The 110,504-nt window shown below is 45.5% G+C and overlaps 3 protein-coding genes across 5 annotated transcripts; all 3 read right to left on the reverse strand.

Moving 5' to 3' along the window:
• Window positions 1–13,314: 13,314 nt before the first annotated feature.
• On the reverse strand, window positions 13,315–20,870 carry LOC118231499 (prosaposin). The gene is made up of 10 exons (XM_035425370.1): window positions 20,771–20,870; window positions 20,056–20,135; window positions 19,361–19,447; window positions 19,053–19,210; window positions 18,377–18,383; window positions 17,325–17,379; window positions 16,769–16,848; window positions 14,994–15,071; window positions 14,216–14,373; window positions 13,315–13,553 (listed from the first exon to the last, which is right to left on the reverse strand). The coding sequence occupies exons 1-10, from the start codon at window positions 20,868–20,870 to the stop codon at window positions 13,532–13,534; spliced, it is 825 nt and encodes a 274-aa protein (XP_035281261.1). The 3' UTR covers window positions 13,315–13,531.
• A 13,081-nt stretch (window positions 20,871–33,951) lies between these two features.
• Window positions 33,952–76,972, reverse strand: stac (SH3 and cysteine rich domain). Its single transcript, XM_035407422.1, has 11 exons — window positions 76,335–76,972; window positions 65,714–66,035; window positions 56,211–56,311; window positions 53,327–53,408; window positions 53,074–53,189; window positions 50,722–50,803; window positions 48,783–48,850; window positions 44,322–44,416; window positions 41,654–41,705; window positions 38,855–38,992; window positions 33,952–34,659 (listed from the first exon to the last, which is right to left on the reverse strand). Exons 1-11 carry the CDS (start codon window positions 76,446–76,448, stop codon window positions 34,561–34,563), a joined length of 1,269 nt encoding a protein of 422 aa, XP_035263313.1. The 5' UTR covers window positions 76,449–76,972; the 3' UTR covers window positions 33,952–34,560.
• A 23,628-nt stretch (window positions 76,973–100,600) lies between these two features.
• Window positions 100,601–109,577, reverse strand: mtfr1l (mitochondrial fission regulator 1-like). 3 transcript variants are annotated; one of them, XM_035387925.1, is made up of 8 exons: window positions 109,463–109,577; window positions 108,501–108,659; window positions 108,207–108,311; window positions 107,796–107,905; window positions 106,964–107,175; window positions 105,933–106,302; window positions 104,513–104,670; window positions 100,601–104,082 (listed from the first exon to the last, which is right to left on the reverse strand). In XM_035387925.1, exons 2-7 carry the CDS (start codon window positions 108,513–108,515, stop codon window positions 104,556–104,558), a joined length of 927 nt encoding a protein of 308 aa, XP_035243816.1. In that variant the 5' UTR covers window positions 108,516–108,659; window positions 109,463–109,577; the 3' UTR covers window positions 100,601–104,082; window positions 104,513–104,555. The 3 variants fall into 3 exon arrangements, with proteins under 3 accessions (XP_035243816.1, XP_035243825.1, XP_035243834.1); XM_035387934.1 differs by having other exon boundaries at window positions 104,509–104,670; XM_035387943.1 differs by having other exon boundaries at window positions 109,384–109,506.
• Window positions 109,578–110,504: the final 927 nt, after the last annotated feature.

Genomic DNA, 110,504 nt, shown 5'->3' on the forward strand with positions numbered 1-110,504 from the left:
CATGAAGACAGAAATAATGTACATTGAATTTCTAATTATTATTAGACTATTATTTTTTTCTTGTTAATCATCAAAACCAATGGAGAAAAAGCCATAATACGCAAGGAGCCCCCAGGACCGATTCTGAGAACCACTGTCTTAAATGCTCTTGTCGGTCTCTTAAATGCTAGTCTTACAAAGATGGTTAATTTCGTTAAATTCTGTGTGTATGATTTCATCGTGTGTTGTATGCTATTCAGCAAATAAACCTTAATTCGCTTCGTGAAAATTTTGCAGTGCTTATCCCAAAATCGGGATTACAGTAGCTTTGTCACATGCGTGAAGCATGGCCCAGGTAGACATTTACGGAATGTACACGATTGACAAGCCGTCAAACACGTTTGACAGATTGAATATTTGCAGTTTAGGGTTAGCTAGCTAGTCAAATGGCTTGGTAGCCGAAGTTGCAAACTGTTTTAGCATAGGCTACTGGACTACCAAATATAGCAAGCTGATTACGCTTTCTGCCAACTAATCATTTGGTTAAGCAGGCTAAAGGAAATAGTAAAAATGACTCGGCTACCGAAAAACTTCAGAGGAGGATGATTTTATGGTCGTCTAGTGCAGCTGTAAATAGCACGCGCCATAATGAAATCACTACGAAACGGGATGCCTGCATTTCCTGACTTCGCACAGGTGGACCATGGCCGGAGCCACAATGTCAAGGCCAAGAGGCGCCACCTCCCACCCCAGTGACCATAGACTGTAGGCCCTTACTGTAGCTTTAGTCATCTGCAGTCAACTGTACCTCATTGGTCCACAACAAATATTATAACAGTGCCCAAATGACACAATAAATCATGAAATCGACCCATGGACAGTCATAAGATGAATAAAATACACATATTGTGACTATTTGTTCTCATGAGAAAAAATTATTGACTTTGTATTTTGACCGCATTTGTACCGTAGACTTACATGGAAATCGGATATGAAAACATCTATCCTGGAGCCGCAGTGGCGCCTTTTACAGTCTCTGAGTGGCGCTAGTGAGCAACCAGGAACAACAAGACCAGGAAATGAGCTTCAAAAACGAAGTCTGGTTTTGGCCGCTTGAGGCAGCCTCTCTCATGTGTTCTCATGTGGACGGCAGCTGTCACAACAAATTTGATCCGGGCTGCTAGCCTTGATACATTCTGTTGCGATAAAGATTCTAAGACAACTCAGCAATTTCTCTGGATTAACGGGTTATTTTCTAGCCTGAAATGCGATGGTATTACTAAATGGCTACACATGTCATGTAGCGTGCAAGTAGTTGGCTATCTCCCTGGATATGAAGTAAATGTTTTTACCAATAAATAATAATAATAAATGCGATTTTATCCATGGAAATAGCTAATCGTGTTTGCGATTGCCGTCGTAGATGTCAGAAGGAAATGTCACTGACAACAAAAAAAAGGTTTGCTCTCTTTGCAGTGGTTTGGGCTGGAAACGAGCTGTAAGAGCGGGATTTGCACAACACTGCCTACATATTGGCTACTGAATCTTACAACAATGTACAGCCTTGGAATGCTGGGCACATTTCAACAACAACAAAATATCTATGTATCTGTGTTACTGACTGTTTGGCTAGCTAGCTAAGTTAGCTAAATGACCACGTTGTCGTGCACATCAATGCCACCAAGCTAACGTTATTAATAAACAAGTGAAGTCGTTATTTAGATGACGATTAATAAATCATGTAATGTTACAATGTATCGAACGTTACATTCATGCTACTAGTTTAAAGTTACCTACACACTGCTTAAGTTAGTATTAAAAGAATGTACTTACCGACGAGATGAAGTGATAACACAGTTTGTAACGAGGTTAGTTAGCCTACTAAAGAAATGGTGCCTGGCTAGGTACCGTTAGCAGGGGTCATCAACGTGTCCGTACACGGACAAGCGTGTCCGTGGCAAGACTTGTCTGTGTCTGTGGCAAAAAAATAAATTGATTGGGAAAAAAAGTTAATTTTTTCCCATGATAGTATACATTGCAATCTGTTTGAGAACAGCAAGGAGTACAATGAATTGAGCAAACTTGCAATACTCCTGCTCACATTAAGCCCAGACACCTGCAGCTGTGAGCGAGGTTTCAGTCATATGAACGATATTAAATCTCAAACACGAAATTCTGCATTGATGCCTGTTTTAGGATTGCCACCTGCCCATATACAACGGCTGACTTTACAGTCTCCAAGTTTTCGTCATAACAAGGTAGAGCACTGTTTTTTTAATGTTAGAACTACTATCATCATAAATTGTGTAGCATATTGAAATATGTACTATGGTACATTGTGAGGTATAGCATGCAATTGTGTGTTTCTGGTAATATTTCACCACTTCAAGTTTTGTATGTCCGTGGGAAAAATTTTGACCAAAAAGTCCGTCACAACCCGACACGGTGATGACCCCTGACCGTTAGCTTGTGATAGTTGGAAGCGTCAAGTGTTGAACGTCACTCTATGCACAATGAGAGTAAAGAACAGACCTGCTGTTATCCTATAGTGCGTTCACGTTTTAACCAACAGATGTCGCTGGTGAACTTTCCAACCAAGACGCACCACTGTAACTAGTTTAAAAAACATCTTAAAAATACATTTAAAAAAAAAAAAAAAAATTCCCCGATGCTTAGGCCCGGCGGGGGTCAATTTATGCCCGGCGGGCCGCCCGGCTTGCAATACACTGGCGGAAACCCTGTACTACCATGCAGGCCTTTCTACAGTTTGCTTGCTTTAGCTAACTACTTAACTTGCAGTGCTTTAGTCAGCAGACTGTAAATGGTAAATGGACTACATTTATATAGCGCTTTTATCCAAAGCGCTTTACAATTGATGCCTCTCATTCGCCAGAGCAGTTAGGGGTTAGGTGTCTTGCTCAAGGACACTTCAACACGCCCAGAGCGGGGTTTGAACAGGCAACCACCCGACTGCCAGACAATCAGTCTTACCTCCTGATCTATGTCGCCCTGTCCAATGCAGATCCTACGTGAATAAGCGTATAGTTACTCATGCTTAGCACTGTATCTAATATATAAATATTTCCCTTTTTGTCATTTGTTATTATCATAAATTATTGTGATAATTCAGTGTAAATATGATGTGTTGCAATTCTGTTCTGAATATTGTTGGAAATACACGTTATTTTTTAAATTGTCAGTAATCTGTGGGAAATTGACTGGTGTCTAATGGGTGTCTAAAGTATTGCAGGTAAAGTCCGTAACCCGGAAGTGAGAAGCTAAATGAACAGACACGCAGAGCTTTTTTTGTAATCATGCTTTATTGAGAGACAGTAGAATAGTTTCCGGAAGGAGCGCCTTTTATCTTTAGCAAGTGATGCCAGGGTCTGCTTCAGTCTATGATAACGAGAGGAACTGAATGAGAAAATGCTCTGTGTGGGAGAGAGAGAGAGAGAGAGAGAGAGAGCTCTGCACTGTCGGGGAGCTTGGGACATTTCTTCTTCCTGCCTGCTCACACTCGCCCTTGCAGTGGGCTCCACCTAGGAAGAGGGAATAAAAAGATCTTGATTCCAGGTACCGTATATCCTGTGAATATTCCTAGGCCCTGAAGCCAGAATTTTATTTGCCTGAACAATACCCTATGGGACCCCTTTACAGAGCTCTTGAGGGGTTCTTTAGTTTGGGGACTTCTTACCCCTAATATACATCAGGCACTTCCCTACACTTCAACTTATCCTCTTCAGAACCTGTGTACATGGCATGGGTGTGACAGACAGGTGTGCCTCACACAGCCAAAACGCTTCCAAACAGGATTGAATGAAAAAAGAAAAGAAAGGGGTGTAAAGTCAGTTCTCACCAGCAGAGATGAATTTTTTTACAGGCTTGACTGGGCGTATCGCGAGTCATGAGCTCGTCCACTAGTGGCATGAAGTATTTGCTGACCACTCCCCTGCAGATGCCTCTTACAAGGAAATTAATCGTGTTGCACACAGCGTGAAGCGCTCTCTCAATCACTGCCTGAAAAAAAAAAAAACCCACAAAACATTCACAGTTCAACTTAGCTCTTAACCACTGGAGACAGCTATCCATGGTGTAAAGCCTCCAAGCCTGTGTAAACACGTTAAAAGCTGTATGGAATTTTGTTTGCACACAAATATTAGCCAGCCTGCTAACTGGTTACAGCAGGAATAGCTGCAAAAATAGCTTCTCGCTAACTGATTGGTAACAAACAAGGATCAGCATATCTAATATAGCTAGCTAGAAGAGCTAACATTGATTCTGACTAAATATAAGATTTTGCTATGTCATTTGTTGTGTCTACATCTGTAGCGAATCCATTTTTCACAATTGTACTGAACCATGCCAGGCTAGAGTTCCTGCTTGAATCCCTGTATTCTGTCATTAAATAACTCCCAGACATGAAAAAACTCATATTTTGTATGGTAAAACCATAGCCTTTGGGCTGATGGGTATTTGGGCTCAAAATAAGCTCCTTTACCACACAATTGTAAATTTGGCTGCTTTGAATAAAATTCCCAAGAATCTTTAGGAGTGAGTAATTTCATATTTCACCAGCATCTAAAGTGTTAAAGTATTTACACTCCTTATGAGGCCCTGGTGAGAGCTGAAACACTGACTGCAAACTCACACTGAAATGAGGTCTGATTCAGAGACTCGGATTTGGCCCTGATTCTGGCTCTGTGACTCTGAATTGGCCCTGATTCTGGCTGTGTAACTCTGAATTGGCCCTGATTCTGGCTGTGTGACTCTGAATTGGCCCTGATTCTGGCTGTGTGACTCTGAATTGGTCCTGATTCTGACTGATCTCTGAAGCTTTCTGCAGGTATGGTAGACCTGGTCGGATGCTAATGCCGTTACCTTGGATGCGTTGACTTTCCTCATGATAAGCTTGCAGAGGTAACAGACGCCAGGGATTTTCTGCCCATTCTAAACAGAAGAAGAAGGAGTAGGAGGGATTTAACTTTCATAACGATCATGACATTTTTGCCACTCACAGTAAATGATGAGCTAATTGGTTCAAAACTGAACCCTGATCCTGCCAGTGCAGAATGTATCCATGACTCCCGTGGAGGCCTGAGACATGATTGGTCAGAGCATTGGCCAGAGAAAAAGGGTTTCAATTCCTGGGTAGCGTTGAGCTAGGTACTTAACCTGCATTGCTTCAGTACACATCCAGCTGTATAAATGGATACAATGTAAAAATGTAAAAAAAAAAAAAGTTGTGTAAGTCGCTCTGGACAATAGCGTCTGCAAAATGCCTGTAATAATGTAAACTGCATTATGTTTCTCTGGGTAAATTACTATCTCAGCAAAACATGCAAAAATGTCAAAATTAGGCCAAGTTACAACAAACAATATTGGCTAATTTAGCTCACAGAAATGAAACAAGCTGTATTCTAAAGAAATGTTATCCAGTGTTTTCTAAATTATTTAAAAAGAAAATGGGGCAGAAAATGGGAAACAATGATATATGGGAAAGAGTCATGTAAAATGATATAAGCATGTGGGAAAGGCCAAGCTAAAGCTCCACAACAGGAGGAGCTAATAAGATAGGATAAAAGGGAGTGTTCGACCCCAGAGGAGTTCAGTGTGTCTTGTCTGTGTTTTGTGTGTGTTTTGTTTGTCTTTGTGAGTGTCTTGTGGAATGCTTGTTTGTATTTGATATGCGCAGATCAGCCCGGGTTCTTGCATGTAATCTTTGAATCACCTGCAATAAGTCCAGTTACATCAGACTCTGTGAAGTGTATATTTTGAAGAAGCATTCAACCGTGTGAGGAGAACCCCCAGCGCTTCTGGCCCAGGCTGGGCCCTGTTTTCCCACAAACGGCATTGGAAATTGATCATCACTAATTCTACCCCGGGTCTGCTACAGCATTTTAACACGGCTCGGCAGTGTAAAGACGGCTTTCGTGGCACAAAACAGCACCACTGCTTAGTAGCCTTGTTAGCTTTGAAGGTAGCTAACAAAGCACTGTAGCTAGCTAGGTAGCTGCTAACTTGTGATACGGTGAAGCCACGTTACATTTGGTTCAATTCGGAAATTCAAATTCATCTTTGCACTAGGCCTACCATGCAGGCCTTTTTTACAGATCACTTGCTTTAGCTAACTACTTAGCTTGCAGTGCTTTAGTCAGCAGGCTGTCTAATACAGATCCTACATGAATAAGCGCATAGTTACTCATGCTTAGCATTGTATCTAATATATAAATATTTCCCTTGTTGTCATTTGTTATTATCATAAATAATTGTCATAATTCAGTGTAAATATGATGTGTTGCAATTCTGTTCTCAATATTGTTGAAAATACATGTTACTTTTTAAATTGTCAGTAATCTTGGGAAATTGACTGGTGTCTAATGGGCTTAAGTATTGCAGGTAAAGTCCGTAACCCGGGCGTGAGAAGCTAAATGAACAGACACGCAGAGCTTTTTTTGTAATCATGCTTTATTGAGCGACAGTAGAATAGTTTCTGGAAGTAGCGCCTTTTATCTTTAGCAAGTGATGCCAGGGTCTGCTTAAGCTTTTAATTATGAGAAGAACCGAATGAGAAAATGCTCTGTGTGGGAGACAGAGAGAGAGAGAGAGAGCTCTGCACTGTCCGGGAACTTGGGACATGTCCTCTTCCTGCCTGCTCACACTCGTCCTTGCAATGGGCTCCACCTATGAAGAGGGAATAAAAAGATCTTGATTCCAGGTACCGTATATCCTGTGAATATTCCTAGGCCCTGAAGCCAGAATTTTATTTGCCTGAACAATACCCTATGGGACCCCTTTACAGAGCTCTTGAGGGGTTCTTTAGTCTGGGGACTTCTTACCCCTAATATACATCAGGCAGTTTCACTTCCCTACACTTCCACTTTCCCGCTTCAGAACCTGTGTACATGGTGTGGGTGTGACAGAAAGGTGTGCCTCACACAGCCGAACGCTTCCAAACAGGATTGAATGAAAAAAGAAAAGAAAGGGGTGTAAAGTCAGTCCTCACCAGCAGAGATGAATTTTTTTACAGGCTTTACGGGGCCCATCGGGAGTCATGAGCTCGTCCACTAGTGGCATGAAGTGTTTGCTGACCACTACCTTGCAGATGCTTCTTATAAAGAAATTCATCGTGTCGCACACTTTGTGAAGCGCTTTCTCAATCACTGGCTGAAAAAAAAAAAAACCCACAAAACATTCACAGTTCAGCTTAGCTCTTAACCACTGGAGACAGCTATCCATGGTGTAAAGCCTCCAAGCCTGTGTAAACACGTTAAAAGCTGTATGGAATTTTGTTTGCACACAAATATTAGCCAGCCTGCTAACTGGTTACAGCAGGAATAGCTGCAAAAATAGCTACTCGCTAACTGATTGGTAACAAACAAGGATCAGCATATCTAATATAGCTAGCTAGAAGAGCTAACATTGATTCTGACTAAAATAAGATTTTGCTATGTCATTTGTTGTGTCTACATCTGTAGCTAATCCATTTTTCACAATTGTACTGAACCATGCCAGGCTAGAGTTCCTGCTTGAATCCCTGTATTCTGTCATTAAATGCCATATAACTCCCAGACATGAAAAAACTCATATTTTGTATAGGGAAACCATAGCCTTTGGGCTGATGGGTATTTGGGCTCAAAATAAGCTCCTTTACCACACAATTGTACATTTGGCTGCTTTGAATAAAATTCCCAAGAATCTTAAGGAGTGAGTAATTTCATATTTCACCAGCATCTAAAGTGTTAAAGTATTTACACTCCATATGAGGCCCTGGTGAGAGCTGAAACACTGACTGCAAACTCACACTGAAATGAGGTCTGATTCAGAGACTCGGATTTGGCCCTGATTCTGGCTCTGTGACTCTGAATTGGCCCTGATTCTGGCTCTGTGACTCTGAATTGGCCCTGATTCTGACTGATCTCTGAAGCTTTCTGCAGGTAGGGTAGACCTGGTCAGATGCTAATGCCGTTACCTGGGTTCCGTTGGGGATAGAGGCCTTGACATTCGTCATGATAAGCTTGCAGATATAACAGACGCCAGGGATTTTCTGCCCATTCTAAACAGAAAAAGAAGGAGTAGGAGGGACTTAGCTCTTTCATAACGATCATGACATTTTTGCTATTCACAGTAAATGATGAGCTAATTGGTTCAAAACTGAACCCCGATCCTGCCAGTGCAGAACGTATCCATGACTCCCGTGGAGGCCTGAGACATGATTGGTCGGAGCATTGGCCAGAGAGAAAGGGTTTCAATTCCTGGGTAGCGTTGAGCTAGGTACTTAACCTGCATTGCTTCAGTACACATCCAGCTGTATAAATGGATACAATGTAAAAATGTAAAAAAAAAAAAAGTTGTGTAAGTCGCTCTGGATAATAGCGTCTGCTAAATGCCTGTAATAATGTAAACTGCATTATGTATCTCTGGGCAAATTACTATCTCAGCAAAACATGCAAAAATGTCAAAATTAGGCCAAGTTACAACAAACAATATTGGCTAATTTAGCTCACACAAATGAAACAAGCTGTATGTTATCCAGTGTTTTCTAAATTATTTCAAGCATATTTCTGCAATAAAGCTCATACACTGCGATTATTATTTTAAAATTGTGCAGCAAAGTATATCCAACCAATGGCAGCCTCAGCTGGACCCAGAGGAACTACAGGAGCCTGAGCCGAGTCAAAACTACACCCCTGAAGAGCATCACAACCCCAGAGGGAAGAGCATCTATAACTACAGCAAATTCCTTTCCATCCCATTCTGGGCAGCAGTGCATTATAATGCGTAAGGAGCTGGGCTTGTAACCTACATGTAAAGGTCACAGGTTCGATTCCCCGGTAGGACACTGCCATCGTACCCTTGAGCAAGGTACTTACCCTGCAACTTTGCTTCAGTATATATCCAGCCGTCTAAATGGATGCAGCGTAAATGCTATGTAAAAAGGTGTGTAAGTTGCTAGGGATAAGAGCGTCTGCTAAAATCCTGTAATGTAATGTAATGGATTAACAGGGATATTTAAATAAAAATTCAGAATAAGTCAGCAAGCAACCCTGGGCATTAAGAAGCTGGCACACTGAGATGACTTTGGAAAGTCATTTCCCATAAAACAATCATTTGTTTTTGCATAAAATGTCCATATTATTCTATATATAATACTTGTGGGGGGGGTTTATAGATTAAAGATTAAACATTTGTTTGGTAAAAGAAATGGTAGAATGAGGTATACAATTCCAAATAGAGGCTGTGTTTTTTAAGGATTGTTTAATCGAGTCTGATTTAAAAGTATCATTGAGAGTAGTAAAATCAGTGGAAAACACCTTTTTCATACATGTTCACAATCTACAATGCTCATATGAATTTTCGCTGGAAATATAGCCCTGTGTGTGCGTTGGGTTGCTAACCACTTAGTTGTTAGCAATTTGCATTTTAAAATTACGGATATTTTTTTTAGATCATAAAAAATGGGCAAAAATAATTATTAACAAACTACCAAAATATTCTGAAGGCCATTCAATTCTCCCACCGGCAGTCTATTTTTTATTTTTATTTTTTGATCTGCAAGTCCCAAAAATGGTGAGAAATTTACCATCATCCAAATGCCCAAAAATAAATAAATAAACGCAAAATAACCCAAGTTTGGGGCTTTATTGTGTGGACATGTGAAATTCTGTCTGTTTACTTGCGGTAAGACACAGAAGTTAATGTTCTTAAGGGGCTGAGAGTCTGTGGTCATTGCAGTTACTTCTGTGGGAAACCCTGAAAAGCGCCAAGCTCTCGGTGCTGTATAAGTATGGACCATGCTCCGCCAAGGCGTAAGTTGACGGATGGCACACCTGCCATCCCGATTCACAGATCCAAATGCTCACCTTCACCTCAGTTTGGAGAGCCAGACCATCCTCCGTCTCTGAGAATCCCTCATCGTGGAAATGGCCGGATGGTATGCAAGCTGTCAATGAGCAGAACGAAGAGTGTTTACTGAAGAGTGAGCTCTTTCACAGTTTCAGTGTAAATGGGAAGGATGGCTTCCCTACGTGGTCCCTCTGCATTAATATCAAAACTGAGATATGTTTACTCTTGCCCTGCACTTAGGGGTAAATGCAGATATTTTTGCCCTGCAGGGGCTAAATTAACCTCATCCAATGTCAGGTTTTTTGCTAATCTATGATGACGTCTCTTGGGGTTTCACCAAACAAGAGGACCAGTGTGGAATCAATGCACTATCGCTGCAGTCCCCACAAACAATGGAAAACTTCATGGGTGCAGGGGGGCTATATAGACAGAAATGTACTATACATGACAATCTAATGTCAGTGTTCCATGTTTATTCTCATTATGATTGGTGGAGCTCACGGTCAGAGTTCTGACCTGTTAGCATTCAGTGTGAAACCCTGTTTAGCATGTAACCATGTTACAGAAGAGGAGGACGGCTCACCTGCGTGGACCAGCAGAAAGCAGAGGATGATGGGAGACTTCATCTTCATGCCGTTCTTACAGGTGATCTCGACAATGATGCTGTTATGAGATACTGTCGCTCTGGATAAGAGCGTCTGCCAAATGCCTGTAATGATACTGCCACTGGTGCTGATTTTTATAGTTTCTCAATGCTCTGACATCACTCAGTCAGATGTGTCCAATTTACCAGACACATCTGCTCCCCGCAATGGATTACCATTTTAGGTGATAGATCACACTCACAGTCGATAGACCACACAAAAAATGGTCAGTGCAAAACATTTCACACGGATAGAATACCCTTCATCCAAAGATTACAAGAAGTAATTTTTTTTGTAAGAAATATGATTGACTATTGATGCATGCATAAATTTATATTGTGAGCTCCATTATATTTGGGACACAGACATATTTTTCTTTATTTGGCTCTGTACTTCACAGTTTTTGTAACAAAACTATTCACTTGTGCTAAAAGTGCCCATTCTAAGCTTTTATTTAAGCGTATTTTATACATTTTAGTTTCCCCATGTAAAAATGACAGCACTTTTTACAAATAGTCCCCATCATAATGTTTGGGACAAATGGACGCGCATGTCTCTGTATGAATATGACTCCTCTACTCCTGCTCGGTGTGCATTGTTTTCTGTTTGCCTATGTACAAGTTACTGGTACGTTAGTTAACTTAAGCCGTCTTTACACAGAGCATTAACCCCAGGGGATAGGTGGAGCACAGCCGGGTCTGATTTCTGTGATTCTCTGATTTCTTGAATCTTTTACCGCTACTGTGAACACTGGAGCCCCCCAGGGCTGTGTGCTGAGCCCACTGTTGTACACACTGTTAACCCACCACTGTGTCACTATACACCAGAGCAATCACATCATCAAGTATGCTGATGACACCACAGTCGTGGGGCTCATCACCAACAACGACGAATCCGCCTACAGGGACGAGGTGAGACAGTTTGAGATCTGGTGCAGAGACAACAACCTCTCTCTGAATGTCGACAAGACAAAGGAGATGATTGTCAATTTCAGGAGGGCTGGAGCGACTCACTCCCCCCTACAGGTCGATGGTACAATTGGAGACAGTACACAGTTTTAAGTTCTTGGGGGTGCACATCACAGACAATCTCTCTTGGAGCCAGCACACCTCCTCCTTAGTGAAGAAGGCACAACAACACCTGTACTTCCTAAGAAGGCTAAAGAGAGCTGGGCTGTGCACATCTATTCTCTCCAGGTTTTACCGGTGTACCATAGAGTCCATAATGACTTGCTGCATTACTGTTTGGCATGGGAACTGTTCAGCTGCAGACAGGAAGGCCCTGCAGCGGTTTGTGAAATCGGCCCAGTACATCACCGGAACCAGTTTCCTCGCCATCAAGGACATTTACACAGAAAGGTGTAAAAGAAAAGCCCGCAGCATCATGAAGGACTCCTCGCACCCCTTTCAAGGACTGTTTGACCCGCTGCTTTCTGGAAGAAGGCTAAGGTGTATCAAGACCAGAACTACCAGGTTCAAAAACAGCTTTTTTCCACAGGCTGTTGGTCTCCTGAACTGTCCTACCTGAAGGTTTTTTTTAGACTTACATAAGCACTTCAGCACTTTAACAGTCAGACACTCTGCTGTTTTATTTACACTCCATCTTAAGTGAAGTTTTTAAGTTTGCTGATATTGTTGTTGTACATTCTGTTTTTATTGCTTGTTTAATTTTTTGTTTTTAGGTATTGCACTATGGCCCCGGGGGCACTTATATTTCATTCTGCTTTTTGCATAACCTGTAAGGAGAAGGAATGACAATAAACTAAACTTAACTTAATACCTGTCTTATGTAAGAAAGGGGAAATGAACACTTTTTTATATAAGAAAGGAAGAGGGCTTGGAAACAATGGTGTAAAATCTGGGCAGAAAATGGGAAACAATGGTATATGGGAATGAGTCAAGTAAAATGATATAAGCATGTGGGAAAGGCCAAGCTTAAGCTCCACAACAGGAGGAGCTTATAAGATAGGATAAAAGGGAGTGTTCGACCCCAAGGGAGTTCAGTGTGTCTTGTCTGTGTTTTGTGTGTGTTTTGTTTGTCTTTGTGATTGTCTTGTGGAGTGCTTGTTTGTATTTGATATGCGCAGATCAGCCCGGGTTCTTGCATGTAATCTTTGAATCACCTGCAATAAATCCAGTTACATCAGACTCTGTGAAGTGTATATTTTGAAGAAGCATTCAACCGTGTGAGGAGAACCCCCAGCGCTTCTGGCCCAGGCTGGGCCCTGTTTTTCCCACAAACGGCGTTGGAAATTGATCATCACTAATTCTACCCTGGGTCTGCTACAGCATTTTAACCCGGCTCGGCAGTGTAAAAACGGCTTTCGTGGCACAGAACAGTGCCACTGCTTAGTAGCCTTGTTAGCTATGAAAGTAGCTAACAAAGCACTGTAGCTAGCTAGGTAGCTGCTAACTTGTGAGACGGTGAAGCCACATTACATTTGGTTCAATTCGGAAATTCGAATTCATCTTTGCACTAGGCCTACCATGCAGGCCTTTTTACAGTTCACTTGCTTTAGCGAACTACTTAGCTTGCAGTGCTTTAGTCAGCAGACTGTCAAATTCAGATCCTACGTTAATAAGCGCATAGTTACTCATGCTTAGCATTGTATCTAATATATAAATATTTCCCTTGTTGTCAATTGTTATTATCATAAATAATTGTCATAATTCAGTGTAAATATGATGTGTTGCAATTCTGTTCTGAATATTGTTGAAAATACACGTTACTTTTTAAATTATCAGTAATCTGTGGGAAATTGACTGGTGTCTAATGGGCTTAAGTATTGCAGGTAAAGTCAGTAACCCGGGCGTGAGAAGCTAAATGAACAGACACGCAGAGCTTTTTTTGTAATCATGCTTTATTGAGCGACAGTAGAATGTGTTCTGCACGTAATGCCTTTTGTCTTTAGCAAATGATGCCAGGGTCTGCTTAAGCCTTTAATTATGAGAAGAACAGAATGAAAAAATGCTCTGTGTGGGAGAGAGAGAGAGAGAGAGAGAGAGAGAGAGAGAGCTCTGCGCTGTCCAGGAACTTGGACATTTCCTCTTCTTGTCTGCTCAGCCTCACTCCCACAGTACATTTCGTCTAGAAAGGGGGAATGGAAAGAATTAGATTCAAATGTCATATACCTGTGAATATTGTTGAGCCCCTACAGCCAGAATTTAATTTGCGTGTGTACTGGCTGACAAACCATAAAAAAATGTTGTTAACAGGATAAATATTGAGGTTAAAATGACTATGTACTAACTGAGGGTCCCCACCTCCACATAATAAAAAAACTTCTGATGCCTTTTTCTATCAGCTTCTTCAGTGTCAAAGAAAGTTGCTTATTTAACACACTACTGTGTCTAAAATATGACATAACCTAACGTGGATCTCTGTATAAATATAAATATGCAATCAATTAAAATGATCATAGTATAACCACGGACATGTCAACTAGACAAAGTTAATTTATAAAACTCTAAATTGTGCAACATAGAACATGAAATGCAAGCAAAATACTTTGAACGGGTAAAAAAAACAAAACATTTAAGTGAGCACCCAATGGTACCCCTTTACACTGTTCTTGCGCGGGTCTTTAATTTGGGGACCTCTTACCCCTAATATACATCAGGCAGTTTCACTTCCCTACACTCTTCCACTACAGTACCTGTGAACAGGTGCGGGCGAGGCTGGCGTACCTCAGGAGGCCCCGAATTGGGTTGAAAGAGAAAGAGAGAAAGGTGGGTACATTTGGCCTTTACCTGCAGAGTCTAATTTTGACACAGGCGGTTCTGGCGTCATCGCCAGCCGTGAGCTCGTCCGCTAGTCGCTGGCTCCATTTCCTGACCAGTCCCATGCAGATGCGTTTCACAAATCGCATCCGGCTGCACACAGTCTGGAGCTTGCTCACGATTTGTTCCTGAAAGAAAAAGGTGCGAAACATTCACAGTGTGACTTAGCGTGAGACAGCTGATCCGTGACGTAAAGCTTCCTCAAGCCTGTGTAAAACACACAAAAAGCTGTGTGGACTTCTGTTCACACGGAAACACTGACTGCAAACTCACACTGTAATGAGGTCTGACTCTGTGACTCTGAGTTGGCACAGATTCTGGCCCTGTGACTCTGAGTTGGCCCTGATTCTGGCACTGTGCCTCTGAATTGGACCTGATTCTGACTCTGTGACTCTGAGTTGGCCCTGATTCTGGCACTGTGACTCTGAATTGGCCCTGATTCTGACTCTGTTACTCTGAGTTGGCACAGATTCTGGCTCTGTGACTCTTAATTGGCCCTGATTCTGACTCTGTGACTCTGAGTTGGCCCTGATTCTGGCACTGTGACTCTGAATTGGACCTGATTCTGGCACTGTGACTCTGAATTGGCACTGTGACTCTGAGTTGGCCCTGATTCTGGCACTGTGACTCTGAATTGGACCTGATTCTGGCACTGTGACTCTGAATTGGCACTGTGACTCTGAATTGGCCCTGATTCTGACTGATCTCTGCAGGTATGATACACGAGTTCGGATGCTGATGTTGACACCTTAGAGTCTCCTTCAGAGATAATTGTCTTCACTTTCCTCATGATGAGCTTGCAGACGAAACAGACGCCAGGGATTTTCTGGAAGAGAGGAAGAAGGAGAAGGAGGGACTTAGCTCTTTCATAATGACTATGACACTGTAGTCACACACAGTATGTGAAAAGCTGATTGGTCTGGAATTGAACCCTGGACATGCCAATGTAGAATGTAACCATGAAGGGCTAAAACACGATTGGTCACAATGTAGAATGTAGCCGTGAATCGCATGGAGGGCTGACACATGATATGTAACATCTATATAAGGAATTGCCAGCTTACCAAGTTAAAATTAACTGTGGCAATTCCTTATGACAATGAATTATTTTCCACCACGTAAGTAGGGCCTAATTCAGTTCATGTAAACCTAACGTTGATACACACTCCTCTCTTGTGCGTCTAGCAGCGATTATAGCTTTAACTATCGAGATTCTAAGTAACTGGAGATAAAACATGTTTGTGCTCCACGTAGATCATAAACCCTTTAATATAAAAACGATTCACTGAAATCGGTTGAGAAACGTAAACGTTATAGTGCTTTTTATCCAAAAAAAACCGCAGCTCCCCCGTTTACTTCTATATTTGTTTACAGGCCAGTCTTGTCTGGACCAATGTGGCGGCGACGTTGACGTACGATCCGAAGGCCAATACGGCGTCTAAGTATATGTCTATGACTTCCTCTGTCAACAAAAAACGTTCTGCCCTGGACCCAGAGCAAGTGGATCGTCTGGTTTTCCTTGCCGATAACCTCCGTGATACGTTCAGCTTCATGGACACCTAACGTTACCGGTCAGCTAGCCTCGCGAGCCAGTCTCTTTTTTCACTTCGTTAAACGGATCTGGTCAGCTAACAATTTAGGCTAAATAATGTTCCCATGGCAGGCTATGTTTCCTTTTTGTTCTGAAGATTTTGATAAAATTTGTTGATGAAAGAAGTTAAACAAACTAAAAAGAGTAAGTAATTTATGTTGTTTTAGGCTACAAGTATTAGCCGTTTGAATAGTTTTTGTGTTAAGAAATAAACAGGGATTTCCTACAAACAATCATTCCCCTATTATTGTGATTAATAAATGCCGAGTTGTGGTAAATTACATCAACGAGAAAGTGCTTTATTCATTTGTGCATTAGGCTATAGAAACTGCAGGGGGCTCATTTATAAAATTAACTTGCGTGTGCATACGTCAAGTGAAGACCTGACGTAGAGCCACAACCGTTTCCACGGTCAAATAATGTTGAAATTTTATAAATCACTACTTTGACGTGATTTTCTACGTACGCGCCACACAGTTGATCTAAAATACGTTTTATAAACGAGGCCCCAGATGTAGTAACCTAGTATGAAAGTTCACCGGTGTCCTCTATTCTACTGCCCGCGTGTGGAAAATAACGCGCAGGCCAGTTTAGAGAGAGCGTCACGTGCATATTGCGCCCGACAATAAGCAACTTATATTTGTGAATTATATGCAAATGATATTCGAATATATATATATATATATATATATATATACTCTAACTAATTACAAAAGCTAATATTCGAACTCAATTTCATGGCACTTTTGACAGCCTTTATATATATATATATATATATATATATATATATATATATACACACATACATTTATATATATATATATATATATATATATATATGTATGTGGTCATTTAAATGTTGGATTCTGGATTTGTACTATTTTAGAAGGTGGCACACAGAGGCCCCCATATTTATAGATGCGAAAGCTCACCTCTGCCTCAGTTTGGAGAGCAAAATCATCCTCCGTCTCTGAGAATCCACCACCGTGGAAATAGCCAGACTGTGCGCAAGCTGTCAACCAACAGAATGAAGAGTGTTTACTGGAGAATGGCTTCCCTGAATCGACCACCTCTGCATTAATGTCCAAATGGAGATATTTTTTTACTCTGCCCTGTAGTTAGGGGTAAATGTAGATGTTTTTGCCCTATAGTTAGAGGTAAATGTAGATGTTTTTGCCCTGTAGGGGTATTTTGTTAATTTTTTTTGCTAATCTCTTTGGGTTTCACCAAACAAGGGGGCCAGTGTGGAATCAGTGCACTAGCCCTGCAGCCCCATAAGCAATGAAAATTTTCGCTGGTGCAGGGGGGCTAACTAAACAAAAATGTACAATATATGACAGGAATGTAAGGATAAATTCAGCAGCTAATTCCTTCCCAATAAGGTCCCAGTTTTAAAAAGACTATCTAATTTCGGTATTACATGTTTTAATCTCATTTTGATTGGAGGAGCACACAGTGAGCATGTTACAAAAGAGGAGGACGGCTCACCTGCGAAAGCCAGCAGAAAGCAGAGTTTGATGGGAGACATCATCTTCATGTCCTTCTAACCGGTGATCTCCACAGCGACGCCGTTGTGGCACGCTGCTGCTGGTAGGCCATTTTTATAGTTTCTAAACGCCCTGACATCATGCGGGCAGACGTGCCCATGTGACTGCAGAGACAGAACATTCACACCATTTCCCTCAAAACCGATTACCATTTTAGGTTAAATATCTGAGCCACCCAGTGTTTTGCACATAGATGGGCGGGGGGGTAGGATGGGGCAGGGGTGGACAGGCACTGCAGCACCCTTGCCATTTTTTCTCTGAATGCTGAAGTGCCCGTGTATTTATTTTTGTTTTTTTAAACCTTCATTTAACAAGAGTCGGTCCATGCCCTAAAGGGACTATGTTTCATGCCCTACGTTTCATTTTTTTGCCCAAGTGGCACACCAGACGGGCACTTCAGCAGCTCAAATGCCCTTTGGTTTGACATTAGTGCAAAAATGAAGCATGCTCTTTTCTGCCCTCAAGGCACCCTAGTGGTCATGTTTGTGTGTGCGTGGTTGTGTGTGTGTGTTACCATTTTTAACCTCATGTATGCCTCCCGCCCAGCCCATGTGGGGCCCCACGTTGGTTGCTGACGGTGGACTTGCCCTTTTAAAACTAAACTCTGGTGGTGGACGGTTGAAGTATTGCAGGTAAAGTAGGCCTACGTAACCCGGATGTGACAAGGAAAATGAACAGACACACATAGCTTTTTTTGTAATCATGTTTTATTGAGCAACATTACAAGGGTTTCTGCAAGTAATGCCTGTTGTCTTTAGCAAGTGATGCCAGGGTCTGCTTAAGCCTTTAATTATGAGAAGAACAGAATGAGAAAATGCTCTGTGTGGGAGAGAGAGAGAGAGAGAGAGAGAGAGAGAGAGAGAGAGAGAGAGAGAGAGAGAGAGAGAGAGAGAGAGAGAGAGAGAGAGAGAGAGAGCGAGCGAGCGAGCTCTGCGCTGTCTAGGAACTTGGACATTTCCTCTTCCTGTCTACTCAGCCTCACTCCCACAGTACTTTTGGTCTAGAAAGGGGGAATGGAAAGAATTAGATTCAAATGTCATATACCTGTGAATATTGTTGACCCCCTACAGCCAGAATTTAATTTGCATGTGTACTGGCTGGCAAACCATAAAAAAATGTTGTTGACAGGATAAATATTGAAGTTAAAATTACTATGTACTAACTGAGGGTCCCAACCTCCACATAATAAAAAGCATCTGATGCCTTTTTCTATCAGCTTCTCCAGTGTCAAAGAAAGTTGCTTATTTAACACACTACTGTGTCTACAATATGACAACCTAACGTGGATCTCTGATTCAATATAAATATGCAATCAATTAAAATGATCATAGTATAACCACGGACATGTAAACTAGACAAGTTAATTTATAAAACTCTAAATTGTGCTACATAGAACATGAAATGCAAGCAAAATATTTTGAACGGGTAAAAAAAAAAAAAAACATTTACGTGAGCACCCAATGGGACCCCTTTACACTGTTCTTGCGCGGGTCTTTAATTTGGGGACCTCTTACCCCTAATATACATCAGGCAGTTTCACTTCCCTACACTCTCCCACTACAGTACCTGTGAACAGGTGCGGGCGAGGCTGGCGTACCTCAGGAGGCCCAAAAACGCCCGAATTGGGTTGAAAGAGAAAGAGAGAAAGGTGGGTACATTTGGCCTTTACCTGCAGAGTTTAATTTTGACACAGGCGGTTCTGACGTCATCGCCAGCCGCGAGCTCCGTCGCAAGTTTGTCGATGTACTTGCTGACCAGTGTCTTGCAGCTGGTTTTAAATCTCGGCAGGATTTCGCACACACGGTGAAGCTTTTCTACGATTTCTTGCTGGAAAAAAAGATGCAAAGCATCCACAGTTCAGCTCAGCTTTCAAGGCCTCGACACCGATGTTCAGGATGTAAGGCCTTCAAGCCTATGTCAGCACATGCATAGCTGTATTTGACCGTGGTGCACCAGGTCGAATGCTAACGTTGTTACCTTGGAAGCGTCGTTAGAGATAGTGCGCTTGACTTTCTCTACGATACGCTTGCAGATGAAACAGGTGCCAGGGATTTTCTGTGTTCTCTAAAGAGAGGAAAAAGGAGCAGAAGGTGTTTATCTCTTTTATAACGAACATGAAATTTTTGCTACTCCCAGTAAACGACAAGCTGATTGGTCTGCAGTTGAACCCTGGACATGCCAGTGCTGAATGTAACCATGACTCCCGTGGAAGGCTGAGACATGATTGGCCGTAATGGAAAACGTAACCGTGACTCCTGTGGAGGACTGAGAAATGATTGGTCATAATGGATAATGTAACCATGACTCCCGTGGAGGGTTCAGACATGATTGGTCCGAGCACTGCAAATATCCGGCAGTTTAAATGAATCATAGGTTGAATGTGAACCGTGTTATGTTGCTCTGGATAAATTAGCATTTATTACATTACATTACAGGCATTTAGCAGACGCTCTTATCCAGAGCGACTTACACAACTTTTTACATAGCACTTTACATTGTATCCATTTATACAGCTGGATATATACTGAAGCAATGCAGGTTAAGGTTAAGTACCTTGCTCAAGGGTACAACGGCAGTGTCCTTACCCGGGAATCGAACCTGCGACCTTTCGGTTACAAGCACAGTTCCTTACCCACTGTGCCACACTCCGTCCTATAGATGCGAAAGCTCACCTCCATCTCAGTTTGGAGAGCCAGATCATCCTCAGTCTCTGAAAATCCCTCACCGTGGAAATGGCCAGACTGTGCGCAAGCTGTCAACCAGCAGAATGAAGAGTGTTTACTGAAGAGTGAGTTCTTACACAGTTTCAGTGTAAACGGGAAGAATACCTTGCCTGCATGGGCCCCTCTACGTTAATGTCAAAATGGAGATAATTTTACTCTGCTTTGCACTCTGGGGAATTCTTTATTTATTTACTTATTTATTTAGCAAATCGATGATTCCATCTCTGTCGGTCTCATCAAACAAGAGGGCCAGCCCTATAGTCTCCACATCCAAAGGAAAACTTCACTGGTGCAGTTAAAAAAAATTAACATTAGACATATGCAGTGACACAGACAACCAGCAGATGGGGCTGAATAGATGGAAATGTACTGTATATGACAGGAAAGTCAAGATAAATTCAGCAGCTAATTCCCCTCCTCCAATAAATACGGAATAGGATTAGGGTCACATGTGAAAAATTTTTTTTGAGTTCTGACTTTAAATTCAGAATTCTGAGATTAAAGTCAGAATTCTGAGATTAAAGTCAGAATTCTGACTTCATTCTCAGAATTCTGACTTCATTCTCAGAATTCTGACTTTAATCTCAGAATTCTGACTTTAAAGCCTTCTGTGTGAAACCCTGTTTAGCATGTAACCATGTTACAGAAGAGGAGGACGGCTCACCTGCGTAGGCCAGCAGAAAGCAGAGGATGATGGGAGACTTCATCTTCATGTCGTTCTCACAGGTGATCTTGACAGCGATGCCGTTGTGGGATACTGCCATAGGTACCACCTTTTATAGTTCCTAAGCGCTCTGACATCATACGGTTTGATGCACCCCCCCCCCCCCCCCCCCCCCTTTATCTCAGAGATGGAAAATTCACACCCACTACTCCTGATCAGATAACCTGTCACTCAGTTGATCTTACTTACAACCACAAATAGAGCACACAGAACAATGGCCAGTGGCCAAGAATCAGCCCTGGAAGAGCATCTTTCTCACTGACTGAGTACCCCAGATCTCAACGTGACAGTAAATAATGTTGGTTTTTGTAGGGGAAATTATTGAATATGGCACATGCACCATTTTATGCATGCTCCTGCATTTGTGAACTAGGTTTGGCATTAGCCTGGGTAGTTAGCATGACATTTACACACGAGCCTGCTGTCAAAAGCCCGTTTTTCTTTTTTACTGAACATTCAAGTGCTGTTTGAAGCTTGAATATTAGTGTAAATGTTCATATTTTAAGATTTTGTATTTTATATACATGTATTCAGTGAGTTTCATAATGTTTTATTGGAAAGGATACTTTCGACACTTTTGTTTCTCTATGTGGAAATTACAGCACCCCTCAACCCCCTCCCGCCCTTATTTCAGGGCACCAGGTATTTTTGGGACATATTGATAGCGTGTAAATGAAAGTAGTGATGTCCTTTTTTGCATTTTCTTTGCATGCTGTGCTTGACTGGTTGAGCACATACGATTATTGTGTGCTTTTGAATTCATTTGTTTCCTGTTGTCAGCAGTTACATTATCAGTGAAGACAAGTGAGCTTGTACCTGTTGCAGCCATACATGCCCAAACCATAATACCCCCAACACCATGTCTCACAGATGATCTGGTGACTGCAAAAGGCCATACCATATCATACATCATTTTCGTACTCATAAAACCATTCAGTGACCCCTCATTCCGTGCGGATGGGGCATTGTCATCCTGGAAGAGACCACTGCCATCAGGATAGAAATGTTTCATCATACAGTAAGGGTGATCACTCAGAATAACTTTGTATTGGTTTGCAGTGACCCTTCGCGCTAAGGGGACAAGTGGACCCAAACCATGCCAAGAAAATTACCCCCACGACATAACACAGTGATCGGTAAGGCTGTAAAAAGTTCCATGAATTTGAGTTCGAATTAGCTTTTGTAATTAGCGTTCGAATATATTCAAATATCATTTGCCTACAATTCACAAAAATAAGCTGCTTATTGTCGGGTGCAATATGCACGTGACGCTCCCTCTAGACTGGCCTGCGCGTTATTTTCCACAAGCGGTCAGTAGAATAGAGGACATCGGTTTCAGAGGACTTTCATACTAGGTTACTACATCTGGGGCCTAATTTATGGAACGTATTTTAGATCAACTGTGTGGCGCGTACGTAGAAAACACATCAAAGTAGTGATTTATAAAATTTCAACATGACTCGATTTGACCGTGGAAACGGTTGTGGCTGTACGTCAGGTCTTCACTTGACGTATGCACACGCAAGTTAATTTTATTAATGAGCCCCCTGCAGTTTCTATAGCCTAATGCACAAATGAATAAAGCACTTTCTCATGGATGTAATTTGCCACAACTCGGCATTTATTAATCACAATAATAGGGAAATGATTGTTTATAGGAAATCCCTGTTTATTTCTTAACACAAAAACTATTCAAACGGCTAATACATGTAGCCTAAAACAACATAAATTACTTACTCTGTTTAGTTTAACTTCTTTCATCATCCAATTTGATGAAAATCTTCAGAACATAAAGGTAACATAGCCTGCCATTGGAACATTATTTAGCCTAAATTGTTAGCCGACCAGTAACGTTAGCACAGGAAATGAACTTTGCGTGCATGAACATGATTCGTCGCATGAAATTAAAGTTACAATCTCGAAGATTTCGGTTTCGTTCTCTTTGGCGGTACCAATGGCGAAAAGCAGTAATTACAGGTGTGTTTTTGGACCTCACTTCCCAGAGATCCAACCGGATCCAACCAGTGTTGCCTGTGTGACGTCATATATAACACTATAACACTTACTATTTACTGAATAAAAAATGGTTGTTATAAAAGTAATGTTATGTACACACTCATTCATTGTCTAACATTAGGCTAACTTAAGCTGCCTTTACACTGCCGAGCTGGGTTAAAATTCTGTAGCAGACCTGGGGTAGAGATGATCAATTTCCACAGACGTTCTTTATCCACCTTTTGCCTGGTATGAACATCTTTACACTGCAGAGAAGAATTCGCAGGATTCACTGTGGCTCGTACAGTTATGTATCTCGTGCACACTAAACAGTCTTTCTCGTGAATGATTGTCGTGTAATATTTTTGAAACAACTGCCTTGCAAAATGTTACCGCTGGTGTTTCTGGTTTTGCTAGCAAACTGTTTGAGAATAAAGCGGAGCTGGGTGTTAAATTAGCAATCAGAACAAGAATAATAAAACAAAAACAAAGGAGATTTCATCAAAAAAGGACATGGCTGAAGGACCATATGAGGAAGCGTAATAAAATAATAACGCTAATCCATAGGCTACTGCTGTATTCTTTTATTTAGTTATCTCCGGTTTGACATTTTACACTGAAATCAGACCTGGCTCTGTTCCACCTATACCCCTGGTTAATGCTCTGTGTAAAGACGGCGTTATTCCGATCATTATAATATACTGATGAACTTGATGGCAATGTAAATAATGGTAACGTTAAGGCCAATTCAGATCAATGATTCGCAACGAGCCGAAATGGTTTTAGAATGTTGCAGAGAAAATTGCAGCAGTGTGAATTGGTTAGTTGCAGAGCGTCTGAAGCCGTTGCCTGGGCTCTCAAAAGACCCACCTTGTCAAGTGCAGTTAGAACGTTTACAATCAGACATCTTGGAATTTTGCAAGTTGCATCCAGTCTTGTTGCGAATCATTGATCTGAACTGACCTTTAGTTAGCTACATTGTAACGTTGCAACAAGGTAGCATTGCATTCGAGAGACGTTTTGCGAGGTCGGTACCAGTCGGTAGCATTAGCTAGCATTTTTTCTAATTGTTAGCTGACATTAAATTGTGTTAATTACATTAGCTAGCTAGCTAACGCAACGTTACCTGATATGAGAGATGGATACTGTGCGCAACGTTGTCTAAACTAATGTTGCCTTTCTTGACATGGTCCGGTAGCTAGCGTGCAAATAGCTAGGCTATGTAATTTAGTAACATTACATTGTCATCAAATGTAATACGAAATCTACATCAACAAATAATATGACCTCTCATGTTACACAAAAACGTTTTAGGGTTCCATAACCCCCCCGTTATTGCAACGCTAGCAGACACCGGAAAAAGCAGTACACCGCTCACACACAACTGAGTTGAAGAACAAGCCTGTTGCATTAGCTTCGCCTACCCTCTCTGGCGGACCAACCACTGATGGGTGATGGAAAACGCGTCACTAACTATGCGCCGCTTGTGATTTTTTCTCGGGAATGTCGCCACAGACACCCAGTTCTTTAATCATAAATTATTATATTATACTAATATAAATTAATATAATAATAGGCTCAATCACCATTGTGTTACCTAATTTGGCGATAGATAGTGACTTAACAGACATTTATTTTAATGAAAATCTTCGAGATTATTACTTTAAAGCCTGTATGTTTATGTTAATTACAAAACGCGGGATCCAAAACTAATATTTGAATGCTCAAATTTAGGTTCGAAGGTTTAAAAAAAAAAAAAAAAAAAAAAAGATTTCCGAATAGTTTCCGAACTTAATATTTTTTTTGACAGCCCTAGTGACCGGACCCCCACTGTAGGCGTCAAGCATTCAGGCCTCTATCATTCTCTTGGTATACACCACGCATACACTCGCCTACTTGTTTTGAATGTTGTAAAGGATGACTCATCTGCCTATCACTTTTTTCCACATCTCTATAGACCAGTGCCGATGGTTTTTGAGCCACGGAACTTTCAAATGTGCATTCGTCTTTGTAACGAGGGGTTTATGCACTGGGACCCTACTACAATATCCCTCTCGGTGTAGTTGCTGATGGATCCATTCTGATCATTCACTGCATTGACATTTTCAGTCTCCCGCCTTCTGTTTTTCCTTACGTATCACACTAATGCACTAAAGGACCACAGTCATTGAATGTGGGCTTTGGACCATAATTTTTGTCTCAGTTTACTGATGTCTTTCCCATAGATCTAAATGCAGATGGCACTTTAGTCACTGTTCCTATTGAAACACTAGCCAGTTGAGCAGTCTTTGTGACTGAAGCTCCTCTCGTCCGTGCCCCAGTAATGAACCCTCTTTCCAAGTCACTTATATCTTTTCCTCTTGCCATCTTGATCTAAAATCAAGGTCAACTGGGCCCGCTCAGAATTGTTACTCATGCCATAGAGCATGATAGGATGTTAACTGCTTAATTGTGTCACGCAGTACACCTGTATGGAAGTATCTGCACTTCTCATGTTTCTCCTCTATTCACGATTTTCCTTTAATTTGTCACTCTTCAGAAACGCTTTGCTGACCTTCTTCTTCTTTGGCTTCCCGGTGAACAGTTTTTGTGGCGAAAAGTTGGTGAAATCCCCGTCAAGGCGTTCAGGTAAAAATCCAAAACTGTGTGGTTGAAAGGTTTTAAAGCTGACTGGGGCGCTGGCAGGCTGTATCTGGGTAAAATCTGCGCTGTTCCGGGGTTAACCTGGTTCATTTACTGTGCGTCAAAGAGTTCTAGAACCTAGAGTTCCGCCCCCCTAGACGTCTAGATTCTGGTTGTTCCTCACTGGGTTGTGTCAATGTCATGTGTGTATACCGTGTACACCGTTTATTCCAACATTGAGCAAGTTATCCCTCATTCCCATAATTATTCCTGCTGCGCCCTGACTCGTTATGCTCGTTATGGCAGCTCGTTGAAGGATTTTTGACCACTGCATTTTGGATTAAGAACTATGAACTACCGTTCTTAACTTCCACTAATGAAAAGCAATAATTTTTTTTCTTCTCAAATACGGTTCGAAAAATTAACAAATCTTGAAAAGGAACTCGCCAAGCTGAGTTTGTGAAGAAGGTTGGATTTACTTGTCAAATAAAAGTTAAAGACACATGTAGATTGATTGCAGGCCATTTTTATTTTCTTGCTAAACAAAGGTCTTTTCGACCGAAAGGTTTTCTCCTGTAAAGTGAACTCCTATGGAGTTTTGCTGATGTGAACATATATTCAAAGGGTGGTTTTTTTTGTCACCTTGACATCTTCACACAGTCACTGGTTAGTTTGGTTGGCAGGTGGGGGCAATGTGTTCATTGGTTTCTCATCTTTAGTATTTAAATAGATGGACACGTGGCGTATTCGTGTGACTGTGGGGGCTGCTGTGGTTTCTTCTTCCTGCCAGGGGTATACCGGGGCTTTATTTGAGCAGGTGGTGATTAAGATGCTTCATATTCGATCTCTGGGTAACACTATACGATAAAGTTGCATTAATTGCCATTAACTGATGAAGCTGTTAAAATGAATTAATGATGTGTCCTGGCTAAAATCCCAGATCTGGCTCTCACAAAAAACTTGCCACCTAATCATCCCCTGATTTAATTGGCTAAAAATGTTCTCTCCCTCCAGTGGAGCTGCTCAGTGGTCAACAATAGAGGAATGTGAATGTGTATGAGTGTGAAGCAGGGCGTTCCTGCAAAAGAGTGTCTGTGCTCAGTGAACCTACCCTGGGTAAATAAAGGTTAAATAAAATGTGCAAATACATTAATTAAGCATTAGTAGTTGATAAATACATGAACGAATGAATTGGCATTAACTAATGTTGTTGTTAGCATGAATTAATGATGTACAAATACATTTTAAAAGAGCTGTACAGATGAACTTTTCAGTAGTTAGTAGTAAACAACTATATTGGTTAATGCTGTTGCACTAAGCTCTGCCTTGTACTGCTGGGGAAAACTGTCCAATAGCACTGAATCCTGTGTGCCTGACAGACCCACCCTATTAGGTGCAAGTGTGCACCTGACAGATCCACTGTGTGTGTGTGTGTGTGTGTGCGTGCGAGTGTGTGTGTTTGTGTGTGTGAGTCTGTGTGTGCACACATACGCACACAAACACACAAACACACATGCACACACACACACACACACACTGACTAATGGACAGCAGTAATGCCATTAACTGTAAGATGCAGTGGTAGCTGTGGCTGCGAGCTTGTGTCCAGAGGGCAGATCAACTGCCCTAATGCAAAAACAGGGTAGTAACAGAGACATGTTATCAGACGACTGCCTGTAATGGGCTCTCATTCTGAATCCCATTTCACTCTACATTTAGGCACACCAATCTAGTACATCATCCCCCACCCCCCCCCCCCCCAAAAAAAAAGTGTGTGTGTTAAAGTTGACCACAGTGCATCACTACTGCAGTGCCTCGCCATTCTGGAATGTTCAGAGGGAAGGTGATGAGGGGAGGTGAGAGAAAGTCAGTCTGAGTCATGTTTTAAAAACCCAGCTTTCGGAAGTTTCTCACGCGCACGCACACACGCACACTCTATCACACACACACACGCGCACACACTCACGGACACATGCACGCAAACACGCACACACACTCATAGACACACGCACATACTCACAGACACAGACACACACGCACACACTCACAGACACACACACATGCACACACACAGACACACGCACACACACACTCTATCACACACACACACACGCACACACTCACGGACACATGCACGCAAACACGCACACACACTCATAGACACATGCACATACACACAGACACACACGCACACACTCACAGAAACACACACACATGCACACACACAGACACATGCACACACACACTCTATCACACACACACACACGCACACCCACGGACACATGCACGCAAACACGCACACACACTCATAGACACACGCACATACTCACAGACACAGACACACATGCACACACTCACAGACACACACACATGCACACACACAGACACACGCACACACACACTCTATCACACACACACACGCACACACTCACGGACACATGCACGCAAACACGCACACACACTCATAGACACACACACATACTCACAGACACAGACACACACGCACACACTCACAGACACACACATATGCACACACACAGACACACGCACACACACACTCTATCACACACACACACGCACACACTCACGGACACATGCACGCAAACACGCACACACACTCATAGACACACACACATACTCACAGACACAGACACACACGCATACACACACACACAGACAAACACACGCACACATTCACAGACACACGCACACACTCACAGACACACACACATGCACACACACAGACACACGCACACACTCACAGACACATATACGCACATACGCACGCACACACACATATACGCATATACACACACACACACACAGACACACTCACACACTCACAGACACATATATGCACATACACACGCAGACACACACTCCCACACACACACACGGTTAAATGCAAATGTATTTGGACTGTAACATCATTTTTCTGTACTCCAGCACATTGAATTTGAAATGAAACCATTAATATGAGGTTAGAGTGCAGGCTGTCAGTTTTAATTTGAGGGCATTTGCATCCATATTGAATTACAGCCCATTTTTTTAAACAAAAGTATTCACAATTAAAAGCATTCTTTTAACTGCCAAACAGATCAAGAACACTCTCGAGGATGTACAAATTTATGACCATAAAGAGGAAACTATACCAGCATAACCTCAGAGGGATCACCACAAGCCACTGGTAAGTTTCCGTAACAGAATGGCTAGAGTTTGCTACAAACGTACATTTAAAAATCCATAGAGTTCTGGAACAAAGTCTTGTGGACCAGTATTAACCTGTACCAGAGTGATGGAAAGAGGAATGTGTGGAGAAAGAAAAGAACTGCTCACGATCCAGAACAACCTCCTTATCTGTGGGGGTAGTGTTATGGTATGGGCATGTATGCCTGCCACTGGAACTGGCTTACTTGCCTTCATTGATGATGTGAATTCCATACAGAAACATCTTACCAGTCCAGATACAAACAAATTGCAGCGGGACATTGCTAAAGCAACCAAGTTTTTCAGGGCCAAAAAGTGGAATGTTCTTTCTTGGCTGGCCAAATCAGTCACCCAACCTAAACCCAACTGAACGTCAGTTCCATTTGCTGAAGACAAGACTGCAGGCAAAACACCCAAGAGAGAATCAGGAACCAAAGATAGCTGCAGTAATGGTCTGGCAGAGCAACACCAGGGAACAAGGTCTGGTGATTGATTCCGTGATCCTTTTTTTCGGGGTCTCATGTTATGCATTTTAATAATGCTTATGCATGCAAGCCTTCACAGCTGATATCGTACTGTATATCTTTATATTCATAGGGAATTTTTATGCATTTTTGTACTCACATTCTTTAGCTGAATTGGACTTTGACTTTCACAGGCACAGTTTAGTTAGCTTTCTTCTGCGGTGTAGAAGAAAGCGGAACAAAAGAAAAGAAGAAAAAAAAAAAACAAGAACTAAAACCTTTTGGTGGTTGCTGAGCCCTGATAAGGCTTAATCTCGTCAGTAAGCTTCAGGGTTCCCAGCTGGAAGTCGGAACCACTGAAGCTGATATCATGTCTGCGGTTCAGCAGTATGGTTCTAGAGGTTTGCAGAGACGTCATTATCTGTATCTGTATCTGCTCAACCAGCAACATTATCTGCATCTGTATCTGTATTCGGTTAGAAGACTGGAAGTGGCTGTGGTTTACCGCTTAATTCAAGTTAAATCCACCCCCCTCCCCCCCTTCTTTAACTGGGGAGACATTGAACAAGAAGAAACTGAAAGAATGTATAAATGGAAAGATTCTGTTTTGCATTGGAAATAGAAACTATTTACAGTAAAGATACATAGAAAAATGTCCTTCGGTTGAAGGGAATAGTCTTAAATTCCAACGATGCTGCGTTCGCGTTCTTGATGTGTTAACAGTTCGCTAGGGAAGCGTGAATGACCACTTTACAACAGTATTTACGTAACAGTAATACATGAACTTTTTTGCCTGTTTTATTTTTTTCCCTTACTGAACTAAGTTTGGATAGACTGCAGACCATCTGTTGTCCTCATATTTTCCCTTGGTGGCAACTGTTACCCTACCATGAAAATCTGGACTGGATTTCGTGTTCATTTGATAGCCAAGACCTATGGCTGATACATGCAGCATGTTACATCTTAAACGGATGAATATTGACTGAAATACAAGGAAAAAACGTTCCGTAAAATAGTTTGACTGGATTTTTTTCAAATGGAGGAAATTAACACATACAGCTGAAACTACAGGTTCTAAGCTTCATTTTGATGTACAGGTTGCGGGGGTTTGAAAGAAATCCAGCTGCCACACCAGGCTTTTGTCTCGCTAGCTCGCGCACCTGACGCATCTTCCTCCGCGATGCGAGAGTTTCCCTGAGCACATATAAAATACTTCCACTCAAATACTGATGTTAACTCTGTGCTTTAAGAACAATTGCTTATCAAGGTCTTCAATCAAGGCCTCGATAAGCAGAATCAGTTGTCAGCACTGCATGCACATCAGTCCTTTTCTGATAACACTGGGCACCCCTGTCGTAATGCATTTAGTGTTGAGAATGCAGAGTTGAGCATCTGGGGGCTTTGTAGCGTGTTTTTCTTTTTGCTGTCGTGTTGCAGTGACACCCAGACCGCCAGAAGGCTTTGCAGAGTTAGCAGAGTTGTTTCTGTTCACATTGTGGTTTTTTGCATGTGCATTCACACACTGACACACTGACACACCAACGGTGAAAGGCTCCCATGCAAGGTACCACTCAGCTCGTTGGGAGCAATTAGGGGTCAGGGTGTCTTGCTCAGGGACAACTTCAACATGCCCAGGGCGGGGGATCGAACCGACAACCCTCCGACTACCAGACAACTGCTCTTACCTCCTGAGCTATGCCGCCCCAAAGTAAATGAGTATCAGAGAGGGGGGGGGGGGCAGAGAGGGAGAGAGAGAGAGGGAGAGAGAGAGAAAGATCTCAGGCCTACCACTGCCCCTTCCTACTCACAGATAATAATGACAGAACTGACTTCTGAGGGGGCAGAACCACAGGTCCAGCCTCCTCTGGAATTGACTTCTGAGGGGGCAGAACCACAGGTCCAGCCTCCTCTGGAATTGGCCATTGATCATGGAAGCCCCCGAACATCGCTCCTGTGAACAAGGCCCACACCTTTCTCAGACACTTAAGAGCAGCAGCAGGTTTTCCTCCTTGATTTCGTTTATTATTTTTCAAATTGTTGACAAATAGGAGTGCTGTGGGGTGCTGGAGATCTGTGATATCATCCATCAACTGTCCCCTTCTCCGTCTCTCGTTCTGTCCTTGTGATATTGCTTCTTTTTCTTGTAATTTCTTTCCCCCCCCATTCTTTCCTCACCTTCCTCCTATATTCCTTCTTTCCACACACGGACCCCAGCTGACAAAATATTGGCATCAGCCATCCATTACCTGGTTCATGGAGTGACACGATTTCATTTCAGAACACTCGCTCTCTCTCTCTATTTCCGTCCTCTCTCTCTCTTTCTCTCATGCACCATTAAGCAGCCAGGGATAAGCACCACCTGAGTTGGAATATGGCAGCAGAAGCCCCCTCTACTAACCGAAGGAGAGGAAGAGCATGGCTTTATTGTGGGTGTTTCTCTTTCGCCCACGCCACGTGCGGGAGTACAGGGCCAGCCCTCCTTCCTGCGAAACGGGAATACACACGAGCGATTTCCTGATTCCCAGCAAGTGGGCGTCCGCCGTGCCGCTGCACGGGAACGTGCTGTCGGAATTCCGGGAATTTCGCGGCGCCCCGCCGTTGCTGTCCTCTCTTTGAACTGCCGTTACTCGTCCCAAAATGGCTCACCTCCCGGACGAGCCCGGCGGCGCGGAACCGAACCCGGAATCCGTGCGAGTGCCGACTGTGGCCCGGTAGCTCCACCGCCGGTTGGCCAGCGACTCCAGACCGGATCGGCGCCAATTCTGGCCCGGCAGCGCCGACTTCGGGCCAGAGTCGGCGCAGATCCGGCCTGGAGCCACCGCCTATCCGGACCGGCGCAACTGAGCTCTACGGTGACCCGGGCTGCGGTGTGACAAGAACGTCTCCGCTCTGCTGACTCAGCGGCGGAAATCGTGCATGAACGCGCCATCAGAGATTTAACTGGACATCCCAAATTAGGTTGGGAATTGGACACACTCAGTCCCATGTTGGGAGCCAAAATATATATTTTTTAAAAGTCACCATGGGTATTACAAAGACGTTCCCCAATCATAAACGGACACCATTTATATAGCGCTTTACAATTGATGCCTCTCATTCTCACACACACACACACACACACACACACACATACACACACCAACGGTGAAAGGCTGCCATGCAAGGTACCAATCAACTCATTGGGAGAAATTAGGGGTTAGATGTCTTGCTCAGGGACACTTCGACACGCCCAGGGCGGGGGATCGAACCGGCAACCCTCCGATTGCCGATACCTCCTGAGCTATGTCACCCCAATCAGAAGGGGATGTTTCTTACATTTTTTTTAAAACTAATAAACCAACGGTCACTTCCTGCTGACAGAAACCGTGAGCGTGCGTGAGTGGGGTTCCGATTTGACGTGGTGATTCAAGCTAATTCAAATATTTGACCTGCCTTACGAGAAAACTACGTGTTCAATGACCACGTGTGAACACGCAACATGTGAAGACAATGATGCCATTTACAGGAAGCAAGCTGAAAAAGGTGACCTATGCTATTTCAAGTCACGCTTTTAGTTTCACGTGTGGACATTTTTAATTCACAACTGAAAATATTTAATTCGCATGTGAAATCGTGATTGTCGTGTGAACAGGCACGCATGATTTTTTTTTCATTAGCGCTTTAACACAGCACTGGATACAGATACTGGTTAAGAACCAATCAGGAAACTAGTCTCTGTCAAAAGACAAGACATTCAAAAAAAAAAAAAAAGCATTCTGCTAAACAGCACAGTCACCAGTTTCCTGTAACCTTGTGCTAATTACCACTTCTTGGTAATTTGTATTTGTCCTAATACTGTAGCTTATTTTTCTGCCTAGCTGGCTTTGCAGATGTTAGACCAGAATAGTGTTCATTGTTCTCGGCTAGAAATAGCTGTACAAAATAAGTAATTGTACCTTACTGAACCCGTGTTCAGCAGTTGTCTACGATCATGAAATGCACTTTTTTGTACGTCGCTTTGGATAAAAGCGTCTGCCAAATGAATGTAATGTAATGTAATGTAATGCTAATGAGTCTGTTTCTGTGGAAACTGAAACAACAGTGCCCCCAAATGGTTCTTACTAGAAAGAATGAAAACAGCAGCTTACACACAGAGCATTCAAAGTGCACATTTGCTTTTCTGGAAATAATTAAAAAAATAGCAAGCAGATTGATTAATACTGTTTCTGTTTAATTCCTTGCGGACGTACAGCAACCTTTGACCTCTTGAATCCAAGCTAATGCAGAAAGCTTATGAGGACAGACACATTTACAGGAGACAGGCAAGAAGAGGGAGGAACAGTTTGATTTAAACAATGCCATAAGCAATGCAAAACACACAGAGAATCAGTGCAGGAGAGTGAAAACATTAACCAAGATGTTAATGACAAAAAACATTGATTTGATCGAATCATAAATGAAAGCATCCAGTCAATTCCTAGAACTGCTTCATATCTTGAAATCCTATGATAGTGGATGAAGCTGTATTTTGTTGGATTGTCATCAACACCAATTCTTGTCTGGACTGATATTGGCATTTAGTCATTATTCCAGTGTGAATTTCCGATTTGTTTTTGGATGTTTTAATTCCTTTTTTGCTGTTTTTTTAATCAAATATGAATTCATGAACCAGGAGGAAGTGAATTGGATGTTTAAAACTAAAGGTGAATGCGTGTTGAATCTCCTCCTGCTTACCTGTGTTTGTTACCTGGAGACCAACCGCTCAACAGAAATGAGCTCCTTGTATGTCATAGTAGTTTGTAGGGGTGCACCTGTATTCGAGTCATTCTCCTTAAAGATCTTTCGCCGCCCCCCCCCCCCATCCCCTCAACTGACAGTTTTTTTTTCATATAAATTTTCTTATTTTGCACAGAAACAAGCAGTGGACAGCCATTCCACTTAAATAAATATAAAACAAAATATATAAATATATATGGAGTATATATCTATAAAACACTGTGTACTTCCCTTATTTACTAATTAAAGATGCAATGCGTCCTGACTGCTCCTCCAATCACAAGGAGGATAAGGAGGAAGTCTGTCCCAATTTCGACAAATCCCCTTCAGCAGCCAGTCCACCGGAGTCCAACCACATCTGCAGACCTGGGACAGAACCACTCACTGTCCCTGGCAGGGTTGCCCATCCAGTTCCAGCAACCCTTGCTCTCTTTTTCTTTCTCTTTCTTTCTCTCCCTCTCTCTCTCTCTCTCTCTGTCAGTCTAATTTTTTTATCTTACCCACTCTCTCTCCCTCCCTTTCTCCCTCTCTCCTTTTCTCTCTGTCTCATTTTCTCTTCTCTCTCTCGCTGTCCCTCTCTCTAATTCTGGACTGGATGCGGCAGTGGTTACTCTCTAGACTGTAGGTGAATGGTGAGCCCTGATTGGCTGAATGGCCAATGGCCTTATGGCCAGTGGTCACATGGTCTTAGATGTCCTCCAGGATGTCACAGGGCACGAAGCCTCTCTTCTTCCCGCTGGTCACTCTGATGAAGTCGCCGCGCTCATCCTCACTGCTCACGCAGATCTGTGCAGAGACACACATTACACACATTACACAGCATATTACACACACTACATTGAACATTACACACATTGAATAGCATATTACACACAGTACATAGAACATTACACACATTACGTAATGCATTACACACATTACATTGAACATTACATGCATTGCATAGCATATTACACACAGTACATAGAACATTACACACATTACATAGTGCATGACACACACAACATAGAACATTACATAGTACATAACATTAAGCACTGTACATTACACATGTTATGTAGTACATTACATAGTACATTGCACACAGTACATAGAACATCACATAGCATATTACACTCATTACATTGAACATTACACAGTACATTTCACACATTACATAGTACATTACACAGAGTACATAGTACATTACGCACACTACATTTCACACATTACCTAGTGCATTACACACAGTTCATAGTACATTACATAGTATAATGCACTCAGTACATTACACATATAATAATAGTGCAATGCACACAGCACATTACATTAAACACAACAACAAAGAAAAACAAGTCTGTGTGTGCATGTGTGTGTGCATGTATGTGCGTGTGTGTAAATGTACCTATGTATTTGTGTAGTCTGTATGGATGTGGTCCCTGTTCATCAGAATATGAGTTATTGAGATCATTAAGTGGTTATCAGAAAAGAAAACATCTCTGCATATGAGGCAGAGGAATTCTCTCTTTTCTCCTTTCCTCTCCTCTCCCTCTGTTCTCCTCTCCTCTCCCCCTCTCTCCCTTCCTCTCCTCTCTCCTTTTCTCTCTTCTCCTCCCCTCTCACTCTCCTCTCCTCTCCCCCCTTTCTCCCTTCCTCTCACTCTCCTCTTCCTCACTTCTCGAGGTGCTGCACTGCATCATGGGTAAGAAATTAGCGATTCTTGCGAGCAGCTGCTTGGCATGCCACACGGCGATGCCATGGCAACAGGCACTGATTGGGTAGCTCGTTTTTTTAACAAACGTTCCAGGAGGAGCACTTTGGACCCAGCTGGCTGCGCAACTCACAGCCACGGACTGGCCTCTAGAAAAGAACTCCAGAAAACATTACAGAAGCAGGTCTGAGATATCTGTATTCTAGAACAATGAGACTGTCATCTCTGAATTCCAGGACACAGGGGTGAATTTGCCATCTCCTTATTATAATGACGATAATGGAAGCAATAACCTGAATGCACTTTGCTCCCAATGAAGACTCATTTTCATTTCATTTTAACTTGACAATTGAACCAGGCAGGTCTACTGAGAACTCTCTTAGAGCTGACACGGGGAACCTACAATGCAAATGACTGTGCAGCCAATCAGAGGTGGTCAGAGAGTTTTCAGAGAGTAGAACAGTAGAAGGGTGTATGTTGAGAGAGTAAAAGACAATGTACAATCAAACATTTATCAAACAATAAGATCTAAGACAATACTAGAAAATGAAGCTTGCGTCATCATGCAATGTATAACCAGGAAAGAGTTTTATATCCGTAGGCCAAATTAAAAGACATAGTTTAAAAAAATAAAAATAAAAAATAAAAAAAAACTTATATTCTCTTCCACTTGCCCTTTGTCTCAAATATACACAAATAATCAGGAGAGTAATTCAGAGAGAACAGTTCAGCTGAGGTTAAAAACACCGAGTGGACCTTATTACGTCACACGACGGGGGGAACTCTGTTTCTGTCTGCTTCTGTCACGAAACAGCAGCTACGCTACACTTCACCCAGATGGTGCTACTACTGCTGCACTGCTCTCTTTCAAGTCACACCGCTCCGTTACCAAATAGAGAGCTGACAGACAGCCAGCATTAAAAAAAAAAAAAAAAAAAGACTTTTCGCATTTCTAAAATTATTCCCGTATTTCAAACCTCCCAGGTACTGCCAGGAGCGGGTTATCTTAAGCCGACGCACACACTGCAAGTCTCCAAAATCTGTCGCCATCCCGAAGAAGCCACTTTGTCATAAATAGACTCAAAGAAACACATTTGAGAATGACATTTATCCAGGGGCGATTCAAAATGAAAGGGAACAGGAGTGCTTTCAAAGCGCCAGACTTGGCCAACAACCATCCCACGAACAGGGAGCGCGAGCACAACATCAATACGCCACTAACTCTGAGTCAATTTAGGCCTAGAACCACACAAATCAGATTCAAATAGCCAACGTCCATATAAAACCACAAAGCCTGCTATGGAAATCCTGAAGTAATTACAAGCACACCTCATTCAACAACTAGAGCAGGGCTGCCCAACCCTGTTCCTGGAGATCTACCGTCCTGTAGGTTTACACTCCAACCCTCACAAAGCCACACCTCATTCAACAGCTAGAGCAGGGCTGCCCGACCCTGTTCCTGGAGATCTACCGTCCTGTAGGTTTACACTCCAACCCTCACAAAGCCACACCTCATTCAACAACTAGAGCAGGGCTGCCCAACCCTGTTCCTGGAGATCTACCGTCCTGTAGGTTTACACTCCAACCCTCACAAAGCCACACCTCATTCAACAGCTAGAGCAGGGCTGCCCGACCCTGTTCCTGGAGATCTACCGTCCTGTAGGTTTACACTCCAACCCTCACAAAGCGCACCTCACTAAACAGCCAGAGATCTTTGTTGAGCTGTTGATTAGTAGAGTCAGGTGTGCCAAATCATGGTTAAAATGAAAACCCAGAGGACGGCAGATCGAGCGTTACCAGGCAACATGCAATCTCCTAAATCTGGGCATACCCCCCCGTCCATTTTCACCATTTCTGAACACTTTCAGAAATGAAAGGAACAGTGGAGCTACATATTAATTCTTTTGAGAACATTTTTCACAAATGTACCCTGAGAGTACAATTATGTTCCATTTTGGGAACTAATAAGTACCTTTTACAAGCAAAAAAGGTACAAATGAATTATGTATTGCTAACTAGGTGTGCAATTTTATGTACCTATAGGGTGCCACTCCAGTGACAAGTGTTTGTACCTTTTTTAGGCACTTTTCATACCTTTCTTTTTCAGTGAGTGAATGGTTGCCGGTGATTGCAGTTTCTAGCTCTTCAATAAATTGTTCCACCAAAAGCTTAAAGTACACACGGCAGGCAAACCTGGCTCATTAATAAAAATCACAGGTCAGCGTCAGCCTATGCACAGCAGTTTTTTATTTTTTATTTTTATTTTTTGGAAAATGGTTTCAATCCTAATGGACCAATAAGCTTATGGTGCCACGCATTCATTCTTTCTTGTTTCTACACCAAATGACTAAATCCCTAGAGCTGAGGGGCAAAGTGGGGGGAGGGGTTCAGGCCTTTATTTTACAGATCAGTCATAAAGTGTAGTATAATGGGTCTTTTCTCCTGAAGGGCATAGGTTCGATTCCCAGGGAGGACACTGCCGTTGTACCCTTGAGCAAGGTCCATTGCTTCACTATATATACCCAGCTGTATAAATTGATGCAATGTATCCATTTATTTATTTGTCAGTTTGAGCATTATAGTTTTGTCGTTTAGGGTTTTGAACAAACTTTATTACGCGAGTTGCAAAATAGAACTAGATTAGAAAAAAATAGAACTACATTAGAACTTTCAATGTGTGTTAGGCCTAGGCGAGAAAAAAGTTTTTTTGTTGTAACATAATACAAGTGTCTTGGATGACAAAAACATGCTGCAGTGAAAATATATTTTTTAAAAATATAATTTATTTTGAATTGAACGTCCCTTGGTCCCTTGTAGTGCAGGTTTCAGCACAGTAGCATATATGGTTCTTTTGATTGAGACCAGAGAATTGTGTCCCCTACAGGGAGCAGAAAATGAATTGCTGGGTCTTAGGAGGATAACAAAATAAAAAGATGAGAAAAGGGGATATGAGGTTTTCACATGATGCTGATGTTATGGATTATTATTTGTTTATCCCGGTTACTCAGGACCATAAAATGAGGTTGATATTCAGATTTTATGCCTGAAACAGCAGGAGGTGCAGCCCAGCTAGCACCTTCTGTGTGACCGAGCGCCCCCTGCTGGTCCTGCTGTGTAACTCACCTGGCCCCCCTCTGTTTGACTGAGCGCCCCCTGCTGGTCCGGGCGTGTAGTTCACCTGGCCCCCCTCTGTTTGACTGAGCGCCCCCTGCTGGTCCAAATGTGTAGCTCACCTGGCCCCCCCCCTCTGTTTGACTGAGCGCCCCCTGCTGGTCCGGGTGCATAGCTCACCTGGCCCTCCTTCACGCTGATCTGGCCCTGCTCCTTGCAGCCAATGAAGGTGCGGTGGCAGCGGAGCACCCTGTCACCTGCGCGCACCTGCTGGGCGAAAGAGGCGGGGAAGAAGCCAATCCTGCCCTCGTTCACGCCCTGCAAAGATTGGGCAGAACAGAGCGCCAGTCATCCCTGAGTGTGATTCGATTGGTCAGTACATAACGACACTACAGTCACAAGACATAGTGTAGTAGTTTTGGGTAGAGAGGAGCACTGGTCACCTCAGAATGTGACGTGATTGGTCAGAAAAGAGTGCCAGTCACTCCCATGTGTAATGTTGCAGCCAATTAGGATAAATTCAGTTTCATTTACCTTGTTCACTTCTTCACACACCTGTCCACCTCTCTGTTTCACCTGTTATCCTCTATGTACCTCTGTACACTTCTGCTCACAAATTTTCACCTCTCTCTGCACCTGTTACCCTTTCTCTATACCTGTCCACGTGCACCTACACCTGTTAATTTCTACCTCCACCTGTACTCATTTGTCTGCACATGTACTAATTTACCTGTACCTATACTATTTTAACTCCACCTGTACTAGTTTAGGTCCACCTGTACTAATTTACCTCCACCTGTACTAGTTGACCTGCAACTGTACTACTGTACCGAGTTTGCCAGGGCAGCTCTGTCTCTGTCTGAATGCCCTTGCGCATTTTTCCCACCTGCAGCTGCTGTGTGTGTCCCAGGTCAAACGCTCAGGTCAATGTGACTCTATGTCCCAGCATGCAGCTGTGACCCTGAGCAGTATCGGCCATAACCCGGCAACACACTGTGGAAACACATCCATCACCTGACAGTCCTCCGAAGCTCCAATTTATCTGCCACATGCGCAGGCTCGCCCCTGCAATTACTGCACTAATATATAGAATTTATCTACTCACGTGTGTGTGTGTGTCTGTGTGTGTGTGTGAATACACATAGTTAGGCAGCTGGCCCATAGTAATTCACACAGCCTTTATATACACTGTTTCTGAAGCTCTCTGCAAAAAAAGGAGCCATTTCCTTCAGCATCACATGCAGCACGGCCTACCGCACCACACCCTACCGCACCATGCCCTAACACACCACGCCCTACCGCACCACACCCTACCGCACCACGCCCTAACACACCACACCCTACCGCACCACACCCTACCGCACCACGCCCTAACACACCACACCCTACCGCACCACGCCCTAACACACCACGCCCTACCGCACCACACCCTACCGCACCACGCCCTAACACACCACACCCTACCGCACCACACCCTACCGCACCACGCCCTAACACACCACACCCTACCGCACCACGCCCTAACACACCACACCCTACCGCACCACGCCCTAACACACCACACCCTACTGCACCACGCCCTAACACACCACACCCTACCGTACCACGCCCTAACACACCACACCCTACTGCACCACGCCCTAACACACCACACCCTACCGCACCACACCCTACTGCACCACGCCCTAACACACCACGCCCTACCGCACCACACCCTACCGCACCACGCCCTAACACACCACACCCTACTGCACCAGGCCCTAACACACTACGCCCTAACACACCACACCCTACCGCACCACGCCCTAACACACCACGCCCTACCGCACCACGCCCTAACACACCACACCCTACCGCACCACACCCTACCACACCACGCCCTAACACACCACACCCTACCGCACCACGCCCTAACACACCACACCCTACCGCACCACGCCCTAACACACCACACCCTACCGCACCACACCCTACTGCACCACGCCCTAACACACCACACCCTAACACACCACATCCTACCGCACCACACCCTACTGCACCACACCCTAACACACCACGTCCTACCGCACCACGCCCTACCGCACCACACCCTACTGCACCACGCCCTAACACACCACACCCTACCGCACCACGCCCTAACACACCACACCCTACCGCACCACACCCTACTGCACCACGCCCTAACACACCACATCCTACCGCACCACACCCTACTGCACCACACCCTAACACACCACGTCCTACCGCACCACGCCCTACCGCACCACACCCTACTGCACCACGCCCTAACACACCACACCCTACCGCACCACGCTCTAACACACCAAACCCTACTGCACCACGCCCTAACACACCACGCTCTTCCTGAGCGAGAGGCCTAAAAGAGAGCAAGGCCGAACGTCCCAAGAGCCTGACTCAGCCACGCGGGCCTGAAACACAACCCTGCCTGTCTACCTGTCCTTCTGACAGCACGAGAAGGTCAGCCACTCTGGGATAACCTTGTAATAACCTTGTAATAACCATATAATAACATGGTAATAACCATGTAATAATCTCTCGATAAAAGCAGGATAAATGCTTCATCTCCTGAGTTCTGGGGCTGTGCTGCCTGGTTGGATAACGCTGGGATAACATTAAGATAACCTAACCTTAAAAGTACTTGATGGATATCACTGGCATAACAGGACTGTGACCAGTGCTTTTTTCTCTGTAGAGCTGACGCTCTGTTGCATTGTGGGAATAACAGTGTGATAACACAGTGACAACAACAAGATAAATGCTTTATGAATCCCTGCATAATACACTGCTGCATAATTTTGATAACACTGAGATAACATCAGGACAATGTTGGAATAACATTGGGATAAAGTTTGAATAACATTTGGGATAAAGTGGATTAACAAATGAGATAACGCTGGGGTGAAGTTGGGACGACGCTGGGATAACATTGAGACACTGTTAGGATAACGTTGGCCTTACCTTCCACCAGTTTTCACCGGAGCCGTCCAGCAGCAGGATTCTGTCTCCGGGTCTGAAAATGAAGCACAGAGAACGGCGGACATTTTACAGCATCCCTTGAATTTTTACATTTCGTCTCAACCTCAATCCAACGAGCCTCCGATCTGCGTTGTCCTGGATATAATTCTGAAATCTGCTGCAATCTTGGTGCAATGCACGAAATATAGTCTCAAGACTATAATATTTAATTATTCATATATATATATTTAAACCCAGAATTATGAATGATCTTTTTCCTATTTTATCATACTATAGCAGTGCTTTTTTATTGATGTAATTCTTTTGGGTCATTGCAATGTTGAAAGTGATCCCACCAAACCCGAACTCCCTCAGGTGCTTGCATACTGATAATAAGGGTCCGTTTTTTAATTTATTTAAATGTATTATTTTTGTAATCCTTATTCTTTTTGAAAGTCTTTCTTCTCATATTTCATCTGCATTCCCTTCTTGCTTTCGCATTTGAATGCTATGGGAGAAAAGGGCTTTTTAATTAAATTAAGTTCATTAAAACACTTATTATATTATGCAGTAAGACAGATTCCTTGCTGTCAAAGACCAAGGTGGCAGTTGCATTCAGCTAAGTGCATTAATGCCTTTGCCTGTGTGGTCATTTATATTTTGCCCATTAATTGCATTTCAGCGTTTGCAGCCGGCACGCCATGGCCGCTCTGTGGCGAAAACAGGCGCGTCGCCATTGGCGCGTTACAGCCCAGCGCGTCAGCAGCGACGTGTCAGCCGCCGGTGCGTCACCGCCAACGCCGTCAGGGAGTTATATCTCAGGCCTACGGGGGGGAGAGATGTCCACCAATCACAACAGTCGCTCGGCCCTCCGTTCACACGGTAACGGCGGGCGGGCTCTCTCTCTCTCTCTCCGACAGGTGAGCGAAGCGGCGACTCGTTTCCCGTCCAGCGTCTCGTTGCGGAACGTTCCGGACGGGACAGGTGTGCACGTGCCCTCCTGACACACCTGGACGCGCCCCCTCCTCCGCCACGGGACGACAGGGCCACGCCCCGCGGCTCAGGAGATGGAACGCGTGCCGCTGACCTGCTCCAGCTGTGGACAGGTACACTACCTGCGGCTGTGGCCAATTTCGCCCAACCAGCGAAGGTTAAAAAAAAAAAGAGAAAAGGCTCCTGACATCCTGTGGGCGTGACAGGGAGTTTCCTGTGGCAGGTGACACTGACACAAGCTCAGGAGCATCACCCCCTGCCCCCCATCCCCCCAAACCCCTCCCCAATAAGCCCCCCATAATGCTGTAAGCTTTGGGCGACTGGCCTTGGACACATACACAGAAATGTGAGGTCACAAAGAGGGAGTTGGGGGGAGGGGGGGGGGGATTGCAATGGGTGTTGGGGGGGGGGGGGTGAGAGAGCGAGAAGAAGGAGAGAGAGAGAGGGAGGGGGGGAGAAAAGAGACAGAGAGAGAGAGCGGGAGGGAGAGACTGAGGGAAGAGAGAGGGAAGAAGGCAAAGAGGGAAGGAGACAGAAAAACGGCAAGAGAGAGAGAGTGGGACAAAGAAAGGGAAGAAGGGAGGGAGAGAGGAAAAAGGGAGAAAGAGAGAAGGAGCAAGAGAAAAACAGAGAGAGAAACTGAAGGAGAGACGGGGGAAGGAGACAGAGGGAGGGAGAGAAAGAGAAACAGTAAGAGAGAGAGAAAAAGGGAGGGAGGGAAGGGGGGAGACACAGAGGGAGAGAGAATGACAGAGAGACAGAGAGGGGGGGGGGGGGGGGGATGACAGGAGCATCTGAGGACAGCAGCAGGGGGCGACAGTGGCCAGGTCTCTGGGGGCAGAGAGGGGTAGATCTCCCCCAAGTGCCCGGGGGGGGGGGGGGGGGCGTGGGGTGGTTAGGAGGGGACTCCCTTTATAAATGCTCCTCCACCAAGGGGCATTCGAGGACAGAGCGACCACCGTTACCGCAGCGTTATCAAAATAATATTTCGATATTTATAGCCGTTTTCCTATTTTTTAACAAAACATCCAGTTACGTTATGAATGCCCCTAATCTGAAAAGCACAGAGGCACTAAAAGCAGTAATTAATGTGAAACCGGGCGTATTTCAGCATCCGTAAGTACCAGGAAACAGAAAGGACTGACGCTGATGCTTTTTTTTTTGTGTGTTTTTGAGAGCGAAGGTAGATCATTATTACTGAGCATGCTCAGAGGATGCACTGACCCGAATCCGCCTGGCCCGCTATACAGTGAATGAGCAATTATAGAAATAGAAAGAAAAACTGAAGAAAACCAACATACTGCTCCATGTCTCTAATAAGCAATTGCGGGAGCTCAGTTTGGCACAGAAAAGCAGACTTTCCCCCCCTTTTTTTGTAGACAGAGGTGTGCGCAAAGCCCTGTGCTAGCGGGAGCTTCGTTTGGGGAGCTGGTGCATCATTCCACCGAGCCAGCTGATGATTGTCACCTCTCGGCCACCGTGGGGTAGCAGGGGAGTGGGGTAGTGGAGTAGCAGGGCAGTGGGGTAGCAGGGGAGTGGGGTAGTGGGGTAGCAGGGCAGTGGGGTAGCAGGGGAGTGGGGTAGTGGGGTAGCAGGGCAGTGGGGTAGCAGGGGAGTGGGGTAGTGGGGTAGCAGGGCAGTGGGGTAGCAGGATTTCTGACGGCCGTCTCTCACTGACCTTATCTCCAGGTCCTGGCTGTCCTGAGGGATGAAGTGGTGCAGGGCCACGTAGGTGTTCAGCTGCAGCACGTCCTTCCGCAGGTGACACCTCACCTGGAGAAACCACACGAAACACTGTCAGCTCGAGAGAAACCACACAACACTGTCAGCTCAGGAGAAACCACGCGGAACACTGTCAGCTCGAGAGAAACCACACAACACTGTCAGCTCAGGAGAAACCACAAACAATACTGGCAGCTCAGGAGAAACCACACGGAACACTGTCAGCTCGAGAGAAACCACACAACACTGTCAGCTCGAGAGAAACAACACAACACTCTCAGCTCAGGAGAAACCACACACAATACTGTCCGCTCAGGAGAAACCACACGGAACACTGTCAGCTCGAGAGAAACCACACAACACTGTCAGCTCAGGAGAAACCACGCGGAACACTGTCAGCTCGAGAGAAACCACACAACACTGTCAGCTCAGGAGAAACCACAAACAATACTGGCAGCTCAGGAGAAACCACACGGAACACTGTCAGCTCGAGAGAAACCACACAACACTGTCAGCTCGAGAGAAACAACACAACACTCTCAGCTCAGGAGAAACCACACACAATACTGTCCGCTCAGGAGAAACCACACGGAACACTGTCAGCTCGAGAGAAACCACACAACACTGTCAGCTCAGGAGAAACCACGCGGAACACTGTCAGCTCGAGAGAAACCACACAACACTGTCAGCTCAGGAGAAACCACACAACACTGTCAGCTCAGGAGAAACCACAAACAATACTGGCAGCTCAGGAGAAACCACACGAAACACTGTCAGCTCGAGAGAAACCACGCGGAACACTGTCAGCTCAGGAGAAACCACACGGAACACTGTCAGCTCGAGAGAAACCACACAACACTGTCAGCTCAGGAGAAACCACACGGAGCACTGTCAGCTCAAGAAAAACCACACGGATCCACAGTGGAAGGGCTGGAGCGCTCTATTCTAAAGAAACCACCGGTGAAATACGATGGACCAGACTTCCCTCATCTTCACCCCATTACCCAAATTAAAAAAAAAAAAAAAATTTTGTTCCCAGAGTTGAGTAATACCGCGTCGGAGGTGTCGTTGGGGCCTTCCTGGAAATTACTGCCAGAGAAAGGCCTTCACAGGCAGGCGGCCGCCATGGCTGGGTTCAAGAGTTAAACAACGACAGCGGCTTGCGTCCGGTTTACAGCTTTCTGTTTACAGGACAAATACACACAGCGCGCGCTGGGCTGTGGGAAAGGGACGGCAGCAACGCGCTCGGACCTCCCACAACTGGGAGGAGAAAGAAAAATAAAGATAAACAGGATATACATTTGGTTTAAATAAATAGAAAATAAAATTCCCCCTGAATAAAATTCCCGCATGAAAATACTTTTTATGGGAACATTAAATATGAGAATGTCTTCCCGCATTGTTTTAATTCTTCAATGCCAAGCAACCATTCCTTTCAGAACAAGTGGGGCTTTATTTTTAGCGAAATGGATCTAAAAAGCATACCTCGGTTCAGCAGAAGTTATAGTGTGACACGGAACTTAATGACAGGGGGAAAAGCACTAGTGACAAAGCAGAAGAGAAAACAACCCCTAACCCTAACCCTAAACCTAACCCTAACCCCCCCACACACACACACACACAAACACGCACGCACGCACGCACACACAAACACGCACGCACACACAAACATGCATGCACACACACACATACACAGACGCAAGCACACAGACACACACACACAAGCATACACACACACATGCAAGCACAAACATGCGCAGATGCACACAAGCACAAAATCACAAAAGTGTTGCACTAAAGCAAGGCATGTAATAGCTGCTGCAATGTTAAAAAAATATAACTGGTACAAATTTGGCACAAAAACCTGGATATTTCCACGTCTGCAGCAGGACTGCAGGAATTATGGATAAATTACATCTTCGGGAGGTAACTATAAATTGATGAACAGTGAATGTGAAACATGAACTGAGTTTCAACAAGCTCAGGCAAGGCGTGGAGCGGGGGGGTGGGGCGGGGGGGGTGTGTGGGGAGGTGTTAATGCATTTTTATAACATCAATAAATCACAAAAGCCAGAGGACATGAATTGTCCTTTAGAAGGGAAGGGAAACACTGTGTGTCGTGTTTAAAAAAAAAAAAAAAAAGAGTCCTTTGTGCTCTGTCTTGTCTCGGTAGGACAGGGCCTATCTCCTGTGCGGGAGGGGGGCGGGGCTGTTTGGTTTATTACGGAGCAAAGACCCATCAGCCTGCCCAGCCCCACCCAGCTGGTCCAGGCCGGCCCAGATAAGCATGAGAGCAACACGTTCTGTATTTCACCCCGGGGTTGCCGTGGCGATGATGCAAGCTCAAGCGGGAAAAAAAAAATGCTCTGCATTCGACGGACAATGAAAGCGTCGCATCGCTTCCTGAGCTGGGAGAAACAGATAGCAAAGCGACACATTTCGGTCTGAGAGACAAGCGGCACTTCTTGGTCGCGCCTCGTTTCCACGGTATAGTCGTGATGAAAAGCAATCGCGCGCAAAACAGGGAGGTCAAACCCGTTTCATTCCAGTCACCTCTGAAAATTTCAATTCATTTAAGCTTAAAAAAAAAGAAGAATTTCAGTTAATTTCCAAACTTAACTGAAATGGCCTTAAATCTTCTAATCTCAGAAGAATCCAGGGTAGCAAAACTAGCTGAGCGAGTTAGCCGCGATAGCAGTCAACACAAAACGTTCCCACAATGTTGCTGCCGTGTCGTGGCGATGCTATAACACTGACTAAATATTCCAGGAACACTGTGAGCTGGGTAGGCTGCAATAGAGTGTTGTGAGTTCTGTAACAGCTGTGGCTGTCGGACCAGCTTCACACCCCTGTGACATCACAGTGGACCTGCGTGCTGTCTGCACATCTGGGTCACTGGTCGATGCGGTGATGTCACTGTTGCTGACAAGCTAGAGACCGGTCTTCGATTGAAAACCAGGTCAGCTCTCTGTAAACCAAAATCCTGCTCGGTACAGCAAGTCCTGCTCAGTACAGCAATTATTTATTTATTTTTAACCATTTTTACCTTTCCTGGCCTCAGATCACAGTTATCTTTTGCAGTGACAACCTGGGGAATGAAAGTGGGCGGAGGATGCAATGGATTGATTGTTTTAGCCAATCCAGATGCAGGGGATGATTAGGGGAGCTGGCTGTGGAGAGCAGACCACAGCAGGACAAATTTGAATGGTTTTTGTGTCTTCAAATTTTTATTTGCATTTTCCTTTTTAGTGCTAAAGAGAAAGCATTCACCTACCAAACAAAATCCGACAGTCAAAAAATAAATACTGCTGGCCAGAGCCAGTCTGTTCCCTCCACTGGACGGAGAGAGCCAGTGATGGGGGGGTGGGGTGGGGGGGGCTGTACAAGGAGCTGAGGCTATGTGAGGAGGGGGGGGGGGGGGGGGGGTTTCTCTGTGGAGAGCTGTGGGGAGAGGGGGCAGGGGGGGCTCCATGGGAAATTTGGTGTGGGTTCAGTCTGGCCAGCCAAAATCAGAACACTGGAGAGCCTGCCCCCCCCCGCACCCCCCATGTTCGGATTGGGGGGGCATTCGCTCCCAGGAAAAATATCTCACAGCACCCCCCCCCTGCCCGCCCCAACTGTTCAGCCTGTGCCACAACACGTCTCCACTCAAGAGCAAACAAACAAACTGCGAGGGCCGGGAAGGATTTGGTCAGCCGCAGGAATGTGTTATTTCAGAGCAGGAGGCTGGCAGCGCTCGTCTGTGATAAAGTTTAAGAAAACTGATACAGCCACGTAATTAGTTGGGTCTTGGGTCAAACCAAGCTGAACAGCAGCAGGAGTTTCTCTGTTTTTCATTATATTTTTCCTATTTCTAGTACGTACGAATTTCTCGCTAACGGCTGTTGCAATACACGCCATTGCTGTACCGTATGTCATAAAATGTTTAGGGTTTCATAAATTGACAAGAAGATGCCAAGGCTCTTCATGCAGGCAGCAACAGAGAGTTGTTATTTATGACCTCACAGAGGCTCATTTGTGACCTCATAAACCTTTTATTTGTGGCCCCACGAAGCACTGTGTAGAATCCTGGGGGAACTTTTTCTTTTTGACCATTCCCTCATCTTCTGTTGGCATCCAGTAATTCCACCCCCCTCTATAAACAAACCCTGACACTGCACAGTAGAGCCTGCTCTCCCTGGGGTGGCACTGATATTGCTCTGAACATTTATTTTCCCTCTCAAGGTGCACCCGCTCTTGAACGAATTCCTGAAATATGGCAGCATAATAAAGCGTGTTTTCTGAAACGCAGTGGGACACCGTCCAGAGATGAGCAGGGGTTAGCCCGAGAGGGGATTTAGTGGGAAAGGGGCATAGCCAAAAAAAAAAAAAAGAAAAAAAAAAAGGGATTGACTGAAAAAGAAGGTTAAGTGCTTACCGGGGAGTCTTCAGGCTTTTGGTCTCTCATAGGAAAATGTTCGGTTCCATTTTCCAGAGGCAGAAATACTAGAAACAAACAAATACGCCATTAAGCCTTTGAAGAGTAGCAAGTTTTTTTTGGAATGTGTTTTTTTTTTTCAAAAACCTTTAAGTCAGTGTTCTAGAACTCCGCTGTTTTCAGTTGCCACCAGTGATTGTTACATCAGCATTAGAATGTTCAGTTAAGAGCATTCTGATCACATATTGGTGATCCCATTTTGTAGGGTTAAATGGAGCCACCGTTTTTGTAAATCCAAATCTGGTCACAGTCAACAACCTTGGAGGGGTGAATCTTTTGTCTTTCCTCCAACCTTAATTTAAATTCTTGACACATAAACGGCTGTCACGTATTTTTAATTAGATGCATTAAATGTCTAACGAAGAACGATGATAGAAACAGACATTCACATTACAATTAATGAATATTCCAAATTCAATCTTGACCAAATTGACTTTTAATCAATAAGATGAGCTTTCAGACAACTAATGCTTCCATTGTGCATAATGTGCTGTGGCAAAATGAGAGAAGTTGCATTTTTGTGCTGATTAGCTGACAAACTGACAGCTGAAATCAGTGAAGCACTGCATGCTCGCAGGACAGAGATCTGGTCACTGAAAATAAACAAACCCTTTTATGGACAAAGCAAATGTTCATGAGCCAAACCTGAACTGTGGTAAAAATCCGTTTCTGAACAAAATGAATCTTATTAGCACAGTTTCATCGACCTTAATTGAGGAAGAGACAGAACATTAACCAGCATGCACTTGGGCGATCCAGGACCAGGGTTGGGAACCGCAACATCAAAGGGGCTGTATATTTTCAATAAAGAAAAATATTTATTACACACTGTATTTAAAAAAAGAAAATATTTTAATTGGACGCACTCCACAAAAAAAAAAAAAAAAAAAAATCATTCCTGTACTTTTCCTTTAATTCATTTTTCTTTAGTCTTCAAACGTATCTCTGAAACAACAAACATCAGCGCAGGGCAGCTACAGCAGGCTGGCGTTTGTTTTCCTGAAGGCCAAAGACGAAAAAAAGATAATGCGAGCGTTATAAACGCTTCCCGTGCTTCCTGTTAAGGCTCCGTTTTCGTTTTACTGGCTCGTGGCGGCGGGGAGCGCGGCGTTATCTGCCCCGACCCTGCGCTCGCTGTAAAGCGCCGTTTCATTGGCTCCCGTGATGAGGCTCCGATCTCCGGGGCCTGATACCGCCATCGCTCGAGCGGCCCCCTGCCGTCAGCGGCGACCGGCGGTAAGAGCTCCGGGGCGGACGCGGGGTTTTCGCTGTTCCCCCCCCACGATGTTCCCGCCTCCTTATCGCCAGGCCCCCCTCCAGACGAGACGGGCCTCTCAGGCTGAAGGACCCCCCCGAGGAACAATCTGGAGAGGATCTGATATTAATGCGTCGCTCTCTCTCTCTCTCTCTCTCAAAAAAAAAAAACCCTCTCACAAGAGCTCTTACCCTGCAACATGGGCTACAGAGGAAAATGAGAATCTGAGCTTAGAAATTATGTAAATAAACCAAAGGTTGAGTGCGGCGGTTTATATAACATGACTGATATTTTATTTTCTATATTTTATATATTCATTACTTGGCTCCACGCTGGAATCTTGCAGACGTGAAGGGCACTCAAGCGTTCGTCTGTGAGGCTGGAGTGACAACGTCAATATTTCAGATTTTCCATCTTGAGGGAAGAGAGGAAAAAAGCAGGAGCAAAAATTGCTGTTGTGAACCGTCGCTACGACAACCTTGCTTTGTAAAAAGGTCTCGATGCAAAATAAAGGTTGACTGACTGATTGATTGATGGCTTGGTTGATTGGTTTACAGACTGATTGATTGATTGATTGATTGATTGACTGATGACAGAGTGTTGTACAGAGCTGGAGTTACTCACCATTGTCGCTGTGCTTCCTGGTTAGCTCCGCCCTGCTGCCGTGGGCCACGCCCTCCTCCGGAACTTCTGCCAAATCGCTGGTCTGAAAGGAGAGGAACGGACCAATCAGATGCTCTGTTGTACGAGTGATGGTTGAATGGCGCAATTCAGTGAGCAATTATGTCCTAAAATCTGTGCAGGCATACACACTGGATGTGTGCAAGGTGGTTGTCAAGGTTTCAGACAACTGACCACACCCACCTAAATCCAATGTTCACAAACAAGATTTCATTTTTTGGGATTTTTTGTATCATCCTCAGCTTGGCACTGGTACCGCCTCAATCAGAGATGCACGGCACCAGACACATTCCTGGACAAGAGAGTGTGTTGTTTGCTAGTTTTTTGTCCCGACAAATTATTCTGGCTTAAATCTGTTTGCACCAGCGCTGGTTCTCTCCAATACTGGATCACTGTCATTCGCGCTTTCACCACGGACACGTGTCCAGGATGTAGATGAAGCTCATGACCCCATCAGGTGAAATAATCGGCTGGGATTTGTAGTCCTGACCGCCCTCCTGGGTAGTGGAAGGGCATATACCTCCACAGCAGTCTGTCATGAGAAATGCTTCTGTAGAGCTCTTCTCTCTCTCTCTCTCTCTCTCTCTCTCTCTCTCGAAGGGGAGATTTCTTAAAGCTTAAATATTTTAAATCAAGTCCTTAATGAACTCCTCCGCGCAAGGCCATCCATTTCTAAAGTGTCAACTTCATCCCACAGAAGAAATAAATAAATAAAGAAGGAAAGAAAGTAAGACGAAGGAAACAGGACTGAGCCAGAACGTTGTCCAGATGATGGACTTCAGAACGGTGATTATTGTACCGATAGTGTTAAGCCTCCCGACTCCCAGCAGCCGGCCTGACGATGGCCAAAGCTCAGTAGATGTTTGTTTCCCCTCGTTCATTTCCCTGGAAGAGGCAGAGTTTAAACAGTAGAAGATACGGGAGATAAAACAAACCTGGCTCTTCATTTTCCACCAGTGATTAAGAGCCACCAGAGAAGCCAGTTGCAGTTGCTTATTAATTAATGGGAGACCTCTGGACAGGAGTATGTCTCTAGACTCGCAGACCTCTTGCCCCCCCCCCATCCCCCCCCCCTTCTGTCAGACTGCCTTTATTGGTAATATTTACTCTGCCTGAGTGATATCGAGTGCCGGCCGTCTCTCCGTACGGAGGCAGCCAGCGGAGCGCCCGGCCCGTTCAGCTCCGGTTCACCTCGTCCTCCGGTGAAAGGCCGCCGTTCGGGATTTATTCATTAATACGTGAAAGAGGCATCTCTCTCTCTCTCTCTCTCTCACTCCCTCTCTCTCTCTCTCTCTCTCTCTCTCTGTGTGTGTGCGCTTCAGACAGGGCTTTACGCGTTTGTGTGCACCGCCTGCTTCGTTAGATAAAGCCTTCACCTGGTGTTGAGGCCAAAACGTCGCCCCCCACCTCTTCATCAGCCACAGTAGTTAAGACAGCTATTTTTTTTTTAAAGATGAGACCCCATAACAGCGCAAATCACTCAACCAGCAAGTAGGTCATTAATTATTTCACAAGATATTTATTTCAATTAATTTCTGATTTATTTATCGTGTGTTATCTTTACAGCATTAGGACTGCTGCCCATAAAATATATTTTTAATGAGAGAGAGAGAGAAAGTCTATTCTGGAATATATTCACAATTAATAGACAATATATTCAGCGGAACACAAACATGGCGACGCGTGGCTGTGAAAGCCAGGCGGAAGATTCCGGGGCGCTCTTGCTCTCGCCCACGCCCTCCTGACCAGGTCGGGACGCCGAGCTCCGGCAGGGCCACTGAATCGGCCTCACATCGCTCACGGGCCGCACGGCACCCTGGGATACTCGGCTCGGATTAATTAAAGCCGGCAGACCTGCAGCCAAATTGATGAATAAGCGCTTATGAGATCCATCACCGCACCCGGGGCCGGGGGCGGGGGGGGGGGGGGGGGGGCGGTGACTAATCGGCCCGTCTCGCACTCCTCCATTTGAATTTTTGGCACTCACACAACCCCCGCCCCTGCCCCTCGTAACATTGCTCGCTACAACCGTTAGAGATGGGGTATGCCTCTTCCCCCATAAGGGGGGCAATTAGGGCCCAAATAGGGCCCACAAATGTGTGTGTGAACGCTAGAGGTGAGTTAGGCCTCTACTCAGGTCGGTTAGGGTTATGTAATGTAATGTCATGTAATGGTATGTAATGTAAGTTATGTAATGTAATGTAATGTAGTGGTATGTAATGGTAAGTAATGTAATGATTTGTAATGGCTGTATGTTCTGGGCTCCCCAGTGTGTGCAGTTGCTGTCCCACTCACCGAATTTCGATGGGGCGAATCGGACCCGCTGCCCGTGCTGGTCCTCTTGGTTTTCTGTGCCAGGGATGTACCGAAGCGCAAGGCCTCATACACTGGGTCTACTTTGCTCCCACAAGCTGGGGGGCAGGGTTAGGGGGGTTTTGGGGGGGGGAGAGAAAAAGAGCTGTAAGTCACTAGCAAAACCCACAAATCGGCATGACTTTATTCTCACGAAACCCACCAATCACCATGACTTTGTTCATGCAAAACCTACCAATCGGCATGACTTCCTTAATGCAGCCAAACTGTTCCTGGATCAGCAAGGGAGAGCTGTAGTACCTCCGGAATCCCTTAGGCTGGAGAGAGAGAGGGGGGGGGGGGGAGAAGAACAGAGAGGGGGAGAGAGAGAGAGAGAGGGAGAAGGAGAGAGAGAGGGAGAAGAACAGAGAGGGAGAGAGAGAGAGACAGAGAGAGAGGGAGAAGGAGAGAGAGAGAGAGAGAGAGAGAGAGGGAGAAGGAGAGAGAGAGATGTGTCAGTAGTGTCAGTCAAATGCAGCAACATGGACCACACCCTGACAACCAAACGCGTTTAAACACCCTTCTGAGTGACCTTCTTTTGCCCTCTGGCTTAACATTCACTCACACTTACACACACGCTTAAATCACGACCACGTTGTCCTGACAAACACGCAGCCTGGCCCCCACACAGCATTCCCGTAGGGTTCAAATGAGGGAACTTCGCTTGATCTATGTCATTTATTTATTTCACCACCACATTTCACTATTTAACCTCAATTCCCCCCTCACCCCCCCACCCCCCGAAAGCCACCTGATAGACAGAATCAATATTTCTCATCTCACACCAGATTCTTTCCTCTCTGATCTCAGGAGCTTAGAGCTTTTTCTTTTTTTTTTTTTTTGGAAAAATTAAAATTTGCTCTCTTTGGGAAGCCGGCGTCTCTCCAGTACGAGGTTAGCTTTGCAGTCGGGTAAACGAAGCACAGCTGTCCTCAGTATCCATGGAGATTCACAGCGGCATCAGCAAGTTATCTGGGGTTTAGTGAACACTAAATCTCCCTGAGAAAAATTTCTGTGATTTTAGACTGCAGCGTTTCTGTGAGAAAAACATCTAATGTTTTTATCTACAGTGTTTTTGCAATAGAACACTAAGTTTTAGAGCAAAGCACTTCTGTTTTCAAAACATACATTATAGAACACAGTGTTTCTCTGGTTTAAAAAAAGACAGTTAGACCAGAATGTTTCTGTGGTTTAAAAAAAACAAAAAACCTAATTTTGGAGAACATCATTTCTGTGATTTAAAAAAAACATCTAATTTTGGAGCACACATTATTTCTGTGATAAAAAAACATCTAATTTTAGAGCACGTTGCTTCTGTGAGTAGGGAGTTAATTCTGTTGTTCTTTTTATGGTCTTTTGTTTTCCTGACGGAGGGCTGTCTGCTATCTGCATCTCTAAGGGTGCTTAATGAATCGCTAGAAAAACACGCAGCCTGGTCACGTTTCCTTCGCAAAAACACACCAGAAAAAAAACACCTTGTTGTCTACGCACCCCATTAATTCTGCTCATGTAGATCCCAGTATACATAGAGTAAGCATGCATTATGTAACAGATCCAACTTATATTCATCACAAAGCTGCTGTCAATCAATGAAGCCCCATAGATCACATGGAGGTTATTTCATCATTTTACTGTGCAGTGTCAGTTATTTAAATGTGTGCCATCACGAGAGCACGTTTTTCAAGGCAAATCAATATGACTATTCTTTCATTTTTCAGAGAAAAAATAATGTAATTCACCCAGCCATTCTGACCTTTGTACATTTGGCCGCAATCATTCAACTGGTTTTGGTGTTTTCATTGCAGTCCTCCGAGGCGAATAAGCATTTCTTAATAACACGCTTATACTTTTGGCCTAAAAATCAATGGATTCAGCCGTACGGCAACGACTGTTGCGTTTCCAGCAATTATTTCTAAAAAAAAAGCCACAGTGCATTAGCTAATATTTGCACAACGTTGAAGCGTTGAAATATCAACACATAATCACAGCATGAAGAGCTTGCACTTGTTTTTAAAGTAAGAGTGTATTAAAAACATCACATTTCATCAAGTAACACCAAGCGTAGAATGATTTTCTCTTCCATTGGAACCTGCCAAGGGACATAAATAGGGTACTTATTCTCTCTTTTTTTCCATGTTGAAGGGAAGCTCTAAAAATAGAAGGCCGCTTCTAATGGAAATATTCCGCTTTTACACTTGACCCTTCAACCTCATTTTCCATCCTGCTGGAAGATGATCGTATCGTGGATCAGGTCATAGTCCTGGATCTGGAGGAAAATTAATGGATTTCTCTCCTTCCTTTCTTTCTTTCATCCTGTTTGTGACACTCCTTTTTTTTCTTTATTGTGGAAAACGTGATTCCACAATGATGGCAGAGTACATTTGGAGAGCAACAGAGGTATGGCGAGGGTTCCCCAAAATCCTTGGGTTCAACGCAGGATACACAGGGTAGAGGTTCATTTTGGGGGTTTGGATGACCCCCCCCCCCCACCTCTCATTGTCATGCACACTCACGCTCACGTTCACCCTCTCCCGTGCACAGATGGGGGGAGAGAGAGAGAGAGAGAGAGAAAGATGGAGTGGTATGGTGAATTGTGCTACGAAAAACAGCCCAAAACACTCAAGGGCGGGGATGCTAACAAATAGGTCCCAACTCAAACTGTCTTTACTTACCAGTCAAGCACCAAGAGAAACATTTGTCATGTTAGCGTTTTTCGGCAAACACAGCAACGGCTGCTGATATCCTGGGCTGTGTGGCCCTTTATATACCGGGACTACCAACTTCCTCCAGAAATAGTTGTTATTTCTCATCCATACATCTACAATGATGATGATGGTGATAACGGTGATGATGATGATGAAGACTGATAATGGTGATGATAATGATAATAATGACTGTAAAGGTAATGGTGATGATAGTGGTGATGATGATGATTATGGTGATGACAGTGATATTAAAGATGATGATGATGATGATGGTGATGATAATGATAATAATGACTGTAAAGGTAATGGTGATGATAGTGGTGATGATAGTGATATTAAAGATGATGATGATGATGATGATGATGAAGCTCTCACCGGTTTCCCCATGCATCGCTGCTGGCCCACGCCGTTGGCACACTTGTGATGGATGCTCATTTTGCAGGCTTTGCATCGGAGGCCGTGTTTGGTGGTGGTGCCTGGCAACAACAACAAGAGCAGACAAAGTTACCAGCCGTCCCCTCTGTCTGTCTATTTCACACGACTGTCAGATCACCTTTAACAATGGTTCTGTCTGTCTATTTCACCACAACCGTCAGATCACCTTTAACAATGGTTCTGTCTGTCTATTTCACATGACTGTCAGATCACCTTTAACAATGGTTCTGTCTGTCTATTTCACCACAACCGTCAGATCAACTTTAACAATGTTTCTGTCTGTCTATTTCACACGACTGTCAGATCACCTTTAACAATGTTTCTGTCTGTCTATTTCACCACAACCGTCAGATCACCTTTAACAATGGTTCTGTCTGTCTATTTCACACGACTGTCAGATCACCTTTAACAATGGTTCTGTCTGTCTATTTCACCACAACCGTCAGATCACCTTTAACAATGGTTCTGTCTGTCTATTTCACATGACTGTCAGATCACCTTTAACAATGTTTCTGTCTGTCTATTTCACATGACTGTCAGATCACCTTTAACAATGTTTCTGTCTGGTAAATGAAAGCAATGGAGTTCCAGAACACTGTCTTATTACTCTGAAAGGGTTAAGACAGTAAACACACACACGCACACACACGCACACACACGCACACACACACACACACAGCAGCAGGAACAGTAATTGTGGGCACTGAACTAACAGGACACACCTTACCTCAGCCAACCCACAGTAATCACATCACACCCAAACTAACAGGACACACCTGAACTCAGCCAACCCACAGTAATCACATCACACCCAAACTAACAGGACACACCTGAACTCAGCCAACCCACAGTAATCACATCCAAACTAACAGGACACACCTGAACTCAGCCAACCCACAGTAATCACATCACATCCAAACTAATGGGACACACCTGAACTCAGCCAACCCACAGTAATCACATCACATCCAAACTAATGGGACACACCTTACCTCAACCAACCCACAGTAATCACATCACACCCAAACTAACAGGACACACCTGAACTCAGCCAACCCACAGTAATCACATCACTCCCAAACTAAGGGGACACACCTGAACTCAGCCAACCCACAGTAATCACATCACTCCCAAACTAAGGGGACACACCTGACCTCAGCCAACCCACAGTAATCACATCACTCCCAAACTAAGGGGACACACCTGACCTCAGCCAACCCACAGTAATCACATCACTCCCAAACTAAGGGGACACACCTGGCCTCAGCTAACTCATAGTAATTTCATCAGGACCAAACTAAAGGGACACGCCTGACCCTCTGCTTCCCTCACAGTGAGTTCTGCTTTTATTCCATTAACAGTCTCCCATTCAGCATGACCTTCTCTACGACCCATTCATACGCCTTCCAAAAAAACGAAAAACAAAACTCTTTTCTCTCCTGGCTATAGGCCAGTCCACAGTAAGTGTACTAACTGCCCTGTAAATCAGTGAAGTTTGGGTTAACTGAACATCAATGAGGCTTAACTGCATTTGGAGGTTATAACACTGAGACTGAAGGGCCAAACAGAAAGCAAATAGCAGGAGGGGGCCATAATAAATGCTAATTACAGCATCCCTGTCAGAGGCCCGCTCACAGAGTGCCGAACGCTAACGAGGTGTGCAGACGGCTGGCGGAGATTTCGAGGAGCCTTACCGCCATAGGTCTGTGTGAGTCGCCACGCTAATCCTGTCTGCCCGAGAGACGCTGACCTATCACAGACCTGCCTCAGGGCTCGGTCTAACCAATCACAGACCAGTCTCACAGGCTCGGTCTAACCAATCACAGATCTGTCTCACGGGCTTGGTCTAACCAATCACAGACCTGGCCTCACGGGCTTGGTCTAACCAATCACAGACCTGGCCTCACGGGGTTGGTCTAACCAATCATAGACCTGCCTCTAGGGCTCAGTCTAACCAATCACAGACCTGCCTCACAGGCTCGGTCTAACCAATCGCAGGCCTGCCTCACGGGCTCAGTCTAACCAATCACAGACCTGCCTCACAGGCTCGGTCTAACCAATCACAGGCCTGCCTCACAGGCGTGTTCAGGAATCTCCTGGGGAGAGGAAGGGGAGTGGGCGGAGGGAGCTGATCGTTTGGTCGGAACTGAGAACCTGCGGCCCGTGTCCTCGTGTGACGCCATTGTGTAAAAAATAAAAACTGCACCTCTTTCTTAATTATGAACCCCATCTGTTTTCAGCCCTGACATATTACCCAGATAACCCAGTTATAAGATAAAATACGACCGCAGAATATAAAGGAATTATGTTGGAAGAGCCCTTACAGCAGACGCCTTAATGTCTGAGGCTGTCCCAGAGACCTGGACAGATCCTGTGTCACTGCCCTACTCTGTGGCCCCGCCCCCAGGGTCCAGGAGGGCGTGGCTCTAATGCTGAGGTCACCATGGTGCTTTGCTTTTGTCCAACACAAAAATGCTTTGCATCCAGCACTCAATTGATTGATCGATTGATGCGTGCCAGGGCTAGACTTTCAAATGTCTGTCGTGTGTGTGCGTGTGAGAGTGTGTGTGTTTTGTGTGTGTGTGCGTGCGTCTGTGTTCACTTTTCAATTGATTACATAGTCCTCCATGATCCATGTTTCCAAAAACAAAATTTCCCACAAACAATACTGTACAAATACACAGCCATCCTGTCTTACACTGAGCACTGTGATTTTGGGGACTTTGGACTAGATTCACACACACCCACACAGGCACACACACACACACACACACACACACACACACACACATACACACTCAAAATTTCCGTCTCACATAAAATATGATTCAGACCGAACTCAAGGATCATTCCTGAGCTCAGAATGTTCCCATAATTTTTCCTTTTTTATCATCATTCGGACATTTTCTCAGGTCCTGATTAAACAGGCACTGTCAGGTTTGGCATTTCCCAGAGACGGGACGGGACGAGGCGGGACGGGACGGGACAGCACATGGTTTCCAGCCGTACCACAGTCTGGAAACCATGTGCTGTACGTGAAAAACATCTCCTGATTATCGGTGAAAAATGAACCTTTAACCAATGTCAAGCTATGGAACCCTTCTGCTAATGGACCTCTTTTCTATGAATTTGAAATCATTAAAAAAGCCCATTTCTCTCACCTTAAAATCTTTTCTTTTCTTTCCAGGCAGCAGTACACTGACTGAAATGAACAACACTGGAGTGGTGCAGCTCTGGAGCTTCACGCCTCTGCAGAATCTGCAGGGAGAGCTCTTTCGGGGAGCAGGAAAGCTCATTTGGGGAAGAGCAGTTAAATGAAGTCTGTTAATGAAGTCTGCTCCAGCTGTGAGCCACTGGGCCATCTCACTGAGAGCACAGCTCTGCAGACTCAGTCGTTTGAGTGTGCGAACCCACCCCCCCCCCCCCCACACGCGCGCACACACACACACACACACACTCACACACACTCACGCACGCACACACTCGCACACACACGTACACACACTCACACACACGCACGCACACAGATACAAACACACTCACACGCACGCACGCACACACACACACTCGCACACACACGTACACACACGCACGCACTCACACACTCGCACACACACGTACACACACTCACACACACTCACACGCACGCATACACACACACACACACTTGCACGCACGCACGTGCACACACACACAATCGCACGCACACACACACACATTCACACACGCATGTACACACACTCATACACATGTACACAGATGCGCACATACACACACACACACACACACACACATGCACACAGATACACACACACTCACACTCACACTCACACACGCCCTGAGCACATCACTCTTCTTTTCTGGGGCTTTCAGTGAGAGCCAGACACAGATTAATCGCCCTGTGCTGAACTTTAAATTATTAGCGACCCAAACGGCCTCCTTATTCACTGGCACGGAAAAGACAGCTGGCGCTCTGTTTTATCGGCCGGGGGAGAGCGCGATCGATGCCCCGGCCCCCGGAGCAGAGCCCATCAGAGCCCCCGAATGCAGCCCACGCCGATTTTAACCCGGGACAGACCCCCGCAAGTCTGCGAACGAGGCCATGTCCCCGGGGAACGGCCGTCCGCTAATTCCATTTTAAAAGCCCCCTCCTGCCAAGCTGGGCCCTCTTCTCTCACCACAGCCGCTAATGACTGTTCGTTTATTTTTAAAAAAGGGACATCGTTTAGGAGCCACCCAACTGCCCCCCTGGGTGACTCTCACCTTAGGTGACTCCTTCAAGAGCTGAAATGGAACTCAATCAATCAAATTTTATTTATATATATATTTCACAGCAATTGTCTCAATACGCTTCACAGACAAGCCTGGCCTAAAACCCCCCACAGGAGCAAGCCTAAAGCAACAGCGGCGAGGAAAAACTCCCTGTGGCAGATGGGAAGAAACCTCGGAAGGAACCAGGCTCAAGGGGGGAAACCCATCCTCCTCCGGTCGGCTCAGAGTGAACTGCGTTCGGTAACCACTGCTGTCGCCGTGCGGCACGCGAAAACCGCGACCACGGGGATGTCCGCCTGTGTGCCGCGTGCCGGGTGTCGTGTCCGACCACACGGACAAACCCGCTTCCTGGCTATGACCTCTGACCTCTGACTGCTTCCTGGTCCTGTGGTCGCCCTCTCGCTCGCCACTCCAAAGCAGCCCGGTTGGCGGTTTTGTTCTTCTTCAGTCGAAATTAAAATCAACGTTCGGGCCCGTAGCTGTACTCCAAAATTAACCCTCCCCCTCCCAGAGTCACTCAGCCACTCATTTATTCCCTAATTTACACACACACACTGAGAAGCTCCCCCCCAAAGCAACTGCAGTACCTCCTCCTACCGCTAGATGGCGAAAAAAGTGAAACAAGTGAAATAGTCACGGTCCATAACACTCACAGCTTACCTGTCACTCATATATTTAATTAAAATACAGCTTTGTGCCTGAAATAAGGAGCAGGAAACGTTTGTCGGATCTTGGGTGAACACGGTCCGATTTCTCATTTGCAAAAAGTAATTACTTCTTGCCCGAGAACTGCCTCACCTTTGGATCATAATTACATTTCCCCAAAAGCAACAACACAAACGAGCAAATCTCCTACTGACATGATTCAGTGCCTGAATCACAATTTCATTCCTGCAAATGATGAAGAGGAGACTGGTTCATCAAAGCGATAAACCTAATAGGTGTATGCAATAAAAAAATCTAATGCATTTTCCGATTGTAGATGAATGGCAAATAAAATACCGGCACATATATGGGGGCATGTCTATTCAAGACAGAAAAAGAGTGGTTATGGTTTAGTGATTGCTCTGTAAATATTTTATTAAAGTTGTCTATCTACTGAGCACAATCCCATTATCTAAATAGCTTATTTTCTTGCATTTATATCTATCCATTCACACCGTAGGGTTTTCTGAACTGGACTGGCAACCTGTCCAGGGTGTTATTCCTGCCTTTCACCCAATGCATGGTGGGATAGGCTCCAGCACCCCCCGTGACCCTGACCAGGATAAGCGGTCTAGATAATGGATGGATGGATGGATGAATGGACAGTAGGGTTTTCTCTTTCTTACTGGCCGACAGTCCAGATATGCGTCTTATCTTGTTCCAGGCTAAGACAGCCAGGCACATAATGTGGTAATTACCACTAGTGAAAAGAAAAAACGAATTACTAAGAAACAAAAACTGAAATACTTCCTCTATTACCTAGCAATTCAAGGGACTATCTTGTAGTTATCAAAGTTGGGTTATAGCCTGAGTGTAGCTGTGTACTCCCGATTAGGCAGTACCTTCTGACAGAGGTGTTTCCAAGAAAGTGTTATCTATTCTCGCTGCCCTGTTTATACTGAAGTCCGAATGACACATTGTTCATGTTTTGACAGGGGTTCTTCAGATGTGCTTCCAAAATACTTTTTAGGGCCAAAGACGCAAGGGAGCCCTTATCCACGTGCAAGGGCGCTGTAAAGGGAGGGGGTGGTTAGGACAATTTCAAGGGCTCTGGCAGACAGGGGCTTTCAAAATATGTTTTCAAAAAAAAAAAAAAAAAAAAAAAACTTCACAGGCACTGTGGTTGATATGCATGCATCATAACCAATGGGAAAACCCAGACCAGATCCACTGTTTTTCCTTCGCTGATATCCTGGCACAGCCTGCTTTCCCACCAGACCTACGGGCCATTTATACAGCAGGTTATTTTGCTGGTAAGAAAAAAAAAGAAGTCTGGTCAGGTACTTAGCTCTAGAGTACCACCTGAAATGCCCCAACTGGGATTTAAGCCTGCAACCCCTGATTGATAGGACTGACCTTTTCTGACCGCAATGCTGGCTCTTTAATCTGCTGCCACAAGAGACGCAGCGAGCGGGAGAACCTTCTAGCAACCTGCGGCTTTAATTTTAGACTGAGCCGTGCAGACCTGGGTCAAATACGTATTTTTGTTTTGGATTCAGATGCTTTTCTGTGCTCTATTGATCTTGCCTGGTGTAACTGAGACTGCCAATATGACCAGAATGTGGGGTTTGCACTTTTTGAGAGTATTTCATTGGTTCCATTACACCAGACAAGATTTGAATCAAAAACAAATATGTATTTGACCCAGGTCTGGAGCCATGTATATATCTACTGGACTGTGGAATAAAATGAAGGCTTGGGAGGACAATGTGTGATAGGCTTTCCTTTACATTATGACCCATGTAGCAGACTGCACTCTCCCAAAACTGAAGGAGGACACCGCAGGAATCCGAGAGGCTAAACTAATTCTTAGGGATATTCCAAACTGAGAGTGAAAAATATGAAAATAAAATCTTGTATGCATTCACACTCTCATTCACAATACACTTTCTGTAACAGATGCACAAATGTGTGTGTGTGTGTGTGTGTGTGTGTGTGTGTGTGCATACACACATACATTTACGTGTTAAACTAAATATGCAATGTGAATCACTGTGAAAATCAGGCATCTCCACTGGTCTGCGAGCTGTCCAATTAGCAGCCATCTGTTGCCAGGCTCGGCCAATCCCGTCTCAGAATTAATTAGGAAAACAGCCGCCGCCACCCGTCTCGCCTGATCGCCAGGATCAGCCTGGCATGGACCGGAGCGCACGATACAAAGGAACCCTTGGTGGGGGGGGGGGGGGGCATGGGGTAATCTGGGGTGACCCTGTTCCAGTAGTGTAGGGGGGTGGGATTGAATACTAAACATTATTGGTCAATCTTGATCAAATGTTACTGCCAGTGCCTTTGGAAACCTTGTCTGTTTTCCTCATTGTTTTCTTCTTCCAAAGAGCCTCATCTGTGTTTTCTTGTTTTGTTTTTTTTGTTATAAAACTTGTCAGGCTGTTTGCTCTGTCTGTTGTCAGGGGGGTGGGGTGTGTGAACGTGCGCGCCAGCTGGATGTGTGATGTCATCGGCACAGTGTTTTTTCTCTTGGCTGTAAGGCGGGGGTAGCATGCAGCCAATTAAAGAAACAGACCATTACAGAGGAGGCCAGCAGATCAGCTAACAAGCTTAATGAGGGGTGTGCAAACCAGCTAATGAGCTTAACCAGGCTGTGTGCAAACCAGCTAACGAGCTTAACCAGGCTGTGTGCAAACCAGCTAACGAGCTTAACCAGGCTGTGTGCAAACCAGCTAATGAGCTTAACAAGGCTGTGTGCAAACCAGCTAATGAGTTTAACGAGGCTGTGTGCAAGCCAGCTAACGAGCTTAACAAGGCTGTGTGCAAACCAGCTAACCAGCTTAACGAGGCTGTGTGCAAGCCAGCTAACGAGCTTAACAAGGCTGTGTGCAAACCAGCTAACCAGCTTAACGAGGCTGTGTGCAAACCAGCTAACGAGCTTAACGAGGCTGTGTGCAAACCAGCTAACGAGTTTAACGAGGCTGTGTGCAAGCCAGCTAACGAGCTTAACGAGGCTGTGTGCAAACCAGCTAACGAGCTTAACGAGGCTGTGTGCAAACCAGCTAACGAGTTTAACAAGGCTGTGTGCAAGCCAGCTAACGAGCTTAACGAGGCTGTGTGCAAACCAGCTAACGAGCTTAACGAGGCTGTGTGCAAACCAGCTAAAGAGTTTCACCGGTTAATGAGTTAAGGAGTTGAATGCGTTTACCTCTCAGCCTGGGTTTTACTCAACCAGACCAGACACACCATTTGTACCGGCTCCCTCCACAAAGATAGACCACAGATCTGACCTCGTCACCAAATAAATCACAGTTCTCTCTTCAGAATCACATAAGCCCTGATTCTGAGGTCTTTGTTCCCATAAAAAAAGTGGTTCTGCATTTGCCACCCGATAAAAAAAAGACATTCTACATTCAGTAGCAGAAAAAACTGGTTGTGCCGATAAATCACAGTTGTGCTCTCACCATCAAAGCTGTGGATCAGCTTCAGATAAATTGTGCTGACAACCGCTCTTCCCTCCTCTCTTTTCTCTTTCCTCTCCTCTCTCTCCCTTCCTTCCCCTCTTTCCTCTCTACTCCTCTCCTCCTCCTCTCTTCTCTCCCCCTTTCTCCTCATCTCTTCTCTCTCTTCACCCCTCCACTCCTCTCCCCTCTATCTCTCCTCTCCTCCTCCTCTCCTCTCCCCTTCTCTTCTCCTCTCTTCTCTCTCTTCACCCCTCCTCTCGCCCTCCTCTCCTCCTCCTCTCCTCCTCACTTCTCTCCTCTGTCTCTCCTCTCCTCTAACCAGGAGACCACTCTTTAAAATTCTGTGGCAGGGTCACCGTGTGACAGCCCACCCAGGTGGGTGCCCCAGGGCTCCTGCTAATTAGGGGGGTCCCCACAGTGCAGCAGCTGCTTAGGGACCCACGGTACAGCCTGAGAGACGGACAGGAGACCATACGCTGTGACCCCTCGCCTCACACACACGCACACACACACACACACACATACTCACAGACGCACACACACACACATATACAAATACACACACTCACACACGCACACACACACATACATATACACACACACACACACAATCACACACAAACCATGTACACAGACACACACACATACACACACATACACACACAAACTCACACACACACATACATACACGCACAAACTCACACACACGCTTACATACACACACTGACACACACATACATATACACACATACACACACAAACTCACACACACACACACATACACACAGACACACACACATACATATACACACACACACTCACACACACCCACACACAGACACACACACATAAAGAACTGCAATATACTACAGACGAGTGGAGTATTTATGAAATGTATTCCATTGCTGTCCCTTTAAAGAATTTACAAGCCACAATGCCTGAAGGCAGCAATAATTCACATATTAGCCAATGTAAGGGGAAAGTGTTGCATTAATTTGACCTTTACATTACGGTATTTACGCGTGTTTTCCTGTGGGATGGCATCGCGGCACTCACCCACGATCATGTGATTGCAGACGTCGCAGAAGGTGGGCTTCTTGAAGACGTGCTCCAGGAAGCTGTGGGCGGCGGAGGCGGCGTCGTTCTGGGCGGGGCCTGTCCTGACGGGGGAGCAGAGGGAGGGGGCGGGGCCGGGGACGGGGGCGGGGGCGGAGCCCGGCAGGTCGCTGGCGCTCAGGTGACCCACGCTGACGCTCACCTGCGGGAGCAGGTCCACCTGCAGCCGCACGTCGCTGTTGGCCCGCTGGAAGAAGTTGTCGGCGCTCTTGCTGCGCAGGCTCTTGGTCTTGAAGGACAGCGACCGCTTCAGCTTCTGCAGCTGAGGGGGGGTTGAGCGAGGGGGGGAGAGCGAGGGGAGGGGGGAAGAGCGAGGGAGGGAGGAGTGGCAGGAAGTCAAATTTCAGCTCATTACATTATAGGCATATAGCAGACACTCTTATCCAGAGCGACTTACACAACTTTTTTTTTTACGTAGCATTTACATCCATTTATACAGCTGGATATATACTGAAGCAATGCAGGTTAAGTGCCTTGCTCAAGCATACAACGGCAGTGCCCTACCCAGGAATCGAGCCTATGACCTTTTCGGTTACAAGCCCAGTTCCTTACCCACTGCCCTACGCTGCTGCCAGTTCAGTTCAACTTCGTATGTACAGCTTTTTTTTTTATTTCCCAGAGATTGTGTTACAAAGACCAGATCCTTCAGAGGAAAGCGAGTGAACGGGGAGAGCGCGGCTTACAGGAAGAGGCTCTTATGGGGCCCCAGAGGACCCCGCTGGAAGCAGCCATCGCCCGAAACCATCTGCCAAACGAATCTAACGGAGATTACGCAACAGGACGTTCACCCGGGAGGAAGATGAGAAGAGTGTCTCCCTCCGGAGACCGAGATATCGCCTCTCCCTCGTACTCCCGCTCGCCACATAAGCGTTTACGCTGCAACAGACATCGTAATACACCAGCTACTGGGTTATGATATCGCAATTTCCTCATATCATAATGAGTCACTCAATAGCCCATTTAGCTCTATCTGTGATTACACATCAGCGTTCAGCGCGCCATTCTCCACCAGAGCGGCTTGCACAGAAAACATTTTTTACTAACTGTTACTGTTTATACGTCCGGATATTTACTGCAGCAATTCAGGTGAAGTGCCTTGCTCAAGGGCACAACCACAGTCCCCAAAGCGGCAATCGAACCCACAACCTTTGATTGATGGAAACTACAAAAACCTGGACTGGAGTTTGACATGTCAGGTTTACACGGCCCCCAACAGGGGTACACAATGAGGACTGACCCGTTTCAGGATTTTGTGGCAACAGCCTATTCGTAATCAGGCAAACGGCCTAATGATATTTTTGACCCTGGTCCCGTAGAGCCGCGGGGTCTGCTGGGGTCCCCAGCCCTGGTCCCGGAGAGGCATGGGGTCTGCTGGGGTCCCCGGCCCTGGTCCCGTAGAGCCGCGGGGTCTGCTGGGGTCCCCGGCCCTGGTCCCGTAGAGCCGCGGGGTCTGCTGGGGTCCCCGGCCCTGGTCCCATAGAGCCGCAGGGTCTGCTGGGGTCCCCAGCCCTGGTCCTGGAGAGCCGTGGGGTCTGCTGGGGTCCCCAGCCCCGGTCCCGTAGAGCCACGAGGTCTGCTGGGGGTTCCCAGTCGATATCCCGCGAGCGTTGTCTCTATGGCCTAGCGTTCACGCCACGCTGTCCTCTGTGGCTGGTTCTGAACATCCCACGGGTCGACTTCTACCCTCAAAGGGTCCTGCCAAAATTTTCCAGCAAGATCCTTTGTGATCCCCCCCCCCCCCTCTTCCAGAGTTCCAAAGCACTGGCCCTAAGAGTCTTAAAGCTGAGGCGTTTTTTCAGGCACCACACGATCACCAGCGTTACGACCACCAGGGGGGGCTTTCTCCCGTTCCCCCTCCCCCGAGGCGCTAATGCGACGAATCCGGAAACACGGACCATTTCCCCCTCCCTGCGCCCCCGCCCCACCCCCCCTCCCCGCCCCCCTCACCCGCCACCCGCGCACGCAAACCCAGACAGCCCCTTTCCGACCGCCACGGCCTCTCTTAACCAGCCGAGCTCTGCTTCGCTGCCCCGGGCGAGAGACCAAAGGACACGCTGTTTCTTTCCCCCACATAATTCTCCTTATGAATCATGGCTGGTATTGTGGCTCGAAGTGGCCGTGAAGTCAAAAGATGAACGTAAGAAGAAAAAAAAAAAACAGGAAGTACCAGCTCAGCGGGAAATCGAATGAGTCAGCCGCCAGGGTACAGCTACACTCCGCCGCTCCGCTGCACCTTTCCCATAAAGCCAGGGATAAAAAAATCGCTTGATTACGTTTTTTTTTCTGTTGCGGAAAGAGGGGGGATTTTATCGCTTAAACGGGGGCGGGCTGTGATCCCGCAGCGATGGGATCTGCTCCCCCAGAGCAGCTAGTGTGAGAGTTTCTGCTGGAGGGGTTCGGCAAGCAGGAGGTCCCCCTAGGGTATTTTAACCATCCCACTACATCAAGGCGCTCCGACTCTCTCCCTGCCCTGATCCTATTCCGACTCTCTCCCTGTCCTGATCCCATTCCGACTCTCCCTGTCCTGATCCCATTCCGACTCTCTCCCTGTCCTGATCCCATTCCGACTCTCCCTGTCCTGATCCTATTCCGACTCTCTCCCTGTCCTGATCCCATTCCGACTCTCCCTGTCCTGAGCCCATTCCGACTCTCTCCCTGTCCTGATCCCATTCCGACTCTCCCTGTCCTGAGCCCATTCCGACTCTCTCCCTGCCCTGAGCTCATTCCGACTCTCTCCCTGCCCTGATCCCATTCCGACTGTCTCCCTGTCCTGATCCCATTCTGACTCTCTCCCTGTCGTGATCCCATTTCGACTCTCTCCCTGTCCTGAGCTCATTCCGACTCTCTCCCTGTCCTGAGCTCATTCCAACCCTTGGATCCAATCTGAAACAGACAACTACAGGCAGCTATGATCCAGGGACAAGGAGCGTGTGGAGGCAAGGTTACAAATCCACTCCTGGCAGTCGGGAAACATCCAATCAATGACCCTCATGAACAGGCAGGGGTGAGGTTGAGGTCATTGGCTGGAGACTAAAACCAGAAGAATATGAATTTTTATTTAATAGATAATAGGCTTATTAAGTACTATGAAACCTTATGCAATATTATGATTGAAATGAGGCTCTTTTTTTTTTGCTTGCAGCTGATGAAAGTTTGAGAAATGCCACTGACTCTCCTTCTACTCCTCAATGACTGGGAAAGACTCAGACAGGCTCCCTCCACAGTGAACAACCATGATAGCCAGAGACTGTAAACAGTCAGCACAGACTTCTTAAAAGCACCCATTTAAAAAAAAAAAAAATGAATTAATCGTGTAGAAACATACTCTTTCTTTTAACCTATGAAGTCCAAATTTCCGTGCGTAGAGCAGCCCCGTACAGCCTCAAACAAAGGACATTTTACGATCAACTGTGACAGATCGTCTCCCTGGTTCTTTCCAGCACTGGCACACCTCAGTGGGTGATCGCTGGAATCTACGGACTATTATTGGACATGCGTTGGATGAGCCATTTTTGGGTTATCACACCTCTGATGAGTGGACCGGTCGACCAATCACGGCTTGCAAGGTCGGTCACATGCAGACTTTCACTGCATGCTATGTGGCATATTGATCCTGCAACACCGATTAGGAAACGATCAATGCAACCCATCCCCAACCCTACCACCCCTCCCCCCCCCCCCTTCCCAGCAGCCCAGTTGAATTCTGGGAGATCAGTGAAGCTCCCCTCTACCAGAAGTTGCTTTCATGTTATTGATTGAGCCAGCAGCATCCTAATTGAAAGTACACAGCAGAAGTAATTCTAATAAAAATTCATTTCCCCATGAATAATTATGGTATTTAATTCCAGTAGGGCTGTTAGCCTGATAAATGCCAAATGAATCATTGCTTGCAGAGCAAAGACAGTATGGAAACTGCTGCTGCTGTTACAGAGAAACCGTAAAGTTGACTGCTGCTCACACACCACAAACAATAACAAAATAAATACATTTGCTTTAAATATTTACAGAATAAATGTACAATATAAGCAGGAATATTCCTTAAACATATACATGGCTAGCATATCATCAGAAATGAGTTTGGCGTCAGACCATAGACCCTAGACACTTGGATCTGGCCCTTGTTCAGTCATATTGCTCATGTCCTTTTCTGGCAGATACCCCTTGTATCCTGGTTTAACATCAAAACCAGCCTCTGGTTTGTTAAGGTTGATTAATAATGTTGATTCAGCTATGTAACACAGTGTTGAACACACTGCAGTTTTGGCTTTTCTTTTTTCCTTGAACAATTAATTTACCACAAATGACTTTAATTCAGTGACCAAGTCTCCAAGATTTCCATGTTCAGGCCTTCAGCTAATAGGTCTATCAATGAATCCATTTGAATACATTCACTTTCATACGGAATCATTTTTAGACACAGACCGCTACACAAAATAAAAGTGGTTGTCATCAGAGAGCGGATCTGACTAATTAAAAGTCCTTAAAATGAATTTGGAATGTTAATTCAATGAGAACACGAATTTCTGATTCTGAAATAATGTGGCGTTAAAAGGTTATATCATCCCTCGTTAGACATCAAAAGTTTCTCATTAAAATAGAAATCAATTAAGAGCTCATTATACTTCAGAAATTGCATTAATGGTTGTGATGGTGTTTTACGGCTGTGGGACTCAGCGTGTGACAAAACTGGGAGGAGGAACATGCCATTGGTCGTTCACAACCAATCATTCTGTTTCGCTGCAGAGAGAAAAGCTTTAGATGGTTTCAGTCGAGTCTGTTACCATTGCATTTACATTAGAGGCATTTAGCAGAAGCCAAATGCCTATCTAGAGCCACAACTTTTTACACAGCATTTACATTGCATCCATTTATACAGCCAGATATATACTAAAGCAACACATTTGTGCTCAAGAGCACAACGGCAGTGTCCTACCCGCTAATCAAGCCTGTGACCTTTAGGTTACAAGACCAAATCCTTGCCCATTATACTGCACTGCCGCCCACATTTAAAGTCAACTCATTGTACAGTAGCTCCACCCATTTTTGGGTTCGTCCAAGTCACTCTCCATGATTTCTGTCACCAAGAGCCTAAGTTTACTGTGAATATTAAAGTGGGGGGGTTGAAATGCATAGACCCCCAAGAACTGCAACACTCGAGGGAGGTCGGCGTGGGGGGGAGGTTGGGGCACGTGCCTCTGGAAGAATTTTTTAAGAGAACAGCTATGAAATGATCATATCTAGAGGAATTGCAAGGTGGGGGGGGGGGGGTCTTCAGACTACTGATCACTACATTCCAATCACATCACAAAATCCTCATTGCCTATCCCTCATTTTTTACATTTTGAATTTTAAAAATTTATATATTTATGAGCTTCTTTTATGAGCCCTAAATGACTCCATGTCATTCCAGCATGTTCTGTGAATACAAAATGGATTATAGTTTTTACTGTCATCATGATTCATATTATGGCTATAAATTACTGTACAAAATGAGTATTGTACCTTACTGGACCTGTGTTTGTAGTTGTTCCAATGACCTTGGGTATGCATTTATTGTACGTTGCTTTGGATAAGAGCGTCTGCCAAATAAATGCAATGTAATGTAATGATGGCTTTCATTATTGTTATTGCTATTATTATAATTATTATTATTTGTAGCAGTAGTTATAGTAGTAGGTATTATTAGTTGTATAAATATTTTTATTGATCACAATAACCAGTCATGATCATAATTATTACATATGCCAGGGAATACTTATATCTCGACTAGCATCTAAAACATTCAGGAAAAAAAGTGTCCAGAGGTCTATTTCCACGCTTGTTCAGCACACCGAATATGATTGGATGTCAGTGGTGTAGCTTTCAGCGCACCGGATATGATTGGATGTCAGTGGTGTAGCTTTCAGTGCACCGAATATGATTGGATGTCAGTGGTGTGACTTTCAGCGCACCGAATATGATTGGATGTCAGTGGTGTAGCTTTCAGCACACCGAATATGATTGGATGTCAGTGGTGTAGCTTGTTCAGCGCACCGAATATGATTGGATGTCAGTGGTGTGGCTTTCAGCGCACCGGATATGATTGGACGTCAGTGGTGTAGCTTTCAGCGCACCGGATATGATTGGATGTCAGTGGTGTGGCTTTCGGCGCACCGGATATGATTGGACGTCAGTGGTGTAGCTTTCAGCGCACCGGATATGATTGGATGTCAGTGGTGTAGCTTTCAGCGCACCAAATATGATTGGATGTCAGTGGTGTAGCTTGTTCAGCGCACCGAATATGATTGGATGTCAGTGGTGTGGCTTTCAGCGCACCGGATATGATTGGATGTCAGTGGTGTGGCTTTCAGCGCACCGAATATGATTGGACGTCAGTGGTGTAGCTTTCAGCGCACCGGATATGATTGGACATCAGTGGTGTGGCTTTCAGCGCAACCGGATATGATTGGATGTCAGTGGTGTAGCTTTCAGCGCACTGGATATGATTGGATGTCAGTGGTGCAGCTTTCAGCAGAGAGAGGAGGACAGAAGTTATATTACTCACACACAATCCGCCACAGCGTGACGGCCGCTGGTGGCCGAAAACACCTTCAGAAGAACCGGGGGAGCCAATGAGAGCTCTTTTCATCTCCTAAAGACTAATTCTGTCCACAGGCCCCCCCTGGAGGAACGCCATCAATTATGCATGCCGAATAACAAAAAACTTGAATGTCTCGTTACTCGGTCAAAAAAAAAAATGGTCGTGCCTCATATCATCAAAACCACCGTATATTTCCCTTTCATGGAGCACGTCAATCGGCTGACGGTACACCCGGTGGAGAAGCGTCGCAGTGAAGCGGCGACGCGTGGGGCGGCTGGAGCTGCTCTCCTGAAATGCGACGCGCAGCCAAAGTAACCCCGGAATGCGACGAAAACGCAAACCGAATACTGAAATGCGACGAAAAAGCAAACCGAATACTGAAATGCGACGAAAAAGCAAACCGAATACTGAAATGCGACGACAAAGCAAACCGAATACTGAAATGCGACGAAAACGCAAACCGAATACTGAAATGCGACGAAAAAGCAAACCGAATACTGAAATGCGACGACAAAGCAAACCGAATACTGAAATGCAACGAGCAGAAAAATTTATTCTGAAATGCGATGTCAAGCGAAAAATATCCTGAAATGCAGTGTAATGAACATCACAGCCGCACAGGTGCTGCAAACACTATCCTGAAATGCGAAAAGCATCCTTAAACACAATTTACAGCAAAAATCCTCTTTTAACGCGACACGCAGGGAAAATCTTCATGAAACACATGCAGCTTCAGACCACAGCCAGAACAGCGGAGCAGATAACATCCACTCACAGGTCCGGACCTTCCTCACCCAACGAAGGTGGTTAAACCCTAAACCAGAGGCGGCCAACCCAGGTCTGGAAGAGCCGCAGGGTCTGCTGGCTTTTGTTGTCACTCAGCAATTTAATGTATCAGTTAAAGTAGTCAATTAACAGTTAACCCGCCTCACGCAACTTCTTGGGTCTAAAGTGGACATTGTATTTAAGGGGGAAATAAAAAGCAGTAGACGCTGGGGCCTCCAGGACCTGGGTGGGCCAAACCTGCCCTGAACCCTTCCACTGTCTGTCCAAAGCATGGCTAGTTCTGGTTGTGCAGCGCCAGTGCTTGTGCAGGCTGTAATTTAGACCAGTTTCCCTGTCTCAATTAGCTAATTACCGCCATTCACTAACGCCAGTTCACTTGTAGATTACGTTACAGTAAAACATTTTAACACAGGGACACATGAACGCTTGAGCTGTCACTCGTGAGCTCACCGATTCTTTAAAGGTAAAAAGCAAGCTCACGAGAGTGACTGGGGCTAATTAAATTAGCTATCCTCAGCATTCACTTTCTGTTCTTTCTTCAGAGGCGAACCAGCCAGCTGCGTGACTTACGTATCAAACTCTGAGGTCTCAAACTCCAGCCTCTGCTGGTTTCTGTGATTTCCTTTCAATCACCGGGCAATTTTAGGCCTTGGAAACAAGGTGCGAGGACACGTTATCCAATCAATTACTTAAACTAAGCATAGAAGTGCAGGTTTAACTCCAGTCCTGAAGGGCCGCAGTGTCTGCAGGTTTAACTCCAGTCCAGGAGGGCCGCAGTGTCTGCAGGTTTAACTCCAGTCCAGGAGGGCCACAGTGTCCGCTGGTTTTCAAGGCGTTTTTGGCACCAGGGGTTCATTTAAGTCATTGATTGGCTGAGGAATCCACACACCTGGTTCTCAGGGCCTTAATTGGTAGCTGATTGAAAGGAAACCACAAAAATCCCTTGGGATTCAGTTTGACACGCCTGCTCTACACTGTCCACTAGCCGAGACAATGGTGAGGATGCAGGGGCAGGAGGTGATGTTGCTCTGTCACTTTAAGGCCACAGCACACACTGAACCTCCACTTAACCCTTTAAGATGTGAGGTCATAAATATGCAATCAGAATGTTCTTAACTTGACATTCTAATGCTGATGTCACAATCACTGCTGGTGACTGAAAGCAAGACATAGAATTTCAGACATAGAATTTAGAACAACAACAAAAAAAACCTAATTCCGAAAAACATTCTCTTCAAAGGGCTGAATCTCACCACAGACACAGCCCCCCCTTCTGTGTAACCCTGCCACCAATCAACCAGGAAGCAGACCTTGATTTGTTGCCAGGTTACCGTACATTAATAAGAATAAAACATCAGTTGTGGAGTGAGTCAAGCACCATTAAAAAAATATTGACCAGCATTAGCAGTGCCCAGGGTAGCCTGGCGAACTGCACTCACAAGGGAGACAATGAGGGACATGTTTTTATACAGGATGTGTAAATAAGGGGCTGGTGCACTATTTCACAAGGAGCTGACAGACGTATCCCCAGGCAGACAGACAGATGGACATGGAAAGGCAGAGACACATCTGGAGATAAACAAAAAAATAGAAACTCAGGCGGATGGACAGATGGACAGACAGACAGATATACAGACAGATAGACAGATAGACAGATAGATAGATAGATAGATAGATAGATAGACACTTTTTATCCTGTAAGAGGAAATTTTCCTTTGCTTCTCATTGCACTTTGTCTGTGTGGAGTGACAGGACAGGGCACACAAGGGTGGTGGGGGTTGGCACAGGTCATACCTACTGCCAGGTGTCTAGACTGTAGGAAATGCTGTGGCAGTCCCCAGGGCTAACTGCTAAAGCTGTAGCTGAGGCTAAGTGCCAACAGGAAGGTTAAGGCTAAAGCAAAATGCTAACAGGGAGGGCGAGCATATATCCCAATCTGAAAGGTCAGGCAAAGTGCTAACAGGATTATCTTCCTGTGCCATAGGGAACATTCCAGTGCAAAATGTGCTGCGGCTCAAGGTCCTTCTACACACACAAGGCACACAGTCACGCACAGAAACACAAAACAAACTGCACATGCTCACGCGCGCACGCACATGTACATACACACACCCGCCAAGCCAAAACAACTGCACACGTCACGTGCACACACACGGTGCAACAAAAGCGCATGCACGACGGCACGCACCCACACATATACACGCACAAAACACAGGCACGGGTGTATTCACAGAGAGGAACTGAATACAGAGACAAGAAAGTCAGGTAATTTCTCTTAAGAGAAAGTAATTTATAAGATGAAAGAATTCATAGAGCGGTCCCACAGTTCTCTCTGGTGGCTTCACAGACAGCATCGCGGCGAACAGTGAGCGAAGGCTAATCTATAACAACCTGTCCAATAGTTCACGACTAATTGTTGTACTCAAGGCTACAAGTGACCCAGAAAATTGGTTCTGGACTATAAAAGTAGGCAAAGTGCTAAGAGCCCCACTGCCATTATCCCACCACGATTATACTTTCAGTGTAATTTTATTTTTTTATTTTAATTTATTTATGAACATACCCAAAGCTTTTTTAGCTGGCTTCAGGCTTTGCAATAAGTCGTGATTTGACATTCTATTGGCTTAAACGTATACCAGCAGAATTTTACGTAGATAAGTAAACTGAAAACATGGTAATTCCTTTTAAGGAAAAAAGAACCGTAATTCTGCGGAATGAACCTGAATTGTACACATAAATCTGCTATGATATTTCATTTGGAGCGATCGATTTTTGATTCCGCCGATGAAACCTTGCCTTTTGGCATCTACATTACGCACAAGACCGAAAAACAAGTAAGAACTCTTGAATTACAACATTAAACACCACCAACAGGCTAAGGAGACAGCCAAAATGCATTTTCAAGCCAGTAGCCTACTTTACGCGGGGAAATAAAATATTTTATCATGATAGCAGCATTTTCAATAAATAAATAAAAAACCTGTTTAATAAAAGGGCAATTATACACTTGACGCATGTCAGTTTAAATTCGTTTTTGTCATTCTGTAGATCAGGTTTATTTTAAAAGCAGGCGAACGTCTTCAAAGCGCAGCAGGAAGCACTGCACGCGATGTTTCTTGGTTTTTCTACATTTTTTCCCCCCCATAACCTACTAAACGACAAACCAGACGACAGACAGAGGTTATATTAGGCTACCTTTGATTCCTGCTGGCTGATGCTGGACGACGGTGACTGAGGCAGCACGTGCTGATCCCGATCGTTTTCTTTACCGACGCTGTTGTCCGGGATCACGTTCGCCGGTGGAATCATATTTCATCTGATTGTTTTTTTTTTCTCCTTCTTTCTTTTTTGAAATCAGTCTCGTCTCTTCTATCCTGCACTCCGCGTCCTCTTCGACTGTCTATGTTTTCTTACATTCTGATTATGTGAAAGCACTTCGGTAACCTACTGACTTAGTCCGGCGTCAAAGAGCATCCCACTTTTTGTGGTATCTCCTGTTTTTTTTTAACAGCCTATACTGGTCGTTGATAATCTTTGCGCAGATGATGCAAGAGAATCAATCCCAGAAAGTAAGTTATATAAAAAAAACTTGACCAATAAAAATAAGAACTAAGAATATTTAGGAATATGCGGAATAAAAATCGTATACCGTGAAGAAACACAAATCTTGAAGTGATTTAGATGTATAGCGGGTGTCTTCATAAGGGAAAAATAGATTTTTCGGTGATCTTTCTCCAACAGCCTATTGCAGAAGGCAAGATATGCGCTTGTACTATCGTTGTAACGACAAGGCAACGATTTGAGCGGTCAGATGGCAGCGACAGTCACTTTGGTAGTGGGCGTGTGGGTGTGTGCGCGTCTGATGGCGTTGGGAGGAGTTTAGCCACGACAAGACCGGCAGGGCTTTAAAAGCCAAGCACTTCGGACATTCAACGGCCGATGTTATCCACATCACCGCTGTTTACGTTACTAATTTATGTTATGAGTTATGCAGTCAGGACCTCCAACTATCTGCTTGGATATTAAAGCTGTAAGCTTGTGATATTCGGATTCTGTTCCTGTGGAATTCGTGGCCGTTCCTTTTTACTTTTTCATTTGTCTTGCGTGTGTGTGCGTGTGTAACATCGCATTCTCTGGATCGTTTATAAGTAAACCTACACCCGAAAGGATATGATTATATATAAACTTGTGGCCTCCAGCCTTGTAGTCCACAAAAGCTACTGCCACGCGGACTCCGCCTCCGTAAACAAAGACACAACACTAGTGGAATGCCAGCGCGAGCTCCACCGGTACTCCTTCAAATTACGTCAGACCACATTATGTAGTGCTGGCTAATGCACACGAAAACCCATAACACTCCCCCCAGCGATATATGAAATGCTCAGTGAAAGGGAAAATATTATGAAACAGAATCAATGTAAGCTACTGATGGCGTTACTAGGTTTCACTAATAACGCTAACATGACCAGAGTGGCTTTTAGAAGACTGGCCAAAAACAGTAAAAGCATTTCAAATAGAAAAATTCTGACATAAGTGATGATTTTATCAGGGACATTCAATTTGTACTTATTTATTCGTCATTTGTGTGTGCGTGTGTGTGTGTGTGTGGAGGGAGGATGCTGATGTAGACTATGTCTTCAGTGTGAGATTCAGGTCTCTGTTTTTACATTTATCTATTTAGGTAACATTATGTAGCTATATTTTAACTATAACTAACTGGTCTATCTTGTGAGTGGAAAGAACATTTAACCTTTTCCCCCTAATAACATTTTTAGAAATCTTTAACAGTCTTTTTTTCATACAATACGGTAATCAGCCGCACCAAACGATTTCCCGCGACGACATTTCCAGGAAACTTCTGAGGCGCAGTACCACAATGCCAGGAGGATTCATTTCAGGGAACTGGCGAAATATAACGTCAACGTGCGCGTGCTCAATTAGCCAAAAACCGCTTAACTCCCATGCAGTGCGATTTCCCATAATGATACCGTGCGTTAAACAAGAATGCCATGGTTACGGGAGAATGCTTTCTTAAGACCGTGCTGAAGTGTGTGCCAGCTGCCGAAACAGAAATCAACTCCAGGCCAGGTCTGTGTCGGTTATGGGCCAGAGTAAGCAAGTCACTTGCTATCCGGGAAGATAGCTGACTAGGCAGTTTGTGTTTTGTTGTGCGTTCCTGGACATTGCATGTGTGTGGAGTAGAATATGTGCGTGCATGATTGTCTTTGTTTATATTGAATTATGACCATCATTAATTCATTTTTTGCATCCAGTAGCAAAACTCGATGTCATAGCGTGAAGCTATGCTTCCATCATGGGTGGTCTGGATAAAACCATGACGAAGCCAATTACTAATGTTTTTTTTTTTTGTTTGTTTTGTTTTTCAGGCGTAATATAGTAAATCAAACCCACTTTAATTAAACTTTTGACGGAATGGGAGTTTCCACACCAATAATCTGTCTGTTGCTAAGTAGTCATTAAAAGCAGGTCAAACTGATTGCACTCCATGGTCCAAACAACAACGCCGTGCTCTAGGATTTGTCATTTTCTAAACAATAATGTAATGTTATTCACAGCCTCAGGGCATCTGTAGCAAACAGATGGGGGCGACATAGCTCAGGAGGGTTAAGAGCGGTTGTCTGGCAGTCGGAGGGTTGCCGGTTTGATCCCCCGCCCTGGGCGTGTAGAAGTGTCCCTGACACCTAACCCCTAATTGCTTCCAACGAGCTGATTGGTACCTTGCATGACAGCCTTTCACCGTTGGTGTGTGAATGGGTGAATGAGAGGCATCAATTGTAAAGTGCTTTGGATAAAAGCGCTATGTAAATGCAGTCCATTTACCAAACACGTTTGAAGTTCTGGATTAGGGAAGTCACAGGTAAACTAAAAATAAAGCCATGTACACTTACACTGCGAATGATTCATAGACACAATTTTATGTGCACTTTTTATTTTTTTTTTACAATCTAATAATGTATATTCATTTTGCTCAAACTGCTGATATACATAAAGTCTCAGGTACACCAGTGCTGTATTTGCCAGTGACTTACTGTTTTGGAAGAAAAACTTTTTTTTCCATCAGTGTCATGCCCTCGCAAATGATACAGGGACACCGTAGTCCTGTTGTGAGTAGAATGTAACAACAAACAAATAGGGAGTAGCATGCATTACAACACACACTCACACACACGCGTACACACACGCACACACACGTGCACACACAAACATGCAAACACACATGCACACGCACACAGTCACGCGTGCACACACGTATACACGCACATGAACACGCACACACACCACACACATGCACACTCACACATGCACGCACGTATACACACACACACGCATGCACACACACACACACACACAGCCCCCCCATCAACCCACTCAAACAGAACTCATACCTGTACTGCCTACTGTGTGGGGAGGATAAAACACAGGTGTGATCACCTGGAAGAAGAGGAGCGGTCGCTGCTTACACACATCAGACAGGGCTGCATTTCCCTCCATTTTCGCTATATTTAGCCCTGGCTGTATTTAGCTCTGACTCTATTTATAGCGTGATTTGGCATCGATCCTGACGGGACTCACTAGGAAGTGAAAGACAGGCTCTTGCCCTCCTGTGTAAACTGTCTTATCTGTGCCGTTTGCTCATTCCGTTTACTTTCCGTGTATCTGGCTAAGCCAGAAAACTTGAAACAGTATCAGTATCACGCTGGCAAGGAATTAACATGTTTCTGTGCTGATACACACACACACACACACACACACACACACACACACACGGGGCGACATAGCTCAGGAGGTAAGAGCGTTTGTCTGGCAGTCGGAGGGTTGCGATCCCCCGCCCTCTGTGTGTCGAAGTGTCCCTGAGCAAGACACCTGACCCCAATTGCTCATTGCTCCCAATGAGCTGATTGGTACCTTGCATGGCAGCCTTTCACCGTTGGTGTGTGAGTGTGTGGGTTAATGAGAGGCATCAATTGTAAAGCGCTTTGGATAAAAACGCTATATAAATTCAGTCCATTAAAAAAATAAATAAAACATCCATTAAATTTAGCTTGTGCTACAGGCACATATATGTGTCATTCACACCTTCAGCAGATCAAACAGCAACACAGAGTCACCCAAACACAACAGCTGGAAAAATGAGAAATACAAATGAGAGAGAAAGATGGTGGTGGGGGGGGAGAGACTATTTGACTTTTAAGTTCCCCTTATTAATAATAAAGAGATAGAGGGGAGGGGGGAGAGAGAGAGAGCAGGGAAAAGAGAGAGAGGGGGAGAGAGAAGCAGAGAAGGAAGGGGGGCGAAATACAGAGGCCATGAAAGAGAGAGATTAGAAAAATAAGTGTGGGAATGTCAGATGACCATGTAAAGATAGAAAACGCAAAAGAGAAAGAGAGGGGGAGATGGATGGAACGCTGTAATTTTCATTTTGGCTGCCGTTTGTAACAGAGCCCAGCATGCTGTACAGACACAGGGCTGGATCCAGCAGAGACGGGTAAATTATGCATGATGAGAGCTTTCACAGGGGTGGTCTGGATTATGCATGATGAGAGCTTTCACAGGGGTGGTCTGGATTATGCATGATGAGAGCTTTCACAGGGGTGGTCTGGATTATGCATGATGAGAGCTTTCACAGGGATGGTCTGGATTATGCCTGATGAGATCTTTCACAGGGGTGGTCTGGATTATGCCTGATGAGATCTTTCACAGGGGTGGTCTGGATTATGCACAATGAGATCTTTCACAGGGGTGGTCTGGATTATGCACAATGAGATCTTTCACAGGGGTGGTCTGGATTATGCACAATGAGATCTTTCACAGGGGTGGTCTGGATTATGCATGATGAGATCTTTCACAGGGGTGGTCTGGATTATGCATGATGAGAGCTTTCACAGGGGTGGTCTGGATTATGCATGATGAGATCTTTCACAGGGGTGGTCTGGATTATGCCTGATGAGATCTTTCACAGGGGTGGTCTGGATTATGCCTGATGAGATCTTTCACAGGGGTGGTCTGGATTATGCACAATGAGATCTTTCACAGGGGTGGTCTGGATTATGCACAATGAGATCTTTCACAGGGGTGGTCTGGATTATGCATGATGAGATCTTTCACAGGGGTGGTCTGGATTATGCATGATGAGAGCTTTCACAGGGGCCATCTGGATTATGCACAAAGATCTTTCACAGGGGTGGTCTGAATAAAACCTGACTGACCCTCGCTCGGCGGGGGGGGGGGGGGGGGGGGGGGGGGGGCGTGACTGCAACCGCGACAAACTCAGTCAACCAATCAGTTATTCAAAAAGGCCAAAATATGTCTCTAATCAGTCAGAATGCAGTGGCTATCAGATGAGCTCGATATTATTTTAAAAAACACACCACCTTTTCCATTGGTTTTCACCAACATCTTCTCTGAAGAACCTAACGACTAGGGTTTTGCCTGTCCACTATGCTACCCTTCTTCTGGTCCTAGCAACAAAGAAAGGTAACTCAGTAGCGATGGGGGAATGAGACATCAAGACGCCAAAATGGGGAGTTACTGTATAATGCGCCATCAGAAGCACGCTGATTTTAGCCAATGTTTGTTGAGGTTGTCTGATTGGCTTAAACAAGCACGTGATGGACGGCTTGTCATGGCCCTGTCCATTTTACACATTGGCGAAACCTCGTTGGCTAGAGACCAGCAAGACTTTGAAAGTCAGTGAATAAATAATTGAAGCTGCCTCGAGATCAATTTAGCATACGATGTGCTTCACCAGTTACCTCTGGAGTATTTTTCATTTGAGTTCATGTCAGGACATGTTTATACGTAACTTCTTAGAGAATATTTTAAAAATGAATTAATTACTGTATTCATTTTTCGACAGGTATGAGTTCATACCAGGTAGTTACCTGACTGGCATTCCTTCCTGGTACAAGAGAGCCATGGAGAGTGAGCCAAATCACAGATTTCCACTTCAGCTTGCAGCTGTGATAACAGGCATTAGAGAGTTGTACTTATTTTTCAATTAACAGCAGGATAAGTGTAATATGTTAGCGCGAGACAGAAAAATTGATCATGTCTGAATTCTCATTATGGCTGAAATAGTCGATGTGGGAATCGTTTTAGATTTTTGGGCCTGGCGTTCTAATATTTAAGAAAAAATTGGCCTTCGGCTGCTTCATTTGTTCCTACCTTGGAGGCTATTCATAACATTTAGGATGTGAAATGTATTGTAATGTAACAAATGGATTTGCCTGGTATGCATTGCATTTATCGTCAGTTGACAGGCAGTTTCATTAACTCTGATGTCTGAATGGATGTCTGGTGTCTATGAAGCCCTGGTCATCCAGAAGGCACGTTGGCATGGATGATTATTTTGACGATATCAGGGTTTTAGTGGTACACCATGCACAGGGGGGGCTCCATTTTTATAAGCAGGTGCTGTTGGCGTGAGTGTTAACGTGAGCGGGGGGGTGTAAGTGCTTGAGAGAGTGAGAGGGTGAGTGTGAGTGAGTGAGTGAGTATAGCTGTGCTCACGACCGTCTTTGTGTTCTGAGTGGCATTGCAAGGTGAATTTTTTTTCCACGCACGTGGATGCTCATGATTGCAAACAGGAGCATCGTTCTGCCCAAACACAATCATCACGATGCTCGTCGCAGTTTCCCTGAGCCTGATTGGCTGTCCGCAGACAACTCATGCCGGGGTCAGTCCCTTGAGTGCTTTGTACATGCGGGGCTGTTTTTAATGCATTCTATGAAAACGGTTTTGTCTGTATTCATGAGCCGAACTGTAATGTAAATGCAGCCTTTTGAGTGCCAGTGCACATTTTTGCCATTGAATGGAAATGAAGCATTGGCCCTCCCCCTTTTTTCCACAGGTATGTCTTATTGTTATTGTGGAAAAGGAAGGGTGGAGGGGAAGGGGGATGGGTGTTCTGTGGGAGGTATTTTATCAGCCGAATTGAGCTGAATTCATGAATTTGAATCGTGAGCTCATGGACTCACACACCGCCCGATTGATTCTTGATGGCAGACTGAGCTTTGAAATCTATGGAATCTAATTTATTTTCGCCTGTAGGGGCTCACTGATAGACAGTATGTGTGTGTGTGTGTCTATGTATGTGTGTCTGTGTGTGTGTGTGTGTATGTGTGTCTGTGTGTGCATGTGCATTTGTGTGTGTATGTGTGTGTGTGTGTATGTCTGGGAATTCCTCACATTCCGCTTGTGATGTCACTAAGACGTGAAACGCCGAGCTGCCCATCAATCCAGCTGTCAGTCACAGAGACTCACAATTCTACCCCACTGGTCACGGACGAAAACGGACATTTGGATCTTTCTGACGACTAAGAGCATTTTAATGACTGTACATGAAGTACTGATGAAAAACAAATAACAAAGCAACAATGGAAAAGCTTAAAAAGGTAAAATCGCAGATTCAGATCCTCTCTAGTATGCAGCTTCAACAACATTCACACTGATAATGGGAGAAATAATAACAAGAGCAATGCCAATTCAGTTCCCCACTATGTCATAAAGAATGCTTTCAGCTGGATATGGCTGCTGTAAAAATGATATTACAGTAGTAATGAACATGAAACAGCAGCGCAGGGTGGTAGTGTAGTATAATGGTAAGGAACTGATCTTGTTACCTAAAGGTCACAGGTTCAGTTCCTGGATGGGGAGTTGTACGCTTGTGCTACCTGCATTGCTGCAGTATTTACCCAGCTGTATAAATGAATGCAGTGTAAATTCTATGTAAAAAAATTGGCCTTGCTATGTAAAAAAGTTTTGTAAGAGCATCTGCTAAATGCCTGTTATGTAATGTAATGTAATGAAACGTCATAAACGGTTAACATGAATAAATGAGAGTTATGTGCCTGCGGCATTCATTGCACGCGCAGCCATCAAACACCCAGGGTGAGATGGTAACAATAGCCATCTTGGCTCAAAGCAGTAATCTTGGCTCAAAATCAAAGCGGATAAATGGAAATTTAATTCATAGACTTCTCGAAATGTCAATCAGGAGGGGCTCAGTGGACGGAGCATTGTTCCAGAGCTGCGCAATGAACACAAAGTCCCAGAAGGCCACGTTGCCTTCAGGTTTTTCAATGGTTTGATTTCTATCTGCAGCCAAGTCAGGCTTTTGGAAACAAGGTTTGCCAACTCTTTAGACAAATCGGTGTCTCAGATTAATCATTTGAAAGGCACCAACGAAAGATGCAACGGAGCGCGCTACCCTGTGGGACTGGAATCTGACTTCCCTGGTGCTTATGCTTGGCATATGCTACATAAGCGATGCATATTTGGTGAGTGTGCAGTGTGTGAGTCATATGTGCTGTATCTTTGTGTGGATATCGAGTTATAGGTGGCTTTAAGGGGACTGGGCCAGAATGTGAGTGTGTGTGCATGTATGCGTGCCTATGTATGTGAGTGTGTGTATGTGTGTGTGTGTTTGTGTATGTGTGTGCGTGTGAATGCGTATGCACGTGTGTTTCTGTGTGCACACGTGTGCGTTTGTGAGCGTGTTTGTGTGCGTGCGTGTGTGTGAATGTAAGTGTGAGCGTGTGTGAGTGTGCGTGAATGTGTGTGTTTGTTTATGTGTGTGTGTGTGTGTGTGTGAGAGGTGAATGTGTGTGAGTCTATATGTCATTGTTTGCCCAGTTAGTTTCTCTGTGCCACACAGTACAGCTCCAAGGTTACAGTTAGTTTCTGCAGTTTAATGGAAGTTGAGTTTGGCCTTGGAGTTAATAGATGGGCTGTGCGGTGTGGTGCAGAGGCCATTTTAACCCCCGGGAGACATACGAGCCTGGATGGGCTTTATGGCCCACGATCGTCATCAAACATCCTGCAGTAACTGCCCCAGCAGAGGCAGGCTGCAGTAACTGCCCCAGAAGAGGCAGGCTGCAGTAACTACCCCAGCAGAGGCATCCTACAGTAATTACCCCAGCAGAGACAGGCTGCATCAAACATCCTACAGTAACTACCCCAGCAGACCTGGGTTACATAATAATCTGAAATACTTGAATACTTTAGAACCTCATAAAAATCCTGCAGATTACTGACGATGTTAAACGAAGCACTTAATTCTTTGGTCCATCGTAAGATTGTACATTTTGGTTTGCAACATGTTCTGTGGAAATTCACAAGGGTGTGCAGGAATTCTCCCAGCATCTTTGGAAGTATTTTCACTATCTGTTTGACCTTTGACCTTGGTCTGGCTGTGACTTGGCGGGTCACCTCAAGGTCAACTTCTTTTCAAACTTTTCAGTGATCACTTTTCATGTGATCACCTGTAGACAATGTCTGATGTCTGTCCACTGAACATCACCCCTCCACATGCATCCAAGGATCAGTCAGCAGGAGAAAGTTTCAGATTATTTCCGGAACACAGAATTCACTTTTCTCCAGAAATGACTGTATCCAGGACGGGGAAATGATGGGCCTGTCTCGGAAGGAAATCATTTTTTGGATTAATGGATTAAGGGTCATAAAATGTATCCCATCACTTTTCTGGAGTGTCATATAGGCTGTGGAGTTGGCCACCTTTCGGCTGAAGCATTAGTTGAATGTGCAGTTCTGGGCCTGGAATAGAATAAATAACATAACTGCCCCTAGTGCAGGCCAGGGAAGGAGGAGGAGGGTTTTAGTCAGTGGGGTACGCCCACCGTGTCATGAAAGAGCGCCTCCTCTGGTGGATCCAGGTAACTGAGGTCTGTCTGTGCCAGCTGCACGCGCAAAGCAGTCGAGTGTGCAGCTCAGCAGTCCAGGTGAAAAGAGGGGGCTGCTCTACCCCAAATTTACACAGGAGTTTGCCATGATGGGGAGGAAAGGGGGGGTGGGGGGGGGGGGGGTAACCTAAATTACACACCCTGATCCCACCCCACAGGCTCTGTAGCCACGCCCACCCCTCCCCACACAGAAAAGCACATCATGCCCAGAAATTTCCTGAACACATTTTAAAATAATAAATACAGGCAGAGGAGCGTGGATTCTGCAAATGGGCGCAAAGACAGAGACTGCCAGCGCATCACAGATGCAACTGAACATGGTTATTTGATAATATTTTCTGGGTAAAAATCCTGCACGGTATGCCTTCAAGGATTACAGCGATTATCAAGGCCTTCTACCGGATTTGTGATTTTAGCATTTAGTTTGTTTTTCTTTTTCCAAACAAGTATAGTACTTTTTCTGCTCTTGGGTTTTTTTTAATCAAGCACCCCTACTCCCCCCCCCTCTTTCTGGTGTATTTTGAGCCTTGCTAAGTTCGGCATGTGCGAATGACGCATGACTGCGAGCGTGATCGGGAGCAGCAACGCCGGCTGGTTTGCAGCCTGGCAAACGCCGAGGAGTGAGTGTGAATGGTGCCTAAAACCCGTCCAAGTCGTACACGCTGAATATCCCGTGTGTTTTCGCCAGGGGGGGAAAAAAAAAAAAGAAATTAAATTAATAAGTAAGGTGTCAGAACAGCAACAGAGAATGTTTTTCTTCCTGTTCGTCGTTCCCTCACACCCGCCTTCGCCGCGACGCACGGCAACATTATCGTTTTTCGAAACTCAGGTTGATCAGCCTTCCTCTTTTCACCAGGCGGCCACAGGCCCCTCATTCACATTTTTCAGTTTTTTTTTTAAAGGTGATTTCAGCCCTGACCCCCCCCCCCCCTCCCCCCACCTTTCTTTATGAAGTTTGATGTGTCTGTGTTCCTGTAAGAGATTGATGTGTCCGGTGTTACTGTGAGAGATTGATGTGTCCTGTGTTACTGAGAAATTGATGTGTCCTGTGTTTCTGTGAGAGATTGATGTGTCCTGTGTTACTCTGAGGGATTGATGTGTCATGTGTTCCTCTGAGAGATTGATGTGTCCTGTGTTCCTGTGAGAGATTGATGTGTCCTGTGTTACTCTGAGGGATTGATGTGTCATGTGTTCCTCTGAGAGATTGATGTGTCCTGTGTTCCCCTGAGAGATTGATGTGTCCTGTGTTCCTCTGAGAGATTGATGTGTCCTGTGTTCCTGTGAGAGATTGACGTGTCCTGTGTTACTCTGAGAGATTGATGTGTCCTGTGTTCCTCTGAGAGATTGATGTGTCCTGTGTTCCTGTGAGAGATTGATGTGTCATGTGTTCCTGTGAGAGATTGACGTGTCCTGTGTTCCTCTGAGAGAGATTGATGTGTCCTGTGTTTCTGTGGAAGATTGATGTATCCTGTGTTACTCTCAGAGATTGATGTGTCATGTGTTCCTCTGAGAGATTGATGTGTCATCTGTTCCTCTGAGAGATTGATGTGTCCTGTGTTCCTGAGAGAGATTGATGTGTCCTGTGTTTCTGTGGAAGATTGATGTATCCTGTGTTACTCTCAGAGATTGATGTGTCATGTGTTACTCTCAGAGATTGATGAGTCCTGTGTTTCTGTGAGAGATTGATGTGTCCTGTGTTCCTGTGAGAGATTGATGTGTCCTGTGTTTCTGTGAGAGATTGACGTGTCCTGTGTTACTCTGAGAGATTGATGTGTCCTGTGTTCCTTTGAGAGATTGATGTGTCCTGTGTTTCTGTGAGAGATTGACGTGTCCTGTGTTACTCTGAGAGATTGATGTGTCCTGTGTTTCTGTGAGAGATTGATGTGTCCTGTGTTCCTGTGAGAGATTGATGTGTCCTGTGTTACTCTGAGGGATTGATGTGTCATGTGTTCCTCTGAGAGATTGATGTGTCCTGTGTTCCTGTGAGAGATTGATGTGTCCTGTGTTTCTGTGGAAGATTGATGTATCCTGTGTTACTGTGAGAAATTGATGAGAGATTGATGAGGGACATAATGCATCAGCCGGGTCTTTACAGGGACATAATGGGCTCTGCAGACAAGGCCGTGCTTTAGCACAGATGGAGCCGTCATCAGGCGATGACAGACGAGGAACCGTGGAATTCAAAAGCGTTACAGCGTGGTCTCGCAAATTTGTGCGTTTTTTTTCTTCTTCTTCTTCTTCTTTTAATCGCCTCCTGACTAATCTCATCTACATGCAGGCTTGAGCTACACAAAGGTGTGCACCTGGGGGAAGAACAATAAACAACTCCCTGCCGCCATTTCTCAAAAGACAAACAATTCAGAAAACAGGATTTAAGCAGAGAAAAGTGAGAAAATTATTCTGTGTTACAGAGTCATTTATGATGTCTGAGTCAGTATAAAGCCGGGAAATGATCCGTCACACCTAAATCCTGACAAATATGTTCAGCGCGTGGGTTTTGACCCCAAGGGACGCCACGTTATGTTCGCCACATTATTTAAGGTTTTATATTGTATTTATTTTAAGATAACTCGCAAACGTATCACGATGCGAGAACCAATCAGAAGCGCCCCCCCCCCCCCCCAGCCATGGGCGGAAGGACGAGGTGTCTTCTCATCCTGTTTCATGTGCTAAAGCAGACACCTTGTCCTCAGGGGAGCGGCGTCAACGAGACGAGCACCAGAATAACTGAAGCGAGAGGAAGTGGCTTTGTTTCAAATACTGGCGGAGATGCACATTCCAGGATGACTGCCATTCTCCCGAGAGCTGTAAATAAATACATAAATTCTGGCATTTAGTATATACACGCTTATATCACGCAAAAGTGACTTACACAAGTTTTTTTTAATGGTAAATGGACTGCATTTATATAGCGCTTTTATCCAAAGCGCTTTACAATTGATGCCTCTCATTCACCGGAGCAATTAGGGGTTAGGTGTCTTGCTCAGGGACACTTCGACACTTTGACACGCCCAGGGCAGGGGATCAAACCGGCAACCCTCCGACTGCCAGACAACCACTCTTACCTCCTGAGCTATGTCAGCTGGATACAGGTTAAGCACCTCACTCAAGGGCACAATGACTCTATTTGATCTGCTGCATGGACTCTGTATTGCTAATCAGTATGTACCAGATTAGAAATGACAATCTACAGGATGGTAGATCTCCAGGGACAGGGCTGGGCAGCCTTGCTCTAGCTGTTGAATGAGGTGTGCTTTCTTAGGGTTGGTCTGAAAACCTACTGGATGGCAGATCTCCAGAAACAGGGTTGGGCAGCCCTGCTCTAGCTATAGAAACTTGGTGTGCTTTGTTAGGCTTGGAGTGAAAACCTACAGGACGGTAGATCTTCAAGAACAGGGTTTGGGTCAAAAGATGCATATCTATAATAATGATGATAATAATAGCTGTTGATAATTCATTTCCTAGGTGTCTCTAATTATTGATATGTCTATATAGTCAAGCAATAATAATCTATTTGTGAAAGTTAAATGACCTCTATAGTGTAAGAAAATGGTAATGTTGCCTTTATGAGTCATTATGTGCTGCAATTGTTCCTAATGATTTGAGAGCAAGAGGAGAGGGTAAGAGTTTCATAAAAGCCAGGAATCAATCAAACGTGTTCTTAAGTATGACTCATGCTTAAATTCAAGTGTTATTTTCTCAGAAATCTCAGAAAGTAGCTCACCATACTGAGTCCATGAAGGAAGTAAACCTGACACTCACAGTTACCTGTAAGTCAAAGTAAAGGATGAATGAGGATTGAGAGTATTTAAAGTGTGTAGTCTATAGAGAATTGTTACTAGCATGGCATTGCCTGAAAAGACAAGTAGTTCCAACGAATGCTCAAATAGTGTGTTTCACCCTGTACAGCTCAACTGAAAGCAAGTTGTGGATGGACAGTGTTTTGATGGGCAAGGCCCCGATGAAGTCCCTTGTGTGGGTGGATGCGTGCAGGAGAGTGTGCGCGCATATGCCATGGTTTGTGTACGGGTGTGCGTTTAAAAAGTTTTTTAAAAAGTATTACATTTACCCCGGGAGCCCAAAAACAGAAACACTTTATTAAATTCTTCTGTTAGTCATCGCCAATCACGACACAGCACGAGTCACGTGATGAGCGAGTGACACCATCCGATTGGCCTGTTCGGCATGAGTGGCTCACGCTCGGGGTTCCGGGCCCCTCTGGGGGCTGGCGGTGACTCACGCAGGGTCCTGACGGAGGGGGTCTAAAGTATCCCACAATTCCAATGCGTCTGCTGCTCTTAATTAGCTCTGGGCTCTGGGTCAAATATTAACACCTGCCCAAAATAGATTTATGAAGAAAAAAAAAAAAAAAAAAACACTCAAAACGAACGGGACATTCTTTCCTCCCCTGGATGTTATTTTCAGAGGCCCCTCCCATCGAGCGGGAGCGTTCTTATTCCTCGGAAAAAAGGTCAAGTCCCCTCGTCCCCGCGCAATTTTACACACGTCTTTCCAGTGCCGTTACGCCCACGCGCCCGCGCGACGGCTGCGTGGTCGCTGTCCCTAAAAGGCTGCTTTCCATTGGCTCATTTCTGTGTTTCTTCTCCTATAGCCTGCTTTCCATTGGCTCATTTCTGTGTTTCTTCTCCTATAGCCTGCTTTCCATTGGCTCATTTCTGTGTTTCTTCGCCTATAGCCTGCTTTCCATTGGCTCATTTCTGTGTTTCTTCGCCTATAGCCTGCTTTCCATTGGCTCATTTCTGTGTTTCATCCTATAGCCTGCTTTCCATTGGCTCATTTCTGTGTTTCATCCTATAGCCTGCTTTCCATTGGCTCATTTCTGTTTCATCCTATAGCCTGCTTTCCATTGGCTCATTTCTGTGTTTCTTCTCCTGTAGCTTGCTTTCCATTGGCTCATTTCTGTGTTTCTTCGCCTATAGCCTGCTTTCCATTGGCTCATTTCTGTGTTTCTTCGCCTATAGCCTGCTTTCCATTGGCTCATTTCTGTTTGTTCTCCAATGGGTTGTTTTTGATTGGCAAATTTCAGTTTTTTCTTCAGTAGGCTGCTTTCCATTGGCTCATTTCTGTGTTTCTTCTCCTATAGCTTGCTTTCCATTGGCTAATTTCCGTGTTTCTTCTCTGATAGGCTGCATTTGATTGGATAATTTTGTGTTTCTTCTCTGTAGGCTGCTTTCCATTGACACATTCCTGATGCTGAGAGACTCATTCATTTAGACAATAAAAACAAACAAGTATTCTTCATGTTGCGCTGTCACATTTTTCAGTTTTCTTTCATGTTTTTTGTTTTTTATATGTAATGTTGTACCTCTTTATCCTCTCAGATTTTATCTAGGTTAGCCACCTTGGCCCTCATTTGATGAAAAAAAGCAGGACCACGTAGAGGAACAGGACGTCATTTAGGAAAAGACAAAGACCTTTTTATCGGCAGTCCTAACATCCATCTAACCACATGTGAAAGCTGAATGCCCGAAGGACAAGCGGTAAGACATTTCACAAACACTTCACAATAACAAACATGATTACGGTGCAGAACTGCTTACAGACGCTGGGGTACCCCCCCCCCCCCCCATCTTGGCTTTCTCCAAGCTCGCTGCTTTAAATGCAGCCTGCTTAACCGAAGGTACTGAAATCTTACTTTAAAAGGAAAGGAAGTGGGAATTGGAAGGAAAACGGTTTACAGCAGCAAACCGACTACGTCTGTCTTATCTCTGTCCCCTTACCCCTCCCTCCACACACAAACCCCCACCCCCCACTCCCCACCCCCCGCTGAATCTGTACACAAAAGCAGAGATAAACGCACATGTTCTGGATTACAAGGAAATTACTCTTTCCAAACGTCGAGAAACAGAGGAATGAATCACCGGCGACATTTAGGAGATTGGCTCTTTCCTGGTTTCGGACGAGGGGGAAATTGACGCTTCGCCGCTCGCTGGGCGGTTCCCGGTTGGGACGGCGCTGAGTCAGAGGGGGTAATTTTGTGTGTGTGCGATCACATCGTGAGCGTGACATTTACACAGCGTTTACCCGCTGGCATTTCGCCGTCACGCTTTCTAAGAATCTACAGCAACGCGCGATGATTAACCAGAATTACGACGTGAGCCTCGCACAAATTTGGTAAATGAATGGTAAATGAACTGCATTTGTATAGCGCTTTTATCCGAAGCGCTTTAGAATTGATGCCTCTCATTTACCCATTCACACACACACTCACACGCCAATGGTGAAAGGCTGCCATGCAAGGTACCAATCAACTCATTGGGAGCAATTAGTGGTTAGGTGTCTTGCTCAGGGACTTTGATACACCCAGGGCAGGGGATCGAACTGGCAACCCTCCAACTGCCAGACAGCCGCTCTTACCTCCTGAGCTATGTCGCCCTATTTGGGCCTTCGCATCTGATGGCGGAAGGCGGAGACGATTAGTGCATTTCGGGTAGTACAGTGACCCAGTTCTTGGTGCTGTCAGGAATAGATTCTGGACCATCGCTGTGTTCAGATCAACTTTTGGAACAAGGATTTAGCTGGGCTCACTGTCCGGGAAGTTCAGCTATTTTTTTTTGATGAGCTGTCATGTTTCCATTCCAAAGTGCTGTGCTTATAGTAGCTGATATAGTGAAGTGCTATTATAGTACAGTGCTGCTATAGTAAAGCTCTGATATAGTAAAGTACTGATATAGTAAAGCACTGATATAGTAAATTGCTGATATAGTAAAATGCTGATATAGTAAAGCTCTGATATAGTAAAGCTCTGATATAGTAAATTGCTGATATAGTAAAATGCTGATATAGTAAAGCTCTGATATAGTAAAGTGCTGATATAGTAAATTGCTGATATAGTAAAGCACTGATATAGTAAAGTGCTGATATAGTAAATTGCTGATATAGTAAAGCACTGATATAGTAAAGTGCTGATATAGTAAAGTAATGATATAGTAAAGCACTGATATAGTGAAGTGCTGGTATAGTAAAGCACTGATATAATAAAGCTCTGATATAGTAAAGTGCTGATATAGTAAATGGTTGATATGCTGAAGCGCTCTTTCCTCTTTTCTCCTGGGGTGAAACAGATAAACATCTTTTTCTTCCATTATCAGCCGGCTGCCCGCTCTGCTGCCTGGTTGGGTTTTTTTTTTTCTGGGAAATTTTTGATTTTCCCTGAGGCGTGGGAACCGTGGCCTTCGCTGCAGAGGCAGACGTCCACTTCCTGTAAACTCCTGAGACAGAGACGGAGGTCTGCTGATGCTCTGTAGGTATTCAGCTGAACAGTGATGAAACTGTGATTCTCCAGGGCTTTTTTAGGCCACTTGTTCAACGTGCTTCACAACTATCAATAACAATGAAAACACAAATCATGTAATATAAAGGGTTTTAAAAAAACAGTCCAACAGGGTTACATGAACTCTTATCAGCACTGATTTAATGCTGCAGGTTTCTCAGCGTTCTTTCTGTCCTGCTCTGCTTCCTGTTGGCCCCGCCTTCATGCTGCACAGCTGATCCTGATCACATGACTCCATTAATCACTGCATTGCTGTCGACTTCTACGCCCGTGGCTCTCTCTGCACTGTGCACTGCCTGCTGCTTAAACCCCAAACCCCTCCAAACTGTGCACTGTCTGCTCCTTTAACCCAAACCCCTCCAAACTGTGCACTGTCTGCTCCTTTAACCCAAACCCCTCCAAACTGTGCACTGCCTGCTACTCTGACCCAAACACCTCCAAACTGTGCACTGCCTGCTGTTTTAACCCAAACCCCTCCAAACTGTGCACTGCCTGCTACTCTGACCCAAACACCTCCAAACTGTGCACAGCCTGCTACTCTGACCCAAACACCTCCAAAGTCTGCACTTCCTTCTACTCTGACCCAAACCTCTCCAAACTGTGCACTGCCTGCTGCTTTAACCCAAACCCCTCCAAACTGTGCACTGTCTGCTCCTTTAACCCAAACCCCTCCAAACTGTGCACTGTCTGCTCCTTTAACCCAAACACCTCCAAACTGTGCACTGTCTGCTACTCTGACCCAAACTCCTCCAAAGTCTGCACTTCCTTCTACTCTGACCCAAACCTCTCCAAACTGTACACTGCCTGCTGCTTTAACCCAAACCCCTCCAGACTGAGCACTCCCTGCTACTCAGACCCAAACCCCTCCAAACTGTGCACTGCCCCCCACCATGGAGGGGGGGGGGGGTGTGGGGGCTGGCCTGGGAGTCCTCCTGGCCCCCTAACAGCCCCCCAGCCTGGACACAGATCAAACTCTGTCCATTACAGAAGGACAGCAGTTCTGCAATGCCAACATCGCCCCTCGGGAGATGTTCAATCAGACGACTGACTGGGCTAATAAAGTACCCGGCTTAATTGTGCACCAACAACAAAGCATTAGCCTGCTAATTACCTAGCCGTAATGCTTAATCACTCATGACTGTAACGACCCAAAGCCCCTCATCTTGACCCCGGTCTCTTTCCTTGAATGCAGACACACAGTGAGCCCCACAGGGATTGCTAATACTAAAAGGGCTTTTACATGCCGCATACAAGAGAAAGAGGGATCCTCTCTTTTCTGACTGAGAGAAAGAGGGGAAGAATGAGAGGTGATGTGGTGAAAGAAATAGACTCTGAGAGCGTTGCTCCGCTTCTCACATCTTAGAAGGAAGAAAGAGAGAATTTAACGCTCAGCTGGAGTTCAGCTTGGTGACAGTAGGGAGTTGAAGGGGGGTGGGCAAACAGATGGTTGTGCCTGAATCTGTAACACAACAAAAAATGCTGTAACCTGTGTGTGTGTGTGTGTGTGTGTGTGTGGGTGGTATGAGAGCGTGCATGCAACTTACATCTGTGTGTGTGCGTGCACGTGAGTGGACGGGTGCATGTATGCGTCTGTGTGTGAGTGTGTGTGTGTGCGTGCGTGCGTGCGCGCGTGCGTGTGCGTGTGTGTGTGTGTGTGTGCGCGTGAGTGAGAAACACTTTGGCCCCAGGTGGAAATGGGAAATGTGTGTATTACAGACTGTCCTGTTCCAGCACGTTCTTGCATCATTGTGTTTCGTATTTGTTTGGTTTTCTTCGCAGCCCTTTCGATAACAAAAATACCTCCCAGGCTAAAAGGTCCTCAAATGTGACTTTGTGAGGACTGGGCTAAAGCTGGAGCCACTAACTGAACATGTTTGCTCGCAAATGTTTCAGCCTTGAGGCACATCGTAAACAGGTAGAAAATCTACTTCCAGAACATGAAGGTCCTCCCCAGTATTTTGTCCCAATTACCTGGATTTGCTAATTAGCGCTATTCTTCACCCAGGATGTAGAGTTAATTAGTCAAATCAGCGGTCTGAATTCAGTGGTGGAAAAAACAAAAACATGGCAGGACTTTCTGTCTCCTAAACTTTCCACCTCTGTTCCTAAAACGTGTCATAAGTAGGGCTGTTCCCATCTCCAAGGCTTGGATTGATTTTAAACAGTGCCTTTCTCGAGGTAGCCAAACACTTACCGTGTCCAAACAGCGTATCTCTCTCTGTCCTTCCTCCTTTCTTTCCTGTTTTTTTCCCTTCACCCTGCTGTACACATTCACTCGTTCCCTCGCGACAGTTACACCTCCATCTCTTCTGCACTTCATCTGTGTGGCTTTGACACTCTATCAAACCTTTCCGCTAATCTTTTGTTAATTCTGCAATATTCTTTGACCCTCTGAGGAGTAGGTTTTCTGAAATGTTTTTTGAAAATTCAGAGTCAGAGCTCTAGGACGTCATTGCTTTCAGTTAACAGTCCTGATTGTTACGTCAGATTTAGAGCATTCAGCTAAGAACACGATGATGACATATTTGTGATCCCACACCTTTAAGGGTAAAATAGGTTGCTACATAGAACTACCCTGGCAGGACAGTCTCTCTGCATTGCAAGTCTTCTGCCTCTCACATAATTCCCAGTTCATTATATCACATTTTTATGTGCATAGCAGTAAACAAACATCGTTAATCAAGTATGCACCATTGCTAGGGTGACTGTACATTGTCAGTACTATTGCACATTTCCACGTACACTATTACAACAGTGTCAAAATAAAGAGAGATCATTTTCTTAGATGGACATCCTGTCTCTTTATTAGGCTTCTTTCATGTCACCGCTGCTATCGAGCATCAGCTGTGCTCAGTGTGGGGTGTTCCCCTGCCATCTCCATCCGACAATTAAAGGAATTCTTGTTTCTCTTACTCGGTGGATTTCCATTGGCCGTTGCCTGGATACCCGCTTCGAATTCTGAATTGTGATGTCACTACAAATGGTAAAACAAAAAAAAAAAAAAAGAATCACGAGTCTGTTTGGCAACTGGGATTTCGCAATTGCACAAACATATTTTATATGGACGAGGAATGAGACCCTTTCCATTACTGCGGTAAATATAAACAATGAGAAAAAAATTTTATGAGGTGAGTAATGTTCACTAAACATGGTACAAGCCAGAAGATTTTGCTTTTTTATTTTTTAAGGATGAAACTGAGCACAAAACCCTCCCTGCTGTCAGCAGTGGGTTTGTCAGCTCCTATCAGTGGGAGGACGAATTCCTTGGAAGATGCCGATGGATGCCGTGATTAACACAGAGGACAGAATGAAATACCCTCGCTTCACAGATAGGAAACTCCAGCAGAGAAAACGTTCACACTTTTATAGACACACACTGTGAAAAACACCAACAAATACAGCCAGACAACTGTTATTTGGGTGGGAAGCAGTGAACAAAAAAAATCATGGCGCTAGCAGTTATTAAGAGGAACATAATGGCATGAATAGTGAGCTGGACCCAGAGCCAAACTGTGATCTGGAAAGGCAGAATTAGCTTCCGTCTGTAGTGACTAGTTTGGTGTAAGAAGCTTTTCCGAAACACCTGTACTGTTGCCTTTTGCTCGGCTGTGCCACACACACACACACACACATACGGCCACACACATACACACACACAGACACACACGTATAGCCACACACACACACACGCACACACCTATATAAGCCTTACCTATAAAGTCGCTCCGCACCCCAGAAAGCTTTATCATGGGGGCGACCATGTCAACAGGTTTCATCCGAAACTTTCTACCCCTCTGCCAGCCAGTCCAGCACACGGTCTGATGAATCATCACCCTGGGAAACCCTCACCTGGTCTGGGCATTCACATGTGCCTGTACGCGCAGTGGTGCATGTATAATGGGTCTGTATGCGCAGACTGTCTGCAGTGGTGTATGTATAATGGGTCTGTATGCGCAGACTGTCTGCAGTGGTGCATGTATAATGGGTCTGTATGCGCAGACTGCCTGCAGTGGTATATATATAATGGCTCTGTATGCGCAGACTGTCTGCAGTGGTGCATGTATAATGGGTCTGTATGCGCAGACTGCCTGCAGTGGTGCATGTATAACGGGTCTGTATGCGCAGACTGTCTGCAGTGGTGCATGTATAACTAGTCTGTATGCGCAGACTGTCTGCAGTGATGCATGTATAATGGGTCTGTATGTGCAGACTGTCTGCAGTGGTGTATGTATAATGGGTCTGTATGTCTGCATGCGCAGACTGTCTGCATTGGTGCATGTATAATGGGTCTGTATGCGCAGACTGTCTGCAGTGGTGTATGTATAATGGGTCTGTATGCGCAGACTGTCTGCAGTGGTGCATGTATAATGGGTCTGTATGCGCAGACTGTCTGCAGTGGTGCATGTATAACAGGTCTGTATGCACAGACTGTCTGCAGTAGTGTATATATAACGGGTCTGTATGCGCAGACTGTCTGCAGTGATGCATGTATAACAGGTCTGTATGCGCAGACTGTCTGCAGTGGTGTATATATAACGGGTCTGTATGCGCAGTGCTGATGATGCTGATATTCTGGACCCTGGCTTACAGTAGCACTGTGCAGTGCTTCCCAGAGCTAATCATGGTGAGCGCTGAAGTTAATGGAGGTCAAATTAGAGAGGAGACCTGCCTGTACTGAGAGGAATTTACAGGTTCACTGCCCCCACACCCGGACACGTATGGCCACACACACTCACACACAGACACAGACACACGCTCACACACAGACACACATGTATGGCCACACACACACACACACACTCAAACACAGACACACAAACACACACACACTCACACCCAGACACGTATGGCCACACACACTCAAACACAGACACACAAACACACACACACTCACACCCAGACACGTATGGCCACACATACACAAACACACACACATACACACACACACACAGACACACGCTCACACACAGACACACATGTATGGCCACACACACACAGGCACACACATACGGCCACACACACACACACTCACACACAGACACATGCGTACGGCCACACACACACACTTATGGCCACACACATACACACACACAGGCACACACACGTACGACCACACACACACACACACAGACACACACATACGGCCACACACACACACACACACACTCACGGCCACACACATACACACACACAGGCACACACGTATAGCCACACACACACACTCACACACAGACACACACGTACGACCACACACACACACACACACTCATACACAGACACACACGTACGACCACACACACACATGCACACACATGCACACACACACACAACACACACACACCTATATAAGCCTTACCTATGAAGTCGCTCCACACCCCAGAAAGCTTTATCATGGGGGCCACCATGTTTACCCCTCTGGCAGCCAGGCCTGCACACAGGCTGACAAATCATCACCGTGGGAAACCCTCATCTGGCCTGGGCATTCGCTCTTCTCTGAGTCCAGCAAACAAACGCACACCGACCCGACTCATTTCCTCTCTCCTACACCCGTGGGATTCAAATGCTCAGTGCTGGGAAGTCATTATAAACGCGCTTTGGTGAGTAGGAAAATCCCAGCAACAACAAATATTATTTTTATTATTATTATTATTATTATTATTATTACATCTCACCAAGTAGCGACAGTGTTTAGGGTACAGTCTGATTATAACACACAGCATACTGTGCTATTATGACAGTGTCTCAGTGTGCAATCTTTATTTTGATTCCCGCAAATTAAATGTGAGTGCATTACAGCTGTGGAGACTGATGGGAGGATGTAGATACGGTCGTCTCTGCCCAGGTAGTGGACGTGTTTTTTTCTCCGGCGGTTTAACTCTCAGCTCACCAGACTCGCTGTCTCTCTCTCTCTGTGGACTGGCCTGGCCTGAAGCCCATTCAGGATTTCTCTGATTGGATTGGACCCCCCCAATGTCACCTTCAGCACCGTCTGCAATTAGAGCTTTTCGCAAATGCACCCGTCGCGATACCAGAAGCCTATCAGATGAACTCTCCACAGACGTCTGCCGGCAGCTAAAACGGGCCGAGCTGGCTTCGCCAGGGTGAAGGGGACCGAAGTAGGCCAAGGACTCGCGTGGAAAAATAGCAACGGAGCCGCCGATGGCCTGGATCGGACTGGACCTTCGGGAGAGGAACCGGGTTAGCCAGAAACTTCGAAAGTTAGCTCTGTCGCTCTGTCTCCACCGAGCAGCAATTTACTGTGCAGAACGCGCGTATACGTGTGAGTGTGTGTGCGTGGGGGGGGGGGGACTCAGACCACAACCACATCCTCTGGACTGGCTGCAGAGTTGCTCGTGGGGTTTTTTTTTTTTTTTTTTTTTACATTTTTTACAAAGCGTCCAAACTTTCCGTTGGTGTTTTTCCCCCCCTGTGATCACTTGTGGTGGTTAAACAAAAAACAGAACTGTGTGGTGGGTGAAACAGAAATTGATATTACTCCCACCGACATTTGTCTGAATTACGTTTTATTTATTTTTTTAAAACCAGACAGATAATGCCACAGCTCTGTGGTCATTTCTGGTGCTGGTGCATTACTCTCTTTGCTCTGGGTTCAGATGCACAGGAAATATTAAAGTGAAATGAGTGCAGTTTTTCCCACATGGTTTCAATAGAGACTCTGACAGGACAACATCCTGCTGGCATTTGTTTGTCATCAAACACCCGAAACGGCATGACAGTGCATTGATAGCGACTGGGGTGAATGAATGAAAATGAGCAACGCTGCCCCCTAGAGGACGTTTTTAACTGAAGCTGTGGAATTTATAACCAATCGCACATCATCATTTTGTAGTGGAGTTGAGAGACACAGAGAGCTCCTACGTGACTCTCTACTGCTGCGGCAAAAAACAGGTCATGACCTTGTCTAAAGCGGGTTTGCTCTGTGGTTCTAATTGTGTCGCTGATGACTTAACCAGCGGCAGCGTCGCGTTCTGCAGCAGATGTTTTGGTGGCACGACGGGTGCAGAACTTATTACTGCGCTGAACAGCACAACACTTCAATAAACTACATTTACCAGCTAGTTCGGTCAGCAGCGCTCAACTCCTGTAAGAATATTGTGACACCGCCATCTGGTGGTCATTTTGTCACATCACCGCGTAAAAAAAAAAACCTACACTTTGTAAAGTTGCATAATCGCACGGCGGGTGGCCTAACATTGAGCCAAAATCGGCCCGTGAGCTGAATTTTCCTAAATGAAAATAAAAACGGCTAAATTAAACAGAAATGCAATATCTTTGCCTTTTTTTCCCAGCTCATGCCAAGCTTAACTGCACAACTCTGCTCCATAAATTCATCTTCAGTTCAAATTTAAGTCCTTCTCCCCCCCTCCCCCTTCAGTACTTCAGTACTATGTCCCACGACAAAGAGAAGAGAAAGCTTTTGTGGCTTAAAGTACCAGTCCACTTTAAGTTTATTTTAAATGCAAGACTTACAAACAGATCACTCTCCATTCAGCAAAAAAAAAACAACAAAAAAAAAAACCAAGCAAACACAAACTGCAGACAGCTTTCCTGTTTCAGTTGTTTGAGAGGCTCCTTTCCTCTTGAAGCCACCTTTGACCTCTGACCCCAAAACAGAGCGAGGAGATGGAGGATGGAAGTGTTAGCGTGTCGTCACTACTCCCGTTTCTCTTTCTTTTTTTAAAGGATTAAATCACGTACTGTACTGGTGAGTCCTGCAAATAACTACACCTATCTACCCCCTCCTTTCATCTCTCAGGGGCTATAGAACCCTAGGTAGGCTGAGTGAAGCCATGCGATGAACCCCCCCCCCACACACACACAAAATAATGAAGTAGTACAAATAAAGCACATTTTGTAGAGCACTTCATATCCCTTTAGTCTGAAGCTGGTTTTTTTTTTTTAAAAACATTCTTTGTAGTGAGAGTGACAGTGAGGTTTCTTAACAGGGTTACACATTTGTTGGGGTCTGTGACTGACAGCACAGAGTAGCTCCACCCATTAGAATGGAGAAAATAGTCAGATTCCCATTGAAAGTTTTTTTTTTTTTTTATTACTCTAGAAGGCAGAGTATGGATGAAAAAAAACAGGCCGCGGGTTTTAAAATGGTGAATGTGACCAACAGGACCGCATGGCAAGACAGAGGAACACGGGCAGGAAGGTGGTGGCTATGTTGTCATTCCCGCCAACAGTGAAACATGTACACCTCACAGCAAAGTAACACTGATAAATTATACAACACATCTTCCCCACCTAACTAGCTAAATATGCTATTCATACAGCTCGGTAAGAGCAACGTCCCACACACGCACGAGCTCACGCGCAAAAATATAAGAACAGAGCAATAATCAATACCCGCCCCCCCCAGCCAAAAAAAAAGTGAGCAGCAGCATTTGTTCTACATGAGAAGGCGGGGCTTAAGAGTGACAGCTGGTAGGTGGTAGCTGGGCTGCCCAATGCCATGGCTCCATCTAGGCAGAGCCCGAATGTGATTGGGCGACGGCGTTTGGGTTTGGAGCGATGAGAAGGGGCGTGCCCGGGTGACACCTCACGTTTCGGAGCAGACCCGCAGATGTCTACGCTCGTGCACACGGCTGCGGTGGCAGATGATTGGCTGTTCCAAACTGGGGGTGGGAGCTGGACATGCTGAGCCCCACACTGGGCGCCAAATATTACAAAACTAAGAAATTTTTATCGAGGCATCGACAGGGAGGGAGCTTAGAGATGCCCCAAACTCACTCTTTCACACCTCTTTCTTTTTTTCCTTCTCTCTCTCTCTCTGACACATGCTTTTCTCTTCTCTTTCACTCTTTGCTCCCCCACTCCTCTTCCAAGTTCGCCCTCATTCCTCCGTTCTCTCGTTCTCTCACTCTCTGAAACACTGCGCTGCTCCCTTTAACCTCCACACACCTGCAGAGCTGACAGGGCGTTCTCTTCAAGCAAACATGAGACCAATCGGGGGGGACAAGAAGGGTTCAAAAAAAAATCTTCACCAAACACAGCACCATACATCTGGGGTGACCGGCTTTAAACAGGCAGCTACGGCACACGCGCGCACATGCACATACGTACATACACACACAGACACACACACAGCATTTACAATTTACAACAAGTCCATTAGTTGGCCACCATTCTCCCCACATGCATTTATTTTCTTCTCAAGAACGGCTCGTCATTTCCCGGGAAAACATTATTTTACCTGGAATTGAACAACTAGCAGTAGTGTACAGGAGCTAGCGGCCTCGTCCGAGAGCTAGCGGCGTCGTCCGAGAGCTAGCGGCGTCGTCCGAGAGCTAGCGGCGTCGTCCGAGAGCTAGCGGCTTCTTCCGAGAGCTAGCGGCGTCGTCCGAGAGCTAGCGGCGTCGTCCGAGAGCTAGCGGCGTCGTCCGAGAGCTAGCGGCGTCGTCCGAGAGCTAGCGGCGTCGTCCGAGAGCTAGCGGCGTCGTCCGAGAGCTAGCGGCGTCGTCCGAGAGCTAGCGGCCTCGTCCGAGAGCTAGCGGCCTCGTCCGAGAGCTAGCGGCGTCGTCCGAGAGCTAGCGGCCTCGTCCGAGAGCTAGCGGCGTCGTCCGAGAGCTAGCGATATCACCCAAGTTCTGCAGGCACCCGCCGTTAGAACAAAAACCCTCCTGACAGTACGACCCGCGTCGCAGCCAAACAACCCGCCGCCCTTTTGGATCACTCCACTGCATCACAACTCGTAAACTAAACAAAATGAATGAAAAAACAAACAAATGCTTCAGGAGTATGCATGAAGGGAATGGCAGTGCCATTTACCCAGAATCCTTTACAAGCCTGGCTAAAAAATAAAATAAAAACACTTGCACAAGCCACAAGAGTCACGCCCTTTCACACAACTACAGCACCAGAGGGCGTAGTTCGAGCTGTGATGTCACAGAGGAGGTAGTCCAAGCTGTGATGTCACAGAGGGGTGTAGTCCGAGCTGTAATGTCATAGAGGGCATAGTATGAGCTGCAATGTCACAGAGGGGGGTAGTATGAGCTGCGATGTCACAGAGGGGGGTAGTATGAGCTGCGATGTCACAGAGGGGGGTAGTCCAAGCTGCGATGTCACAGAGGGGGGTAGTCCAAGCTGCGATGTCACAGAGGGGGGTAGTCCAAGCTGCGATGTCACAGAGGGGGGTAGTCCAAGCTGCGATGTCACAGAGGGGGGTAGTCCAAGCTGCGATGTCACAGAGGGGGGTAGTCCAAGCTGCGATGTCACAGACGGCCTAGTCTGAGCTGCGATGTCACAGAAGGCGTAGTCCAAGCTGCGATGTCAAAGAGGGCCTAGTCTCAGCTGTGATGTTACACTACAGTAACCGTGAGGTGCAGCGTGATTCAGCAGTGTGCACATATTCTGCTTTTACTAAAACAATTACAGGCTGGAGAGAAAAAATTAAAACAAAAACACTACAGCAAATAATAATAATAATGATAATAATAACACAATTTGTACACCGCCCCCCCCAAAAAAAAACATGCTGTGCTCAGACAAAGATTCAAAAAAAAAAAAAAAAAAAAATTCAAAAGAAAAACAAATTTCAAACAATATTCAAGCACTGGGATTGGTCAGTTTCTGTTCGTATGTTAGCTGTTACCACCAGGTCAGGGAAGAACAGGCTGAAGGTGGGGGGGGGGGGGGGGGGGGTACAGAAGTCTGTGCCTAGGGGCCGTGGAGTAAAACCCTGTACAGCTGCTTTTAGTCCTGCTGTGTGGGGGTGCTTCAAAACAGGAAGCTGGGGGTCCTTCTGCCTGATGTGCCCCCCAGCTCTTCTGGGTCAGGGGGTCAGAGGCGTGTGAGGTGGAGTTTGGGGGAGGTGGGGGCGCCAGGGCAGGGCTGTCCCCTGATGATGTGATGCTGTCAGACGGCTGGAGTCTCAATGGCAATGTGGTCCGGAGGCAAATGCCTAGCAACAGAGTGGGGGGGCGGGGGTGAGGATGCAGCCAACAACCAAGAAGATGTGTGCGTGTGCGTGTGCATGTGCGTGTGGGCCCATCCAGACACTAGAACAGTGCCTTAACAGATACCAGATCATGGGGCCCATCCACACATTGGAACATCATTTGACTCCAGCAATCACAGAGCATGTTGCAAACAAACAAAAAAACAAAGCCAATGGTGACTGGCTGATATTTGCTAGTTTTTTCCGAATAGGAATCATCCCGGAACTAAAGCCAGAAAGTATCAACCAATCACCATTCGCGTTTTTCTGTTGGTAGTTACCATAGTACTCCCTGACTGGCAGAGCCATTTTTTTCTAGTCAGGAAGGTGATGTCACCACCATCTTGGCTATAATCAGAAGGGAAGGGCTGTGAGTGGGCGTGGTCTGACCTACTATGAGGGCGGAGTCGAGGGGCATGAGGTACGAGGGGGCGGGGCTACTTGTTCTTCATGACGACGTCCTCTTCCTTCAAGGTGAACTTCTTCCTCAGCGCCTCGGAGATGAGAGAGGCGGAGTCTTCGTCCCGCAGGGAGGTGCAGCCGCGGTTGTACCTGAACACAGGGGACCCCAAAATTACTACATTTCTTCCCCCCCCCCTCAGACAGCAGACATAACTAAATGATCCAGGCACACCGACAGGCACTAAGCCCCCGATTGGCTTCATGAGCCTGTGCATGGGCGTGCCGTCCATGGCAGTCACAGCGGACCGTAGAGAGCCGTTTCTACGGCTACGCTTTCACAGGCAAAAATAACCTTAATAATGAGCTCCCTGGATGCCTCCCTGGAGCACAGAAGAAACAGATCCAGGACCAGCCTCCACCAGCTGCCCAGAAAGGCTGGGTTTAGGATCTGGGTTGGGTTAGGTAAGATTATCAGCTCAGAAAGGCTGGGTTTAGGATCTGGGTTGGGTTAGGTAAGATTAGCAGCACAGAAAGGCTGGGTTTAGGATCTGGGTTGGGTTATTTAAGCTCAGCTGCCTAGAAAGGCTGGGTTTAGGATCTGGGTTGGGTTAGGTAAGATCAGCTGCCCAGAAAGGCTGGGTTTAGGATCTGGGTTGGGTTAGGTAAGATTAGCAGCGCAGAAAGGCTGGGTTTAGGATCTGGGTTGGGTTATTTAAGCTCAGCTGCCTAGAAAGGCTGGGTTTAGGATCTGGGTTGGGTTAGGTAAGAATAGCAGCTCAGAAAGGCTGGGTTTAGGATCTGGGTTGGGTTAGGTAAGATTAGCAGCACAGAAAGGCTGGGTTTAGGATCTGGGTTGGGTTAGGTAAGATCAGCAGCTCAGAAAGGCTGGGTTTAGGATCTGGGTTGGGTTAGGTAAGATCAGCTGCTCAGAAAGGCTGGGTTTAGGATCTGGGTTGGGTTAGGTAAGATCAGCTGCTCAGAAAGGCTGGGTTTAGGATCTGGGTTGGGTTAGGTAAGATTAGCAGCTCAGAAAGGCTGGGTTTAGGATCTGGGCTGGGTTAGGTAAGATCAGCTGCCCAGAAAGGCTGGGTTTAGGATCTGGGTTGGGTTAGGTAAGATTAGCAGCTCAGAAAGGCTGGGTTTAGGATCTGGGCTGGGTTAGGTAAGATCAGCTGCCCAGAGAGGCTGGGTTTAGTATCCTTACGGTTAGCTTACAATGTGCATTCTAAATTTGATTAAACATTAACGTAAATGCCCCCCACCCCCCATGTTTCAGACCTAATGTACCACATTTTTAGTGACCTGTTGTTTTCGGTTAACTGTTTGTTAAAGGAGCCACACGAATGAAGCCGAAGTGAATTAAAACGAGTGACATGAAATGAGCAGTGAATTCTGAGCAGGTGACCCCTCACCTGTCCTTGCTCATCTTCATGCGGTTCATGTCCTTCAGGATGTCCATGACGTCGGCGAAGCTGGTGGACTTGGACAGAGACACCGTGTCCTCCTCCGCCTCCCGGAACTCCATGGTGGGCCGGTCCAGGTCGAAGGTCGCCGAGGCCGTCATGGAGACAGGAGGGATGGGGTCGGGCACCAGCTCGGACACCTCCTCCACCTCCTCCTCCTCTTCTTCCTCCTCGTCTTCCTCCTCCTCCTCCTCGGTCACGTCGCTGATGACGAAGGAGGCAGAGCTAGGCTGGTAGGCCGGGGTCTCGAAGGGCGCCATGGAGAAGCCCATGCTGGTGTCGTCCGGAGACAGCAGGTCAGGGGTGAGGGGGTTGGAGTCTGAGGACCAATAGGAACAGAGCAGTGAGATAAAGATCCAACAGAAACAGCAGAGTGAGATGGAGATCCAATAGGAACAAAACAGTGTGATGGAGAACTGCCACTCTACCAGGGTAACCTGGGAGACACAGAGCCTGCCGCTCTACCTGGGAGACACAGAGCCTGCCGCTCTACCTGGGAGAGACAGTGCCTGCCGCTCTACCTGGGTAACCTGGGAGAGACAGAGCCTGCTGCTCTACCTGGAAGACACAGAACCTGCTGCTCTACCTGGGTAACCTGGGAGACACAGAACCTGCCGCTCTACCTGAGAGACACATAGCCTGCCGCTCTACCTGGGAGAGACAGAGCCTGCCGCTCTACCTGAGAGACACAGAGCCTGCTGCTCTACCTGGGTAACCTGGGAGACACAGAACCTGCCGCTCTACCTGAGAGACACATAGCCTGCCGCTCTACCTGGGAGAGACAGAGCCTGCCATTCTACCTGAGAGACACAGAGCCTGCCGCTCTACCTGAGAGACACAGAGCCTGCCGCTCTACCTGGGAGAGACAGAGCATGCCGCTCCACCTGGGAGAGACAGAGCCTGCCGCTCTACCTGGGAGAGACAGAGCCTGCCGCAGAGATGGAGCGAGCGTTCACACGCGCCCTCCCCAGCGCCCTTACCGGACTCGTTGGCCACGATCTTGGCGATCTGCGCGCGCAGGCGGCTGAGCTCGTCCTGCAGGGCGGTGGTGCGGTTGAGCGCCGTCACGCCCGGCTTCTTCAGCCCCTCCACCTTCTTCCCCTCGCGCCGGAAGTTTGGCACCGACGAGTTCCTGTGCAGCACCAGCAGGGGCGTCGGCCGCCACTCGTGCCTGAGCGGGCGGGTGTCACTCCTGGGGGAGGACAGGAGGGGTGGGGGAGAGGGAGGGAGAGAATGAGGGAGAAAGCAGATGAGAGGGAAAGAGAATGCAAGAGAGGTAGAGAGTGCGTGAGAGAGGGAGAGTGTGTGAGAGAAAGAGGAAGGGAGAGAGTGTGTGAGAGAGAGGGAGAGTGTGTGAGAGAAAGAGGAAGGGAGAGAGTGTGTGAGACAGAGGGAGTGTGTGAGAGAGAGGGAGTGTGTGAGAGAGAGGGAGTGTGTGAGAGAGAGGGAGAGTGTGTGTGTGTGAGAGACAGTGAGTATGTGTGTGTGAGAAAGAGGTAGAGAATGTGTAAAAGGGAGTGAATGTGTGAGAGAGGAAGAAAGTGTGAGAGAGAGGGGGAGAGACAGGGGGTGTGAGGGTGTGTGTGTGAGAGAGAGAGAGGGCGAGGGAGAGTGTGTGTGCGAAAGAGAAAAAGCAGGTGTAGAAGGTAAGAGTCTCAGTGAAGACAAAGGAACAGCACTGAGAGGGAGCAGCACTGAGTGGGAGCAGCACTGAGTGGGAGCAGCACTGAGTGGGAGCAGCAGAGTGGGAGCAGTAGTGAGAGGGATGCAGCACTGAGAGGGAACAGTACTGAGAGGGCAGCAGCAGCTCACCGCACTCTAGCGTACGTCTCCTCCTCATCGGCGGCGATCCAGGCGATATCAGCCAGAGTGGGCACCATGGGGCCGTCCATGGGCCTCAGAGGGGGCAGGCCAGGGAGCGCCTGTTCCAGAGGGAGGACCGTCAATCAAGGGTGTCGCCATAGCAACAGGGAGATTAGGGTATGGGGTTGGTTAGCATGCACATGTCCACATTTCTAAAGTGGGATTAATTCTGGAAACCAAGAGCACTTCCTCACTTATCTAAACCACAATTGACTAAGCCTGCAAATTTTCAATCAAAAAATACAAGACTAACCGTAAATACGTGGAGATATTTTGGTCCATGGAATTTGGTAAAACAATACACCTTTGTTATACAAAGCTAATTTCCTAATTTTCGCGCGGTTTGTTGGGAGGTCTTACCTGAAAACATGCCCGTTGGCAAGGTTTGAGCGGCAGCGTGGAGCCAATTCGTCTCACAACGCTGCGCGTCGATCCGTGCGGTTTGTTCTGCCAAATCGGAATGACCTGCAGGAAAGCCGGTAACAAATTGAATTTCTTAAACGTGCCAAACGAATACATGCACGCAGAGAGGTATTGGCAATTCGCAGCTGCTATTCACAAAATTGGCTTTTTATGGAGATACTGTACTGTCACCTACTTAATTTGTATTTATTTTACTCTGAAGGTACAGGCGAGGTTCGCAAAGCTCCTTACCGTGTCAGTTTCCATGTCCAACGCGACAGTTTCCCCACAGATTACACAAAATCTGTGTTTACTTTTGAATTTATAAACAGCAATACTTGCTTAGTAAGCAAACGACATGTTGTACTGGTAGAGGATTTTTCAGTCGATGACAGAAAGATCAGGGAGCATCTAAAATGAAAGACAAAACGGAATGGAGCAATTTAATAGAGGCATTTGCAGTGCAACTAATCTATTGTCTATCTTAATAGCAAATAACTCTCCGGTACGCTTGCAATACAAGCAAAAATCTTACCTAGTCATGCTATTACTTTCGGCTGTTTTGACCACAAACAACCATCCGTGCTCATGTAAATAATAATAATCTTAGAATTTATAGAAGTAGTGTCTTCGTGTTAATTTTATGCAGATAATTTGCTTGATATAAGATTAGCAACACAGTGGGCTAACTAGCCTGCAGGATGACACAGCCTAATATTGCAGCGAGTTAAATTGCTGATTGAGCAGCCAGCCATCTAACAATAAATAACTATCGATAACTGTATGGTCAAATACCTACATCAGCAAGAAAGCTAGCTAGATACATCGGTCTAATGGAGCTTGTTATTACGAGATCGCTATAGCACACGCTAACGCAAAGCTTTTGAGCTAGACTATCTGTCAGACTAGCTAAACTGATCCAGTAAAAGCAAAGTAACAAACGTTAGCTAGTCAACATTAACAAGATAATTTGCTACCAAGATATTTACAGTCAGTTCGTCTCTGGAGTACTTTGGTTGACCCTCAATTGCACACAGATAGCATGTAGCTAGATTAGTTACCACCAATCTCGTCTAACTGCACAAACTGAAACAAATGTTCGTTGTGTAGCTCTGAGAGGTCAGATACAACTTACAGTTTCGATGCAGTATTTCAGAGCCTTTGTCGTAAATATTTATAACTAAAATCGTCCGTTGTTCTTTCCGCGTTCTTACCTTTGTGTTTATCTAGGTAGTTTGCAGTGGGGGCTTCACTAGGCCCGGAAAGACCGTCTTGTATATTGTCCTTTCCGATTGGCTAACGGGTTGCACGCTACACCTGAATAGCCAATAGAACGTGAACAGCAACAAGCGACGCTTCCTTTGCGATTAGAGCGGTTGAGAGAGCCCGTCAAGCCCTGAGTGTATGTCTTGTTGTAACACTGCCCCCTTTCCTTCACAAACAGTACTGCAATATGTACTGACTTTCATTTACACTTGTAACTAATTAGTACGCGATAATCTCAACATTAAACTTGTTGTACATCTAATAGAAAATGTCGCTTCGCTAAAGAGTGGTGGCACCCATACATTTTATAAGCCTATTTTGGGGCGCAGTATATGTAAAGTGACACATACCGTTTATAATGCCTTGAAGGCACTTACTTCATTCTAATTACCATGTCAATGTCAGTTTGAATATTTTTAAATATGTATTTATTCCCGCGTAGGACAAAGGGTTTGCTTTGATTTTGTAAAATCATTTGCCTCCGAGCAGTGAAACTCCTGTCGGTTGGCGTTGTTGAATGTTGTAATGGACTGGTTTAGCTCAGTCAGAAAGTGGCATTTGGGTTGGTGTTTCGCATGCTAAGTCACGCCATGACTTTTTTTTATTTTTATTTTTTTTAAGAACACTGCATCAAACCATAGACTGTATATAAATACAAGCCCTTGCTGCGGGATGGTGGTGGATACTCTAAAATAAAATAAAACAAAATAAAAAAATAACACTTTTATAAAGTGATTTTCATTGCACTGCAACACTTTCAAAGTGCTTTACATAGGCAATGAGGTAAATGATAAATTATTCAAACCATATTACATATATACATGCGTACTGTATTTTAACACGTAGGCTACTGTTCAGCTTCTCCCTACATGCAGACTGCTCCCCCGAGAAAAGGCTTTTCGTCACCTTGAGGTGATACTACAGTGGTTATTTTGTGCATGCGCCCCTCTTTTTGAGCACTTCATACGTGTACTTTTAAGATTCTGGCTG

The sequence above is a fragment of the Anguilla anguilla genome, chromosome 1, assembly GCF_013347855.1.
Source record: "Anguilla anguilla isolate fAngAng1 chromosome 1, fAngAng1.pri, whole genome shotgun sequence".
In the NCBI taxonomy this organism is placed as follows: domain Eukaryota; kingdom Metazoa; phylum Chordata; class Actinopteri; order Anguilliformes; family Anguillidae; genus Anguilla; species Anguilla anguilla.

Coding starts and splice junctions, on each gene's coding strand:
- stac (XM_035407422.1), bottom strand. CDS start 76,448: ATGATTCCACCGGCGAACGTGATCCCGGACAACAGCGTCGGTAAAGAA. Junction 56,312..65,713: donor CTGCAATCACATGATCGTGG/GTGAGTGCCGCG, acceptor TGTTGTTGCCAG/GCACCACCACCAAACACGGC. Junction 41,706..44,321: donor AGCCAGGACCTGGAGATAAG/GTCAGTGAGAGA, acceptor CTTCATTTTCAG/ACCCGGAGACAGAATCCTGC.
- LOC118231499 (XM_035425370.1), bottom strand. CDS start 20,870: ATGGCAGTATCCCACAACGGCATCGCTGTCAAGATCACCTGTGAGAAC. Junction 20,136..20,770: donor CTTTCTGCTGGCCTACGCAG/GTGAGCCGTCCT, acceptor GCTGGTTGACAG/CTTGCGCACAGTCTGGCCAT. Junction 14,374..14,993: donor TCTCTGAAGGAGACTCTAAG/GTGTCAACATCA, acceptor TTTTTCTTTCAG/GAACAAATCGTGAGCAAGCT.
- mtfr1l (XM_035387925.1), bottom strand. Junction 107,906..108,206: donor GCCAACGGGCATGTTTTCAG/GTAAGACCTCCC, acceptor CCTCTGGAACAG/GCGCTCCCTGGCCTGCCCCC. Junction 104,671..105,932: donor ATGAAGATGAGCAAGGACAG/GTGAGGGGTCAC, acceptor CCCTGTGTTCAG/GTACAACCGCGGCTGCACCT.